Source organism: Dendrobates tinctorius, unplaced genomic scaffold (genome assembly GCF_039654945.1).
Source record: "Dendrobates tinctorius isolate UK_male_01 unplaced genomic scaffold, ASM3965494v1 ptg000388l, whole genome shotgun sequence".
Taxonomy (NCBI): domain Eukaryota; kingdom Metazoa; phylum Chordata; class Amphibia; order Anura; family Dendrobatidae; genus Dendrobates; species Dendrobates tinctorius.
This window is the reverse complement of record NW_027362054.1, coordinates 8,437,129-8,581,307: the sequence shown is the minus strand read 5'-3', so window position 1 is coordinate 8,581,307 and position 144,179 is coordinate 8,437,129. Positions and strand designations below refer to the sequence as shown.

The 144,179-nt window shown below is 44.6% G+C and overlaps 1 protein-coding gene and 1 long non-coding RNA gene across 3 annotated transcripts; one reads left to right on the top strand and one right to left on the bottom strand.

Moving 5' to 3' along the window:
- The first annotated feature begins 20,267 nt into the window (after positions 1-20,267).
- On the top strand, positions 20,268-27,352 carry LOC141076142 (uncharacterized). Its single transcript, XR_012227423.1, has 3 exons — positions 20,268-20,399; positions 26,727-26,838; positions 26,961-27,352. It is a non-coding gene; the product is annotated as an uncharacterized lncRNA (long non-coding RNA).
- Positions 27,353-82,876: 55,524 nt separating this feature from the next.
- CS (citrate synthase) lies at positions 82,877-124,245 on the bottom strand. 2 transcript variants are annotated; one of them, XM_073563420.1, is made up of 11 exons: positions 123,803-124,245; positions 110,827-110,874; positions 110,582-110,689; positions 108,381-108,446; positions 108,174-108,305; positions 107,846-108,034; positions 93,925-94,124; positions 86,663-86,792; positions 86,477-86,578; positions 86,182-86,391; positions 82,877-84,596 (listed from the first exon to the last, which is right to left on the bottom strand). In XM_073563420.1, exons 1-11 carry the CDS (start codon positions 123,851-123,853, stop codon positions 84,426-84,428), a joined length of 1,407 nt encoding a protein of 468 aa, XP_073419521.1. In that variant the 5' UTR covers positions 123,854-124,245; the 3' UTR covers positions 82,877-84,425. The 2 variants fall into 2 exon arrangements, with proteins under 2 accessions (XP_073419521.1, XP_073419522.1); XM_073563421.1 differs by lacking the exon at positions 123,803-124,245 and adding an exon at positions 116,505-116,584.
- Positions 124,246-144,179: the final 19,934 nt, after the last annotated feature.

Sequence of the window (144,179 nt, the reverse complement as noted above, 5' to 3'; positions counted from 1 at the left end):
TCAGGTGTTTTGACACTCTCCACGACATTTTTAGTTTTTTTCTTACTGCCTTCCATGTGGCAATGGTATCTTTACATATTACCGAATATTTAATGTTTGGCGGTATATGTGACAGCGGCGTATGTAGCAGCGCCGTCTGGTCCCACAAACCACAAAATTCCGTTTCCAATTTGTAGTCAGTATATCGCCCCGTTTTTTTAATCCAGTCTATTACATTCCTCATTAAACACAATAAATTGTATCCCCTAATATTTGGCAATCCCACTCCCACTCCCTCCTTTGTGTGCATTAGAGTTCTTATAGCCAATCTCGCTCTTTTACCCCTCCAGATGAATTTAGAAAAGGCCCTGTTTAATCTGAGAACATCTGCGTGACGTATTAACATTGGGATAGTTTGCATTGGGTACAGTAATTTCGCAAAGCTTGTCAACTTGATTAGGTGGCAGCGACCCAGCAGCGAGAGGGGTAGATTTCCCCACCTCTCCAACTCCTTCTCTATTTTGTCTATGATAGGCTTATAATTGAGATCATAAATCTGTTTCGGCGTTCTCCCCAAATAAATTCCCAAGTACTATATAGATGTTGTCGCTTTTGGGATACCCATTATATTACTCTCCTGGCCACGTTTTACCTCACTCCTCATGAACAGAATCTCACATTTAGACTTATTTAAACGAAAGCCCGAGAATTTTCCAAACTTTTCAATTTCAGGCAGCAGCATAGGGAGATCTTCCTCTGGTTGTTCATGAACAGAATTATGTCATCTGCAAATAGGGCATTTTTGACTGTCTCATTGCCCACCTTTATCCCTTTGTAGGAACTGCAAATATCTCGACATAGGTTCTATCGCCAAATTTAACAGGGGGACAGCGGGCACCCCTGCCTCTTTCCCTTTTTCAGCTCGAAGGCATCTGAGAGAAACCCCGGCGTGTATACCCTTGCTTTGGGATTCTGATATAGTACCGCCAAAAATTGTCTAAATGGACCTACCAGATTTATTTTATCCAACACTTGACCCAACCATGGCCACCTCACATTATCGAATGCTTTTTCTGCGTCCAGTGTGACTATAGCTGGATCCTCTCCCTTATCCAAATGCTTCCTTCTAATCTTGTCTAGCAATAACATGGCTTTCCTTATATTAGTAAAGGCTAATCTTCCCTTCACAAAACCTGTTTGTTGCTTTGATATCAATCTAGGCAGTATCCTAGCCAGCCTGTCTGCCATTATTTTTGAGAGAAGTTTAACATCTTGATTTATTAATGATATAGGTCTACATCCCGAAGGGTCTTCCAAATCCTTCCCTCCCTTCGGGAGGTTTTCTCACTCAGCGCCTTATAAAATGAACCATTAAATCCATCGGGCCCTGGAGTCTTATTGCCCCCCAGTCCTTTTATTGCCATACTAATTTCTTCCTCCATGATGCAACCATTTAAATCCTGTAATTCCTCATCCGTCAGTTTAGGGATATCAACTCTACCCAGCCATGTCTCCCCCCGCTACATCTTGATGATCCTCATCCTTGTATAATCCTGTTTATATCTTTGGGATTAGTCAGTCGTTGTCCTTTTTTTTACCTCTACACTGTGTTCCAAATTATTATGCAAAAAATATTTCCTCCTATTTTCTCTAAATTACCTATATGAATTGCAGTCATTGTTATTTTCCAGTCATCTAATATTCTAGTATAATTGCAATGTTTTGAACAAACTGCCTATGAAAACAGTATATTTTTAAAAATAAGAAACACTCAAAATGCATGTTCCAAATTATTATGCACAGCAGAGTTTTCAACCTTTTTATTTTTATTTTGAACAAAAAAATGGTCAGTTGTGAAATTATAAGCATTATGAGCTTATTACAAAATGAAATCAAACAGTTTTCAAGTCAAAACTTTATTCTAGGTGATGTTACATTTGCATATAGGACCCCTTGTTCGAAAGAAGCTTCTGAACTCTCTCGTCCATTGAATTTGTCAGTTTTTGGATGGTTTGTGCTTCAGTTGTTTTGCCTGTGGACAGAATACCCTCCCAGAACTGTTGCTTAGATGTGAACTGCCTCCCGCCATCATAGACACTCCTTTTGATGATGCTCCAGAGGTTCTCAATGGGGTTGAGGTCAGGGGAAGATGGTGGCCACACCATAAGTTTGTCCTCTTTTATGCCCATAGCAGCCAGAGATGCAGATGTGTAATTTGCAGCATGGGACAGTGCATTAACATGCATGAAAATGATCTTGCTGCGGAAAGCACGGTTCTTCCTCTTGAACCATGGCAGGAAGTGCTGTTTTAGAAACATAGATTATGGAGCTCATCTTTACCCCTTCAGGGATCCTAAAGGGGTCGACAATCTTGTTCCCCATGATTCCAGCCCAAAACATTACTCCACCTCCTCCTTGTTGGCGCCTTAGCTGTGTTTTCATGGGGTGTCCATCAACCAGCCATCCTCCACTCCATTCATCTGGATCATCGAGCGTTGCATGGCACTCATCGGTGAACAAAACAGTTTGGAAGTCAGTCTTCATGCATCGTTTGGCCCACTGGAGCCATTTCTGCTTGTGTGCAGTGGATAGAGGTGGTCGACAGGATGGCTTACGCACAGCTGCAAACCTCTGAAGGACCCTGCATCTTGTTGTTCGGGGGACGTTGGAGGCACCAGCAGCTTCAAAAACTTGTCTGCTGCTATGACAAGGCATTTTTGCAGCTGCTCTTTTAACCTGACGCAATTGCCTGTTGGAAAGAGTCCTCAATTTTTCCTTATCAGCACGCACACATGTGTGCTGGGAATCAGCTACATACTTCTTGATTGTGCAATGATCACGATGAAGTGTCTTGTCAATGTTGATTGTAGTCATGCCTTGACCTAAATACTCCACAATTTGTTGCTTCTCAGCAGCCGACACATCCTTTTTCTTTCCCATTTTGGCAAAAATGTAGGCTGCTTAATAATGTGGAACAGCCTTCTTAAGTAGTCTTGCCTTTATTTGGACACACCTGCCAAACTAATTTGCACAAGTATCTGCAATTGCTTTCAGTGATATAAAGAGCCCTGACACACATCACCATCAATGAGTTTAAATGACAAACAAAAAAATTCTAACCTTATCACTCCTAAACTCTTTTTGCATAATAATTTGGAACACAATTTAATTGCCATTATAGATGTACCCACATATCTTCCCCTAGCCAAATTAGCCAGTATTCTCCCTGCTTTGTCACCATACCTATTTAATTCTACCTCCCAGTGATTTCTATATAATTGCTCTTTTTTCCGCCCATTCTTCAAAAAAATTTTTGGATTGCATCCAATTATCTTTATCCTCATCCAGTAGTGAGTTTATATATTTTGTATAGGTGCTCCTAACTTCGCTGCTTGCTGCTAAGTACTGCTCTTTTATTCGTTGTTCTATTCTCTGCGTGTAAGCCATGATGTTTCCCCTTATCGACACCTTCGCTGTTTCCCAATATAGTCTCAGGTTAGGTTTGTGCTCCTCATTATACATTGCAGGGGCGTATCTAGGGGGAGGCAGCCGGGGCAGTTGCCCCGGGCGCAGCCGGCAGGGGGCGCAGTCTGGGCCGCCTAATGCAGCGGTCCGCAGTGTCCTCCCCGGCAGCTGCGTTCTGCCGCCCCCCCCGGCCTGGGAGTCGGCGGCTCTCTGTGTCAGCTGTCAAGCTGACAGCTGGCGCAGAGAAGGTGCTCGTGCCGGCTCCCAGGGAACAATGGTACTGGCGTCTCTATAGACACCAGTACAATTGCAGCTCTGTCCGCCGGGCCAGAGCGACGTCAGCAGCGTGACATGTCATATGATCACGCTGCTGATGTCACTCCCCGGCGCCCAGAGTGAACGCTCAGCTCTGGTGGTAAGTGTGCTCCAATGTGGAGCTGAAGATGGGGGGGTTAATGAGTGGAGATGAGGTTAATGTGGGGATGGGGATTAATGTGTGGGGGGTTAAAGAGTGGGGATGGGGTTAATGAGTGGGGATGGGGTTAATGTGTGGGGGGTTAATAAGTGGCATGGGGGTTAATGTGTGGGGGGTTAATGAGTGGGGATGGGGTTAATGTGTGGGGGGTTAATGAGTGGGGATGGGGGTTAATGTGTGGGGGGTTAATGAGTGGGGATGGGGGTTAATGAGTGGGGGTTAATGAGCAGGGATGGGGTTAATGTGTAGTGGGGTTAATAAGTGGGGGATGGGGGTTACTGTGTGGGGGGTGTAAAGAGTGGGGATGGGGATTAATGTGTGGGGGGTTAAAGAGTGGGGATGGGGTTAATGTGTGGGGGGTTAATGAGTGGGGATGAGGGTTAATGTGTGGGGGGTTAATGAGTGGGGATGGGGGTTAATGTGTGGCGGGTTAATGAGTGGGGATGGGGATTAATGTGTGGGGATGGAATTAATGTGTGGGAGGGTTAATGAGTGGGGATGGGGGTTAATGTGTGGGGGATTTGGAGTGGGGGGTACATAATGTGTTGGGGGATTTGGGAGTATGGACGGGGGTTAATGAGTGGGGATGGAAGTAATGAGTGGGGATGGGGCTATTGTTTGGGGGGGTTAATGAGTAGGGATGGGATTTGGAGTGGGGGGTACATAATGTGTGTGGGGGATTTGGGAGTGGGGATGGGGGGTTATTTAATGTGTGTGAGGGATTTGGAGTGTGGATGGGGGGATTTAATGTGTGTGGGGAGATTTGAGGACACAGAGTATGTATGAGGAAACAGTATGGGGGTTGGGTGCAGACAGTATGGGGAGCGAACGGGTTAATGTATGTGGACACAGTATGGGGTGTCAGGGGTATGTGTGAGCAGACAGTATAGAGAGTGAGGGGGCAAATATATGAGGAGACAGTATGGTGAACAGAGGGGATGTTAGAGGAGACAGTATGAGGAGGGAGGGGAATAGTGTGAGGTGACAGTATATTGCAGATATTTTTATTTAAGAGCATTATAATGACACTTCTGTCTTTAAGGGGATCGTGTGGAGATTTACTGCAGAAGACTGGAGAAGATGGAAGTCTGCAGAGGCCGCTGTGGATGAGAAAACTCATCATGGGGTCTGGACAAGAAGAAGAAAAGGAGAACGACTTCAGAGACGACGTCATCTATAAGGTACCTGGATGTAAATATTATTTGTGATACTGACTAATTCTCTTGTTTTTATTTATGTTAGGAACATTAAAGGGGTTGTCCAGGCTTATGCTGAGTCTGCAGTCATTCTATGTGACTGCAGACTTCTGAATTCTCACAGTGCTCACTGAACGCTGTTAGGATTCTCTCGTGCCGGTAATTTACATACATGCAGTCACATGCTGACTAGACATGTGTGGCCTCACTCAATGAAAATGAACGGAGCGAGGCCGGGCACGTCTAGTCGGAATGTGGCCAGAAGTATATAAATCACATACTTGTGCTGACATGACTGTACATCAGCAAGGGAGAATCCTAAAAGTGTGCAGCGCATTCGTTGTGAGAATTCAGAAGCTGCAATGTCAGGATTCAGCTCTGCAGGTTCCAGTACAGTAGTCCTCACACGGACACTTCACTCATATGCGATTTTCATACTTGACAACGAGCTTCTCTTCCTGCTTTCAGTTTTTTACTGAACATTGAGAGCATTAGGGAGAGCAGCTCGTGGGTACATGGCTAAGTGTGCAAGTCGCATATGTACTTGGTGTGTGTGTGTGTGGGGGGGGCGCCGAACCAAATTCTTGCCCCGGGTGCCAGGAAGCCTAGATACGCCTCTGATACATTGCAAACTCTGTCCACCATTCCCCATCTGTTTCACAAAATCTTGCTCTTTTGTCATGTTTCCTGGAAATCACCATAAATAGTCAGTCCTTTCTGATGTGCGTCAGGTAAGTCTAGAGATATAGGACTATGATCAGATATCACCATGTCCTCAATATTGACATCACACATTTTGTGTAGTATATTATCTGACACAAAGAACATGTCTATTCTCGACCATGTCTTGTGTGCATGAGAGTAATGTGAAAATTCCCGATCCATAGAGTGTGACGTTCTCCACGCATCTTTCAGCTGCCAATTCGATATCATATCTTCCAAATAACCTTTTTTCACCCTATATCTCTTCCCTTCTCCTGGATTTGATCTTATTAAGCTCCCCTTTTCTGTCCTCTTCCTCCTTAAGCACCTCATTACAATCTCCTCCTATGATTATGTTGTTACCACTATCAGCCAGTATTTTGTTCTGTAAGGACATAAAAAATTTCTTTTGATTTTTGTTCGGGGCATATATATTGTACAAGGTAATACTTTCATTATTTATCTCTAATTTCAAACGGATTAACCTACCCTCCTGGTCCATTTCTACGGATGAAACTTTGTGTGTCAATGCTTTATGTATAAGTATTAGGACTCCTGCTTTTCTGTCTACCGAGCTAGAACTATAAACTTCTCCCACCCATAATTTCTTCATTCTAAAAAAGTCTTCTTTTCCCAAGTGTGTCTCTTGAAGCAAGGCTCTATATCTTTTCAGGTGACGAAGTATCATCATCCTTTTATGTGATGAGCGCAACCCTTTTATATTCCATGTTATTAATCTAACCTTTTTTAATTGCTAAATGGTTTCTTCTGCGAGGACGTTTGAAGCTTCTCCCTCTCAGGTATGGACTGCCAGTCAATGTCATCTCAGTCAGTAATAAATTAATTAGTACAATAGCAGTGGGCTCATGAACTTTAACTTCCGCGCCTTCTCATCTCACCCTCTCTCCATATAACAACCTCTTTGTTGACTCCTCTTTTCCACCATTATCCAAACCAAAAGAGAAACAATTTCCCGCCCGCCTATTATCCCATATTTATCATGCTGTACCTATTTTATATCCATTCTCTATCTGAGCCCTGACCCTCATGTAACCTTGAAACTCTGAAATCTTAGATCAACATCTATTTTCCTTAATTTATCATATCAATTTCCTAACATCTTAATCTTCACAACCCTATTATCTTAAAGTCCTTCTCCATCTCTCCTTTTTGATGTCAGAGAGGTATAAAAATACTTTACTCCCACCCCCTTCATCCCCCCAAGCAATATCTCATATGTGAGCCTAGCATTTGTATGATACTTTCCCCCTGGAAGATACCTTAATTTAAGGCCTGTTTCACACATCAGTTTTTCACCATCAGTCAAAATCCGCCAAAATTTGAAAATGGCGGATCCGCCATTTTTTCCCATAGAGATACATTAGTGGCGGATTTTGGCGGATGGTCGTCCGTTACTTCCGCTATTTGGCAGATCGGCCAGATTCCTGGCGGATTCTGTCTGAGGTGAACGGACTTTGCAACGTTTTTTGGCACTGTCAAAATGGTGGGAGACGGTGGATCCGCCGTCGTCTGCCATGTGGTAGAATGGGCGCCTATGGGCGGCGGATCCGCCGGGATCCGCTATTTTGCGGAATCCACTAAATCGCACTAAGCATGCTCAGAAAAAAGATACTTTTCCAGACAGTCCAAACACTACATAAGGTGGGCTAATTAATCATTGGGCCCAGACATCCGGCACCAACCAGACTGAAGACGCAGAGCCAGCCAGCACCTGCCCAGCAGAAAGACCCCCAGCTGAGAAGAGAGACAGAGCCTGCCAGCCAGCCATAACCTGCCCAGCAGCATGACCCCCAGCTGCAAGACCCCTGGAGCAAAAGGCCTGCCAGCATCTGCCCAGCACCAAGCCAGGACGGAGAGGCCTGCTACCAAAGCCACCAAAGCCTGCAATTGTGTGAGTATTAAAACTATTTGTGTGGGGCATGTCTGTGTGTGTGTGGCCTGCATGTTTGTTTGTGTGTGTGGTCTGCCTTCCTGCATGTATGTTCGTGGCCTCCCAGTGTTGCATGTCTGTATGTGTGTGTGTATTTTTATTATGCTTTTTTTCATACTTTGTTTTTCTGTTGCATGTGTACTGAATTTTATTTTCATAGTATTGCAATTTTATTTCCAGATTTGCAATTGTGCTGTGATTGTGTTGTGTATTGTATGTGGTGTAACTGTGGTGTTGTATGTGGTGTTTCTGTTGTATATCACTGTTTTTTTATTTTTCATTTATTGTGGTATTTAAAATAAAAAGCAGAGTAGCTCCTACTTGTGGAATTTTTTTTTTTTTTTAATAAAAACTGTTTATAAAAACTGTCCGTAGTATTATTTTAAAACCAGGTAAAATTAAGTATGGGTATACGTACAAAAAAGGTACATTAAGTGTTGGTTTTTGGTATACAAGTGTGGTTATACTTTCAAGTGAGAGATTGGAATTTAAACATGCAAACACTTGGGTATACTCTCAGAGAGAGTTTCAGGGTATTGAGAAGGTGTTTGGACAGTTGAAATGCATCATCACCAACACACACAAATGGCATTGGTGGGCCTGTTGTTCCAGGGAGTGGTCTTGGAGGTGGGAAATCAAAATGGTCTCCATACAAACGACGGCCCATTGTGGACATCTTGAAGACCTGAGAATCATTTGAACGACCATATGCACCAATGTCCACCGCAATAAATTTGCATTTGGCGTCTGCAATCGCCATCAGTACAATAGAAAAGAATTTCTTGTAGTTGAAAAATTCTGATCCAGATCCAATGGGTTTCACAATCCTTATATGCTTCCCATCCACGGCACCAACGCAATTTGGAAACTGGCATATTTGTTGAAAGTTGTCTGCAATCTCCAGCCACCTTTCCTGTGTTGGCTGTGGGATGAACTCCTCATGTAGACAATCCCACAATGCCCAGCAGGTCTGTTGGACAATTCCAGATATTGTTGATATCCCAAGCCGGAACTGGTAATGGAGGGAGGTGAAGGATTCTCCAGTTGCCAGGAATCCGGTAAAAAAAAAAAGGGGAAAAAGTAAAATTAATACAAACTACAAGCCATAACATAACAATAAAAGTCTGCAGAATCTGAAACCTTTTAAAAAATAGAAACTTACCGAAGGGTCACCATCAAACGCTCCGCCGGTGATATAGAAAAGCGCATGGAGGTATCCCTTCTCTGGATTTGCGCTCCAGCACGCTCCACCAATATCTCGAACAGGTCCTGTCTCATGCGCACATAATTGAAGAACTTGTCCGGGTTATCCCTCAATTCCAGATACAGTGTAGAAAACACACCAAGGTTAAACCTCTGTGCATTTATCGGATGAATCCACTGCCGTCATCTCTTCCTTCTCCAACGCAGGATTCGCAGTCTTCTTTTCTCCCTCTGGAGAGCAATAATTGCCAACCGATTGCAGTGAAGATCAAATTCCACACAGAAGCTGTTAATACTCGCAATAACTCCTTCCATCGCTGCCACTAGCTCTAAAACCTTTGAAAGATATTGAATTACAACACCATAGATATAGTTTCCAGGATCCAATCACATTTGGGATCATTTTCCAAGAGCCAATCATATTTGGGAGCATCCCATTTTGGAGGTGTGGAAAAACGGATCCGTCAGAAAACGGATCTAACGGATGGCAAAAACGGATGCCAGCAGATGGAATGGATCCAGTTTTTGACGGATCCACACAAAAATTCGTATAGCGGATCCGTCAAAAAACGGATCCATACCATCCGCTAGCATCCGTTTTTTCACATTTTTAGCGGATCCGCCATTTTCACTTTTTGGCGGATTTTGACTGATTTGAAAAAACTGATGTGTGAAACAGGCCTAACACAAAATACTCCCATCAACATTCAATTAAGATCTTGCCTTCTACCTAGTATATACATCACATCTGGTCATCATTATCCCAACTTTATATATGTCTTTTTGTTGTGAAAACCTCACAATGTCCATAAACCTGGAAGTCACAAACTCGCCGTCAGCCAGTATGATCAGCTTGCAGACCAATTAAATCAGCACCCCAAATTCTCCAATCAGTCCAACTGAACCTGTGAAAAGAAATAAGATGGGAAAAAAAAAAAAAAGAAATAGGAGAAGGGGGGATCTCTCCACCAGCTGTCCTGTAGTCTTCCTTGAACATACATAGTTCCGTCTGATATTGACCCGGTCGGGTGAATATCCCTGTAAATTTGTAAGTTTTGTACACCACCATGTGGTTCACAGATGATATCCCTTATTACTGTACATCTTCCTATTTTAGGTGATTGGGAGTGTAAGTAGTGTTTCTGTAGCTCAACCTGGACCACAAAAATTTCTCCCTTCCATCTTCATATTATCATGTGAGGTATTCCAGTCATACTTTTCACTTATGCTGACCCCAGGATATATCTTGACACAATCTCATAAGCATTAGATCATTTAGTATTCTGTCTTGTTTGGTTCTTCCTGAACGCCCTTGTCATTGGGGTTCTTTGTTCCTTAGCCATTGTATCTTTCATTATCTCCTTCTGTGAAGGGTTAAAACTAAAATCAGAGCTGAAGTTTCGTTTTATCCATTCTCTGAAGGTTTCGTTTCTTTATTTTTGTTGCTGTAAGATAAATTTTTATAATTGGCATGGGCTGTCATGAAACCAGACTGTTCCCATCTGTACAAGATAAGGGAGGCGGGAGTGTAAAACTCTGAAGAATATGCCATTATACTACTTTCTATTTGGATACGGACATATATGTAGTTTCCAGTTTTCTTGCAATATTATTGGCTTATAAAGGGAAATGATTTTATTGGTAGTTGAGAACTTTGCATAATTAAGCAAAAGATTATAAAAGATGTGACTAAAATAAAGGGGCTTAGTGATCTGCCTCGATCCTCCCGTACAGAGACCCCCGTCTCCGTGTGGTCATTTGAGTTGCTAGCAACACTGGAATAATTTGGACATCACTGGCTCAACCGTGAAGGGTTAATTTAGCCCTCTCTAAATAGCTCCCTCGACACTTCCAAATGCAAAACCGACCTCAGGCTATACGGATAGGGTCTCCCCCTCTCTCCTCTCTCAGTGGGCTGGTGTTATCAAGTGATTGCTGGCCAGATGAAGGTTGCTGCTGGGACATAATTTTCATGGCCTCCTTGGGATCTGTAAATGACCTCATCACACCATCTCTTGTCCTAAAACGCAGCGTTGCTGGGTAGTTTAGCTGGAATCTGATGTTGCGTTTAAACAAGAGTGCATGCTTCGCTGAATGCCCTTCTTCTCCATGTCACCTCTGCTGAATAGTCTCCAAATAAAAGGACTTTATGTCCCTGAATTATCAGTGGTCGCCTTCTTCCTTTATAAGCCCTGAGTATTTCTTCCTTATCTTTAAAGTTCAAGTACTTTGCCACTGCCTGGCGTGGTCTCTGTGCTTCTTTGTTATTCTGTTTATTCCTGCCCCTCTCAGCCTCAGAGGCCTCTCTGGGGGGGCCTATCATGTGTGCATGCTCCACTCTGAAGTTATAGGACAGTCCCAGTGCTTTTGGCAATTCGACCTCATAGATATCATTTAGCTGCTGTGTGTTTATTGTCTCTGGGAGGCCTATCATTTTCAGATTGCTTCTGCGGGACCTATTCTCCAGATCCTCTAGTTTATCCACAGTGTAGGAGGCTTGTTTCTTTAAGTCACTGACTTGTTTTTCTAGCTGAATAACTTTGTCCTCTGCCTCAGAAACTCTCTGCTCAGCTTCCTGCAGTTTCTGCTTCTGATGAGTCATCTTGCTTTGCAGCTCTTTAGTGGTAGATTGGATCATGTCAGCCACTGCCTGCTTAAAGTCTTCAGCAAGGTATGATGCCATTTCTTTTGCTAGCTCTTTAAAGTTTAATGAGCCATGAGCATGTAGCTGCGTTTCCAACGTGCCTCTTACCTCCACTGTCTACACCTGGCTGAAATTTCCTTCTTTCTCTGCGGCTTCCTCCTCCCGTTCTATCTCCTCATGTGCTTGCCCTGTTTGTGCCTGTGTCTCCGTCGCCATTACTGTGCTCCCACTCAGCAGGCCTCCTCCGACCTCCTCCTCCCTCTGCTCCTTCCCTGCTCCTCTCGTGACAAACCGATCTGTTGTGAGTTCATTCTCTGGTTCACCAGTTGTGAGTTCTCCTTCCGGACTCCCTCTGGTGGTAACAGGAGGTAGTGAGGCTGGTTTGATCGGTGGAGGTCTGCCACCTGAGGATGACGATTGGATCTCAGGAGTCTCAGATTGAATTTAAGACAGCCGACGCCCTATTCAGTTGCTGGTGATTCCTTCTGCTTGTCAGGTCTTGGTTCTCAGCTCTGTTCCAGTCAGCTCAAGCTAAGTTCCTCTGCTATTGTTTACACTTGATTTTGTTATTCTATTCAGTTTTTTGTGTGGTCAGCCAGCCCCGGCTTGGGCTGTGCTGAATTTCCATTCTTATTTATCTGTATTTGCCAATTTGCTTTTTGTCCCTTATTAGATTGGCCTCTTTTTGCTCTGTCTCAGAATATTTCAGAGTGCTGACATAGTGGGAGAAGACTAGCGACTTCAGGGTTAATTTTGCTATCAGAAGTGTTGGACATTATTTTTGTAGGGTTTTTGGCAGATTGCAGACAGTGTCTTTCCTTTCCTATCCTATCTAGTTAGTTTGGGCCCCATCGTTTGCTCAGCCTACTTTCCTACCTGTGTTTGTTTTCATCTTGTTTCACCGTCAATACATGTGTGGGGGCTGTCTATTCCTTTGGGGTCTGCTCTGGGGCAGTTAGTTTTCCCTTTTCTTGCTTTAGGCTTATTTAGTCCTCCAGCCGTGACGACGCATCTAGGTTCATCGTAGGCACGCTCCACGGCAACTGCTAGTTGTTGTGGTAGGACCAGGGATCTGCAATCTGCATAGTTAACAACCTCTCTGGTTTTTCTGGGCTTAGCATGTTTAGGTTTTTTCCTCCTCGGTGACCCTTTCATAACACCGATCCATGTTGCGGACGGTCCCAGATGGTCTCACGATTATCCCAGTACCTTTTGTGAGTCAGGGCTCTGTGTAAATGCAGAGTATTTGCGGCCGTCAGCAAGAGCTCCCTCACATGTGTCTGCACATGGCGCCGCTGGAACAGGAAGTCCCTGATGGCTTTTTTAAAATGTGGTGCCCAAAACTGGACACAGTATTCCAGATGAGGTCTGACCAAAGAGGCGTAAAGCTCAATAATGATTTCTCGTGATCTAGACTGTATGTTTCTGTTAATACAAATTGCATTTGCTTTTTTTTTTTTTTTGCTGTTGCATCATGTTCAGTTTATGACCTATTAGTATACCCAAGACTTTTTCACATGTGCTGTTGCTCAGCCCTATTCCTCCCATTCTGTATATGCTTTTTTCATTTTTATTGCCCAGATGTAGTACTTTGCATTTTTCCCTGTTAAAAACCATTCTGTTAGTTGCTGCCCACTGCTCCAGTTTATTTATATCTTTTTGAATCCTATCTATTCTCTAGTATTAGCTATCCCTCCTAGTTTAAAGCATGATGAGAAGACACCAGTTGTTAGTGATAGGTTGAAGAGATGGGTTAGGGTTGGGATGAAGACTGGTTAGGTTTGTATTTAGATTGTGAGCCCCATCGGGGACAGTGATGATAATGTGTGCAAACTGTAAAGCACTGCGAATATGTTCACGCTATATAAAAATAAAGATTATTATTATTGTGATGAGGTGGAATAGGATGAGGTAAAGTGCACAGGTGGTGAGATGTGATCTGGACACTCGAGAGGAAAATGTATCTTCTGTAATGGCACTAATGTTGGTTGAGAGGGCCTGACTTGCAATCTCTGCTTTAGTTCATCCACAGATGTTAGATGGGGTTGAGGTCGGGGCTCTGTACATTCAGTTTTTTTCTTCAGCAAACTCCTTCAACCATGCCTTCATGGACTTTGCTTTGTGCACTGTTGTACAGGCATGCTGGATAATATAAGAGCCTTCCCCAAACCGTTCCCACAAAATTGGGATCTACAATTGTCCAAAATGTGTTGGTATGCTGAAGTATTGAGATTACAGTCATGGCCGAAAGTTTAGAGAATGACACAAATATTATATTTTCACATGATCTGCTGGCCTCTGGTTTTTATGTGTGTTTGTCAGATGTTTTTATCACATACAGAAATATAATTGCAATCATATTATGAGTAGCAAAAGGTTATATTGACAGTTAGAATGAGTTAATGCAGCAAGTCAATATTTGCAGTGTTCTTCTTCAGGACCTCAGCAATTCTCCCTGGCATGCTCTCAATCAACTTCTGGATCAAATCCTGACTGATAGCAGTCCATTCTTGCAAAATCAATGCTTTTATTTTGTCTGAATTTGAAGGTCTTTGTTTGTCCACCCGTCTCTTGATGATTGACCACAAGTTCTCAATGGGATTAAGATCTGGGGAGTTTCCAGGCCATGGTCCCAAAATCTCTATGTTTTGTTCCCTGAGCCATTTAGTTATCACCTTTGCTTTATGGCAAGGTACTCCATCATGTTGAAAAAGGCATTGATGATCGCCAAACTGCTCTTGGACGGTTGGGAGAAGTTGCTCTTGGAGGACATTCTGGTACCATTCTTTATTCATGGCTGTGTTTTTAGGCAAGACAGAGAGAGCCCATTCCCTTGACTGAGAAGCAACCCCACACATGAATGGTTTCAGGATGCTTGACAGTTGGCATGAGACAAGACTGGTGGTAGCGCTCACCTGGTCTTCTCCGAATAAGCCGTTTTCCAGATGTCCCAAACAATCGAAAAGGGGATTCATCAGAGAAAATGACTTTACCCCAGTCCTCAGCAGGCCACTCCCTGTACCTCTTGCAGAATATCAGTCTGTCCATGATGTTTTTTCTGGAGAGAAGTGGCTTCTTTGCTGCCCTCCTTGAGACCAGGCCTTGCTCCAAGAGTCTCCGCCTCACAGTGCGTGTAGATGCACTCACACCTGCCTGCTGCCATTCCTGAGCAAGCTCTGCACTGCTGGTAGCACGATCCCGCAGCTGAAACACTTTTAAGAGACGGTCCTGGCGCTTGCTGGTCTTTCTTGGGCGCCCTGGAGCCTTTTTGGCAACAAGGGAACCTCTCTCCTTGAAGTTCTTGATGATGCAATAGATTGTTGACTGAGGTGCAATCTTTCTAGCTGCGATACTCTTCCCTGTTAGGCCATTTTTGTGCAGTGCAATGATGACTGCATGTGTTTCTTTAGAGATAACCATGGTTAACAGAAGAGAAACAATGATGCCAAGCTCCAGCCTCCTTTTAAAGTGTCCAGTGGTGTCATTCTTACTTAATCATGACAGATTGATCTCCAGCCCTGTCCTCATCAACACCAACACCTGTGTTAATGGAGCAATCACTGAAACGATGTTAGCTGGTCCTTTTAAGGCAGGGCTGCAATAATAAAACCAAAGGAAAAAAAACCAATGTATGCATATACCCTAATAAAAATAAATAAGTAAAAAAGCAAGTGCATTAAATAACATAGGGTACTTAGTAAACACTATTTTGATCAAAAAAGTATAAAGCTGTCCCACCACGACAAGGTGTACCCATTTGAGACAGTAACTACACTAACGGTTAAAACCTACCTAGTGTGAATAGTAGCAGAGTCTCTGGGTCCCAAACGGACACCCAGCTTCAGAGGGACTAAATAAACTACACAGCTCAGTAGAATGGAGGCCACACCCTATTTGTACTGAATACAAAAATGCTGAAGAAAAAACAAAAAAAACTGAACTGAAGTAGAATTGAATGACATGCATGATGTAAAAGCATGTTCACATTGGCCATAAAAGCAAGCAAAACCAAAGGAAAAAAAAACAATGTATGCATATACCCTAATAAAAATAAATAAGTAAAAAAGCAAGTGCATTAAATAACATAGGGTACTTCGTAAACACTATTTTGATCAAAAAAGTATAAAGCTGTCCCACCACGACAAGGTGTACCCATTTGAGACAGTAACTACACTAACGGTTAAAACCTACCTAGTGTGAATAGTAGCAGAGTCTCTGGGTCCCAAACGGACACCCAGCTTCAGAGGGACTAAATAAACTACACAGCTCAGTAGAATGGAGGCCACACCCTATTTGTACTGAATACAAAAATGCTGAAGAAAAAACAAAAAAAACTGAACTGAAGTAGAATTGAATGACATGCATGATGTAAAAGCATGTTCACATTGGCCATAAAAGCAAGCAAAACCAAAGGAAAAAAAAACAATGTATGCATATACCCTAATCAAAATAAATAAGTAAAAAAGCAAGTGCATTAAATAACATAGGGTACTTAGTACCCTAGGGCTGCAATAATGTTGAAATGTGTTTTGGGGGATAAAGTTAATTTTCTAGGCAAATATTGACTTTGCAAGTAATTGCTGTTAAGCTGATCACTCTTTATAACATTCTGGAGTATATGCAAATTGCCATTAGAAAAAATGAAGCAGTAGACTTTGTAAAAATATTTGTGTCATTCTCTAAACTTTTGGCCATGAATGTACATGTGTCAATAGGACCTAAAGGGATTTTCGCATGAACAAATTACATTTTAATTAATAGATCTTGGAATAATAATTTTTACATTTGGATGTGTTTAATTAAAATGTTCCTGTGCTGAGATAATCTTATAAATGTGAAACACAGAAAAACACAATAAAACGTGTAAAAATACTCTTGTAAAAAAGTAACAAACAGCAAGTGCCAATAAAAAGATGATAAAAAAACAGGGTATTTGGTTGATACATTTTTTGCAAAAAATGTATACTAAGCCGCTCTACCAAACGTCATGTTATACTCATATCAGAGCAGTCCCTAACCGATGTATTTAAAAACCTGATCGTGTATAGTACCTATATGAGCAGGATTCAGACAGGTGATGTCCGATGTGGACACACTGCAGATAACGGCTTATATGTGCATGGCCTACAAGGAAGGGGTGGAAACTTCCCTAATCCCTAATGAACAGCTGACATGTGCCCATAACACCCGCGGGTAGAATCACAATCCACCTGTGGCTGTTAACCCACTAAATGCAGCTGTTAATCTCTGACAGCAGCATTTAATGTGATTGTGCCAGAAGCACGTCACTAGTCCCACCCATCGGCAGGTCTAATGGTCTGAAAAAGTGTCTGCCTATCTTTTATTAGATGGGTTTAAAGGGAAAATACAGTTAGGTCCATATATATTTGGACAGAGACAACATTTTTCTAATTTTGGTTCTAGACATTACCACAATGAATTTTAAATAAAACAATTCAGATGCAGTTGAAGTTCAGATTTTCAGCTTTCATTTGAGGGTATCCACATTAAAATTGGATGAAGGGTTTAGGAGTATCAGCTCCTTAACATGTGCCACCCTGTTTTTAAAGGGACCAAAAGTAATTGGACAGATTAAATAACTGTAAATAAAATGTTCATTTCTAGTACTTGGTTGAAAACCCTTTGTTGGCAATGACTGCCTGAAGTCTTGAACTCATGGACATCACCAAACACTGTTTCCCCTCCTTTTTGATGCCCTGCCAGGCCTTCACTGTGGTGGTTTTCAGTTGCTGTTTGTTTGTGGGCCTTTCTGTCTGAAGTTTAGTCTTTAACAAGTGAAATGCATGCTCAGTTGGGTTGAGATCAGGTGACTGACTTGGCCATTCAAGAATATTCCACTTCTTTGCTTTAATAAACTCCTGGGTTGCTTTGGCTTTATGCTTTGGGTCATTGTCCATCTGTAGTACGAAACGACGACCAATCAGTTTGGCTGCATTTGGCTGGATCTGAGCACACAGTATGGCTCTGAATACCTCAGAATTCATTCAGCTGCTTCTGTCCTGTGTCACATCATCAATAAACACTAGTGACCCAGTGCCACTGGCAGCCATGCATGCCCAAGCCATTACACTGCCTCCGCCGTGTTTTACAGATGATGTGGTATGCTTTGGATCATGAGCTGTACCACGCCTTCACCATACTTTTCTCTTTCCATAATTCTTATAGAGGTTGATCTTGGTTTCATCTGTCCAAAGAATGTTCTTCCAAGTCCTGTGCTGGCTTTTTTAGATTTTTTTTAGTAAAGTCCAGTCTAGCCTTTTTATTCTTGATGCTTATGAGTGGCTTGCACCGTGCAGTGAACCCTCTATTTACTTTCATGCAGTCTTCTCTTTATGGTAGATTTGGATATTGATACCAGCAAAGAGCAAACAGATGAACGGCATACTAGGGCACACAAATCACCACATTACCAGACGGAGCTATTTATCAGTGTTGCGGCATATGATTCAGTCAAAAAATGGAGGTGCTTGCATGAAAAAACATGAATATTTCAATGTGAAGCGAGAAAAGAAGAAATATGCAGCACTCACCGATATAGCTGAAAAACTGTGAGTCTTTATTTCACATAAATTCCATCAAATGTGTGGACATGCAGGACGTTAGAGGAATACTAGGTGAGGGAGGTGCCGGACAATGGCCGTTTCGCGATTACTCGCTTCTACGGGTCCAGGTGAGGGGATTAGCTAAAGGTCATTCCCTTTATAGGATCACAGACCTTACTAATTAACATACATAACAAGTTGTGAAACAAATATTTACAAAAAAAAATATATAGTTATACAATATACAGAGTGCAAGATAATAGTAAAGAATAAATCTTTCCATATCGATTTACAAGATAATCTATATTTTTACAATATCATAGGAAGATTATAATCTAAATAACTTTACATACAATTTTTTATATAACGTTTTTTATAAAAATACTGATAAATCGATCATTTAGTCCCAAAGGACCTTGTGCGTTCGCTTTCAGGATCCATTTTGCTTCTTGTTGCAATAAAGCTTTGTCATGGTTACCTCCTTGAGGTGGAAAATTGACCTTTTCAATCCCTGCAAAACTCAAAATTTCTGGGTTAGTTTTATGCACATCTTGAATATGCTTAATTGCAGTGAGCCCTTTCCTGATGTAATAGATCAATAGTGTTCACCAAAACGTATCGTAAGTGGTCTTATAGTTTTTCCAATATAAAAATAACCACATGGACAAAAAATAATATAAACCAAGAATTTAGTTTGACAAGAAATGTAGTTTTGTACCTTAAGTTCAATAGAGCCAAAATGTATAGAATTCCCTGTCAGATGAAGATGACAGTATTTGCAGTGACCACATTTATAATTTCCTTTTATTGATAAATCTCGTAGCCAATTTTTTTTGAGGGGGACGATGTACTAATAAATCATCTATATTATGTGCCCTTTTGTATGCAAATTGAAGAACTAATTTACCATCTGTGTGTAAGGTATTTTCTGCATCAATGAGATGCCAGTGTTTTCTCACTGCTGCATGTATTGCTCTATCCATTGCACTATGTTTGAAACAAAAATTAAATTTTTTTGTAGGTTTGACTACACTATTTAATTTTTTAGTCCTTTCCTTTAATAAATCCATCTGAGAAATTTTTTTTACCCTTTCATATGCTTCATTTAATGAAGTCATAGGGTATCCCCTTTGCAAAAAACGTTGTTTCAGCTCAGAAATTTGTTCATTAAAAATGGTTTCATCATTATTCAGATTTCTTACTCTTAGCATTTGACTATATGGAAGTCCCTTTTTAGTGTGTAATGGGTGAGCGCTCTTATAATGTAAGTAATTATTTCTTTTCTAAACACTTCTGTTTTTAAAGAGCCATTTTTTATTTTAAATTTGACATCAAGAAAATCTATTGTGTTTCCCCCCAAATGAAAATGTGAAGCGCATGTTGTCACTGTTCACATTGTTCAGGTATTTTACAAAATCTGCAAATTCTTCCTGAGAACCCCCCCCAGATAATAAAAATATCATCCACAAAGCAAATATGCTTGTAAATGTTTTAAGTGTGGATTTAGGGCTGTTTTTATATAAAACTCTTCAAATCGTGCTAGAAATAAATTTGCATAAACACAAGAGACTGGCATGCCCATTGCTGTGCCCACCCTTTGTATATACCACTTATCCAGAAATTTGAAGGCATTATGTGTCAAAACATAATCGAGTGACTCGATAATAAAGGAAATAAAATCCTGTGATTTGTTTGTGTTATGTAAAATCTCCTTTATTGCTGCTATGCCTTTATCATGGGGGATGCGGGTATATAAACTCTCAACATCAATAGATGCAAGGGAGAAATGTGGTTGCCAATAAAAATCTTTCAATTTTTTCAATAAATCTCCTGAGTCTTTTACAAAGGATGGCACAGCTTTTAGTAAAGGTTTTAGTAGCCAGTCTAAGTATTGTGAAAGTGGTTCAGTCAAAGAGTTTTTCCCTGAAATAATAGGGCGACCCGGAGGCTCTTTTAAAGACTTGTGCACTTTTGGCACACTATACCACTAGGGAATTTCTGGGTATTCTGGAAATATATGTGTTAATTAGTAAGGTCTGTGGTCCTATAAAGGGAATGACCTTTAGCTAATCCCTCACCTGGACCCGTAGAAGCGAGTAATCGCGAAACGGCCGTTGTCCGGCACCTCCCTCCCCTAGCATTCCTCTAACATCCTGCATGTCCACACATCTATTGATGGAATTTATGTGAAATAAAGACTCACAGTTTTTCAGCTATATCGGTGAGTGCTGCATATTTCTTCTTTTTTCGCTTCACATTGAAATATTCATGTTTTTTCATGCAAGCACCTCCATTTTTTGACTGAATCATATGCCGCAATACTTCAGATAAATAGCTGTGATTTGTGTGCCCTAGTTTGCCGTTCATCTGTTTGCTCTTTGCTTGGCTCATTCAACTTGTGTAATTGAACTGAGCACAGGGTTTATTTCACTCACTTTTTATCCATACAATGGACACAGGCGAAAATATAGAGCTTTCTGATATGAATGCGGTTGAACAGGGACTTTTAGCAGGACGAGAGGATGCAGGAGAGTTTTTTGCAGAGTGCAATCTTAAGGAAGAGCTGCATATTATCAGCACAAGATCACTTGAATTTAAAATACAATCAAAACTGAGAGAGAAATCCGATCATTCTGGACTGTAAAATCATTGAAATCATACACTGAATGCAAGAGAATCCCGAGAGGTTTACGTATCTTCAAGGAAATTTCACAATTTCAAGTTGATCCTATTTTCCAAAAGAAATGGACTGATATCCTTCACCAATGTTCTCTCAATTTATTACAATTGGTAGCAGAGAAAAATGAGCAGGAGTATGATCATCTGACTGAACAGTTGGAGAAAGCGAAATCAGAATTATAGTCATGCTACACAGAAAACCAAAATACAAATTTTTACAAAAAATTGGATAAAAAAAACTCGTATTACAACAAACCGATATTAAACAGAAGAAAAAAGAAAAATTTTTGAGAGATAAAAATGACTATGAAAATAACATGATTTTTTCCTGGAATAAAAATCGTTCCTCTTTTTCTAAAAAATGGAGATACAACATGGCTCATAAAAAGAAAAATAACTATTGAGGATGGACCACGGATTCGGACTCATGTGTTGCAGACGATCGAGAGGACTCAAGCATGCTTACTTTTCCTTTTACCTCTAATAATACACCCCCTTTAGGAAAAAAACAAGACGAGGCCGGAAAATTACAAAATCAAGGAAAGAAACGCAAGCAAGTATCATGGAGGAAATAACACCTCCAATGGACAATCTACGTATAATAAACCTTTCAAAGCGCGCGAAGGAGGAGGCGAAGGAGATTTATTTCCGAAACACGCGTCGGGGCGCGTTTAAATACATTCCACACAGCGTTAATTGGATTACAGGTATTTTATACACTGCCCTCTGTTTATTGCGATCATGTTGCACATCTTTTAGTGGGATCTCATGTTTGCACAGTTGCACTTTAGCACCTTGAGCACATATTGCTTTTACATATTTGGTCATATTTTTTGTGTCACATGATTAATTACCTGGTTCATTAATTAAGCCTTATGTTATGGATTGGTTTTTCCGTATTCCATACATATGTTGCTAATGTGGTTGTACATTTTACTTCTTTTTATGCACTTATATGCTGTGCCAATATTTTAATAAAGGCTTTTTTTAATACTTAAGCATTGTGGTCCTGATCATTCATCATTATTATATATATATATATATATATATATATATTTGTTTATTTTAATATATATATTTTAGAATCTTTTGATTAATTTTCTTACCCTGCGGGATTTTATTTCCATCCATCTTTGAGTCATTTAACTTTTACATATACCAGATGGTCTGCCATCACTTTTAACCCCTTAAGCCCCAAGGGTGGTTTGCACGTTAATGACCAGGACAATTTTTACAATTCTGACCACTGTCCCTTTATGAGGTAATAACTCTGAAACGCTTCCATGGATCCCGGTGATTCTGACATTGTTTTCTCGTGACATATTGTACTTCATGTTAGTGGTAACATTTCATTCAAATAACTTGCGTTTATTTGTGAAAAAAACGGAAATTTGGCGAAAATTTCGCAATTTTCCAACTTTGAATTTTTATGCCCTTAAATCACAGAGATACGGCACACAAAAAGCTTGATAAGTAACATTTCCCACATGTTTACTTTACATCAGCACAATTTTGAAGCCAAAATTTTTTTTTGTTAGGAAGTTATAAGGGTTAAAAATTGACCAGCGATTTCTCATTTTTGCAACACCATTTTATTTTTACGGACCACATCACATTTGAAGCCACTTTGAGGGGTCTATATGATAGAAAATACCCAAAAGTGACACCATTCTAAAAACTGCACCCCTTAGGCTGTGTGCACACGCTGCGGATATTGCTGCGGTTCCGCAGCAGTTTTTGCTGCGGTGTACAGTACCATGATTCCCTATGGGAATCAAAATTCTTGTCAATGTCAATGACATGACAATTCTTTCTGCGGATTCCCCTGCGGTTTGCCATCTCCTCCATTGAGGAGATGAAAAACCGCAGGGCAAAACCGCAGAGCAATCCGCAGGTAAAACCGCAGGTATTTTGACCTGCGGTTTCACCTGCGGATTTTACAAAATCCGCACCTAATCCGCAGCGTGTGCACACAGCCTAAAGGTGCTCAAAACCACATTCAAGAAGTTTATTAACCCTTTAGGTGCGTCACAGTAATTTTTTAAATATTTAGAAAAAGAAATGAACATTTAACTTTTTTTCACTAAAAAAATACTTCAGGTTCAATTTTTTTTATTTTACCAAGGGTATCAGGAGAAATTGGACTGCAAAAGTTATTGCGCAATTTGTCCTGAGTACGCTGATACCTGATATGTGGGGGGGGAACCACTGTTTCTGCGCATGGCAGACCTCAGCAGGGAAGGAGCGCCGTTTGACTTTTTCAATGCAAAATTGGCTGGAATTCAGATCGGACGCCATGTCGCGTTTGGAGATCCCCTGATGTACCTAAACAGTGGAAACCCCCTCCCCCGAGTGACCCCATTTTGGAAACTAGACCCCCCAAGGAACTTATCTAGATATGTGGTGAGAACTTTGAACCCACAAGGGCTCTTCACAGAAGTTTATAACGTACAGCGGTACAATTAAAAAATCATATTTTTTGCACAAAAATGATCTTTTCACCCCCAATTTTTATTTTTCCAAGGGTAACAGGTCCCTAAAAGTTATTGTGCAATTTGTCCTGAGTACGCTGATACCCCATATGTGGGTGTAAATGACTATTTGGGCGCATGGCAGAGCTCGGAAGGGAAGCAGCGCCATTTGACGTTTTTGGCTGGAATTGAGATCGGACACCATGTTGCGATTGGAAAACCCCTGATGTACCAAAACAGTGGAAACCCCCACACAAATGACACCATTTTGGAAACTAGACCCCCCAAGGAACTTATCTAGATGTGTGGTGAGAACTTTGAACCCCCAAGGGCTTCACAGAAGTTTATAACATACAGCCGTACAATTAAAAAAATCATATTTTTTCCACAAAAATGATCTTTTCACCCTCAATTCTTATTTTTCCAAGGGTAACAGGACCCTAAAAGATATTGTGCAATTTGTCCTGAGTGCGCTGATACCCCACTATTTGGGCGCATGGCAGAGCTCAGAAGGGAAGCAGCGCCATTTGACATTTTTGGCTGGAATTGAGATCGGACACCATGTCGCGTTTCGAAAGCCCCTGATGTACCAAAACAGTAGAAACCCCCCACAAATGACACCATTTTAGAAACTAGACCCCCCAAGGAACTTATCTAGATGTGTGGTGAGCACTTTGAACCCCCCAGTGCTTCACAGAAGTTTATAACGCCCGGGCGTGAAAATAAAAAAATCGTATTTTTTCCACAAACCTGATCTTTTGGTCAACAATTTTTTCATTTTCCCAAGGGTACAAGGAGAAATTGGACCCCAAAAGTTGTTGTCCAATTTGTCCTGAGTACGCTGATACCTCATATGTGGGAGAAAACTACTGTATGGGCACACGTCGGGGCTCGGAAGGGAAGTAGTGACGTTTTGGAATTCAGACTTTGATGGAATGGTCTGCGGGTGTCATGTTGCTTTTGGAGAGCCCCTGATGTACCTAAACAGTGGAAACCCCCCCACAAATTACCCCATTTTGGAAACTAGACCCCCTAAGGAACTAATCTAGATGTGTGGTGAGCACTTTGAACCCCCAAGGGCTTCACAGAAGTTTATAATGCCCAGGCATGAAAATAAAAAAATCGTATTTTTTCCACAAACATGATCAATTAGTCTCCAATTTTTTTATTTTCCCAAGGGTAACAGGAGAAATTGGACCCCAAAAGTTGTTGTCCAATTTGTCCTGAGTATGCTGATACCTCATATGTGGGAGAAAACTACTGTATGGGCACACGTCGGGGCTCGGAAGGGAAGTAGTGACGTTTTGGAATGCAGACTTTGATGGATTGGTCTGCGGGTGTCATGTGCGTTTGGAGAGCCCCTGATGTACCTAAACTATTGAAACTCCCCACAAGTGACCCCATTTTGGAAACTAGACCCCCCACAGAACTTATCTAGATGTGTGGTGAGCACTTTGAACCCCCAAGTGCTTCACAGAAGTTTATAACACCTGGGCGTGAAAATAAAAAAATCATTTTTTTCCACAAAAATGATATTTTTGCCCCCAATTTTTTATTTTCCTAAGGGTAACAGGAGAAATTGGACCCCAAAAGTTGTTTTGCAATTTGTCCTCAGTATGCTGATACCCTATATGTGGGTGTAAAACACTGTTTGGGCGCATGGCAGAGCTTGGAAGGGAAGGAGCACCATTTGACTTTTTCAATGCAGAATTGGCTGGAATTGAGATCAGACACCATGTTGCATTTGGAGAGAACCTGATGTGCCCAAACAGTGGAAACCCCCCAATTATAACTCCAACCCTAACCCCAACACACCCCTAACCCTAATCTGAGCGCTAACCCTATCCCTAACCCTAACCCTAACCCTTACCCAATTGGGAAAATGGAAATAAATAAAATTAAAAAAAAGTATTATTTTTCCCTAACTAAGGGGGTGATAACGGGGGGTTTGATTTACTATTTATGGCAGTTTTTATGCTTGGCAGCTGTCGCACGCTAAAAGACGCTTTTTATTGTAAAAAGTTTTTGCATCACCACATATTGAGAGCTATAATTTTTCCGTATTTTGACCCACCGAGTCATGTGAGGTCTTATTCTTTGCGGAACGAGTTGACGTTTTTATTGATACCATTTTCGGGCATGTGACATTTTTTGATCGCTTTTTATTCCAATTTTTGGGACGCAGAATGAACAAAAACCAGCGTTTCATGAATTTCTTTTGGGGGGGTGCGTTTACACCGTTCCGCGTGCGGTAAAATTGATAAAGCGGTTTTATTCTTTGGGTCAGTACGGTTACAGCGATACCTCATTTAGGTCGTTTTTTTATGTTTTGTCGGTTTTTTGCAATGAAAACAATTTTATATAAAAAAATAATTATTTTTGCATCGCTTTATTCTGCGAGCTATAACTTTTTTTATTTTTTGTGGATGATGCTGTATGGCAGCTCGTTTTTTGCGGGACAAGATGACGTTTTCAGCGGTACCATGGATAGTTATATGCGTCTTTTTGATTGTGCGTTATTGCACTTTTTGTTCGGTGGTATGATAATAAATCATTATTTTTTGCTTCGTTTTTTATTTTTTAAGGGGTTCGCTAAAGGGGTTAACTAATGGGACAGTTTTATAGGGCGGGTCGCTACGGACGCGGTGATAACAAATATGTGTACTTTTGTTTTTTTTTCTGTTTTTTTCAAAAAATGAATTTATTGGGGAATATTTTTTTTTTTACTAATTTATTTAGCGATTGTTTTTAAATTATTTTTACTTTTTTTTTTTTTTTTTTTTTTTTTTTTACACTTTATTACATAGTCCCAGGTGGGACATCACTGTCCTGTGACAGATCGCTGATCTGTCACATCACAGATCACTGTGAAAGATCAGCGATCTGTCACAGGCAGTTCTGCAGACTTCCTCATGCCTGCGCTTTGCAGGCAGTGAGGAAGTCAGCTCCCTACAGGCCCCCGAAGGCCCCCATCGCCATCTTGGATCCGTAGGCCTGTAGGGAAGGAGTCCCCCGCAGCAGCGCTGCACATTGCGCTGCCGAGGGGGCTAAGGGAAGCACGGAGGGAGCCCCCTCCCTGCCGATGCTTCCCTTTAACCCCCGGTACACCGCGATCGCGGTGTACAAGGGGTTAACGTGTCGGGGGGTGGTCCGTGATAATCAGCTGACACCCGGCCGCGATCAGCGGCGCTCACCACGTGGGCGCCGCTGATCGCATTAGACGTACTATGCCGTCCTTGGAAATTAAGTCCCAGGGCACATGGACGGGATAGTACGTCTAATGGCAGAAAGGGGTTAAGGGGGATTGGTTCAAACATAGTTTTGAGACAATATATATTATCATGCATATGTTTATAAATTATTCAAATATATTGTGAGTTTGAATTCTCTTTCCTTAGTCTACCTCCTGGAGAGTGTTGTTCACTTGGTTGGCTGTTGTGAATGGGTTTCTCTTCACCATGGAGATTATTCTGCGATCATCCACCACTGTTGTCTTCCGTGGGCGCCCAGGTATTTTTGCATTGATGAGTTCACCATTGCTTTTTCTTTCTTTCTCGGGATGTACCAAACTGTAGATTTTGCCACTCCTAATGTTGTAGCAATTTCTCGGATGGGTTTTTTCTGTTTTGCAGCTTAAGGATGGCTTGTTTCACCTGCATGGAGAGCTCCTTTGACCGCATGTTTCCTTCACAGCAAAACTTTCCAAATGCAAGCACCACACCTCAAATCAACTCCAGGCCTTTTATCTGCTTAATTGAGAATGACATAACGAAGGGATTGCCCACACCTGTCCTTGAAATAGCCTTTGAGTCAATTGTCCAATTACTTTTGGTCCCTTTAAAAACAGGGTGGCACATGTTAAGGAGCTGAAACTCCTAAACCCTTCATCCAATTTTAATGTGGATACCCTCAAATGAAAGCTGAAAGTCTGAACTTCAACTGCATCTGAATTGTTTTGTTTAAAATTCATTGTGGTAATGTCTAGAACCAAAATTAGAAAAATGTTGTCTCCGTCCAAATATATATGGACCTAACTGTACATTGTTTTAGAGAACATTTAGAAAATATATATTTTTTTTTAACTGTACAGTATCTACTTCTGCTATTATGCTTTGTTGAAAGGAGCCTTTTATGACACTCTGCTACTTAACCCAGGGGACAGCACACTTTGGCTAGGATTTACACACTTCCATTAAGTTCTGTCATTGTTAAACCCTTTCCAACCTTAGACGGATAGGTACGTCTAAGATTGTCACCCCGTTTGCTGTGGGCTGCTGCGCTAAAAACTGGCATCCTTTCTGACACGTCAGCTGATTTCATCAGCTGACAGGAAACGCTAACCGTGAGTGGAATCACGATTCACCCGTGGCTGCTAACATGTTAAATGCTACTGTCAATCTCTGACAGCGGCATTTAACATGATCGTCGCCTGGGTCATATGACCGTGTGTTGCCATGACAGCCCGGGGTCTGCAGGAGACCCCTGTGGTTGTCATTGCTGGACTGCAATGAGCGCTGCCTGGTGGTTGGTGTTCATAGCAAGTGAGCATTTCTGCTACTAACAAGCAATCTGATCATTACCTGTATGTAGCAGAGACGATCAGATTATCACAGCTTCTAGCCTCCCATGGAGACTATTTAAGCAAGAGAAAAGAAAAAATGTGTTTAAAAATATAAAAAAAAATATAATTTTTTCCAACAACGTTTACAACACCATTTTTTTTTTTTTAAGGGACATCACATTTGAAGTGACTTTGACGAACCTATATAACAGAAAATACCCCCAAAAAGTGACACCATTCTAAAAACAGCACCCCTCAAACTGCTCAAAACTAAATCCAAGAAGCTTATTAGCCCATCAGATGCTTCACAGGAATTAATGCAATGTAGAATGAAAAAAAAATTAACATTTTACTTTTTTTTTTTAACAAAAATTTTACTTTAGCCTCATTTTTTTTTATTTTCAGAAGGCTAACAAGAAAATGGACCACAAAATTTGTTGTGCAATTTCTCCTGAGTAAAATAGTTCCCCATACAGTTGTGGCCAAAAGTATTGACACCCCTGCAATTCTGTCAGATAATACTCAGTTTCTTCCTGAAAATGATTGCAAACACAAATTCTTTGGTATTATTACCTTCATGCAATTTGTTTTAAATGTAAAAACACAAAAAGAATTGTCCTAAAGCCAAATTGGATATAATTCCACACCAAACATAAAAAAGAGGGTAGACAAAAGTATTGGCACTGTACGAAAAATTATGTGATGCTTCTCTAATTTGTGTAATTAACAGCACCTGTAACTTACCTGTGGCACCTAACAGATGTTGGCAATAACTAAATCACACTTGCAGCCAGTTGACATGGATTAAAGTTGACTCAACCTCTGTCCTGTGTCCTTGTGTGTACCACATTGAGCATGGAGAAAATAAAGAAGACCAAAGAACTGTCTGAGGACTTGAGAAACCAAATTGTGAGGAAGCATTAGCAATCTCAAGGCTACAAGTCCATCTCCAAAGACCTGTATGTTCCTGTGTCTACCGTGCGCAGTGTCATCAAGAAGTTTAAAGCCCATGGCACTGTGGCTAACCTCCCTAGATGTGGACGGAAAAGAAAAATTGACAAGAGATTTCAACGCAAGATTGTGCGGATGTTGGATAAAGAACCTCAACTAACATCCAAACAAGTTCAAGCTGCCCTGCAGTCCGAGGGTACAACAAGTGTCAACCCGTACTATCCGTCGGCATCTGAATGAAAAGGGACTGTATGGTAGGAGACCCAGGAAGACCCCACTTCTTACCCCGAGACATAAAAAAGCCAGGCTGGAGTTTGCCAAAACTTACTTGAAAAAGCCTAAAACGTTTTGAAGAATGTTCTCTGGTCAGATGAGGCAAAAGTAGAGCTTTTTGGGCAAAGGCATCAACATAGAGTTTACAGGAGAAAAAAAGAGGCATTAAAAGAAAACAACATGGTCCCTACAGTCAAACATGACTGAGGCTCCCTGATGTTTTGGGGTTGCTTTGCTGCCTCTGCCACTGGACTGCTTGACCGTGTGCATGGCATATGAATTCAGAAAACTACCAACAAATTTTGCAGCATAATGTAGGACCCAGTGTGAGAAAGCTGGGTCTCCCTCAGAGGTCATGGGTCTTCCAGCAGGACAATAACCCAAAACACACTTCAAAAAGCACTAGAAAATGGTTTGAGAGAAAGTACTGGAGACTTCTAAGGTGGCCAGCAATGAGTCCAGACCTGAATCCCATAGAAAACCTGTGGAGATGGCAGTTTGGAGAAGGCACCCTTCAAATATCAGGGACCTGGAGCAGTTTGCCAAAGAAGAATGGTCTAAAATTCCAGCAGAGCATTGTAAGAAACTCATTAATGGTTACCGGAAGCGGTTGGTGGCAGTTATTTTGGCTTAAGGTTGTGCAACCAAGTATTAGGCTGAGGGTGCCAATACTTTTGTCTGGCCCAGTTTTGGAGTTTTGTGTGAAATGATCAATGTTTTGCTTTTTGCTTCATTTTCTTTTGTGTTTTTTCATTTAAGACAAATTAAATGAAGATAATACCAAATAATTTGGGATTGCAATCATTTTCAGGAAGAAACTGAGTATTATCTGACAGAATTGCAGGGGTGTCAATACTTTTGGCCACAATTGTATGTGTGTGAAAACTACGGTTTGGGCAGATGGCAGGGCTCGGAAGGAGCATTTGACCTTTTGAACGCAGAAATGGCTAGAATTGAGAGCGGATGCCATGTTGCGTTCGGAGAGGCCATGAAGTGCCTACAGAGAGGACCCCCCCCCCCCGGCATGACTGACTATTTTGGAAACTAGACACGGTACAAAGATATACGGTACATCTTTCCTAGACCCCTAAAGGAATTTATCTAGATGTGTTATTAGTACATTGAATCCCCAAGTGCTTCATCGAAGTTTATAACGAAGAGCCATGAAAAAAAAAAATCACATTTTTCCCACAAAAATTTAGCCCCAATTTTTTTTATTTTCACAAGGGTAGCAGGAGAAAATGGGCTCCAAAAATAGTTGTGCAATTTCTCCTCATATGTGGGAGAAAACAACTGTTTGGGCGCATGGCAGAGCTCTGAAGGAAGGAGTGATGTTTTGAAATGCAGATTTTGATGAAATGGTGTGTGGGTGTCATATCACGTTGGAGGGGACCTTGAAGTGCCTAAACAGTGCAACCCCCCCTCCACAAGTGACCCCATTTCTGAAACTAGAGATCCCTCAAGGAATTTACCTAGACATGCAGATAGAGACCTGGGCACAAATAATGAAATTGGGGTGGCATGGGGGTTGGGATTAGAACAGTTAATAACTTCAGAAAGAATAGAGGTACAGAGATATACATAAAGTGCATGTATACTAATACCAGAAGCCTCGCCAACAAAATGGAGGACTTGGAGTTAATGTTGTTGGAACATAATTATGACATGGTGGGGATATCTGAGACATGGCTGGACGAGAGCCACGACTGGGCGGTTAATTTACAGGGCTATAGTCTGTTCAGAAATGACCGTACTAATAAACGAGGGGGAGGCGTGTGTTTATATGTAAAATCATTATCACACAGGATGGGTTTTAAGGATATGTGAATCTAATGAAAATGTAGAGTCCCTGTGGGTAGAGATAAGGGGAGGGGGGAAAAATAATAAATTACTGATAGGGGTTTGTTATAAGTCTCCAAAAATAATGGAAGCAACAGAGAATATCCTCATAAAGCAAATAGATGAAGCTGCGACTCAAGGGGAAGTTATTATTATGGGGGACCTCAACTACCCTGAAATACATTGGGGAACCGAAACCTGCAGTTCCAGCAAAGGTATTAGGTTTTTGACAACTATGAGAGACAATTACCTTTCACAACTGGTTCAGGACCCAACAAGAGGGGGGGCACTGCTAGACCTAATATTAACCAACAGGCCAGACCGCATATCAAATGTAAGGGTTGAAGGGGTCACTTGGGTAACAGTGATCACAAATTAATAAGTTTTCATGTGTCCTTTAATAAGATGTGTAGTAGAGGGGTTACAAGGACACTAAACTTCAGGAAAGCAAAGTTCCAACGGATGAGAGATGATCTTAGTGCAATTAACTGGGACGATATCCTGAGACATAAAAATACACAAAGAAAATGGGAGACGTTTATTAGCATCATGAATAGGACCTGTGCACAATATATACCGTATGGGGATAAACATGCTAGAAATAGGAGGAAACCACTATGGCTAAATAGAGCTGTAAGGGGTGCAATAAGTGACAAAAAGAAAGCATTTAGAAAATTAAAGCAAGTAGGTAGTGATGAGGCATTAAATAAATACAGAAAATTAAATTCTGTAAAATTCAAATCAAGGCAGCAAAGATTGAGACACAGACTCATTGCCAGAGAATGTAAAAATAATCCCAAAATTTTCTTTAACTACATAAATAGTAAGAAACTAAAAAAATGATAGTGTTGGTCCCCTTAAAAATAGTCTGGGTGAAATGGTGGATGAGGATGAGGAAAAAGCCAATATGCTAAATGAGTTTTTTCAACAGTATTTACACAAGAAAATCCCATGATGGATAACATGATCAGGGATAAAAATTCTCCATTAAATGTCACCTGCTTAACCCAGCGGGATGTATGGCGGCATCTAAAAATCACTAAAATTGACAAATCCCCGGGCCCGGATGGGATACACCCCCTGAGTACTGCAGGAATTAAGCACAGTCATAGATAGACCATTATTTTTAATCTTTAAAGATTCCATAATAACATCGTCTGTACCACAGGACTGGCGTATAGCAAATGTGGTGCCAATATTCAAAAAGGGGACAAAAACAGAACTTGGAAATAGGCCAGTGAGCTTAACCTCTACTGTGGGTAAAATCCTGGAGGGTTTTCTAAGAGCTGCTATACTGGAGTATATGAAGAATAACCTCATGACCCAATATCAACATGGGTTTACGAGAGACCGCTCCTGTCAGACTAATCTGATAAGCTTTTATGAAGAGGTAAGTTCCGGACTAGACCAAGGAAGCGCAGTGGAAGTGGTGTACATGGACTTTTCAAAAGCTTTTGATACGGTGCCACACAAAAGGTTTATACATAAAATGAGAACAATGGGGATAGGGAAAATATGTGTAAGTGGGTTAAGAGCTGGCTCAGGGATAGGAAACAAAGGGTGGTTATTAATGGAGCACACTCGGACTGGGTGACTGTTAGCAGTGGGGTACCACAGGGGTCAGTTTTGGGCCCGCTTCTTTTTAACATTTATTAATGATCTTGTAGGGGGCATAGAGAGTAGAATTTCAATATTTGCAGATGACACTAAACTCTCCAGGGTAATCAATACAGAGGAGGACAATTTTATATTACAGGAGGATTTATGTAAACTAGAAGCTTGGGCTGATATATGACAAATGAGCTTAAATGGGGATAAATGTAAGGTCATGCACTTGGGTAGAACAAACAAGATGTATAATTATGTGATTAATTGTAGAACACTGGGCAAAACTGTCACTGAAAAAGACCTGGGTGTATGTATGGGTGGATGACAAACTCACATTTAGTGGCCAGTGTCAGGCAGCTGCTGCAAAGGCAAATAAAATAATGGGATGCAATAAAAGAGGCATAGATGCTCATGAGGAGAACATCATTTTACCTCTATACAAGTCACTAGTGTGACCACACTTAGAATACGGTGTACAGTTCTGATCTCCGGTGTATAAGAAAGACATAGCTGAACTAGAGCGGGTGCAGAGAAGAGCGACCTTGTTATTAGAGAACTGGGGGGTCTAAATTAACAAGACAGGTTATTACACTTGGGGTTATTTAGTTTGGAAAATCGAAGGCTTAGGGGTGATCTTATTACAATGTATAAATATATGCGGGGACAATACAAAGACCTTTCTAATGATCTTTTTACTCTTAGACGTGTGACGGAGACAAGGGGGCATCCTCTACGTCTGGAGGAAAGAAGGTTTAAGCATACTCACAGACGGGGATTCTTTACTGTAAGAGCAGTGAGACTATGGAACTCTCTGCCATATGATGTTGTAATGAGTGATTCCCTACTAAAATTTAAGAAGGGCCTGGATGCTTTTCTTGAAAACTATAACATTTCAGGTTATATATAGATTTGAGCGACTTTGGTCAGATCGGGTTTCATGAAACAAAATTTGAGTCGGGTGAAACTGGTCCGACTAAGGCAAAAAACCCCCGACCCCAATGCAAGTCAATGGGGAATAAAAGTCGGCATTGAGCGGATGACATTCATCCACTCAATGCTGACTTTTATTCCCCATTGACTTGCATTGGGGTCGGGTTTCGGATGAAACTCCGACTTTTTTTGCCCTAGTCGGACCAGTTTCATCCGACAAATTATAAAATAGCTTCAGAATTTGTCCCACAATTTCTGCTGAACGTAGCAATACCACCCCATATGCGGCTGTACAGTACCACATAGCCATATGGCGAGACTCGGGAGGGACGGAGCGTTATTTGCCTCCTGGAGTGTAGATTTTCCTAGAATAGTTTGCGCTCTCAATATACAGTGTTACAGCTATGGCCAAGTGCTACAAGAGCAGAATACCCCTCTCAAGTAACCCCATTTTGGAAATTATACACTTTTGGGAATTTATCTTACAGGTGTGTTTATGATTTGACTCCATGGGTGTCTTCCAGAAACAAGAAGCAGTGGATGAGTTAAAATTGCAAATCTGCTATTGTAGTGCCCAGCTCATGCTCCTGGAGACACACTCGTAAATTAGGAGGGCTGTCATCACTATAGAACTGGGAAACATGTGGATGACAAGTGTGGTTTACGCACACTGTGGGGCTCAGAAGGGAGGGGGTCATTTGGATTTGGAAGCACAGAATTTGATAATTTTTTTTGGGGGGGGCGAGGAGCCATTTCCAGAGTCTTTGTGCTACCAAAAACATGGAAGCCCCCTATAATTCTGGTACCAAATGAGATACCTGACTTGCTTTTTCTGTGGATTGAGTTGCAGTTCTCTTTTATTGGGAACATTTTCCATAACATTTTAATGCTTGTCCTGCACCCTACACTGAGCACTTACATCAGGGTTTACATCTAAATCTCCAAATGACGTAATGCAGATGACACGCCGGACCGGTCCATTCACTATAATGTGGCAGCAGAGTAAAGGTCCCATCACACACAGCGATCTCGCTAGCAAGATCACTGATTTTGTGACGCCACAGAGATCTCGCCAGCGATATCGCTGTGTGTATTGGGGATCAGCGAACGCCTCCCCTGCCGGGTATCGCTGATCGTGCTCGATCAGCCTGTGTTTTCATCACTGGTCTCCCGCTGGCCAGCACGCATCGCTGCGTGTGGCAGTAAGAGACAAGTGATCAGCGAAGCTGGACGCTGGTTTCTAATGTAAACATCGGGTATCCAGGAGCCACGGCTCTTGGATACCCGCTGTTTACCTTGGAAAACGGCGTGCTTAGATACCCGATGTTTACCTTGGAAACCAGCATGTACGCCGGTTTCCAAGGTAAACCGTGGGTATCCAAGAGCCGCGGCTCCTGGATACCCGATGTTTACATTAGAAACCAGCTTGCTCACTGGTCCTGATCGCTGGAGGGGCTGTCTATGTGACAGCTCACCAGCGACCAGCCTAACGATGTCCCAGCGATCCCATCCATGTCGGATCGTTGGTGGGATCGCTGGGACATTGTTATGTGTAACGGGAACTTTAATCTGAACTCCCGGTTTGGCCTCTGTTTAGCAGTGTCCTTTTCTTTAGTGCACAAAACTGTATGCCTAAAAATATGAACACCGCTTGATAATAGGCCACACAGCATTCACAGTGCCTCCATCTGCTTAATTATAGGGAATCTTCCGCCGAGGATTCCGTCTGTATCACATTTTTCAGAGATTTGCACAGAGCCCCAATGTAAACGCTCAGCGCAGAGTGCAGGATAAATGTGCGCAGAGCCTTAGTGCGATCCTTGGGACTCAGAATTACTGTGCTTGATTGGCTAGTAAACTCGCCTAACCTTAACCATAGAGAATCTATAGGGTATTGTCAAGAGGATGATGAGAGACATCAGTAGAGTTGAGCGACTTTTGGTTTTTTAGGGTCGCGTTTCGTTTCGTGAAACCCGACTTTTCCAAAAGTCGGGTCGAGCAAGATCGTCCGATTATAGGGAAAAGTCGGGGTCGTCCCGAAACACGAAGCCCAATGTAAGTCAATGGGGAATAAAAGTCGGCAGTGAGAGGAGGACAGGAAACACACCTACAGTGCCCATTTGAATGCCAAAAGCATCAATTCTTCTTACTTAAGCTTGTCAACCTTAATTAACTTCATAATACAAGTTACGCACTGAAAAATGGGGGTTATTTGGCTAAAGTTGTGGGGGGGGAGGGCTGGCTGCAGGTTTTCATGTGCCCTGGGCGAAAGAGCGCCCCTTTAACACATACCACAACTCATCATGCTCCGATACGGCAGATAAATAGCGGTATAGTACAATGAAAAATACCTCACTTTTTACATCTCATGACGAAGCCCATCTATTTCTCCATACAGAATCATTGGTCCCATATAATGTTTGAAACAGTATATGATGAGCTCCACATAATGCTACAGTATATGTTGGTCCCCATGGATGAAGCTCCACTGTCTTATGGGCCCAAATAATGCTCCAAACATAATGGGCCCCATTTCTAATGCTCTAGTGTATAATGGGCCCTGTAAATGCTGCTCCAGTGTCTGATGTCCACCTTTGGAATGTTCCAGTGTATGGTGGGCCCCATCTATCATTCTCCAGAGTATAGTGCTCCCCAAAAATTGCTGTCCCAACATTGAAAACAATCAAATAAGTCTCCTCGCTAGGGAATCCCTGTACTTGTCTGGACAGGTGCTGTAGCTTGCTTAACAGCTCGCCAGCCGTTCTTACGCCCAGTATGGATTGCACGTGATTGCACAAAGGTTAGAAAGGGTACCGTATCCCTGGATAACATGTATGGATAGCGTACACATTCAAAATATATGTCTCAGGAGGCAGGCTCAGACGGTGTCAGGCCCAGTATGGATTGCACGTGAGTGCACAAAGGTTAGAAAGGGTACCGTATCCCTGGATAACATGTATGGAAAGCGTACACATTCAAAATATATGTCTCAGGAGGCAGGCTCAGACGGTGTCAGGCACAGTATGGATTGCACGTGATTGCACAAAGGTTAGAAAGGGTACCGTATCCCCGGATAACATGTATGGATAGCGTACACATTCAAAATATATGTCTCAGGAGGCAGGCTCAGACGGTGTTAGGCCCAGTATGGATTGCACGTGATTGCACAAAGGTTAGAAAGGGTACAGTATCCCCGGATAACATGTATGGATAGCGTACACATTCAAAATATATGTCTCAGGAGGCAGGCTCAGACGGTGTTAGGCACAGTATGGATTGCACGTGATTGCACAAAGGTTAGAAAGGGTACCGTATCCCCAGATAACATGTATGGATAGCGTACACATTCAAAATATATGTCTCAGGAGGCAGGCTCAGACGGTGTCAGGCCCAGTATGGATTGCACGTGATTGCACAAAGGTTAGAAAGGGTACCGTATCCCTGGATAACATGTATGGATAGCGTACACATTCAAAATATATGTATCAGGAGGCAGGCTCAGACGGTGTTAGGCCCAGTATGGATTGCACGTGATTGCACAAAGGTTAGAAAGGGTACCGTATCCCTGGATAACATGTATGGATAGCGTACACATTCAAAATATATGTCTCAGGAGGCAGGCTCAGACGGTGTCAGGCACAGTATGGATTGCACGTGATTGCACAAAGGTTAGAAAGGGTACCGTATCCCCGGATAACATGTATGGATAGCGTACACATTCAAAATATATGTCTCAGGAGGCAGGCTCAGACGGTGTTAGGCCCAGTATGGATTGCACGTGATTGCACAAAGGTTAGAGAGGGTACCGTATCCCCGGATAACATGTATGGATAGCGTACACATTCAAAATATATGTCTCAGGAGGCAGGCTCAGACGGTGTTAGGCCCAGTATGGATTGCACGTGATTGCACAAAGGTTAGAAAGGGTACCGTATCCCCGGATAACATGTATGGATAGCGTACACATTCAAAATAATGTCTCAGGAGGCAGGCTCAGACGGTGTCAGGCCCAGTATGGATTGCACGTGATTGCACAAAGGTTAGAAAGGGTACCGTATCCCCGGATAACATGTATGGATAGCGTACACATTCAAAATATATGTCTCAGGAGGCAGGCTCAGACGGTGTCAGGCCCAGTATGGATTGCACGTGATTGCACAAAGGTTAGAAAGGGTACCGTATCCCTGGATAACATGTATGGATAGCGTACACATTCAAAATATATGTCTCAGGAGGCAGGCTCAGACGGTGTCAGGCACAGTATGGATTGCACGTGATTGCACAAAGGTTAGAAAGGGTACCGTATCCCCGGATGACATGTATGGCTAGCGTACACATTCAAAATCTATGTCTCAGGAGGCAGGCTCAGACGGTGTCAGGCACAGTATGGATTTGACGGCCCAGATTACACAGCGGAGGAGCAGGGAGAGGTAAAGATTGCAAATGCTGGGGCCCTGCCCAAGCAAGGGGGGCCCACTCGTGGGCGTCGGTACTGGCACTGGGCCCCTCATAGTACAGCGGTGTGTCTGACGGCGGGTGTGCACCACCACCGTCAGAGACACTTGATTGCACTATGAGGGACCCTGTGCCAGTGCCCGCGCCCAAGAGTCGGCCTACCCACCTGTCCAGGGCAACGGCACTCGCACGGTGTCGTGCGGTAGGTGGTGACCCCGGCCATGGGGGGGAGGCAGCACAGTTAGGGAGTTTTAGAAAGTGGCATATGTTGATGTTGGACATTCAGCTGATGCAAAAGGCGAAATAGGTGAAGTACCAGGAAGAGGTGGACCAAAGCAAGCCATTTTTCTGTCACCCTATGTGTCATCAGGGGAAGGTGGGACAAAATCCTTGGAAACCCATGCGTGGTTCATTTTAATGAAGGTTAGATCATCCACATTTTGGGTTGACAGATGGGTCCTTTTTTCTGTCAGGATTGATCCAGCTGCACTGAAGACTCTTTCCGATAGCACACTTGCAGCTGGGCAAGCGAGCTCCTGTAAGGCATATTGGGCCAATTCAGGCCAGGTGTCCAGTTTAGCGGCCCAATAGTCAAAGGGGAATGACCTGTGTGGGAGAACATCGATATGGGAGGAAAAGTAGTTTGTAACCATAGTTGACAACTGCTGTCTCCTGTCACTTTCCATCGATGCAGTATTACCAGTTGTGTGAGCGGTATTTGAAAAATCAGTCCACAACATTGTCATGAAACCCCTGTCTCCAATGCCACTTCTGCTGTGTGCACCACGAACACCTCTGCCAAGCTGCCCCCGGCCCGTACGGCTCGTGTGAGAACCATCACCGCTGCTGTGTGCTGGGAATGCCTCAAGCAACCGATTTACCAGAGTTGCTTGTTTATTAGCCAATATTAGGTCAAGGTTCTCCTGTGGCATGATGTTTTGTAATTTGCCTTTATAGCGTGGATCCAGGATGCTGGCCAACCAGTAGTCGTCATCGTTCATCATTTTGGCAATGCGGGGGTCCCTTTTTTAGGATCCGCAAGGCATAATCTGACATGTGGGCCAATGTTCCCGGTGTCAATGATGCACTGCGAGTGCTGGGTGGAGGAGCACTTTCTGGCAAATCCACATCCCTCCAGTCACGCACAAACCCTGTACCAGACCTTGCCACGCCAACATTTTCACTTGCCCCACGAGATGCATCCTCCTCCCCTAAGTAATCATCCCCATCATCCTCCTCCTCCTCCTCCTCTTCTTCCTCCACCTCGTCCAGGAGAGGTCCCTGAGCAGACAATGGCTGAATGTCATCAAGGATTCCCTCCTCCTCTTCCTCCTCATCAACATTGGCTGCAGACGCCTGCTCCTTAAGGTGCGTCAAAGTTTGCATGAGCAGACGCATAAGTGGGATGCTCATGCTTAGGATGGCATCGTCTGCGCTTACCAGCCGTGTGCATTCCTCAAAACACTGAAGGACTTTACAAAGGTCTTTCAGCTTCGACCACTGCACGCCTGTCAACTCCATGTCTGCTCTCAAAGTGCCTGGCCGTGTATCCTCCCACAAATGCATTATGGCCTGCCTCTGCTCGCACAGCCGCTCCACCATGTGCAGGGTGGAGTTCCACCTTGTTGCAATGTCGATAATGAGGCGGTGGTTGGGAAGGTGGAGCAATCGCTGCAGCTTCTGCATACGAACGGAGTGTACAGGCGACCGGCGGATGTGCGCGCACAGTCTTCGCACCTTCTGGAGCAGGGCTGTTAACTCCGGATAATTTTTGAGGAAGCACTGCACCACCAGGTTCAAGGTGTGAGCCAAGCAAGGTATGTGGCTGAGTTTTGAAAGGGCTATGGCTGCCACAAAATTACGGCCGTTATCACTAACTACCTTGCCTGCCTCAAGATGTACACTGCCCAGCCATGACTCAGTTTGTCGCTTCAAGTACTCGGCCAGCACCTCGGCGGTGTGTGTCGCCCAAACACATCATCTGCAACACAGCCTGCTGACGTTTTCCACTAGCTGCTCAATAGGGGGACACATCGTGTGCAACAGTGGCAGCTGCAGATGGAGTGCTCGTACGACTGCGCTCTGTGGACGAGCTTTCGCTTCTGGAGGAGGAGGAGGAGGGTCGAACGCCTACAGCCAACTGTTTCCTATACCGTGGGCTAGGCAGCACTGTCCCACCACCGCTGTCCCCTGTGGACCCTGCATCCACCACATTAACCCAGTGCGCAGTGATGGACACGTAACGGCCCTGGCCATGCCGACTGGACCATGCATCAGTTGTGAGGTGCACCTTTCCGCTCACTGACTGCTTGAGTGCATGGACAATGCTGTCTTTCACATGATGGTGGAGGGCTGGGATGGCTTTGCGAGAGAAGAAGTGGCGACTGGGTAGGTCATAGCGTGGTACTGCATAGGCCATGAGTTCGCGGAAAGCTGTGCTTTCCACCAACCGAAAGGGCATCATCTCAAACGAGATTAGTTTGGCAATGTGGGCGTTCAAACCCAGTGTACGCGGATGAGAGACTGAGTACTTTCTTGACCTACTCATAGTGTCTGGGAGGGTGAGCTGGACTTGAGAGCTGCATATGGTGGAAGTAGCGGTGGACAGGGCGGACTGAGAGAGGGTTGATGATGGTGATGGAGTTGGTGTTCTTTCTGATGGCCTAGAATCAGTCTTTCGTTGATATAACAGTGGGATTCCCTGACTGCTGTGGTCTTGCAACGACACCTCAACATTTGCTGCTGTGCTAACCGGTGGGCTTACAGTGGGGGAAACAATGTAGCGTTGCTGACTACCTTCGTTGTGATCAGTTGCACATGTGGCACTTGAGGTTTGGTGTTGTGTCCACGCTTGCAAGTGCATGCTGGTTAAATGTCTAAGAATGCAACTGGTATTCAAATTTTTCAGATTTTTCCCTCGGCTAAAGGTCTTTGCGCACTTCTTACAGATAACCTTGGCCTGATCATGAGGATTTTGTTCAAAAAAGTGCCACACTGCACTCTTCCTACTTTGGCAGACATTTTGCGGCCTAGCACGCTGTGATCTTTTGACCCTCTGGACAAGCTGTCCAGCAACTCTTTTGATGTTTGGAACCTGTCTTTGGAGTGCTCCGGGCCTGCCAGATAACAGCTGTTGCGATGTCGATGTCTGCTGTGGATGCTCCTCATCTGAGCTATTGGAAGCAGCACCCTCTTCCCCTAATGGATGCCAATCTGGGTCAACAACTGGGTCATCCATCACCTCCTCTTCTATGTCATGTGCACCTTTCTCTGTGTCACCGTGTATGGTGGTATAGTGTGCGGGAAGGGGCACCTGAGTCTCATCAGGGTCAAAATCTGGCTCTGTACACTGCAAGGACAATGTAGTGCTCTGAGTAAATGTACCAGCAGAATCATCCATCAGTGGCTGTGCATCAGTGCACTCCATGTCAGATTCATCTTGGCCTGGGTAATTCACCATTTCACTTGATAATCCAGGCATGGTATGTGAAAACAGCTCCATGGAGTAATCAGTAGTATGGCCTGCGTCATCCTTCAATCTTGGTTGGGGTGAAGGACACAAGGAAAGGTGTGGTTCATGAACATGAGCCTCCAATGACGACTCAGTGCTTTTACTTTTTACAACTGAAGAAGAGGAGGCGATAGAGCTGGAGGCTGAGTCAGCAATGTAAGACAAAACTTTTTCCTGATGCTCTTTTTTTAAAACGGTTTGCCAACTCCTAGAAAACTAAGCGTTCGAGGCCTTATGTAGCCAGACGATGACGTAGGGTCAGCACCTCCTGCATTCAGTCCTATTTTGCTCTTGCCACTACCATCAGATCCACCACCAACACCATCATTACCAGCTGCCAACCCCCGCCCAATTCCACGGCCTCTTCCACCAGCCTTCCTCATTTTTGGTAGAAATGTAGACAAAATCCAACAAACTATATAGTAATGTAAAACAAGGTACAAGGTGTCTATAGGACAGGGGAGATTTAGAATTTCTGCACACACTTGTGGACAGTGGACACTTTTGGATTGTGTGAGGCCCACTGATATCTGAGCGCTATGTGACAGGCTCGATGGCACAGCTGCCTGTGACCAAAGTGACGAGAGGATAATGGAGATTTTGAATCTCTGCGCACACTTTTGGACACTGGACACTTGTGGATTGTGTGAGGCCCACTGATATCTGAGCGCTATGTGACACGCTCGATGGCACAGCTGCCTGTGACCAAAGTGACGAGAGGATAATGGAGATTTTGAATCTCTGCGCACACTTTTGGACACTGGACACTTGTGGATTGTGTGAGGCCCACTGATATCTGAGCGCTATGTGACAGGCTCGATGGCTCAGCTGTGACAAAAGTGACTAGAGGATAAGGGAGATTGGATTGCTTTTAAAAAAGCAGTTTGCGGAGCAGTGGGTAAACAGCAATGCCAGCGTGTCAGGAAGCCTTAAAAGGCAGCCCAACAACCAACACCACTGATACACCACAATATAGCCTCCCCTTGCACTGCACACACAGTGACTTGTGTGTTGTGCAGGCCAAATCGCTTGCAGCAGAAGCAGTTTTTTTGTCTTCTTCCCTGCCTAACGCTCTCCCTACAGAATCAGCAGCAACCTCTCCCTATACTAAGATCGTCAAAAGTAAGATGGCGGTCGGCGTGCACGCCCTTTTATACCCCCTGTGACGCCCACCAAAGCAAGCCAATCACATGCATGCCCTTCTGAAAGATGGTGGTGACCCGTGCCTAGGTCATCACGTTGCCCACAGTGTCCGTGGATCCTGATTGGCTGAAAAAGAGCGCAAAACAAACTTTTGAAACGCAACTTTGGCGCGTAAGTCGCCGACCTCGTGGCCGACCTCATCCTAGGGTCGGGTTTCGTTTCATGAAACCCGACTTTGCCAAAAGTCGGCGACTTTTGAATTTTTTCGACCCGTTTCGCTCAACTCTAGACATCAGACCCAATAGTGCAGACGAGCTGAAGGCTGCTATCAAAGCAACCTGGGCTTCCATAACACCTCAGCAGTGCCACAGGCTAATCGCCTCCATGCCATGCCTCATTGATGCAGTAACTGATGGAAAAGGAGCCCCGACCAAGTATTGAGTGTATTTACTGAACATACATTTCAGTAGGCCAACATTTCGGATTTTAAAATCATTTTTGAAGCAGGTATTATAAAGTATTTTAATTTACTGAGATAATGACTTTTGGGTTTTCATTGGCTGCAAGCCATAATCATCAACATTAGCAGAAATAAACACTTGAAATACATCACTCTGTAAAGACTATATAATATACGAGTTTCACTTTTTTTTTAATTGAAGAACTGAAATAAAGTAACTTTTTGATAATATTCTAATTTTGTGAGAAGCACGTGTGTGTGTGTGTGTGTGTGTGTATATATATATATATATATATATATATATATATATATATATATATATATATATATATATATATATATATATATATATATATATATATATATATAAAAAGTTGAGCGACTTTTGGTTTTTTAGGGTCGCGTTTCGTTTCGTGAAACCAGACTTTTCCAAAAGTCGGGTCGAGCAAGATCGTCCGATTATAGGGAAAAGTCGGGGTCGTCCCGAAACACGAAGCCCAATGTAAGTCAATGGGGAATAAAAGTCAGCAGTGAGAGGAGGACAGGAAACACACCTACAGTGCCCATTTGAATGCCAAAAGCATCAATTCTTCTTACTTAAGCTTGTCAACCTTAATTAACTTCATAATACAAGTTACGCACTGAAAAATGGGGGTTATTTGGCTAAAGTTGTGGGGGGGGGGGGAGGGCTGGCTGCAGGTTTTCATGTGCCCTGGGCGAAAGAGCGCCCCTTTAACACATACCACAACTCATCATGCTCCGATACGGCAGATAAATAGCGGTATAGTACAATGAAAAATACCTCACTTTTTACATCTCATGACGAGGCCCATCTATTTCTCCATACAGAATCATTGGTCCCATATAATGTTTGAAACAGTATATGATGAGCTCCACATAATGCTACAGTATATGTTGGTCCCCATGGATGAAGCTCCACTGTCTTATGGGCCCAAATAATGCTCCAAACATAATGGGCCCCATTTCTAATGCTCTAGTGTATAATGGGCCCTGTAAATGCTGCTCCAGTGTCTGATGTCCACCTTTGGAATGTTCCAGTGTATGGTGGGCCCCATCTATCATTCTCCAGAGTATAGTGCTCCCCAAAAATTGCTGTCCCAACATTGAAAACAATCAAATAAGTCTCCTCGCTAGGGAATCCCTGTACTTGTCTGGACAGGTGCTGTAGCTTGCTTAACAGCTCGCCAGCCTTTCTCACGCCCAGTATGGATTGCACGTGATTGCACAAAGGTTAGAAAGGGTACCGTATCCCCGGATAACATGTATGGATAGCGTACACATTCAAAATATATGTCTCAGGAGGCAGGCTCAGACGGTGTCAGGCCCAGTATGGATTGCACGTGATTGCACAAAGGTTAGAAAGGGTACCGTATCCCTGGATAACACGTATGGATAGCGTACACATTCAAAATATATGTCTCAGGAGGCAGGCTCAGACGGTGTCAGGCACAGTATGGATTGCACGTGATTGCACAAAGGTTAGAAAGGGTACCGTATCCCCGGATAACATGTATGGATAGCGTACACATTCAAAATATATGTCTCAGGAGGCAGGCTCAGACGGTGTCAGGCACAGTATGGATTTGACGGCCCAGATTACACAGTGGAGGAGCAGGGAGAGGAAAAGATTGCAAATGCTGGGGCCCTGCCCAAGCAAGGGGGGCCCACTCGTGGGCGTCGGTACTGGCACTGGGCCCCTCATAGTACAGCGGTGTGTCTGACGGCGGGTGTGCACCACCACCGTCAGAGACACTTGATTGCACTATGAGGGACCCTGTGCCAGTGCCCGCGCCCAAGAGTCGGCCTACCCACCTGTCCAGGGCAACGGCACTCGCACGGTGTCGTGCGGTAGGTGGTGACCCCGGCCATGGGGGGGGAGGCAGCACAGTTAGGGAGTTTTAGAAAGTGGCATATGTTGATGTTGGAAATTCAGCTGATGCAAAAGGCGAAATAGGTGAAGTACCAGGAAGAGGTGGACCAAAGCAAGCCATTTTTCTGTCACCCTATGTGTCATCAGGGGAAGGTGGGACAAAATCCTTGGAAACCCATGCGTGGTTCATTTTAATGAAGGTTAGATCATCCACATTTTGGGTTGACAGACGGGTCCTTTTTTCTGTCAGGATTGATCCAGCTGCACTGAAGACTCTTTCCGATAGCACACTTGAAGCTGGGCAAGCGAGCTCCTGTAAGGCATATTGGGCCAATTCAGGCCAGGTGTCCAGTTTAGCGGCCCAATAGTCAAAGGGGAATGACCTGTGTGGGAGAACATCGATATGGGAGGAAAAGTAGTTTGTAACCATAGTTGACAACTGCTGTCTCCTGTCACTTTCCATCGATGCAGTATTACCAGTTGTGTGAGCGGTATTTGAAAAATCAGTCCACAACATTGTCATGAAACCCCTGTCTCCAACGCCACTTCTGCTGTGTGCACCACGAACACCTCTGCCAAGCTGCCCCCGGCCCGTACGGCTCGTGTGAGAACCATCACCGCTGCTGTGTGCTGGGAATGCCTCAAGCAACCGATTTACCAGAGTTGCTTGTTTATTAGCCAATATTAGGTCAAGGTTCTCCTGTGGCATGATGTTTTGTAATTTGCCTTTATAGCGTGGATCCAGGATGCTGGCCAACCAGTAGTCGTCATCGTTCATCATTTTGGCAATGCGGGGGTCCCTTTTTAGGATCCGCAAGGCATAATCTGACATGTGGGCCAATGTTCCCGGTGTCAATGATACACTGCGAGCGCTGGGTGGAGGAGCACTTTCTGGCAAATCCACATCCCTCCAGTCACGCACAAACCCTGTACCAGACCTTGCCACGCCAACATTTTCACTTGACCCACGAGATGCATCCTCCTCCCCTAAGTAATCATCCCCATCATCATCCTCCTCCTCCTCCTCCTCTTCTTCCTCCACCTCGTCCAGGAGAGGTCCCTGAGCAGACAATGGCTGAATGTCATCAAGGATTCCCTCCTCCTCTTCCTCCTCATCAACATTGGCTGCAGACGCCTGCTCCTTAAGGTGCGTCAAAGTTTGCATGAGCAGACGCATAAGTGGGATGCTCATGCTTAGGATGGCGTCGTCTGCGCTTACCAGCCGTGTGCATTCCTCAAAACACTGAAGGACTTTACAAAGGTCTTTCAGCTTCGACCACTGCACGCCTGTCAACTCCATGTCTGCTCTCAAAGTGCCTGGCCGTGTATCCTCCCACAAATGCATTATGGCCTGCCTCTGCTCGCACAGCCGCTCCACCATGTGCAGGGTGGAGTTCCACCTTGTTGCAATGTCGATAATGAGGCGGTGGTTGGGAAGGTGGAGCAATCGCTGCAGCTTCTGCATACGAACGGAGTGTACAGGCGACCGGCGGATGTGCGCGCACAGTCTTCGCACCTTCTGGAGCAGGGCTGTTAACTCCGGATAATTTTTGAGGAAGCACTGCACCACCAGGTTCAAGGTGTGAGCCAAGCAAGGTATGTGGCTGAGTTTTGAAAGGGCTATGGCTGCCACAAAATTACGGCCGTTATCACTAACTACCTTGCCTGCCTCAAGATGTACACTGCCCAGCCATGACTCAGTTTGTCGCTTCAAGTACTCGGCCAGCACCTCGGCGGTGTGTCTGTCGCCCAAACACATCATCTGCAACACAGCCTGCTGACGCTTTCCACTAGCTGCTCGATAGGGGGACACATCGTGTGCAACAGTGGCAGCTGCAGATGGAGTGCTCGTACGACTGCGCTCTGTGGACGAGCTTTCGCTTCTGGAGGAGGAGGGTCGAACGCCTACAGCCAACTGTTTCCTATACCGTGGGCTAGGCAGCACTGTCCCACCACCGCTGTCCCCTGTGGACCCTGCATCCACCACATTAACCCAGTGCGCAGTGATGGACACGTAACGGCCCTGGCCATGCCGACTGGACCATGCATCAGTTGTGAGGTGCACCTTTCCGCTCACTGACAATGCGGTCTTTCACATGATGGTGGAGGGCTGGGATGGCTTTGCGAGAGAAGAAGTGGCGACTAGGTAGGTCATAGCGTGGTACTGCATAGGCCATGAGTTCGCGGAAAGCTGTGCTTTCCACCAACCGAAAGGGCATCATCTCAAACGAGATTAGTTTGGCAATGTGGGCGTTCAAACCCAGTGTACGCGGATGAGAGACTGAGTACTTTCTTGACCTACTCATAGTGTCTGGGAGGGTGAGCTGGACTTGAGAGCTGCATATGGTGAAAGTAGCGGTGGACAGGGCGGACAGAGAGGGTTGATGATGGTGATGGAGTTGGTGTTCTTTCTGATGGCCTAGAATCAGTCTTTCGTTGATATAACAGTGGGATTCCCTGACTGCTGTGGTCTTGCAACGACACCTCAACATTTGCTGCTGTGCTAACCGGTGGGCTTACAGTGGGGGAAACAATGTAGCGTTGCTGACTACCTTCGTTGTGATCAGTTGCACATGTGGCACTTGAGGTTTGGTGTTGTGTCCACGCTTGCAAGTGCATGCTGGTTAAATGTCTAAGAATGCAACTGGTATTTAAATTTTTCCGATTTTTCCCTCGGCTAAAGGTCTTTGCGCACTTCTTACAGATAACCTTGGCCTGATCATGAGGATTTTGTTCAAAAAAGTGCCACACTGCACTCTTCCTACTTTGGCAGACATTTTGCGGCCTAGCACGCTGTGATCTTTTGACCCTCTGGACAAGCTGTCCAGCAACTCTTTTGATGTTTGGAACCTGTCTTTGGAGTGCTCCGGGCCTGCCAGATAACAGCTGTTGCGATGTCGATGTCTGCTGTGGATGCTCCTCATCTGAGCTATTGGAAGCAGCACCCTCTTCCCCCAATGGATGCCAATCTGGGTCAACAACTGGGTCATCCATCACCTCCTCTTCTATGTCATGTGCACCTTTCTCTGTGTCACCGTGTATGGTGGTATAGTGTGCGGGAAGGGGCACCTGAGTCTCATCAGGGTCAAAATCTGGCTCTGTACACTGCGAGGACAATGTAGTGCTCTGAGTGAATGTACCAGCAGAATCATCCATCAGCGGCTGTGCATCAGTGCACTCCATGTCAGATTCATCTTGGCCTGGGTAATTCACCATTTCACTTGATAATCCAGGCATGGTTTGTGAAAACAGCTCCATGGAGTAATCAGTAGTATGGCCTGCGTCATCCTTCAATCTTGGTTGGGGTGAAGGACACAAGGAAAGGTGTGGTTCATGAACATGAGCCTCCAATGACGACTCAGTGCTTTTACTTTTTACAACTGAAGAAGAGGAGGCGATAGAGCTGGAGGCTAAGTCAGCAATGTAAGACAAAACTTTTTCCTGATGCTCTGCCTTTAAAAGCGGTTTGCCAACTCCTAGAAAACTAAGCGTTCGAGGCCTTATGTAGCCAGACGATGGCGCAGGGTCAGCACCTCCTGCATTCGGTCCTATTTTGCTCTTGCCACTACCATCAGATCCACCACCAACACCATCATTACCAGCTGCCAACCCCCGCCCAATTCCACGGCCTCTTCTCTTCCACCAGCCTTCCTCATTTTTGGTAGAAATGTAGACAAAATCCAACAAACTATATAGTAATGTAAAACAAGGTGTCTATAGGACAGGGGAGATTTTGAATCTCTGCGCACACTTTTGGACACTGGACACTTGTGGATTGTGTGAGGCCCACTGATATCTGAGCGCTATGTGACAGGCTCGATGGCACAGCTGTGACCAAAGTGACGAGAGGATAATGGAGATTTTGAATCTCTGCGCACACTTTTGGACACTGGACACTTGTGGATTGTGTGAGGCCCACTGATATCTGAGCGCTATGTGACATGCTCGATGGCACAGCTGCCTGTGACCAAAGTGACGAGAGGATAATGGAGATTTTGAATCTCTGCGCACACTTTTGGACACTGGACACTTGTGGATTGTGTGAGGCCCACTGATATCTGAGCGCTATGTGACACGCTCGATGGCACAGCTGCCTGTGACCAAAGTGACGAGAGGATAATGGAGATTTTGAATCTCTGCGCACACTTTTGGACACTGGACACTTGTGGATTGCGTGAGGCCCACTGATATCTGAGCGCTATGTGACATGCTCGATGGCACAGCTGTGACAAAAGTGACTAGAGGATAAGGGAGATTGGATTGCTTTTAAAAAAGCAGTTTGCGGAGCAGTGGGTAAACAGCAATGCCAGCGTGTCAGGAAGCCTTAAAAGGCAGCCCAACAACCAACACCACTGATACACCACAATATAGCCTCCCCTTGCACTGCACACACAGTGACTTGTGTGTTGTGCAGGCCAAATCGCTAGCAGCAGAAGCAGTTTTTTTGTCTTCTTCCCTGCCTAACGCTCTCCCTACAGAATCAGCAGCAACCTCTCCCTATACTAAGATCGGCAGAAGATGGCGGTCGGCGTGCACGCCCTTTTATACCCCCTGTGACGCCCACCAAAGCAAGCGAATCACTTGCATGCCCTTCTGAAAGATGGTGGTGACCCGTGCCTAGGTCATCACGTTGCCCACAGTGTCCGTGGATCCTGATTGGCTGAAATAGAGCGCAAAACAAACTTTTGAAACGCAACTTTGGAGCGTAAGTCGCCGACCTCGTGGCCGACCTCATCCTAGGGTCGGGTTTCGTTTCATGAAACTCGACTTTGCCAAAAGTCGGCGACTTTTGAATTTTTTCGACCCGTTTCGCTCAACTATATATATATATATATATATATATATATATAATATAGTGGTGCAGTGACCCCTGTGACAGCTAAGGGGGGCGCTGTATGGGCTTCCCAGGACATGCATACAGGCGTTTCCATTATTGTAGTGGGGAAATAATGAGCGGCAGGTTTGTAAATCACTGATATGTATCACAGGGGTGGGTGCCCTGTGATGGAAGCTGGAATATGTATTGATCAGCAGAGATATACTGCTGAGGGCTTGTTGCTGTGTATGAGGGAAGCTTCCAGGTGACTTGGTGAGATGGGTGGGACCAGTCATCTAGAAACCCACCCAGGGGCGTGTGTTTGAACGCCCAAAGTAAAGCCTATGTGTGTGTGGCTGTGTGGAATAGGACCTTTAGTGAGGTCATGACCATATGATCCATACCTCACCTGTGGGTGTGGTTATGGACCATATAATGTGACCAGGGTGGGTGACATGGAGAGAGTGTGTGTACCTGAATAGTACAGACTGCAAGGTCCTGGAAGGTCTGTGTTGGGAGATCCTGGAAGGAGGAACGGATCCCTGGAGCACATGGCGAGACTTTGTAACCGGTGAGGCCGGTTTGTGTTGGACAGTCCCCAGGAGGGGACAGACGTCCTGAATAAGCAGCAACTAAGAGGTAACCCCGGACAGAGGGAAATAACTGTGTTTAGGCTATGGAGCCTGTTTGCGGGACAGCCTGTGTGACCATAGGGCTAAGAGAGCGAAGCCCTATGATGAACATTGACCAGTCTGATGTAAGACTGCTGCCGTTTATGGTTTATGCTGCACAATAAACCACATGGACCGTTTATGTGGCAAACCCGTACCTGACCTTGTTAATCTGTTGCCAAGTGAGTGTCCCCCAACACGAACAATAGGCGCTACTATATATATATATATATATATATATATATATATATATATATATATATATATATATATATATATATATATATATATATACATATATATATACACACACTGTAGGGATTTAACTCGCTCAGGAGCCACTGGAGTCAATCAGGAGGCACGTTCCTTTTAAACGTTCACAGGGTTTATTGCTTCTTAACCCATAAAGCAGCACATAACACAAGGAATAACCTTTAGCTCAGGCGAAAGCAAGCATAAATGTCCAATATTTCAGGCTCAGTCCTGGAGCCTCAGCAAAACACAGGAGGCTTATCCCTCCTCGCATACAGCCAATGTACACAGGCCTCACCGGGTCAGCGGCCTCAGCATGTGGTCTTCAGGAAGGTAGCAGACCTTCCTCCACATAGGCCTGCCGGGACCTTCCACATGGCCCAATCAGATCCATTTGCGCTCTCTCATGTGACCTACTCTGGTTACCTTATACGGTCCGTAGCCACGCCCAGCGGGTCACATGGCTATAACCTCATCACAGGTCCTTCAAGCATTCATACACATATACTTTATTATGACACTCAAACACACCCTGGGTGGATTTGTAGATTGCTCTCGCTGACACAGTGTAACAGGTCAGCAGTGCCTCTGCTGATCAGCACATAAGCAAGCCTTCATCTCAAGGCCACCTTCCTTGAGATACATAACGATCCTTCAGCATCCTATACCCATTACCACAATGGATATGACTGTAGGCCCGTCCTGGGACACCCACACAGCGCCCCCTAGCGGACATAGTGGTCACTGCACCACATACCTCCCCCCTCTGTTCAAACTTGTGGGGTTGAACACATGACATTACCCAGGGATCTCGAGACCAGGCACCCATGTCACCTTGCCCTACAAGTCGAGAGGACAATCTACGTCTGTTTCGGTAGTCATACTGCATCATATTTATGTTAGGCCTCCCCCGCCTCCAGGGGTCAGTATCTCGGCCTTGGGCTTTGGCCTTCCCGTCAAAGTCCGTCAGCATGACCAGACACTCTTTAGTCTCCACCTGTCTGCAGTGTGCTCCGTCACCCCACCTTTCTCTCACTGGCCGGCTCTCCCGGTTTGTATGGTCATGAGTCCCACGTCCAGTTGGGCTAACTGGCTGGTCTGAGTCTGACCCTCTGTCGCTACGTTCACCACCGGGTCTCGTGCCTATGCTACTAAGATTAGAACTGCCACTTGTGGACTCTCTACGTTCTTGTCTTCGGCTACCTGTCCTTTCATTATTTGGCGGATCCCTTCGGGCCCTTACACCTTGGGTCGGAGGTGGATGCCACCTGACATTCTGTATCTGCTTATTAATTTGCTGTCGGTCCTGTCTTAGCTGCCCTATCTCCTTCAGGTACGCTACCCGATTTTCCAGGAGCATGCAGAGCTTTCCAATGCTTTCCATCGAGACAACCACAATGACTGGAACCATGTCATCTTCAACAGCAACTTTGATTTCCCCAGCAGGTGGGATCCTCACTCTCTTCACACTGGATCGATTTACCATCTCCTGCATCACCTTTCCAAGTCTGCCAACGACTTTCCCCACCAGATTTCTGGGTACCGGAATTATGTCTTCCACAAAGCCCAGCCGACTTTGAGCTTCCCTCGCAAGCTCCAGACGCCGAGCGGCTTTCCTATTACGCACCACGAGCATCTGTTTTGTGCGGAGACATTGTAGGTGCATCTCCTTCAGGGCAGCCACCCTTCTCTCTGTGTCTTCCGTTTCTGCCTGTATCACCAACTGGTCTGTCTCTGGTGCCCAGTTCACACTATAGGCCTTTACTGCCTTTTTAAAGGTCTCATGCACACCCTCGCTGGCACATGCTTCTCGCACTTCTTCGGGTACCTCCATCACGCACTTGATGGTCGTGGACTTGCTCTCATGCTGGACAGATGGCTCTGGGTTTACCACGGACACTTCCCTCAAGATATCTGCCACGACCGGGTGACTGTCTTGTGCAGCTCTTGGCTCACCATCTTCCAGACATTTACAGCCTTCAGGACCCTTTTCCAAGATGGGCTTTGGCAGTTCTGCCTTGTTATCACTTGGGCCCGGCCGCTGTACATCTTCGTCGCAGGTCTTCTCCCGCAGAAGACGTTTTACTACTCCTCTGAGTTCTTGCAGAACTTTATCCCGCTCCTCTCCCAGGTAGCGACGCTCATCCTCTCTCCGGAGAATCTCCTGTTGATGCTTCTCTTGGGCCTCTCTGAGCACCTCCATATCCTTCACTATAACTTTGTTCATAGTTTGACACGCTGACAGGTGACCTCTGATCTCAGAGACTTCCATCTCCAGCTCATCCACTCTGTGCTCAGCTGCTTGCCTTAGGACTCTTTCCTGTTTGAGATGTCCTTCCACTGTCTCCTTTAACAGCTGTATCTCACGATCCTGTTTTCTTTTGGCCAGCACGTGTCTCACCACTACCTCTTTAATTATATCATCGAAGGGTACCACTGGGTCAGTCCCGTCAGTCTCATCTCCCAGCCCACCATCCGTCATGTCACGAGACGTCAGGTATGTAAGTTGGGCAGATGTACTTCTTCCGGTCAGTTCTACCTCTGATCTGTCCATGTCAGGAGGCGTCACTGTCTCAGTGTCCGCTGGCCCCACAGTCGAAATGTCTTCATCGCCCGACCATACGTCATTAAACACGACAAAGTCTTGACCCCTCTCAAAAGGTATGCACTAAGTTTGGTGGCATACTACCACCTTGACACTTCCCCCTTGGTCATCTCAATCATAACTCTGCCCACCGTATAATTCACAATGACCCCCATGGTCGCAGCGAACCCTGACGTTTTTCTTGGACAGAGATAAAACGAGAGGAGTTCCTGTCAGAGTCACCTGACTCTGAGACCAGAATACCAGGGACTCGTTCCCGGTGTAGCATCACGGTACACACCTGTGGCCCATCGTTATCAGGAAAATACATGCCGCACTCCTCAAAACTCATACACACACCGCGGTTCCGCAGACATACCCACTGAGGCAACCAGAGCTGCCATTTCCTGAACCACCCTAATTTGTGTTGCCGCCCCCTCCTGGGACTCCACCCCTTTTTGGGTTACCATGCCAATTTGGGTCACTGCCCCCTTCTGGGACTCCACCCCCTTTTGGGCTACCACCCCAATTTGGGTCACCGCCCCAATTTGGGTCACCGCCCCAATTTGGGTTACCACTCCAATTTGGGTCACCGCCCCCTTTTGGGCCACCGCACCCTTTTGGGATTTCCCCATGTCCGTTCTGCAGAACTTCTTATGCCACAGTTCGCACAGTTCAGTTTATGTCTTTTTGGGCTGGTACTGGCCCTTTAAACACGACACCACACCAGTTCCTTCTGGCGCTGCCACAGCTCCTGCTGTCACAAATCACCGGCACCTCCGGCTGTCGCTCACAAGCAGCTGCTGGTGTCACTGCAGCTCCTGCTGCGCCGTCTTCGTGGATCCGCCGAGCTACCGCTAGCCGCTTGTCCCCTTCGTGACCCCACTGAGCCACAGCAAGCTGCCTTGCAAAAAACCTTCGTGACCCCTCTGAGCCACAGCAATCACCTTCAGGTTTTGCAGAGGAAAAGAGGAAAAAGAAAAAAAAAGCATGGATTTTTGTGAGTACTCACCGTAAAATCCTTTTCTCCAAGACGCTCACTGGGGGACACAGGTACTGTGGGTGTATGCTATTGCCACTTGGAGGCTGACACTAGGCAATACAACACAAGGTTAGCTCCTCCCCCGCCGCATACACCCTCGCCCCGATTGCGGCCGGAAACCAGTTTAGTGCAAAAGCAGTAGGAGAGCAATAACCATTAGTCTTAATGCAGTAAACAATATGTCTGGCAAAGGACCACCCTGACCTTCACCACAACATACACATTAATCAAATAAACAAGAGCCAACAGGCTAATAGGGTGGGTGCTGTGTCCCCCAATGAGCGTCTCGGAGAAAAGGATTTTACGGTGAGTACTCACAAAAATCCATGTTTCTCCTTCGTCTCATTGGGGGACACAGGTACTGTGGGATGTCCTAAAGCAGTCCCTGGGTGGGAGATTGACTCACCTATCCAAGCTCCATGCATCCCTTGTTTAAAGGTGCGTTACGCTGCTTGGAGAATCCTTCTACCCAGGCTCGCATCCACCGAAGCCTGAGTATGGACAATGTAACATCTAGTAAACGTGTACAGGCTGGACCAGGTTGCTGCTTTGCATACCTGCTCCGCCGCCGAAGCGCCCAGGAGGCGCCCACTGCCTGAGTAAAATGCGCTTTGATCCCTGATGGAACCAGCGCCCCTCTGATGCGATAGGCCTCTTGAATAGTTAAATGGATCCCTCTGGCTATGGTCGATTTTTGAGGCCGCGAGTCCCTTCCTGGGCCCTTCAGGGAGCACGAACGGCGCATCCATCTGGCGCAAGGGTGCTGTCCTTGACACGTACTTCCGGAGAGCTCTTACCAGGCCAAACGTGTGCAGCGCTTCTTCCACGCGATGCGCTGATACCGGACAGGACGAGCGCAAGATAATATCCTCCTTGATATGGAATGAGGGCACCTCTTTGGAAGAAAAAAAGGGGGAGCTGACTTAAGCACCAACTTATCTTGCGGAAAGCGAGGAACGGTGCTCTGCACGACAGCGCCGCCCAACTCCAACAATCGCCTAACTGGGGTGATGGCTACCAAAAATACCCCCTTCCACAAACGAAATGGTAAAGGAAAGACCTGTAGCGGCTCAAAGGGAGCTTCCTGCAGAACACTCAGGACTAGGGTAAGGTCCCCGGTGCCCATTGGCGCCTTATAGGGAGGTACTAGATGAGAGACTCCCTGGATGAAAGCCTTTACCTGCATATTAGTAGCCATTCTACACTCGGATAGGAATGACAATGCCGATATCCGACTTCTAAGAGAGCTCGAGCTAATCCTGCATCTAGGCCCAAATGGAGAGAGGCCAAGATGCCGGGAATAGAGAATGTCCGGGGCGAAAGACCATGCTCTCGACCCTAAGCAAAGAACAACTTTCAGGAGTGACGATAGACTCTCGCCGAGGTATGCTTCCTGGCGCTAACCATTGTAGCGCCCACCTCATGGTGAAAACCCCGCTTGAGCTAGAATCCAAGATTTAATGGCCATGCCATGTAACCCAGGGCCCCCCCGAGTTCGGGTGGCAGATCGGTCCTTGGGACAGCCGATCCGCACACTGCGGCAATCGCCACTGGATGTCGGTGAGTCGCTGTATCGGATCTGCATACCATGCCCGTCAGGGCCCATCTGGTGCCAGCAGCTCTACTGGTACCCTTCTACCTTGATCTTTCTGATAACTCGTGGAAGCGATGGTAACGGAGGAAACAGGTATGGAAAGGCGAAACTGGTCCCCTGGTAGAACCAACGCCTCCACCCCGAACACTCGTGGGACCCGTGCCCGAGCAACGAACACGGGTACCTTGGCGATCATTTTGGACGCCATCAGATCTACATCTGGTGTCCCCCATCGTTGCAAATATACTGAACAACCTCGGGGTGCCGGGCCCCTCCCCAGCCACGACCTCCTGTTGGCTGAGAAAGTAGACTGCCCAATTCTCTACCCCTGGGATGTGGCCCGCCGAAAATTCCGCTGGATGTTCTCGGCTCACTGCCGGACGTGTCCCGTCTCATGCATGGTTGTCCTGCTGCGCGTGCCCCTTTGATGATTTACGTAAGCCACTACCGTGGCATTGACTGACTGACTCCAAACGGGTGGTTCGGCTAGGAAGTGCCGAAAATACTGCAGCGTCCGCCAGACTATACGTATCTCCAACAAGCTGACCTGGAGGCGTGCCTCCTGTAGCGACCATTGGCCCTGAGTCCTGTGGTAATGAAACATTGCTCCCCAGGCCCAGGAGGCTGGCATCTGTTGTCACCACTAGCCAGTGCTCTGGGGGAAAAGGTTTACCCTGAAGCAGCGAAGATCTGACCGTCCACCACTCCAGTGACTATCTGAGCTGAGAGGATAGCTGGCACCGCTGATCGAGGGCAAATGGATTCTTATCCCAATCTAACAAGAGAGCCTGCTGTAGCGGGTGAAGGAAGGAAACTGGGCAAACGGAATCGCAATCCTTGCTGCCACCATCTTCCCCAGCATCCTCATCTCGAAATGAATGGAGCGAGGAACTGGCTGCTGGAGCTTCCGGACTCCCTGCTGGAGTGGTACGGCTCTGTCTTGAGGGAGACTCACCAACCCTCGGGAGGTATCGAAGATCATTCCTAGGAAGAAAATCCTGTGGGTTGAGACAAGGGATGACCTTTCCCTGTTGACCAACCATCCTAAGCGGAATAGCGTATCTTAGCGTAATGCTGACATTCTCCTTGCCTGCTCAAAAAGAGGGACCCTTCACCAAGAGGTCGTCTAAGTATGCAAGACGACTATGCCCCGAGAGTGTAAGACAGCCCTCACGCCTATGCAGGTAGGCATCCTAAAAACCGACTTAGGATATGTATTCTCTCTGCACCATGCCCGATATAACCGAATGAAGCTATTCCATCCTGAAATGTGCGACCCTGATGAACTTGTTCAGGAGCCTCAGGTTCAAAATCGTCCTGACTGTCCCGTCCCTTTCGGAGACTGTGAAGAGATTGGAATAAAACCTCTGAGCCCTCTCGAGCTCTGGTATGGAATAATGACCTGTTGTCCTGGAGTGACCTGATGGCCCCCCGCAACGTCCCTGCCCTGGACAGTACCTTGGGAAGTTGAGCAGACAAAAAACCGTCTTGGGGTTCCTCGAACTGTAAGTCGTACCAGTAGACACCAGTTTCATCCCCTATAAGTCGTGTGCTAACTCAACCCAGAATGACGAAATAAGAGCAGGCGCCCGCCTGCCCTGTTGATGTCGCCCATAATGCTCTCCGAGTCATTTGGCTGGGGGTTCCTGGCACCTCTCGACCTGGCGGGAGCGGAACCCTCCACTGGATTGGGTCTACCTGAGACCTGTCGCTCCCTGTTCTGGCTGGGACAACTTGGACCGGCCGAACTGGCTGCCGCCATCCCCCCGGAGTTGCGAAAGACCCGAAACTATGTCGGAAACTAGGAAAAAAGGTTGCCTGATCTTCTGCTGTGGAAGGAAGCTGCTCTTTCCTCCTGCCGCGTCAGAAATGCGCTGATCCAAATCTTTCCCCGAACAGGCCCTTAATAGGGTACGGAAGTCAGAGACCTCTTGGAAATAGAATCCTCTCGCCAAGCCCCTAACAAAAGGGGGTCTCCTAATGGCTACCGCGTTGGCGGCTGCCGATGCTGCACAATTGGCTGCATCCAAGGAGGCATTGATCAAGTAGTCTCTGGCCATAGGAATCTGAATTGTGACCTCTAACACCTCCGCAGGCAGATCTCTATCTCGCCAAGCCTTATTCACTGACTCAGACCATGCCATCATGGCCTTGGTTCACACTGTTGTAACGCATGACCCCAGACCTGCTAGCGCGGGCTGGTCTCCTATTCGCGTTCCGGCCAAGGCTCAAGTTGCTTAGCGGCCGCCACCTGATGAATGCAGTCACGCTCGGCCTATAATGGCGGGTGGCACCGCAAACTAGGGGGCGAGCGCTGTAGCTGACGCTTCAAAGACACTAATCGAGCCAAGCTCTCAATGAGCCTATCAGAGGGATTCTTAATGGACCTCGAGGCCAGACGAGATACTGGTGGATCCACCACTGGTGATTCCGTCAATCTCTTTTTTTTTTTTTTTTTTTTACACAGAGTTCAGGGGCAAATGGATATCTTGCCTCCATAGTCCCTGACTCCTTCAAACTCTGGGTGAGTGCCAAAGACTCCGTGCGGACGCCTGGCCTGTCTAAAGGCTACTTTATGGCTCAAGGCCAGGGTAACTTCATTCTCTACCCCCAAGGTTTGCTTGACAGCTCCAATGAGGCTGTCTATTCCGGATATCCAGGTCCGGCGGAGCATCTGAGTCCCAATCCACACTCTGCCTGGTCCCAAACATAGGTGACAGAGTGATGCTGAACTCCCAGATGCCAAGGCACCGGGCAACCCGGAAAGACCTCGTGTAGGTGCGTTCCTTTGGCATCTGTTTGGCATGAGAGCGGCCCCTGCAGGCCGAGGGTTCTCGTGACATGGAGGACCCTTCTCCGGGCATGACGAGTCGATCGCCTTTGTAAGCGACGCCATAGTGATAAGCCTTCCGGAGGATTTGGCTCTCTGGACTCAGCTACCGGAGGGGGGCTCCTGGGCACGTTTGGGCTTAGGTCTCCCATTTGGGTCCTGGCCCTGGCTCAGGCTGCTTAGCAGCCCAAGCTTCTCTACAGGAGATGTATGCAGCGTAAAAAGCAAAAAAATTAAACAGTGTGTGCTACCCTCCGTGGCCATATTGCATGAGCCAGGCATTTTTACTCCTTCTCTCTTTTCCTTTTTTTTTTTTTCCAGAAAGGGAATGGAGGGGGGGGAGGGGGGCAGGAGGGCACCCCCCTGCGTGTCCAGCGTGCACCTGCAGCTCAGCTGCGCCTTACCCGCTCCTGCGTCCTCCACGCCACCGCTCCTGCGCACCTACCCTCGGGAGGTATCGCTCTGGGGCAGGCCGACCACCTACCTCCCGCGGCCTATCCCACCCCGAAGCCGGGGCCTCAATTAATTCGGCGCCTGCTCGGCTTCAAGGGGCGGGCTGCCGGAAGTGACATCCCGACAGAGGCGGGACCTCCGCCGCGGCCTAGCTCCGGCCAAAGCCGCGGGCTCAATTTTACCCATCCGCCCGCGGGATGCGGCCGAACCAGCGCCCCTCGACCCCCCCGAGGACGCCGCAGCGGCGCAGCCACAAACGCTGCAGCAGCGCGACTGCCGGAGCGCCAGGCTCCGCAACAGGAGTGGTTGGAGGTGGTGGCGACGGCGCCAGCTTACCTGCAGGAGGAAGCACCGGGAAGGATTTGCTGCACGCTCCCAGCACCCCGCTGCTGTGTGCACATCTCTCTGCTCAGGAGCCCCACACACACGGCCGGTGATTCGCGATCTCTGACGACTCCACCAGGTATACCGGGGAGGAGAGGGATGGTGGGGGATCCAGGACGGTGCAGGCACCCTAACTCCGTCCAGCTTCAGCCGAGGAGAGGGACCGTCCGCCGCCTTGCAGCACCTCCGTCTTGCGTTGGTGGAGCAGTGGGGGCCGCACAGACTAGTCTTGTGCCTCTGTGCAAGCCCATGGTTTCACTACCTAGGGGTGGACAGGGCTAAGTCTGGCATAATGTCCCACGTCGCGGGAGAGGATCCGTGGAGGGACACTCACATGGTCGCCCGTTGATGGTTTGGGGAAATCGGATCCTTTTAATAGGATGCGTTGCCCCTGTCTTATCTTCATAAAATAAAAAACAAAGAAAAAATAGATGTCTGGGGAAAAGTCCCAGAGATGTCCCTCGGTGCGGGAAAGGATACGCGGAGGCGATACTCAACGCGTGCTCGCCCGTTGTTGGTTTGGGGAGATCGGACCCTTTCTATAGGATCCGTCGCCCCTGTCTCATCTTCATAGTAAACTAGAAAAAAATAGTCTGGAGAGATCCAGACTGCGTGTGCCTCCATAAGACACTAAGCAAAAAACTGGTTTCCGGCCGCAATCGGGGCGAGGGTGTATGCAGCGGGGGAGGAGCTAACCTTGTGTTGTATTGCCTAGTGTCAGCCTCCAGGTGGCAGTAGCATACACCCACAGTACCTGTGTCCCCCAATGAGACGAAGGAGAAAAAACACCACACAAACTCACGTGTCCTGTCTGTGTGCTATTCAGGACGTTCCGTCTCGGCCTGAGACCGTCCAACACATAGGGCGCACTGGGTGCTATTCAGGGAGCCGACCCTCCTCCCAGGGTTTCCCAACACACCGGCCTCACCAGGTCCAGGGGCTCAGCGGGTGCTCTTCAGGACATCCGCCTGAGACTGCCCAACACTCACGCCTCACCAGGTCCAAGGTCATACCATGTGCTCCAGGGAGACTATTCTTCTCCTAGAATCTCCCAACACTGACCCTCCAGGACCTTGCTCACTGAACCCTCCAAGTACACAGTCTCTTACTGACCCTGGTCAGTGCAACACGGATTCCTGTCCGTTACCTGCTGGTGTCAGCCACACAAGTTCCTGGACGCCTCTTCTCCTCAGAGGTATCCCACAAATATCAACATAGTCACTTTCTCTGACCTCGGTCAGTATTACTCACGATTTTCCAGACTGTCTGCTCTCCTGGCTCAGAGCCGCCAGTACGGCAACATGTGCTTCTTGGAACCACTGCCTGCAGTCTGTCACCAATTGTATGGATTTAACTCGCTCAGGAGCCACGGGAGTCAATCAGGAGGCACGTTCCTTTTAAAAGTTCACAGGGTTTATTGCTTCATAACCCATAAAGCAGCACATAACACAAGGAATAGCCTTTAACTCAGGCGAAAGCAAGCATAAATGTCCAATATTTCAGGCTCAGTCCTGGAGCCTCAGCAAAACACAGGAGGCTTATCCCTCCTCGCATACAGCCAATATACACAGGCCTCACCGGGTCAGCGGCCTCAGCACGTGGTCTTCAGGAAGGTAGCACACCTTCCTCCACATAGGCCTGCCGGGACCTTCCACATGGCCCAATCAGATCCATGTGCTCTCTCATGTGACCTACTCTGGATACCTTATATGGTCCGTAGCCACGCCCAGCGGGTCACATGGCTATGACCTCATCACAGGTCCGTCAAGCATTCATACACATATACTTTATTATGACACTCAAACACACCTGGGTGGATTTGTAGATAGCTCTCGCTGACACAGTGCAACAGCTCAGGGCCTCTGCTGATCAGCACATAAGCAAGCCTTCATCTCAAGGCCACCTTCCTTGAGATACATAACGATCCTTCAGCATCCTATACCCATTACCACAATGGATATGACTGTAGGCCCATCTTGGGACACCCACACAGCGCCCCCTAGCGGACATAGTGGTCACTGCACAACAACACACACATATATATATACAGTTGTGGCCAAAAGTATTGACACCCCTGCAATTCTGTCAGATAATACTCAGTTTCTTCCTGAAAATGATTGAAAACACAAATTCTTTGGTATTATTATCTTCATTTAATTTGTCTTAAGTAAAAAAACACAAAAACAATTGTCCTAAAGCCAAATTGGATATAATTCCACACCAAATATAAAAAAGAGGGTGGACAAAAGTATTGGCACTGTTCGAAAAATCGTGTGATGCTTCTCTAATTTGTGTAATTAACAGCACCTGTAACTTACCTGTGGCACCTAACAGGTGTTGGCAATAACTAAATCACACTTGCAGCCAGTTGACATGGATTAAAGTTGACTCAACCTCTGTCCTGTGTCCTTGTGTGTACCACATTGAGCATGGAGAAAAGAAAGAAGACCAAAGAACTGTCGCGGACTTGAGAAACCAAATTGTGAGGAAGCATGAGCAATCTCAAGGCTACAAGTCCATCTCCAAAGACCTGAATGTTCCTGTGTTTACCATGTGCAGTGTCATCAAGAAGTTTAAAGCCCATGGCACTGTAGCTAACCTCCCTAGATGTGGACGGAAAAGAAAAATTGACAAGAGATTTCAACGAAAGATTGTGCGGATGTTGGATAAAGAATCTTGACTAACATCCAAACAAGTTCAAGCTGCCCTGCAGTCCGACGGTACAACAGTGTCAACCCGTACTATCCATCGGCATCTGAATGAAAAGGGACTGTATGGTAGGAGACCCAGGAAGACCCCACTTCTTACCCCGAGACATAAAAAAGCCAGGCTGGAGTTCGCCAAAACTTACCTGAAAAAGCCTAAAACGTTTTGGAAGAATGTTCTCTGGTCAGATGAGACAAAAGTAGAGCTTTTTGGGCAAAGGCATTAACAGAGTTTACAGGAGAAAAAAAAAGAGGCATTCAAAGAAAAGAACACAGTCCCTACAGTCAAATATGGCAGAGGTTCCCTGATGTTTTGGGGTTGCTTTGCTGCCTCTGGCACTGGACTGCTTGACCGTGTGCATGGCATTATGAAGTCAGAAGACTACCAACAAATTTTGCAGCATAATGTAGGGCCCAGTGTGAGAAGCTGGGTCTCCCTCAGAGGTCATGGGTCTTCCAGCAGGACAATGACCCAAAACACACTTCAAAAAGCACTAGAAAATGGTTTGAGAGAAAGCACTGGAGACTTCTAAGGTGGCCAGCAATGAGTCCAGACCTGATTCCCATAGAACACCTGTGGAGAGATCTAAAAATGGCAGTTTGAAGAAGGCACCCTTCAAATATCAGGGACCTGGAGCAGTTTGCCAAAGAAGAATGGTCTAAAATTCCAGCAGAGCATTGTAAGAAACTCATTGATGGTTACCGGAAGCGGTTGGTCGCAGTTATTTTGGCTAAAGGTTGTGCAACCAAGTATTAGGCTGAGGGTGCCAATACTTTTGTCTGGCCCATTTTTGGAGTTTTGTGTGAAATGATCAATGTTTTGCTTTTTGCTTCATTCTCTTTTGTGTTTTTTCATTTAAGACAAATGAAATGAAGATAATACCAAAGAATTTGTGTTTGCAATCATTTTCAGGAAGAAACTGAGTATTATCTGACAGAATTGCAGGGGTGTCAATACTTTTGGCCACAACTGTACATACATATATATGCGCACATATACATATATATATATATATATGCGCACATATACATACATATATATATATATATATATATATATATATATATATATATATATATATATATACACACACACACACACACACACACACACACACACACACACACACACACACAACCCGTGTTTTTCGGATTGTAAGACTCACTTTCGTTTCCCCCAAATTGTATAGTGAAAAAAATAGGGGGAAAAAAAAACTTACTAAGGCGGTTGCAGCGGCAGTGGTAACGATGGCGGCTGCGGAGCAGCCTGGTACAAAGCAGGGTCTCCGGTGGGGCAATGCAGCAGGCCTGGAGCTGGGGGTATCGCTGCGGTTAACCGGCGGTACGCGGGCGGCATAGTGCAGGGCAGCGCCATGACACTTCCGGGAACAGGCTGTGAGTTTCTGGTTTTCCGATGGAATACTTCTATGACCGCCTGTGTCTGCAGGACTACAAGAAAATGGCCGCCGAACCAGCACATGCAGAGATGGAGCTCGGTCACTGAACTCGATCTGCGCATGCGCTACAGTAGTTGTGGCAAAATGCTGGCAGCAGGAACAGGAGGCTCCGCTGCACACTGAGACCTAAAGCAGAGGAGGGAGAGAAGCTTGTTTCTCCTCCTCCTCCTCTGCAGGAAAAGATATTGATTGGTGGAGGGAACTGTTGCTGAGCTGCCTCCAATAATCAGATATCCATCCCTGCAAAAAGTACAGTGTAGCACTTTCATTTACCACACATTAGTCCGAGATCCTTGGCAGAGGTGAGCAGTGCACACATTGAAGGGAAGCACAACCCCCATCATCCTTCAGAATACCATATACTGTATCAATGGGTGTATTCTGATGGATGATGGGGGTTGTAGTCATATTTGGTGTAAATAGGAATAGTGCCCAAAGTGTTTATTGCAACTGTGACTACCACCTCCCTCATCTTTCAGAATTCACCCATGTATACAGTACATGGGTGTATTCCTAATGATGAGGGGGGTGGTAGTCACAATATATGGTACTCCACACACTGTACTGTGATTCACAGATCCCCATAAGTGCGTCATCTGCAGATCCCCCATAAGTTTGTAACCTTCAGATACCCAATAACAGTGCGTCACCACAGATCTCCCATAGGAGTGCATCACCACAGATCCCCCATAACAGTGCATCACCACACATCCCCCATAGGAGTGCATCACCACAGATCCCCCATAACAGTGCATCACCACACATCCCCCATAGGAGTGCATCACCACAGATCTCCCATAACAGTGTGTCACAACACATTTCCCATAACAGTGCGTCACCAAAAATCCCCCATAGGAGTGCATCACCACTGATCCTCATAACAGTGCATCACCACACATCTCCCATAACAATGTTTTTCATTCATCATAGGTGTAGAAAAAGACATGGGCCACACATCTAAAATCATAAATTGATCTAATGCAACTAGGCAAAATGAAACTGAACATGAGGTTTAGTTTAACATTCTGATTAGACTGTATGAAGCCGCTAGCACATGACGGCGAACCTTAGTGAGCAAAAATAGGCGGAATCCCTCTTACAGTCTCCAGCCTTACAGCATGGGGTACTGTGGGGCACCAGGTACCCACCTGCTCGTTCATTGTCATTGTGGTGGTGGTCGGCACATTACTCCACACCTTTACAGTTGTGGCCAAAAGTATTGACACCCCTGCAATTCTGTCAGATAATACTCAGTTTCTTCCTGAAAATGATTGCAAACACAAATTCTTTGGTATTATCTTCATTTAATTTGTCTTAAATTAAAAAACACAAAAAGAATTGTCCTAACGCCAAATTGGATATAATTCCACACCAAACATAAAAAAGAGGGTGGACAAAAGTATTGGCACTGTTCGAAAAATCATGTGATGCTTCTCTAATTTGTGTAATTAACAGCACCTGTAACTTACCTGTGGCACCTAACAGGTGTTGGCAATAACTAAATCACACTTGCAGCCAGTTGACATGGATTAAAGTTGACTCAACCTCTGTCCTTGTGTGTACCACATTGAGCATGGAGAAAATAAAGAAGACCAAAGAACTGTCTGAGGACTTGAGAAACCAAATTGTGATGAAGGATGAGCAATCTCAAGGCTACAAGTCCATCTCCAAAGACCTGAATGTTCCTGTGTCTACCGTGCGCAGTGTCATCAAGAAGTTTAAAGCCCATGGCACTGTGGCTAACCTCCCTAGATGTGGACGGAAAAGAAAAATTGACAAGAGATTTCAACGAAAGATTGTGCGGATGTTGGATAAAGAACCTCAACTAACATCCAAACAAGTTCAAGCTGCCCTGCAGTCCGAGGGTACAACAGTGTCAACCCGTACTATCCGTCGGCGTCTGAATGAAAAGGGACTGTATGGTAGGAGACCCAGGAAGACCCCACTTCTTACCCCGAGACATAAAAAAGCCAGGCTGGAGTTTTCCAAAACTTACCTGAAAAAGCCTAAAACGTTTTGGAAGAATGTTCTCTGGTCAGATGAGGCAAAAGTAGAGCTTTTTGGGCAAAGGCATCAACATAGAGTTTACAGGAGAAAAAAAGAGGCATTCAAAGAAAAGAACACGGTCCCTACAGTCAAACATGGTGGAGGTTCCCTGATGTTTTGGGGTTGCTTTGCTGCCTCTTGCACTGGACTGCTTGACCATGTGCATGGCATTATGAAGTCAGAAGACTACCAACAAATTTTGCAGCATAATGTAGGGCCCAGTGTGAGAAAGCTGGGTCTCCCTCAGAGGTCATGGGTCTTCCAGCAGGACAATGACCCAAAACACACTTCAAAAAGCACTAGAAAATGGTTTAAGAGAAAGCACTGGAGACTTCTAAGGTGGCCAGCAATGAGTCCAGACCTGAATCCCATAGAACACCTGTGGAGAGATCTAAAAATGGCAGTTTGGAGAAGGCACCCTTCTAATATCAGGGACCTGGAGCAGTTTGCCAAAGAAGAGTGGTCTAAAATTCCAGCAGTGCATTGTAAGAAACTCATTGATGGTTACCGGAAGCGGTTGGTCGCAGTTATTTTGGCTAAAGGTTGTGCAACCAAGTATTAGGCTGAGGGCGCCAATACTTTTGTCTGGCCCATTTTTGGAGTTTTGTGTGAAATGATCAATGTTTTGCTTCATTCTCTTTTGTGTTTTTTCATTTAAGACAAATTAAATGAAGATACAAAAGAATTTGTGTTTGCAATCATTTTCAGGAAGAAACTGAGTAATATCTGACAGAATTGCAGGGGTGTCAATACTTTTGGCCACTACGTAAAAAACCATCCCTCGACCAAAACTGTGCCGCTAACTATAGACCTGTCTCTAATCTTCCCTTCATCTCTAAACTCCTGGAACGCCTGGTCCACTCCAGTCTTATCCGCTATCTCTTTGATAACTCTTCTCAATCCGGATTCCGCTCTTTACACTCTACTGAAACTGCCCTCACTAAAGTCTCTAATGATCTAACAGCTAAATCAAATGGTCACTACTCCATGCAGCATTCGACACTGTGGATCATCAGCTCCTCCTCACTATGCTCCATTCCATTGGCCTCAAGGACACCGTTCTCTCCTGGTTCTCCTCCTATCTCTCTGACCGCTCCTTTACGGTATCTTTTGCTGGCTCCTCCTCCTCTCATCTTCCCCTTACTGTTGGGGTTCCTTAAGGATCAGTCCTAGGCCCCCTCCTCTTCTCTTTGTACACTGCCCCTATTGGTCAAACAATCAGTAGATTTGGTTTCCAGTACCATCTCTATGCTGATGACACCCAATTATATGCTTCTTCTCCGGACATCACTCCTGCCTTTCTAGAAAACACCAGCGATTGTCTAAACGCTGTGTCTAACATCATGTTCTCACTATATCTGAAACTGAACCTGTCAAAGACCTGAACTCTTGTGTTTCCTCCCGCTACTAATGTACCTACACCCGACATTGCCATTTCTGTGTGTGGTTCCACTATTGCTCCCCAGCAACATGCCAGTTGTCTTGGGGTCATACTTGACTCCGAGCTTTTCTTTGTCCCCCCACATACGATCACTTGCTCGCTCTTGTTATCTGCACCTCAAAAACATTTCTAGAAATCGACCTTTTCTTACTTTTGACTCCGCAAAAACTCTTACTGTTTCTCTTATTCATTCTCATCTCAACTATTGTAACTGTCTTCTAATTGGTCTCCCTCTTACCAAACTCTCCCCCCTCCAATCTGTCTTGAATGCTGCTGCCAGGATCATATTCCTCGCTAATCGTTACAACGATGCCTCTACCTTGTGCCAGTCATTACACTGGCTACCCATCCACTCCCGAATCCAGTACAAACTCATTACCCTCACCCACAAAGCTCTCCATGGCTCAGCACCACCCTACATATCCTCCCTTGTTTCAGTATACCATCCTACCCGCGCCCTCCGTTCTGCTGATGACCTGAGGTTAGCATCCACAATAATCAGAACCTCCCACTCCCGTCTCCAAGACTATACACGTGCTGCGCCAATTCTTTGGAATGCACTTCCCAGGTCAATACGATTAGTCCCCAATCCCCACAATTTTAAGCGTGCCCTGAAAACTCATTTATTCAGACTGGCCTACCGCCTCAACACATTAACCTAATCTATCCCTGTGTGGCACAGCCAAAAGTTTTTACCATAACCAGGTTCCTCGCATTATGTTCCCACATGCTTTATGCATCCATTAGCCCTCTGTGTCTGTACTGTTACACATTTAACATTATGGCTGGTCCACACAATCAGGGCAACTGTTACCACCCACCTTTCGGGTCTCCCTTTTTTCCTCATAGATTGTAAGCTTGCGAGCAGGGCCCTCATTCCTCTTGGTATCTGTTATGATCTATGTGATTATTGTTATGCTGTAATGTCTATTGTCTGTACAAGTCCCCTCTGAAATGTAAAGTGATGCAGAATATGTCGGCGCTATAGAAATAAAATTTATTATTAGATCAACCTCTACCAAAATGATGGAAAGAGAAAAGTATGGCGAAGGCGTGGTACAGCTCATGATCCAAAGCATACCACATCATTTGTAAAACACGGCGGAGGCAGTGTGATGGCTTGGGCATGCATGGCTGCCAGTGGCACTGGGTCACTAGTGTTTATTGATGTGACACAGGACAGAAGAAGCCGAATTAATTCTGAGGTATTCAGAGCCTTAATGTGTGCTCAGATCCAGCCAAACTGATTGGTCGTCGTTTCATACTACAGATGGACAATGATCCAAAACAAAGTCAAAGCAACCCAGGAGTTTATTAAAGCAAAGAAGTGGAATATTCTTGAATGGCCAAGTCAGTCACCAGATCTCAACCCTATTGAGCATGCATTTCCACTTGTTAAAGACTAAACTTCAGACAGAAAGGCCCACAAACAAACAGCAAGTGAAAACCACCACAGTGAAGGCCTGGCAGAGCATCAAAAAGGAGGAAACACAGCGTCTGGTGATGTCCATGAGTTCAAGACTTCAGGCAGTCATTGCCAACAAAGGGTTTTCAACCAAGTACTAGAAATGAACATTTTATTTACAGTTATTTAATTTGTCTAATTACTTTTGGTCCCTTTAAAAACAGGGTGGCACATGTTAAGGAGCTGAAACTCCTAAACCCTTCATCCAATTTTAATGTGGATACCCTCAAATGAAAGCTGAAAGTCTGAACTTGAACTGCATCTGAATTGTTTTGTTTAAAATTCATTGTGGTAATGACTAGAACCAAAATTAGAAAAATGTTGTCTCTGTCCAAATATATATGAACCCAAGTCTGATCATAATTTTAAACTAAAAACTTCTTGTTCAGTTGAATACAGTACATTTTTGCCTAACACCACTAGATCAACCTGTAATTTTTGGATGTATGGCCCATGTCTTTTCTACAGCAATAGTATTCATTCATGTTCTCAGTTGCCCCCATAACTATGAATGACAGAGCTGACAGTTGTTGCAATACTCAATATAGAAGGAAAAAAAAAAAAAAAAAAAAAAAAGGTATTCAGCAATTTCTGTGGCTGTGTGGACTCCAGGATGGTGCTTGGAAGAAGCGGCTGTGGTAATCAAAAAAAAAAGTTCCAGCAACAAACATCCAAATCAGATTGTTGAATAGACGTTTAAACTTAATTTTTATTGCAATGCCTTTAAAAACACACTGTTAAAATTGTAAATCCAGGGGATTACGCGTTTTGAACAGAAACGCATTTTGAGCAAAAGTGCAGCGTCATGCGATCATAGGAGCTGACCGGTGGAGGCGTGGCAAGGGGCGGAGCATAGTGGCGGCCCTGCGCTTCCGAACGCTAGTCTGAAAGTAGCCTAACAAATTATTTTCTCCTATTGACCCTTGTGAAAATGAAAAATTTGGGGCTAAAATAATATTTTAGTGAAAAAAAAAGCCTTTTATTTTGGAATCTCGGTGTTCTGAAAATACTAGATGAGGTCTACAATCTATTCTGCACAAATTTGCTCTCCAAATATCAAATAGAGCTCCTTCACTTTCAAACCTTACCATGTGGCCAAACGGCAGTTTTTAATCACGAAAAGAATTGCTGCATATGGGAGAAATTGTGTAACATTGTGGGGTCTGTTTTCTCCTACCACCCCTTGTGAAAATTAAAATATTGGAGCTAAAGCATTATTTTAGAGGAGAAAAAAATGTAATTTTTACTTTACATTAACTAATTGCTCCAGGACACCTGCATGACTGAAAGCTGGCGGCTACAGGGAGAAATTAAATAAACGTTCTCTCTGGTGCTGCGCTTTCATAATATTAACTTGTAGATTAAGCCTATATCTGCAGGTTAATAGTGTTATCCAACCTGACAGGTTCCCTTTATCTTGTGTGGTATGACTCTTTGAATTAAATAGGTTACATAGTAACATAGTTAGTAAGGCCGAAAAAAGACATTAGTCCATCCAGTTCAGCCTATAAAATTCTGTCAGAATAAATCCCCAGATCTACTTCCTTCTAAAGAACCTAACAATAACTAAGATGCAATAATGTTACGCTCCAGGAAGACATCCAGGCCTCTCTTGAACCCTTCGACTGAGTTCGCCATCACCACCTCCTCAGGCAGGGAATTCCAGATTCTCACTGCCCTAACAGTAAAGAATCATCTTCTATGTTGGTGGAAAAACCTTCTCTCCTCCAGACGCAGAGAATGCCCCCTTGTGACCATCACCTTCCTTGGTATAAACAGATCCTCGGAGAGATATTTGTATTGTCCCCTTATATACTTATACATGGTTATTAGATCGCCCCTCAGTCGTCTTTTCTCTAGACTAAATAATCCTAATTTTGCTAATCTCTCTGGGTATTGTAGTTCCCCCATTCCCCTTTATTAATTTTGTTGCCCTCCTTTGTACCCGCTCTAGTTCCATTATATTCTTCCTGAGCACCGGTGTCCAAAACTGTACACAGTACTCCATGTGCGGTCTAACCAGAGATTTGTACAGAGGCAGTATAATGCTCTCATCATGTGTATCCAGACCTCTTTTAATGCACCCCATGATCCTGTTTGCCTTGGCAACCGCTGCCTGGCACTGGCTGCTCCAGGTAAGTTTATCATTAACTAGGATCCCCAAGTCCTTCTCCATGTCAGATTTACCCAGTGGTTTACCGTTCAGTGTGTAATGGTGATATTGATTCCTTCTTCCCATGTGTATAACCTTACATTTATCATTGTTAAACTGCATCTGCCACCTTTCGGCCCAAGTTCCCAACTTATCCAGATCCATCTGTAGCAGAATACTATCTTCTCTTGTATTGACTGCTTTACATAGTTTTGTATCATCTGCAAATATCGATATTTTACTGTGCAAACCTTCTACCAGATCGTTAATAAATATGTTGGAGTAGGTCCCAACACCGACCCCTGCGGTACCCCACTGGTCACAGCGACCCAGTTAGAGAATATACCATTTATAACCACCCTCTGCTTTCTATCACTAAGTATAACAGCAACGGTACAGAGCTGCATCCTGAATGTATTATGTATCTCTCCATATAGGTGTCGCTCTATTTGGACAAACTAGGATCAATCGCTAGTATATAAAGCGAGGATGTGGAAACCACAATAAAAAAATGCGACCATAGATCCATATTAATAAGATTACAAATTCTCTTTATTAAATTATGGACAAGACAAGACAAAAATGGGGAACATATGCAAAGGACAATCAAAAAGTGCAATAGTGTAAATGCTGACACGAGCAGGACCTGCCCCAGTCCACCTGAGCTATCATATTAAATAGTTAATATATATATTTAACTACTCCATATAAAGAGCAACATATATTAGATCTAAATAGATCAGACACAGAATATGTCGTACATGGAAAGGGGACCAATGCCCATCATCTATCATATGTAATATATACATGTACTATCCCAAAGAGGTAACCTAAAAGGTTAACAAAAAGTTAACACTGCTGCCCTCGGGCCATGTGGAGCACGGCTCACATGTATGGGGAAGGGAAAATGGTACAGTGAACAGTGCCTATACTGCACCAGCGGGCAAATAACCCGCCCTTAATAGGTTAAAAACCCAAAGCACGTTACCTCAATGAAGCCTCAGGATGACCAGGCGGTACGCTCGTCTCGCCGACGCGCGTTTCGGAGCAATGAGCTCCTTCCTCAGGGGGCAGCAGTGTTAACTTTTTGTTAACCTTTTAGGTTACCTCTTTGGGATAGTACATGTATATATTACATATGATAGATGATGGGCATTGGTCCCCTTTCCATGTACGACATATTCTGTGTCTGATCTATTTAGATCTAATATATGTTGCTCTTAATATGGAGTAGTTAAATATATATATTAACCATTTAATATGATAGCTCAGGTGGACTGGGGCATGTCCTGCTCGTGTCAGCATTTACACTATTGCACTTTTTGATTGTCCTTTGCATATGTTCCCCATTTTTGTCTTGTCCATAATTTAATAAAGAGAATTTGTAATCTTATTAATATGGATCTATGGTCGCATTTTTTTATTGTGGTTTCCACATCCTCGCTTTCTATCACTAAGCCAGTTACTTACCCATTTACGCACATTTTCCCCCAGACCCAGCATTCTCATTTTGTGTACCAACCTCATGTGGCATGGTATCAAACACTTTGGAAAAATCAAGATATACCACATCCAATGACTCACCTTGGTCCAGTCTATAGCTTACCTCTTCATAAAAACTGATTAGATTGGTTTGACAGGAGCAATTCCTCATAATCCCATGCTGATATGGAGTTACACAGTTGTTCTCATTGAGATAATCCAGAATAACATCCCTCAGAAACCCTTCAAATATTTTACCAACAATAGAGGTTAGACTAACTGGCCTATAATTTCCAGGTTCACTTTTAGAGCCCTTTTTGAATATTGGTACCACATTTGCTATGCGCCAGTCCTGTGGAACAGACCCCGTCGCTATAGAGTCTCTAAATATAAGAAATAATGGTTTATCTATTACATTACTTAGTTCTCTTAGTACTCTTGGGTGTATGCCATCTGGACCCAGAGATTTATCTATTTTAATCTTATTTAGCCAGATTTGCACCTCTTCTTGGGTTAGATTGGTGACCCTTAATATAGGGTTTTCTTGGTCTCTCGGCATTTCACCTAGCATTTCATTTTCCACCGTGAATACCGTGGAGAAAGTGTTTAATATATTAGCTTTTTCCTCATCATCTACAACCATACTTTCCTCACAATTTTTTAATGGGCCTACACTTTCACTTTTGATTCTTTTACTATTGATATAGTTGAAGAACAGCTTGGGATTAGTTTTACTCTCCTTAGAAATGTGCTTCTCTGTTTCCTTTTTGGCAGCTTTAATTTTTTTAGATGAAGAATTTTTCTCCTTATAGTTTTTAGAGCTTCAATGGTATCATCCTGCTTTAGTAGTTTAAATGCTTTCTTTTTACTGTTAATTACCCTTCTTACTTCTTTGTTTAGCCACATTGGGTTTTTCCCATTTCTTGTCCTTTTATTCCCACAAGGTATAAACCGCTTACTGTGCCTATTAAGGATGTTCTTAAACATTTCCCATTTATTTTCTGTATTCTTATTTCTGAGGACATTGTCCCAGTCAACCAGATTAAGGGCCTCTCTAAGCTGGTCAAACTTTGCCTTCCTAAAGTTCAGTGTTTTTTGACTCCCTGACATGTCCCCCTAGCGAAAGACAACCCATTGTCAATTGCTATATCCCCCCCCCCATATTAAATAAAAAAAAAAAACAAAAAAAACAAACAAAAAAAACAGCCTTTACTCCCCTCTGTCCAGTGACGTCGGCACTTCACTCTTCCTTCCTTCTGACAAACCCCCCTGGAAAAAGTGGAGCTGCTGCTCTCAGATTTCCTGAAAATGTTAGTTACATCCAAAGGAAGAGTGACACGTCCACTGATTGACTGCAGCACTCATCTGGCATAACAACGCCATGTGAGCCCTGGAAGACCAGGTGCCAACACTGCTGGACAGGCGCCAGAGGGGAGTATAGGCCGTTTTTATTTTACATGGAGAAATCTAGCAATTGAGAAAGAGGTCTTGAGTAGTGGACAACCCCTTCAAGGATGTAAAAATTCTAAATTTGAAGATTACTAGTTTCTCCAAGTGTCAGGTTTCAGATATTTTCATATCAAATGCAAAATTTATCAACCTAAATCTACCACTGAGGCCATGTGCACAGGACATCTTTTAGACACTGGCATACCCGACAAGTTTTTCAAGCAGAAGACATGTCCGGAAAAGTTTTTTTTTTTTTTTTTTGAAGCCTCATTTTTAGCAATTTTGCAGTCATTGTTTGTGGTGGTAAAGCACTTTACACTTTTTTACTCATTATGTAAAAAGCAAGCAAAAGACATGTGAAGAATTTTTCCGGTCACTTCTTTTAACAGCGTTGTTTATGGAAACCTGAAGTGGTTAAGAGAAGCTCCAAGGACCAAACATAGGAACAAAGTTGTTTTTCTATTGCAATGTATATGTTCAATGTTTTAAGTGATTATTTTTTTATTTTTTTTTTTATTTTTTTTTTTTTTTTTTAAGAGATGAGCGAATATGTTCGGATTCTCTCTTATTCGACATGCTATAGCGCTTACCGAATAAGCTGCAGAAGGAACCCGGATACACGGAGCGCACCAGCTGATCAGCGCTGCAGCTGCATGTGTCGCGGCTGGTCACAATCACAGCACATGCATGGAGAGCCCAACACACAGGCTCTCCATGCATGTGCTGGTACGGTGATCATCTGTTAAACATGTTAAATGCCACAGCCAATCTCTGACAGCGGCATTTAACAGTATCGCGCCAGATTCGCGTCACTAATCCCGCCTATCGGTGCCCGTGTTACATGACCAGCATGAAAACCCAGGGTCTGCAGCAGACCCGTTTTTGTCATTGCCGGATTGCTATGAGTGCCGCCCAGCGGTCAGCTCTTATACCAAGTGAGCATTTCTGCTACAGCAACTCAGGCGATCAGATGATCGCAGGCTCTAATCTCCCATGGAGACTATTGAAGCATGTAAAAAGTAAAAAAAAAAAAAAAAAAAAAGTTAAAATAAAAAAATAAATAAAAAAAAAAAAAGTTCAAATGATCCCACATTTGCCCAATTCAAAATAAAACAAACAAAAAACATTTGGTATCGCCACATTCAGAATCTCCCAATCTATAAAAAGAATTAATCCAAATTGGTAAACGGCTTTTAAAAAAAATAAATAAAAACGCTAGAATTAAATTTTTTGGGTCGCAGTAACATTGCAATAAAATGCAATAACAGGTGATCAACAGATCGTATCTACACCAAAATGATATCAATAAAAACGTTAGATCGGCGAGCAAAAAAATAAGCCCTCACCCAGCCCCTAAAAAATGGAGACGCTATGGGTCTTGGAAAATGGTGATTTTTTTCTTCTAAGAATCTTTGGATTTTCTTTTTTCACCACTTAAATAAAAAAGAACCTAGACATGTTTAATATCTAAAGTATGAAATCGTAATGACCTGGAGAAACAATGGCAGGTAAGTTTTAGCATTTAGTGAACATGGTAAAAAAAGCCAAACAAAAAACTGTGGAATTGCACTTTGTTTTGTAATTTCACAGCACTTTGAATTTTGCTTCCCTTTTCCAGTACACTATATGGCAAAACCAAGGGTGTCGTTCAAAAATACAAATAGTCACGAAAAAGAAAACAAGCCCGCACATGGCCATATTGAAGGAAAAAAAAAAAATTGAGAGGAATGGGAGCAAAAAAGCGGAAACTCAAAAATGGAAAAACTCAAGGTGGTTAACGGGTAAATGTCACTCATAATGTGTAAAAATCCATTGAGAAACAAACCAAATTATTGGGGGGAGGGGGGTTGGAGGGAATGAAAATTAAGAAACAAAAGAGAAGATCCACCTCTTTGCAATAAAAAATTCCAATTTTTATTCCGACATGGATATAAAAACAAAATTTAGCTCCTTAGGACTGCATCAGCTCACATAGGGGAGACAAAAGCAAGGCGTTTTGATCGCTGTGTGCGATCTTTATCAAAGCTGATATACCAAAATCACAAGCAATTTAAAAAAGAACAAGCACCAATCACCTGTCCAAGAACAAGACACATGACCGAAAGGTCCTATTCAGGTGTTATAATTAAATACAAACGAAAACCGCATGTAATATACAGATTTTTTTCAAATATAAAAACTTAATTTACAAAAAAACATATAAACTGCTTGTGATTTTGGTATTTGATAAAGATCGCACACAGCGATCGAAACTTGTTGCTTTTGTCTCCCCTGTGTGAGCTGATGCAGTCCTGAGGAGCTGAATTGTTTTTATAGCCATGTCGGAATAAAAATTGGAATTTTTTATTGCAAGGAGGTGGATCTTCTCTTTTTTCTTAATTGGACCAAGCCATATCAGGATGGTGTTCCGTGCTCAGTTTGAAAGTCGGTGAGCTGGCTTATTTCTATGGGAATGAAAATAAAATAATGTGGTTGTGTAAAACCCTCGGGGATGTGGACAGGGGCGGACACTGACAGCTTGGGGCCCCTGCGCAAGAACTGTGTCTGGGCCCCCCTCCTTTCATGGCGTCAGAGCTGTGTGTATATATATATATATATCTCTATCCACACACATACATGTATATATATATTACATAGTCTCCTCTATTATGTATATTGCCGTCCCCTATTACAGTGCTCTCATGTACAGTACCGTCCCTTACATATTGGATTATTTAGAGCCCTTTTTTTTAATACATACCGTCCTGTCTTGTTAGCTGTATAATGCAGTGATGGCTGATGGAACATGGGAAAATGTTCTTTCTAATGGAGGAGCTGATGGTCTGGTAGTTTGGTCACCAGCTCCTCAATCAGCAGTCATTTTATATCTAAAAAGAGAGGGGACTATAATAAAAGAGGGCGCTGTGAACAAAATTAACAAGAATACACTATGTAAGAGACAGCACTATACATAGCAGAGGAAGCTATATAATAAGGGACGGCACCATATATAACTAGAGAGAATGGTACGTAATAAGGGATAGTGTTATAATAAAAGAGGAAACAAACTAAGGATGGTGTTACACAGAATTAGTGAGTACACTATATACTAAGGGACTTTGTTATACATAATAAATACGTACACTATATACTAAGGGACAGTGTTAGACATAATAAGCGATAATGTCTTCCTCCACCTCCCCCTATTCCTAAGGCCATTATAAGTCCCCCTTCCTCCCATCCCAATCCCCCACAACCCTCATTGTCGTCCTGCCCTCGCATCCCATTATCCTCTCCCCCATCCCATCATTGCCCTCTTTACCACCTCCATCATTTTCTTCTCCCCCACCACCCCATCATTGCCCATTCCACCACCTCCATCATTTCCTCTTCCTCCTCCACCCCTATTACTGCCCCTTTCACCACCACCATCATTGCATTCTCCCCCACCCACATCATCATTTTTCCCCCACCACCCCATCATGGCCCTCTCCCCATCATGGCCCTCTCCCCATCACTGCATTCTCCATATCACTCCCATCATTGCCTTCTCCATCACCCAATCACGGCCTTCTCACCATCACTCCCATTAATGCCTTCTCTCCATCACCCCATCATGGCCTTCTCCCATCACCCCAGGCATCATGGCCTTCTCTCCCCATCACTGCCTTCTCCTCATGCCCCCATCATTGATGGTTGACCTTATCCTCCAGGGCCAGGCAGCTCCACCTACACACACACACACTGACTCACGCACTCACTAACACACTCACACAGACACCACGCCACCTCTCTCCGCTCTCACCTTTCTGCAGCATCGCCCACGCTTCCTCGCTCTGCTACAGCAGCAGCCGCTGAATGACGACGTCATTCAGTGGCACACTCCTCTGTGTCAGAGACGGCGGGCAGGATGGATGGATACTTGCAGCTCCGCTCCTGCACTTTTCTCTTGCAGGCAGCGGAGCTGCTTGGATCGCTCCTCCTGCCCCTCGCTGCAAGACTGCTGCACATGAGGGCAATCTTGTCAGGGGCCCCTGGAGCCTCGGGCCTGGAGAAAATGGCCAGATTGCCCTCCTCATTAGCCATCCTGCAAGGGCCCCCTGGAGCCTCAGGGCCCCGGTGCAACGCACAGGTTGAACCGGAAGTATGTCCGCCCATGGATGTGGATGTATCCAGAATTAGCCAATCACATTTAAATTCATGAATAATCTGTGCACAGCTGCCCATCATTTACAGTGATTTTGATCAACTCCATTTAGCTGTCCTAGTTGGATTTTCTTAACATTTTCTTAGTTGCATTTTTACAGTAAAAGATACGGTCAGTAAACAGCCAACAATAAAGCAAAGGGATTTTATTGTCTAAACGCCCTTAAAAAAAAAAAAAAAAAGCAGAACGAACATGAATGAAATTGACCCAGGATGCTGCAAAGAGGCCTACAGCAACATTAAAGGAGCTGCAGGAATTTCTAGCAATTATTGGTTGTATACTGTAAATCAAGTCTGCCAAAAGCACGGTAGAGAATGTGTTCTGGTCTGCTGAGGCAAATGTTGAACTTTTTGGCTATAATTACAAAAGCAACAGTTCCAGTCATCAGACAATTCTGCAACAAAATCTTCAGAACTCTGCTAAAAAGCTGAAGATGAATTTCACCTTTCAGCAAGACAAGGTCCATAAGCATACCTCAAAATCAATGAAAGAATGTTTCAACATAAGACAACCAAAGTTTTGGCGTGGCCCAGACCCGAACCCAACTGAAAATCTGTGGGCTGACCTGAAGAGGGCGCTGTACACAGGAGATGCCCTCACAAACTGCTGCAAGGAAAAGGGGACAAAAAGATTGCCAATTCTAGATGTGCCATGCTGATAGGAGTCAGAATTTTTGGGTAGAAGTTTGTCATAAATTCAAAGAGTAATAGTATTTTTAAAGGGTGTGCATATTTAGGTAACATAATTATTTTATTTATTTATTTATTGCCACCTTAAAGAGATTTTATTTTTTTAAAGGATTTGTACAGATTATAGGCAACATAAAAAGTTATGAAAAGATTCTTGGCATGATTTTTTTTTCACAAAATGGCATTTTAACAGGGATGTGTAGACTTTATTTATATCCACCGTACAGGTATTATAGCTGTAGTTCCTGCAAAGGGAGCGGATGGACTAAACTTAGATCTCAAATAACTTTTTTGCTGAAGGACATACTGTACAGAAACATGATATGGGTCAACTCCAGGAGAGAACCATGCAGCAGCCAAGACCACCCTGAACTTTACATCTGTGCTGCGCAATCTTCTCCCTCCGTCATTCATGCATAAGTGTGTTAAAAAGATTCAAATGGTTATAAAAATTGTCCTCCCATCTGTTACATGTCCTGTGTATACTAACAATGCACTACATTCCCTGTTCTGTAGAGCTTCGTCTTCGGACATCTTTTAATCATTACATTTTGAAAGTTATAACTTTTTATTTTCACGTCACAAGGTGTTTATGGCTTCCATTTTGGAGTACATGTTATTTAATAAATATTTTTGTTCCATAGATTTGTTGGAGATGTTTTTACAGCATTACCCAAACAGGATAAATGCATTAATTTTTATAGTACAGGTAGTTTACAGATGTGGCAGCAATTTAAAAAAAAAAAAAAAAATGCAGATTTTAAATAGTAAGTCCCTTGTTTTTGGCTGCGCTTCCAGTACTTCATCCATTGGCCAAGGTGTTGTGATTGGAAGACCCCCATAAGGGTAGACACATGCAGCAGCTGTAAACCGTGTCAATAAGTCATTTCTCCTGAAGTTTTAACGTTTTTTTAAAATCAGTCTCGTGCAGTTTTGGGCAGACAGCAGCTGCTTCGTGCGTCTCTACGCTAAGGGTTTCAACCTATTCACTCAGTCTATTGAAAGGCCACTTTTTTTCCCCCATTTTTGAATTTCTTGACGAGTTTTCTGGTGTTTGAATAAGGTTTGTCAAGTCTGGGTCCATTTTGGAAAAGTCGGTACAAATGAACCAACTCCTAAAATATATCATAAATTGGGTACAGTAGTATAATGCAGGATGTGCTGTAAATGTTTCCATAAGAATTTGGGAAAGTTACAAAATGTCCTATAAATGTCTGTTCTGTTCCTGATCTGAGGATCTCGACTTTGTCTGCCCTTATTCACACACTGAGGTCAACTCTGACACACTAAGGTTTTTAATATTAGAGAGTGTAGGACCATCCCGATCAGGGTCACCTCGCCGATCTTGGGATGGCTTTTATAACATTTTTGATCAAAAAAGAGTGTTACCAAGAACCATATGTTATTTAAATGCTCTTTTGCTTTTTACTTATTCAGTAACAGGAGGGTTTATATTCATTTTGCTTCTTGTAAGTTTTGTATGCTTTACGGCCAATGTGAACATAAATTGATGTGCTACATGTATACCAACTTAAACCAAGCTCACTTTGTGTTTTTTTTCTATGCTCAGTAGTGAGGAAGTAACTGAGTCAGGGAAATTGAGGGGTCTCGAGTCTATATGGCTTACCGACTCCACAGCCCTGGCTTGAAGGAGTTTGTGCAGGACTATCATATTGATCCACTTATGGACAGGATGGTTCATTAAAATGAGATTGCTCAGGATCAGACACCCAGCCCTCCCATGATCATCATCCCATGACAGTCTGGGGACATCAACGCCCCATCGAATAGTCAAAGTCCTCATTTACACATCATAAACAGACTTTAGAAGTACTTTTTTTTTTTTTTTTTTTTTTAAAGATCGGTTTGTGTGTGTAATATAAGAAAGGAACTGTTAGATAGGGAATTTAGCTACAGCTGCTGGTGGTTCTGGGGGCACCTGACAGGTTCCCTTTAATGACCCAGATATTTTTCCTTTTTTGACTCCCCTCCTCATCACCCTCCCAAGACCAATCACTTTGTTTGCATTTTTGTGCAGGATGAATTGTAATTTTGAATGGCTTTGTTCATTTTAACATAAAATCGACTAATGAAGGGAAATTCCAAGTTGGAAAAAGAAAAACCTACTACTCCACCTCTGTAGTTTGGCTTTTGTTTTTATGGCATTCATTCGGTCTTAAAAATAAGATTTGCATGAGGAGGTGGGAGTCTGATTTAAATTTGGCAATTGGGGTTGAACATTGGGACAGCGCCATTAGATCCACCTACCAGTCTACTATTTCAATGACTCTTCATGAATGATTTTTCAAGATTCTGACTAGGTGGCATTTCACCCCTATTAGACTATCGCACATAAATCAAGAACATTCGCCTCTTTGTTGGAGGAATTGTGGCCAACAAGGAAATCTCTCACCTGTTTTGGGGTTGCCCAAAGATTAAAGATCTTTGGAACAGTGTGTCGCTGCATATTACTTCCTTTTACCAAAATTTCAAAATTACACCTCAAAGAGCTCTGTTATCTCTTGATCTGGAGCTAGTTGATCCACCTGTTTAATTTGTTATCATACATATTTTTCTAGCTGTTAAAAACACAATTGCCTTTTGGTGGAAGAAACCCGACCCACCATTATTTTCTGAAATTCTGGATAAGATCCATCAGCACAGCTCCATAGAAAAGAGATTCGCAATTGTAAATGATGGAATAAGCAAATACTCCAACAAATGGAAGGTTTGGAATACTAAATTTTGCAACGCTTAATCATATTTGGTCTGGTTTGCATTCGCTAGCTTGACTTCAAATAAATACAATGTGTACGTGGTTACGATAACTTAATTATTAGATTCATGTACTAGTAAGATATGGTCAAATAGACTTGAGTTCTCTAGTTTTTATCCCCTTAACCCTTTTCCTTTTATTATTCCCTTTCTTTCCTTTTCCTTCCCTCCCCTTTTCCCACACACAAAAAAAAAAAAAAATATAGAAGATTTGCAAAATGATTCTGCATGTTAGCACAACACGTCCCGCAAAAACAAACCCTCGCAATACTATATGGCCAGAAAAATAAAAAATGTTATGGCTCTTGGAAACCCCCTCCCAAAAATTAAAAATTGCCAGGTAGTGAAGGAGTTAATAGGTTTAAATGCCTGTGCTGTCTTGTGAGCATTTTTTAATTTGTTCATGCAAGATAGTGCATGTATTCAAACAACTATTTGTGTTACATTTTAGATCCATATACATTTTGGTCATTTGTATTTTGTGGTGTTGGAACAGATGACAGTTGGTCAGTGACTGGTTGGTCAAATCTGAAAAATCCAACAGGTTTGTGGGATGAGCATTAGCACACAAGATTGGGAAAAAAAATCCATTATTACGTAGTCATGGATATTGTATGGTATTTCATTAACGTACTAATTTGTGGGATCCACCTAAGGGTATATGCACACTTTTAGGTGGCCCAAATTGTCAGTTTAAAGTTTTTAAAGGTAACCTGTCAGCAGAATTTTGCAAAGTAAACGACCAGTATTGTCATGTTGCTGCTGTTATACTGATTACAATGATACCTGGGGTGGAGAAATCAGTCTTGTAGTTCTTGTGTAATCAGTGTTAGGAGTTTTCAGTTAATGATAGGCCCGTGCTCCGGGGCAGGGTCTTATCTTCCTGCTCCAAGCCAGAGGAACTAAAGACCTGCCCACAGGTCAGTTATATTCAAGGCTCAAGATCACAGACATGAAACACAAATGATCAGATTTAGAAAATAAATAAAAAAAAGGGCTAGTTTGGACAAGGGTATTTCATGTCTGTGTGCAAAACAAATCATCCAGACCAGTGGTAGTCAATGGAGTATTGAGCTTAAATAAAATTAAAGCACATCAAGTCCAATCTGACTTTCAGATCACTTTCAAATTTGCCCATTAATCTGAAAGGGTGTGTTAAAGAAACCGATCCCAAAAGAGCAGTGTCCATAAGGCATCCAGTTTTTACAGACTCATTACAATTTTAAATTGCTGATCTATAAAAGGGATGGCATATATATGCAAAACAAGAGGAAAAAAAAAAATCAAACATAGCATATGAACACTTGGGATAACACTAAGATAATGTTTTCTTTCCCCTGGGTGAAAAATGGATGATTTTACAGGTGTCAGAAGCACAAAGGCCAAATTCAGGCAAACACAATGCAGGTTATTAAACAGGAAACTGCTTCAAAATGGCAAGCGAACACAGATATGATGTAGTTCATAAAAACATTTATTTTGCATTTATACAGAACAACCTTAAGTCTATTGTGACTCTGAACATCCGTCTGTAATTTGCACAGCATTTGCTGGCATGTCTGCCTGCACGGACCAGAGGGGCAGGAATATCACACAGAGGGAGGTGGAGGAGTGTATTATATAGATAAGTCTCACTGATTCCCTTTCTCTAGATGCTTATGGGATATGTCCAGTGCTGCCGAGGAAGGTGTCTTTACCAGACCATTTTTACCAGGTTTGAAGATATTGCAGTTTAATTGCAAAACATGATAGCAGCGTAAAGTAATGCTAGGTAATGCCAAATAACCTTCTGCTGCACTGTATGCTTTTTTTTTTCTTCACGGTTGCTACTTTTTTGTCGTTGACATAGTAAAGCCACATTGAGACGACCATAAAACATGGTCTGCGTGTGGACCGTGATGCATGGACTTGCCGTGGATTTCCTGACCTGAATTTATAGGCAAATATGTAGCTGCTGATTTCAGGTTGGGTGACCGATCAGGTCTGTGCATTGTGGTCTGTATTTGGACCATGTTTCATGGATGTCTCAATGAGTAACAAACAAAAAAAAAAAACTGATGAGGATGCAGCGTAGAAGAAAAAAAAAACACAAAAAAAAAACACAAAAAAAAAACAAAACAGCAGCTTATGCAATCTCAAACTATACTGCTGGTAATCTAATAAGGAAGCAGTGACTAAATCCAGCCTTTGACAGAACTGTAAAAGACCTGAATCATCTCCATCGCGGTGGTTTTACCTCTTAGCGCACACACAAGAAAGAAAAAAGACAAAACATTCCCACATTCTTGATCGCTATCCTTGTAAGGCAGGAATCTAAACAAAAAAAAACCCAGCAAATTAAAAGCTTAACTTAAGACCAGAACCAGGAATAAAAAGCTGCACATCACCGCAGAAAATATGGCTGCGGGACAGTTCTCTTTTCTGGTGAAATAGGAGGGGGAACATTCTCAGATTTAAAAAAGATCCACCACAGACCAGGCAGCCAAGCTGGGAGTCAATTGTCCAGCACTGATATGTCTCCCCTGCATATGCGTGTAACAGCACTGTCAGGCTTGTGTGTGCGCTTACCCTAGCCCAACTTATATAGTGATATTTGTGAAGATGAAACCCTCCGTTAGAGCAATTCCTAAGGCTACTGCTTTTTCACAGTATGAGTGGAGCAGAGAAAGGTGCATTGTGTGCATAGGTCCCGAAGGCTATACGTCTGCACAGCTGGTTATATAAATAAGGAAAATGGAGGGTACAGGTAACCACTGATCACATGTCTGATCCCTACCGGCAGCACCTAACCCTTTCCTGGCGGAGAACTGAATCTCTCCAGCAGTGAAGGAAGATGAACAGAATATGAAAAGAACGGTTTTCAGCATAAATAATCAGAAGTGTTTCCTTGCCAGCGCTCAGAAGACAATGGGGTGCAAAGCAGTCTGTTGAAACGAAAGGTCTACTGTCTTTAACTTGGCTTTTCACCCAGAAAGGGTGCAGCTTTCCGTATTCCATTATTTTTAACCAGATTTCTTTCCGACTAGCTGCATGAGGCCATCAGTGCTCATGGATTTAGGTCTCTCCAGAGGGAACCCAAGTGCACGGCTCCAGATAAGCTGAGACAGGACGCCCAATGCTCTTGACACACCAAAGAGGACTGTATAGTAATTCATCTCATTCATTCCATAATACTGGAGAGAGAAAAGAAAGTCATGCATCACATTTATTCTAAATTGGAAATGTTATATATTGTGATGACAAAAGAATATCTTACAATTAATAGTATCAGGGTAAAGAGTTACAGCAGCGGATAAAAAGATGAAAATTGGTTACTTTTGTTAATGGCCGCTCTGTCAAACTCACACAGAGGGCCAAAATGTAAACCTTGGGAAAAGTGGAAGGCTAACCAATATACAGTATTTTGCCCCCCCCCCCCACTTTGTCCTCCACCCACTATTATGGGGCCCCCCCCACACACTATTATGGGGCCCCCCCCCACACACTATTATGGGGCCCCCCCCCACACACTATTATGGGGCCCCCCCCACACACTATTATGGGGCCCCCCCCACACACTATTATGGGGCCCCCCCCACACACTATTATGGGGCCCCCCCACACACTATTATGGGGCCCCCCCACACACTATTATGGGGCCCCCCCACACACTATTATGGGGCCCCCCCACACACTATTATGGGGCCCCCCCACACACTATTATGGGGCCCCCCCACACACTATTATGGGGCCCCCCCACACACTATTATGGGGCCCCCCACACACTATTATGGGGCCCCCCACACACTATTATGGGGCCCCCCACTTGGTCCTCCACACACTATTATGGGGCCCCCCCACACACTATTATGGGGCCCCCCCACACACTATTATGGGGCCCCCCACACACTATTATGGGGCCCCCCACTTGGTCCTCCACACACTATTATGGGGCCCCCCCACACACTATTATGGGGCCCCCCCACTTGGTCCTCCACACACTATTATGGGGCCCCCCCACTTGGTCCTCCAAACACTTATGGGGCCCCCCCACTTGGTCCTCCAAACACTTATGGGGCCCCCCCACTTGGTCCTCCAAACACTTATGGGGCCCCCCCACTTGGTCCTCCACACACTATTATGGGCACCACTTGGTCCTACACACACTATTATGGGCACCACTTGGTCCTACACACACTATTACGGGCACCACTTGGTCCTACACACACTATTACGGGCACCACTTGGTCCTCCATACAGAATAATGGCTCCATATAGTCCTCCATACAGAATAATGGACCCTACATACGGGTGATGGTTCTGGTGTCATGGGCCAAATAAAAGCACCCTGTGGGCCAGAGTTTGACCGTATGAGCTACAAGTCATCACATTATACACATTCCCCTATAATCTGACAGTAATTGAGAACCTCAACCATGGGCTGGGTGCACACAGACACTATGCTCAGGTATTACTATCACTTGATAAATGACAAACCAATTTTTAACATTATACACAGCGCTACAACTATAATCATCCTGTGTGTCTTATAAATTATTGCAATACTCCATTAGCAGGAAAAATACTATTCAGTTATCTGCTGCAACTGACCTGTCACCTTAGCTAAAGAAAATGCAGAACTAAAGCCTGACCAGGTCATTACAGGTCAGCCATAACAATTTCTTCCAATTTATGTACTTGCTGTAAACAGAACAAAGTTGGAGACTGCAACAAACGTGGCACAGAAGAATACTAGTTTTAGGTTTGTCCTGTTCTTACCTGTAGGAGGACACCGCTGTGAGCGTCTACATTGGGCCAGGGGTTCTGGGCTTTTCCCTGCTCCAGTAACACATTAGGTACAATCTTGTAAAGCTGAGCCACCAACCTAAACATCGGATCATTGGGAAGGTGTTTTAGAGCAAATTCTCTCTGACATGTGTAGCGAGGATCAGTTTTTCTGAGGACTGCGTGACCATAGCCAGGGACCACCTGTCATAAAAGACATTAATTAGAAGAGCAACCAGATACAAACTGGACATTTAAGAATTTATACATCAAGACCGCGTATACATACCCTGCCAGAATTCAGGGTGTTCCAGATGTAGTCTCTCAGCTGTTCATCTGACACTTCACCACCCAAATCCTTTTGGAGACTTGTTAACCAAACTAGTACCTCCTGTTAGTAAGAAACTATTTTTAAAAACTTTACAAAAAAAAAAGTTTCCCAAGTGTAGATCCAGATGTACGATAACATCCATACCTGATTGGCCAATCCATGGAGAGGACCAGCAAGTCCATTCATGGCAGCAGAAAAAGAAAGGTAAGGATCAGACAGAGCACTGCCAACCAAGTGACTGGTGTGTGCACTTACATTTCCTCCTTCATGGTCACTGGAATTAAAAGAAAACATCAGTTAGTTTAAAATCAGAGAAAACCCCACAAATGTCAAGTCCCCATTATTCACCAGACATAAAGGGGAATAAAGTAAAGTAAAACCAGGGCTGTGGAGTCGGTATACAATGGACCGAATCCTAAAATATATAATACATTGGGTACAGTAGTACAATGCAGAATGTGCTGTAAATGTTTCCATAAGAATTTGGGAAAGTTATGAAATGTCTGCACAGTTCCTGATCTGAGGATCTGGGCTTTTAGGGGAGATGAATCTGTGTTGCACTTTATGTACTGTACATGCTCAGTAGTGACCAGTGCTGTGGAGTCGTAGACGAGATGAATCTGTGCTCCACTTTATGTACATGCTCAGTAGTGACCAGTGCTGTGGGGTCATAGATGAGATGAATCTGTGCTACCCTTTATGTACATGCTCAGTAGTGAGGCAGTGCTGTGGGGTTGTAGGCGAGATGAATCTGTGTTGCCTTTTACGTACATGCTCAGTAGTGACCAGTGCTGTGGAGTTGTAGGTGAGATGAATCTGTGCTGCACTTTATGTACATGCTCAGTAGTGAGGCAGGGCTGTGGAGTTGTAGATGAGATGAATCTGTGCTGCACTTTATGTACATGCTCAGTAGTGACCAGTGCTGTGGAGTCGTAGTAGAGATGAATCTGTGCTGCACTTTATGTACATGCTCAGTAGTGAGGCAGTGCTGTGGGGTTGTAGGCGAGATGAATCTGTGTTGCCTTTTACGTACATGCTCAGTAGTGACCAGTGCTGTGGAGTTGTAGGTGAGATGAATCTGTGCTGCACTTTATGTACATGCTCAGTAGTGAGGCAGGGCTGTGGGGTCGTAGATGAGATGAATCTGTGCTGCACTTTATGCACATGCTCAGTAGTGACCAGTGCTGTGGGGTCATAGATGAGATGAATCTGTGCTGCACTTTATGCACAAGCTCAGTAGTGACCAGTGCTGTGGGGTCATAGATGAGACGAATCTGTGCTGCACTTTATGTACATGCTCAGTAGTGAGGCAGTGCTGTGGAGTTGTACAGTCATGGCCAAAAGTTTAGAGAATGACACAAATATTATATTTTCACATTATCTGCTGCCCTCTGGTTTTTATGTGTTTGTCAGATTTTTTTTTATCACATACAGAAATATAATTGCAATCATATTATGAGTAGCAAAAGGTTATATTGACAGTTAGAATGAGTTAATGCAGCAAGTCAATATTTGCAGTGTTGACCCTTCTTCTTCAAGACCTCAGCAATTCTCCCTGGCATGCTCTCAATCAACTTCTGGATCAAATCCTGACTGATAGCAGTCCATTCTTGCAAAATCGATGCTTTTATTTTGTCTGAATTTGAAGGTTTTTGTTTGTCCACCCTTCTCTTGATGATTGACCACAAGTTCTCAATGGGATTAAGATCTGGGGAGTTTCCAGGCCATGGTCCCAAAATCTCTATGTTTTGTTCCCTGAGCCATTTGGTTATCACCTTTGCTTTATGACAAGGTGCTCCATCATGTTGAAAAAGGCATTGTTGATCGCCAAACTGCTCTTGGACGGTTGGGAGAAGTTGCTCTTGGAGGACATTCTGGTACCATTCTTTATTCATGGCTGTGTTTTTAGGCAAGACAGAGAGAGCCCATTCCCTTGGCTGAGAAGCAACCCCACACATGAATGGTTTCAGGATGCTTGACAGTTGGCATGAGACAAGACGGGTGGTAGCGCTCACCTGGTCTTCTCCGAATAAGCCGTTTCCCAGATGTCCCAAACAATCGAAAAGGGGATTCATCAGAGAAAATGACTTTACCCCAGTCCTCAGCAGTCCACTCCCTGTACCTCTTGCAGAATATCAGTCTGTCCATGATGTTTTTTCTGGAGAGAAGTGGCTTCTTTGCTGCCCTCCTTGAGACCAGGCCTTGCTCCAAGAGTCTCCGCCTCACAGTGCATGCAGATGCACTCACACCTGCCTGCTGCCATTCCTGAGCAAGCTCTGCACTGCTGGTAGCACGATCCCACAGCTGAAACACTTTTAAGAGACGGTCCTGGCGCTTGCTGGTCTTTCTTGGGCGCCCTGGAGCCTTTTTGGCAACAAGGGAACCTATCTCCTTGAAGTTCTTGATGATGTGATAGATGGTTGACTGAGGTGCAATCTTTCTAGCTGCGATACTCTTCCCTGTTAGGCCATTTTTGTGCAGTGCAATGATGACTGCACGTGTTTCTTTAGAGATAACCATGGTTAACAGAAGAGAAACAATGATGCCAAGCACCAGCCTCCTTTTAAAGTGTCCAGTGGTGTCATTCTTACTTAATCATGACAGATTGATCTCCAGCCCTGTCCTCATCAACACCCACACCTGTGTTAATGGAGCAATCACTGAAACGATGTTAGCTGGTCCTTTTAAGGCAGGGCTGCAATGATGTTGAAATGTGTTTTGGGGGGATAAAGTTAATTTTCTAGGCAAATATTGATTTTGCAAGTAATTGCTGTTAAGCTGATCACTCTTTATAACATTCTGGAGTATATGCAAATTGCCATTAGAAAAAAATAAGCAGGAGACTTTGTAAAAATTAATATTTGTGTCATTCTCTAAACTTTTGGCCATGACTGTAGATGAGCTGAATCTGTGCTGCTCTTTATGTACATGCTCTGTAGTGACCAGTGCTGTGGAGTTGTAGATGAGATGAATCTGTTGCTGCACTTTATGTACAAGCTCAGTAGTGACCAGTGCTGTGGGGTCGGAGACAGGGAAATTGAGGAGTCTAAAGTTTTGGCTTACCGACTTCACAGCCCTGAGTAAAACTGCCTCACAGCATACAGCAGCACTCTGTAAGCACTAAGGTGTATGCAAACACTGAACATATGAAATCTAAACTGCAATACAGAACATAGCTAGAAGCTAAAATCTGAAGGGAAGGAAGGATCCAGCACTTAATAAAAAAACCTTAGGCTATGTGCACACGTTGAGTATTTGCTTACAGAAACTTCTGCATCTCTTGGCATCAAAACTGCTGTGGGAAAATCTGCTGCGTTTTTGTATGGGTTTTTTCCCCCTGTGCATTCAATAGGTCAAAAATGCACAAACAATTGATATGCTGCAGATTTAAACGTACAGCAAATCCTGAAAGGAAAATACTGATCATGTGCACAGCACTTCAGGATTCTTATTGACTTTGTTGGCATAAGGATTCCCAACCATTTTTGGGCTAATTCTACAAGGAAAAAACTAAACGCATTAAAAACGCACCGTGTGCACATCGCCTTAGGGTGATGGGAGGGGAGAATGGTTGCATACATTTTAGTGCATACAGAGAGCTGCTGTATTCTTTTGTTTTGTGTTATGCAGTAATGGCAGCTTGCAGCTGTTCACATTTGTTTTTTTTTTCCTGTTAGGCAGTGCTGGTCGGTTTTATTTTTGTACACCAAGACTGTTTTAAGTAGTGATGGATCCTACGTGCCTTTAAATTTGGAGGCTTTTATCCAAAAAGCATATTTGTTAAAGAGAATCTGTCGAATATAAGCTGCCGGCACCGACATCAGGGGCTTATCTACAGCATTCTGTAATGCTGTAGATAAGCCCCCGATGTAACATGAAAGAAAAAAAAAAAAAGTTAGATTATACTCACCGGTGGGGGGGGGAAAGGGGGCTGTTCAGTCCGATGGGTGACGCGGTCCATTACGGCGCCTCACATCTTCTAACTGTGACGTCCTCTTCTTTGATGCCTGTCGTGGCTCTGATGCAGGTGCGCTGCAGGACTCTGCTCTGCCCTCAACAGGGCAGAGCAGTGCGCCTGTGCCGGAGCCATGACAGGAAGGATAGAAGAGGACAGCATCGTATGAAGATAGGAGGCGCCGACGCTGGGGTGAGAATAATCTAACTTTTTTCTTATCTTTCCGGTTACATCGTGGGCTTATCTACAGCATTACAGAATGCTGTAGATAAGCCCCTGATTTCGGCAGCTCATATTCGAAAAAAGGGGTGACAGATTCCCTTTAAACAGTATGTCTAGGATCCTACCAGAAATAGATTGTCTTGTCGTGGTTGGTGGGCACTAGGCCAATTTGTGTACCAAGTAACTTCATTTTATAAGGACAGTCTATATAGCAGTAATTCAGACAATTTCATATATCCACTGTTTGCATATATCTTCCCACTTATAGAATGCTGCTGTATTTTTTTGCTTGTATATAATCCAATCATAGAAGCTTGCACCTGTTCACACTTGCATTATTCTGCTTTAAGGTGCTGGACCGTGTTTTTTTGCTGTATGCAACTAAAAAGCCAAGTGTGCATAATTAGGATGTGGCCCACATTCTAATTATCAGCAGATGCCATCCTGCCTGGTGACAGTGAGAGTAGTGTAAGGCGAGTACATAATTAACAGATTCTAAGTTCTCAAACTTTCTGATCAGTAGGAAAAATTGAGTTTAAGGAGTATTTAGACAGGCTGAAATTCTGTAAATGAATGTTCACAAGACCGTCCAATGCTAACTATCGACCAGTGTAAAAATGCAGATTACATGACAAACTGGCTAAACACTTGTTCACTGAGGGATCCAATCTATAATGCTGGCATAAATAGCATCAACCTCATTTAGAGAGCAGTGTGCAGCAGACACATGATGTTGTGTGGAGACAGAACGAGCGGAATAATCGTTCTGTTCCAATGTGTTTAATCAGGCCAGTAAACGACCACTGTGACTTGTACATGGTCATCTTGTTATTGGGCCAAAACCACCACATCTAGAGGCACCATTAAATGGCCTTTTGCATCTTCATAGATGGATAGTGTTTATAACACACTTTTGCTTACAAGTCCTTGGAGACCGACCACCGCTGCTGTCTAGCTTGTAAGCACTGCAGGAAGCTGGAAGGGAATAGGTGGTAACTGCGAGCTTCCCAACTACAAAGTGGTACTTACAAGCTCAATAGAAAAGAGCTTGTAAGCACTGTGCATGTGCTGTCTAGCGGCAGTGGTTGCTCTCCAAGGCTGCAAGTTGTAAACAAAAGAAAAAAAAAAAAAGGAACATATTAGCACCGCAAAACGGCTGAAAATTTTTAATAAAGCAGTGAACTGCAAAATTGCTTGTATTTACAAGCACTTTTCCACAATACTCATTTATGAATATGGAAATAACACTTTCACCCCTTCCCCTCCAGGTGATTTTCCACCCACCCCCCCTTCTTGCCATAGCTATTTTTCCGTCAATATAGTACGAGGGCTTGTTTCTAGTGGGACGACTTGTACTTTTGAATGATACCACTCATTTGATCATGTGATGGACTGGAGAGAAGGAAAAAAAAAAATCCAAGTGCAGTGAAATTAAAAAAAGTTCAATTCCACAATTTGTTTATTTTTAATTTACCATGTTTACTATATGGTAAAACTGATCTGGCAATATGATTCTCCAGATCAGCATGTGTATGCAAATACCAAACACGAAGTGTTTTTGCCTTTTTTTTTAACATTTTTTTTAAAGTGGTAATTTTTTTTTTTTTGGGGGGGGGGGATTTTGAAAGAAAAACAAAAATTTTTTGCTTTTGTCGACAATTTCCAAGATTCGTAACATTTTCATTTTTTGGGATATGGCCCTATGTGAAGGCATGCTTTTTGTACCCTGAGTTGACTTTTATAGATACCATTTTGAGGTAGATATGATGTTTTCATCTCCTCTTATTGCAATGTTGCTGTTGCCCAAAAAATATGTAATTCTGATTTTTCTTTTCGTTATGCCGTTTACAAACAGATTACTGTATTTTGCAGATTTTAAGACACGCCGGACAATAAGACTCTCCCCAAGTTGTGGGGTGGAAAATAGGTATAAAAAAAACAAGTGGAACCGGGTCACAGGAGGCAGGGTCGCTCCTTCAGGAGGCTGGCGTCAGAAGTGGGACAATGCTGTGGTGCTTGTGGGCTCAGAAGATGTCGGCACCGATGAGCAGAGTCTCCTTTTCTCATTGGTTTCACTGCGGTGGGCTTCGAGGGAAAATAGCCACTGGAGTTAATGACTGCAGTCCACTAGCTACGATTGTTTTTCTACGGCGATTCATACATCTCAAATGCACGACCACTAAAGCCAATTAAGATTTGCTCGGCCTCCCCAACATGATTCGCCATAACTGGCTTTATCAGTCTATCCCCAGTCCCGTGGTGAAGCCAGTTAGCATGCTCGGATAACAATATCTGAGCATGTTCGCTCATCATCACTAGTGATAACGCCTAACATTTAATAGGATCGAAGTACAGATAAGGATTGCAGAGAATTTTTTTTTTCTTTGTGCTAATTTCTATCGTCTTTTCCTGTGGCATCTAGGGTAATAACGCACAACAGCCTAAAACCACCCCTTGGAGAACCCAGCGAGCCAATGCAACTTTGCGAAGGACCATAAAAACTAGTATTGAATAATGAGAAGCCCACATCTCTGAAACCCTATAACAAAACAAAAACAAACAAACCGAATACTCTGGGGGAAAGTGGAAATACAATTTAAGCAAAAACTGGACGCTTGACAGGTCATCTTTAACCCCTTAACGGCCTAGTCCGTTTTATTAACTTATTTATCCACTGACAGCCCTCTGTTAGAGAGCTTGTTATTTTGCATGACAAGCAGTATTTTTGATTAACTCCATTCATTTTACCACAATTTATAGAAAAACAGGGAAAAAAAAATAAGTGTCGAAACTGTGAAATAAAATCCCTAATTCTGCAGTAGTTTTCTGGGTTTTGTTTTTTTTTTTTTGTGTTCATAGTGTGGTAAAAATGCCCTGAAAACATGATTGTCCAGGTAAGTATGATTATGGCAAAACCACTTCCAGTACTAGGATATTCATTGGTACCCAGTGGTCGTGTCACAGGGGGCCAATGATAGCTGGGGCACGTGAACAGCGGGACTACCATTAATAAAATGCCATTGTCAGTTATTGAGAGCAGCATTTCAAAGGTTAAAGTATAGCAGTTGCCAGCTATGTAGCAGCCACCGCACCTCCCCAGGCTGCTGCACACATTACATGTAAGACTGATGAAAATACGCGCTATAGGTCGCTAGGTAGTTAAGCCACATGTAAACTCCTGCACTGGTGCACTGGCCAGCTCTGCTATATCTGTAGAAATCCCAAGTACCTGTGGATGGTGAGATACAGCCGCATGAGCTCTGTGAACTCGTGGTCTGTGTATCCCAGCATATTGGCGAAGTTGTAGGACCAGTCCAGGTTGGAATCTATGGCTCCAATGCTACTTCCCTCACGGTAAAGATTACGGTAGATCTTGGCTGCGATGCATGGGAGTTTTGCAATCAGATCCATTGAGTCTTCATAGATCAACTTTAAAAAGAAAAAAAAATAAAAAATGTTTGAATTACAATACAAAAATTTACATATGGCGGGTGAAATAAGTGTTGAACGCGTCACCAATTTTCTATGTAAATATATTTCTAAAGGTGTTATTCACAAGAAATTCTCAACAGAAGTCAGTAACAACCCATCTAAGCCACACAGGCAAAGCAATCAAACCATAGATGTCCATAAATTAAGTTATGAGTAATGAGAAATGACAGTATTGTACACACTAAAAAACGGAAAGGGTAAGGAAATTCAGCTCACCGAAATGCCCTGCACCTTGTTCATAAGTATCATCTGCGAGAAGCAGTCTCAGACGACGAAGGAAAACAAAGTTCTCCAGCAATGAAAAAATGGTCCCAATGGAGGGATAAAAACAACTGTTTATTTTAACCATTTAAAATTGTATGCAACCAATATAGGTAACTGTACATATGCACATGAGAAACCTACACGTTTCAGCGATAAGCCTTAGGCCAGGTTCACTTTGCGTTAACCCAGCCCGTTCAACGTATAGCGTTGACAGGCTGCGTTAACTGTATAGCATAACGCAATAGCGTTATGCTATACCCACTAGCACAGATGATTCATCTGCGCTTGCGGTGACGGAGCCTCAGACGCTGCAGCCCGCGTCCGTGGCTCCGTCACTGAATGACGGCACATCGCGAACGCATGCCGCTTTACGGTATGCGTCGCGATGCGCCCGACAATGGGGGTCAATGGCAGCGTTAACGGACTGCATCACACCGCGTTATGCCGCAGTGTAATGCAGTCAGTCTAACGGACTGCCATAACGCAATGTGACCCCAGCCTTAGTCATGGCTTTTTCCCTCTGTCATTTCTCATTATTCCACATAATTTATGGACACCTATGGTGTGATTTCTTTCCCTGTGTGGATTAGGTGGGTTGTAACTAACATCGGGTGAAAATTTCATGTCAATAGTTTCTAAAAAAAATTGGTGACGCAGTCATATAAGTCAATACTTATTTCACCCACTGTATATTATATAAAAGTATGACAGTGCTCGGATACAGCATAAGGCTGGCCATACAAATATGAGAAGTCAGCCAAACACAGGGAATTAATCTGGAGCAATATAAAGTCTACAGGCGCTAACTCACTCTTGATGGCAAATGCCATGGGAAAATGGGATTAGGAATGTTGCAGTTTGCATGCCTGATTCTCTGTTCATTAGTTTACGTGTCTTGTATGATCTAATACTGTTCATATTACCAAGAACATGACAAACGATGCAAGCGTAAATCGCTTATGGTCGTGAAGATCACTCCTAAGAGATGTACTACTGTGGCATGGAATATCTACATTATATGAAGGCCTGCTACAAATCAGTGCATTCTAGATGAAGGTCAAATAGGCAGTGGATATAGCAACACATAAATCCATTGTTCAAATACTCAAACGTATTTTCAATTCTTCTAGCTTTGCACCATCTTTATTGCTTTTACCCCATCTTAGGCACCACGCCATATAACCAACATATTCCAAGTTCAAATATGGAAAACAGACACCAACTAAAGGCCTCATTCAGACGTCCGTGGGTCACGTATGTGTTGTGGTATTTTTCATAGCTAGAACATTAACCCATTACAGTGTTCACATGACCCTGCTCTTCTGCAGACTGAGAAGAGATGTTTGTATCAAGAGTCAGATAAAACGTACCTATGAAAGTCACATGGCACTCCACATGCGGTCTGTAACATTGGATATGACTCGCAATTTATTTTTTCACATGTGAAAATCAGTTGATTGTAAAAACTGACACTGACCAAATAAAGACGAAAATCCGATCAACCGCACTGATGAACAGCAAGTGATATTTTAATGTACAAGAAAACTGGATGACGTCATCTCGACTATAAAAAAAAAATATATATATAAACTTCAGTTTTGTTATGTGAGAAAAGCATTGGCGCTGCAGCTTGCATTTAATCCCTTAATGACCAGATCTTTTTCCAATTTTGCGTTTTCATTTTTCGCTCCACTTCTTCCCAGAGCCATAACGTTTTTATTTTTCCGTCAATATGGCCATGTGAGGGCTTACTTTTTGCGGGAAGAGTTGTACTTTTGAACAACATAATTGGTTTTACCATGTCATGTACTCAAAAATGGGAAAAAAATTCCAAGTGCGGTGAAATTGCAAAAAAGTGCAATCCCACACTTGGTTTTTGTTTGGCTTTTTTTTTCCAGGTTCACTAAATGCTAAAACTGAATGGCCATTACGATTCTCCAGGTCATTATGACTTCATAGACACCAAAAATGTCTAGGTTCTTTTTTATATAAGTGGTGAAAAAAAAAAATAGAAAAAAAACCCCCAAAATTTGCTTAAAAAAAAAAAAACGCATTATTTTCTGAGACACGTAGCGTCTCCATTTTTCGTGATCTCAGGTTGCGTGTCGAGCTGTTGTTTTTAATTATACCACTTTTGTGCAGATACGTTCTTTTTATCGCCTGTTATTGCATTTTAATGCAATGTCGCGGTGACCAAAAAAAAACTATGGCATTTTGATTTTTTCTCACTACGCCGTTTAGTGATCAGGTTTTTTTTTTTATTGATAGATCGGGTGATTCTGAACGCGGTGATACCTAATGTGTATGTGTGATTTTTTTTATTGTTTTATTTTGAATGGGGCAAAAAGGGGGCGATTTAAACTTTTTTTATTTTTAAAAACGTATTTTTTTTTTTTTTTTTTTTACTTTTGCCATGCTTCAATAGCCTCCATGGGAGGCTAGAAGGTGCCATAGCTTGATCAGCTCTGCTATATAGAGGCGATGCTCAGATCGCCTTTATGTAGCAGGATGACAGCATTGCTATGAGCGCTGACCACAGGGTGGCGCTCATAGCAATCCGGCATCAACAACCATAGAGGTTTCAAGGAGACCTCTGGTTGTTGTTATGCCGACGCACCGATGTTCCCAGATCACGTGATGGGGGTCAGCGGTGCACGCATTTCCGTCCGATGACCAGAAGCGCACGTTAAATGCCGCTGTCAACGTTTGACAGCGGCATTTAACTAGTTAAAAGGCGCGGGTGGATCGCGATTCCACCTTCGCCTATTGCGGGCACATGTCAGGTGTTCAAAACAGCTGACATGTCCCGGCTTTGATGCGGGCTCACCACCGGAGCCCTCATCAAAGCGGGGTACTGCCATTGGACGTACTATAATGTCCAATGGCAGTAAGGGGTCAATAAACAATCCTACTACTGCATGGGAATTTCTCTTCTGTATTTTTTGTGAAAACAGGGATTTTTTGTGATAAACTCACCGTAAAATTCTTTTCTCCGAGACGCTCATTGGGGGACACAGATACTGTGGGTGTATGCGTCTGCCGCTTGGAGGCTGACACTAAGTAAAAAAAAGGGGTCAGCTCCTCCTCCGCCGTATACACCCTCGCCCCTATTGCGAGCGGAAACCAGTTTGGTGCCAAAGCAGTAGGAGGACAACAAAATCAGCCTTAATACAGGTACAAGTCCAGAAAAAAAGACCACCCTTAAATCACAAATAAATGCATATAAAGAAGCCAACTTGGCTAATAGGGTGGGTGCTGTGTCCCCCAATGAGCGTCTCGGAGAAAAGGATTTTACGGTGAGTTTATCACAAAAATCCCTGTTTCTCCTTCGCCTCATTGGGGGACACAGATACTGTGGGACGTCCTAAAGCAGTCCCTGGGTGGGAGATTGACTCACCGATCCAAGCTACATGCACCTCGTTTAAAGGTGCGCCACCGCTGCTTGGAGAATCCTTCTACCCAGGCTCGCATCCGCCGAGGCCTGAGTATGGATATTATGTTTGGCAAACGTGTGCAGGCTGGACCAGGTTGCTGCCTTGCAAACCTGTTCCGTCATAACCTGGTGCCGAAGCGCCCAATGCCCGAGTAGAGTGCGCTCTGATCCCTGCTGGAATCTGTGTGCCTCTAATGCGGTAGGACTCCTGAGTAGTCAAACGAATCCATCTGGCTATGGTCGATTTCGAGGCAGCGAGTCCCTTCCTGCGCCCTTCGGGGAGCACGAACAGCATGTCCGTCTGACGAAAGGGTGCCGTCCTTGACACGTGCTTCCGGAGGGCTCTTACCAGGTCTAATGTGTGAAGAGCCTTTTCCACACTGTGCACCGGTACTGGACAAAATGAAGGTAAGACAACATCCTCATCAATGTGAAATGAGGACACGACTTTCGGCAGAAAAGGAGGGGCTGGTCTGAGCACCACCTTATCCTTATGGAAAGTGAGGAACGGAGCTCGGCAGGATAGGGCCGCCAGCTCTGAAACCCGCCTGATAGAAGTGATGGCCACTAGGAACACTACTTTCCAGGAAAAGGACCTCAAATAGACATCCTGAAGTGGTTCAAATGGAGCTTCCTGCAGAATATTTTGGACCAGGTTAAGGTCCCAGGCGTCGATAGGCGCCTTATAGGGAGGTACCAAGTGGGAGACTCCCTGGATGAAAGTCTTAACCTGCAAATTGGTAGCAATTCTGCACTGGAACAGGACGGATAAGGCCGATATTTGTCTCCTGAGGGAACTTGGGGCCAAGCCCAAGTCTAGGCCCGACTGGAGAAAGACCAAGATGTTGGGAATCGAGAATCTCAGTGGAGAAACACGCTGGCCTTGACACCAAGCAAAGAACACCTTCCAGGTGTGGTGGTAAATTCGTGCTGAAGCAGGCTTCCGGGCGCTAACCATTGTAGCGTCCACCTTGTTCCCAAACCCTGCCTGGGTTAGAATCCAAGATTCAACGGCCATGCCGTCAAACACAGGGCCCCTGAGTTCGGGTGGCAAGTCGGCCCTTGAGAAAGTAGATCTGGGCGCTCTGGCAGTCGCCAAAGAACATCAGCGAGCAGCTGCATTAGATCTGCGTACCACGCTCGACGGGGCCAGTCCGGAGCCAGCAGAATCGCAGGAACCCCTTCCGTCTTGATCTTTTTAATGACTCTCGGGAGTAGTGGCAGTGGGGGAAATAGATATGGGAGGCGGAACTGGTTCCATGGCAGAACCAACGCATCCACAGCGATTGCTTGCTGGTCCCTGGCCCGAGCGACATATGTGGGCACCTTGGCGTTCACTCTGGACGCCATCAGGTCCACATCCGGAGTTCCCCACAGTTGACAAAACTGCTGGAAGACCTCGGGATGTAGTGACCACTCTCCGGACGCAAGACCCTGCCGGCTGAGAAAGTCTGCCGCCCAGTTTCCCACGCCCGGGATGTGGACTGCCGAAATCACAGAGTGGTTTGCTTCGGCCCACTGAAGAACGTGCCCCACCTCGCGCATAGTTGCTCTGCTGCGGGTGCCCCCTTGGTGATTTATGTAAGCCACCGCTGTGGCGTTATCCGATTGGTTCCGGACGGGACGGCCTGCTAAGAAGTGATGAAACTGCTGCAGAGCCAGCCGAATTGCTTGTATCTCAAATAAGTTGACCGTGAGGCGTGCCTCCTGTGGCGGCGAAATACCGCTCCCCAGCCGAGGAGACTGGCGTCAGTTGTCATCACCAACCAATGTTCTGGGGGGAAGGGTTTCCCCTGGGTCAGAGAGGAACTGATTATCCACCATCCGAGCAACTACCTGACTTGAGAGGACAGTCGGCACCGCCGATCGAGCGTGAAAGGATTCTTGTCCCAGGCTGACAAGAGTAACAAGTGCTGCAGGGGGCGAAAATGGAACGGGGCGAACGGTATTGCTTCCATTGCTGCCACCATTCTTCCTAGAATCCTCATCCCGAAACGAATGGTATGAGGGACTGGTTGGCGAAGAGTCCGAACTCCCTGCCAGAGAGCTAGGGCTTTTTCCTGAGGGAGAATTACCAACCCTCGGCAAGTGTCGAAGTGTGAGCTGGCAAAAGGGATGACTTCTTCGCATTGACCAACCACCCTAAGCGGGCAAGAGTATCTAGCGTGATGTTGACATTTTCCTCGCATGCCTATCTTGAAGGGCCCTTGACCAATAGGTCGTCCAAGTAAGGCAAGACGACTGTGCCTCGAGAATGCAATATGGCCATGACAACTGCCATAACCTTTGTGAACACTCTGGGAGCCGTGGCTAACCCGAAAGGTAGTGCCATGAACTGAAAATGTCAACTGTTGATGGCGAAACGCAGGAACCTTTGATGAGGAGGAAAGATGGGAATATGCAGATATGCGTCAACCGAGGCCAAGTATTCTCCCTGCTCCATGGCCGAAATGAGTGAAAGGAGAGACTCCATCTGGAAATGTCTGATCCTGATGAATTTGTTCAGAAGCTTGAGGTCCAAAACAGGTCTGACAGACCCGTCCTTTTTGGGAACCACAAACAGGTTGGAATAGAAGCCCTGAGCCCTTTCGTGCTCTGGCACGGGAACAATGACCCCGTTGCGCTGGAGCGATTCGATGGTTCACAACAGAGCTCTTACCTGGGTATCCACCCTGGGAAGAAGAGAAAGAAAAAAAACATTTTGGAGGGTTTCTGACAAACTTTTGTAACCTGAGGCCATCAACTCCTTTACCCATGTGTCGCCTGCGACACTGATCCAGACGTGGCGAAACCAGAGTAGTCGGCTGCCCACCTTGCTGGTGTCTGGTAAACGCCTTGAGTCATTTGGCTGACTATCTTTGGGATCTGGATCCCCTCGATCTGGGCTGCTGAGTACGCATTCTCCCGAATGGGTTGGTTCTATATGAGACCTGCCGCTCCCTATCCTGGTTGGGGCGGCCTGACGCGGTGGAATTGGCCACTGTGGTCCACCCGGGGTTGCGAAAGGCCCGAAAACATGCCTGAAAAGGGTGGCGAATAGGAGGTTTGACCTTTTGATGAGGGAGAAAACCGCTCTTTCCTGCTGTGGAGTCGGAGATAAGTTGATCTAACTTCTCCCCAAATAGACGGCCGCACTGATGGGGCAGGGAAGTCAAGGACTTCTTGGAAGTGGAATCGGCCCGCCATGTCCTTAACCATAGAGCTCTTCTGATGGATATTGCGCTAGCGGCAGCAAGTGCCGAGCAATTGCCCGCATCTAAAGATGCACTGATTACGTAGTCTCCGACCATCGCGATCGCCGATATCTCTGCAGGTAGCTCTTGCTCCTGCGCGACCTTGTTTAAGGATTCTGACCATGAGATCATGGCCTTAGCTACCCAAGTTGCTGCGAATGAGGGAGAGAGTGCTGATCCTGACGCCTCATATACTGAGCGAGCTAAGCTCTCTTTGAGGCGATCCGTGGGATCCTTAATAGAGGAACCACTAGGTACGGATAAAAGTTTTAGTGGCTAGGCGTGACACTGGTGGATCCACCATCGGAGATTCCGTCCATTTTTTGCGGAGGTCCGGGGCAAATGGATACCTTGCTTAGAGTGCCTTTTGACCCGAGAAACGCCTGTCTGGTCGTTCCCTGTGTTGCTGCACTATGCCCTCAAACTCAGGGTGAGAGGAAAAAATTCTGTGCGGACGCTTCACTTGCTTAAACGCCACCTTATGCCCTGTAGCCGCTACGGGATCATCCTCAATCCCCAAGGTCTGATTGACGGCTTCTATGAGGCTGTCCACTGTCTCACGTGACCCTGGAGCATCCGGGTCAAGGGGCTCGTCCGAGTCGAAATCTGAGGTCTGCTCGCTATCACCCACTGGTGACAGGGAGTGAGAAGCAGAACTTACGGACGCCAAAGCACCGGATGGACTGGGTGACACCGCGTGGTTTCTCTTCCCCAGGGTCTGCCTGGAATGAGAGCGGCCCCTGCAGGCCGAAGGCTCTAGTGAGGTGGAGGTTCCCTCTAAGGCCGGCGAGCCACTGTCCCTGCCCTATCTGGGGCCTAAAGGGACTTGATTGCCCTCATAAGCGACGCCATGGACTGTGACAGTGATAGGGCCCACTCCGGGGGGTTCGGGACCTCAGTCGCAGTTGCGGGCTCCTGGGCGCGTTCAGACTCGCAGACTTCGCATAATCGCTAGCTCTGTGCCCGCGGAAACGCAGCCCGACAAGAGATGCATGCAGCGTAGAAAAAGTGTGCGTCTTTGCTTTTTCGGACATGCTGTATCTGTCCGCTGCTGGGGATGGGCGGAGGAGGTAGCACCTCGTTTTCCCTGTAGCGTGGCCTCTCGGGCAGCACTTACCCCGGTCCTGTGCCCCCACCATACCAAAATCGCGCGCCACCAGCTGTGGGGCGGGGCCGCCAGCATACAAACCGCTCCAGGGCCGGTACTAAGCGGTACTAAGCCAGGGGACTAAATTTATCCACCGCCGCCCAGGCCTGGGGGGGCCGCCGGGAGTGACGCGCGGCCCGAAGGCGGAACTTCCGACCGCGGCCTCAACTTATCCCCTGTCCGCGACGGGGGTGTGTGTGTGTGCGGACCTTCCATGGCGCCGCAAAAACTGGCGCTACTTACTGGCGCGGGCTGCTCCGCCCCGCGCTCTCCATCTGCAGCCATGCTCAGCCAAAAATGGCCGGTGGCATCCGACGGCTAAGGGCTCCAGCCCAGGATCTTCGCCGCAGGAGCCCTCCCAGGCCCTCTCCTCCCTGACGATCCTCTTCGGCTTCCAAGCTCAGGTATGTGAGGGGGCCTTGAAAAATAGGACAGTGCAGGCACCCTAGCTCCATCTAACCCCATCAGGGGGTGAGGAGAGGGACCGTCCGCCGCCTTGCAGCACCGCAGTCTAAGCATTGGTGGAGCAGTGGGGCCGCATGGACTAGTCTTGTGCCTCTGTACAGCCCATGGTTTCAATACCTAGGGGTGGTCAGGGCTAAGTCCGGCATTGTGTCCCACGTCGCGGGAGAGGATACGTAGAGGGACACTCGCACGTGCTCGCCTGTTGTTGGTTTGGGGAAATCGGACCCTTTCAATAGGATCCGTTGCCCCTGTCTAATCTTCATGGAAAAAGTCTGGAGCAAAAAAACAGACTTGTGCCTCCATGGACACTAAGCAAAAAACTGATTTCCGCCCGCAATAGGGGTGAGGGTGTATACGGCGGAGGAGGAACTAACCTTTTGTTCCACTTAGTGTCAGCCTCCAAGCGGCAGAAGCATACACCCACAGTATCTGTGTCCACCAATGAGGCGAAGGAGAAAGTCAACGACTGCTATTGATGTGTGATCCCATGTTGGTGTTTTTTGTGCAAAAATTAATTTTGGATGTCTCCCTTTGCAATGAATGGTGACATGTTCATTTGGCTACAGAGACAGCAGTAGTTCTGCAGAAAATCTGCAACGTGTTCATTTACCCTTAATTTTTGGGCTTGCACTGAGGTCATTGCATTAAAAAATAACCAGTTGTGGCCTATGAAATAGAAACCATTTACACAGGGAGATCAAGGCAGCGCTGGCTGCAGAAGAAGCTGTCTTTTCTTCCTGAACATAGGCAGCATATTTATACCAGATGTCCAGAGAAATTTCCATGTGTCCTTTATAGAGCAGCGTCAAGGAGTTCAGCACCAAGTACGTCAGCCCTCGTGCCCAGAGCATATGTTAAATACTCTGCATGCCCGTATGGAGTGTTCACATACAAGCTGGTGGGAGGGCTTCTACCCTAGACGCCAAGGGCTGGATGACTTTGAGAAGTCACATGAGCTCCAGAGCTGGTTCACCTTAACAAAGGGTTTTCTCTGCCAACTCAGCTCTGCATTTATAGAACAGTAAGCCAAAGCAAGCAGAGCACAGGGACCTCCACCTATTCCAGCAGCATGCTACTGTCCCCACAACCCCGCAGCTCTGTGTAAATGTATGACAGATCTGTCACAAAGCCAAGGACATTGATGGGTGGAGAGGAGACACTCACGGAAACTTAAGAGCACCTCCTCCATAAACATATCTTCAGCGTTGTAGAAGGTGATGCAAGGACACGCGTGTGACCTTGTGGAGGAAAAACGCAAAAGGTTAGAGGAAAAGAAACCATAGTCGTAATTAGCATTAAGAGGTGATGCTAAAAATGTATTCTACTGAAGATCAGCTCTAGAAAGGTTTCCTTCTGCAGCAGATTCAGATGAATGGAAAAGCTACATGCATTCTACAAAAAAAAAAAAAAAAAAAAAAAAAAATATTGCAAGAAATCTGCTTAGTACACATGGCAAATTGGCTGCAAATTTACGTGGCACATAACTGTGTAAATCCATACCCAGAAACACACAGGGTTTGCCGCATTTACTGACCTGGTGCTGTATTAAGGCCCCGTCACACAATTTTTGTGACGCAACAGCGATCTCACCAGCGAGATCGCTGTGTGTGACAGCGATCAGCCCCCCTGCCGGTATCGCTGATCGCTGCAGGAAAGGCCAGGACTTTTTTTTTGGTCGCTGGTCTCCCGCTGGCCACTACGCATCGCTGCGTGTGACAGGCGGGAGACCAGCGATCTGCTGGTAACTAATGTACACATTGGGTATCCAAGGGACGTGCGTCCCTTAGATACCCGATGTGTTCGTTAGTTACCAGCGCGCTGATGCAGGGAGCTGGTAACTAACGTACACATCGGGTATCTAGGGACGCACGTCCCTTGGATACCCGATGTGTATGATAGTTACCAGCTTCCTGCATCAGCGCGCTGGTTACTAACGTGCACAGCGACGACGGGCGCTGGGCGTCGCTGTGCTGATCGCTGGTGAAGCGGTCTGTTTGACAGCTCACCAGCGATCACATAGCGATTCACCAGCGATCCTGACACATTGAGATCGTTGTCAGGATCGCTGGTGAGTTGCTATGTGTGACTCCAGCTTTATGCTTCAGGCTTTCCAACTGTGGATCTACAATGTGTGCATTTCCTCTGACATTATCTGAGCAAGTTCGCTCATCACTACTCATTACCCAAATATACATATGTGCCACCGATTCTGAGCCCAGTGCTCAGGCTGGAACTATGGGCATAAGACGGATGAAAGAATCCAGCCACAATATCGTCACTAAACCAAATGGCCTGCTAGGTTTTAGTCTGAACATTACCAGATATGGTGGGTTGTGAATGCGTCCTGGTTATTGCCACAGACATTGTAAAGAGACAATGTTGGAGAATGTGCTAGATGTCGGTCATGTACAAAACTGGTACAGGGAAGCCCTGTAATGGCAGGATTTTGGCACATTAGTGTGATCAAGGACTGTCTTGGTAATAATGATTTTCAGACAACATTTCTCAAATTATATAGCAGTCAGCCAAACAATTATTCAGTAAACTGTTTGGCCAGCAACCATCTGGCCCAACTCCGCCATACACAGGGGCAGTCTGCTGGCCAAGCACTCCTGAGTTCTCCACGAGAGTTACTGCCAGTCTTCATTGGGGGAAGCTCATTTCTTAAAGGGGTTTTACACATAGCGATATTGCTAGAAATTTCGCTAAAACGTCACTGGTTTTCTGACGTTATAGTGATATTGCTAGCGATATCGCTATGTGTGATACTTACCTCCGACCGGCTCTCCCGCTGTCCATCGGCGATCGCGCGAGATCGGGCAGCTCCATTTCTCGTCGGGCGCTTCCTGCTGTGTGAGACAAGCGACGCGTGGAGGCGGGCGGAAGGACGTCAGGATCGCTGTGTGTGAAAAGCGAGTATCGTGCGCTGCGTCGCTGCTGCATCGCTGTGAGATCTGTGTGAAAGCTCACTAGCGATCATTTAGCGATGCACCAGCGATCCTGACTGGGTCGGATCGCCGGTGCATCGCTAAATGTAAAAGGGCCATTAAGAGAACTAAAGGATAAGCAGTGCCTGATCCTTATCTTTAACAACAATCAACTGTTGGTGGACCCTATACACAGACTGTTAGCCGAACCTGGATATATTGTCAGGTTCAGCAGCTGTTAGTCTAATGTGTATGTGGAGGGGGGGGGGTCGGGGTCTCAGGTCTGCCTGTCTAACTCATATGGCACACAAAAACCACTCCTAGTGTCCCGAAACTTTACTTCTGATGGCATCTTCAGGTTAATGATAAAATTATTCCATTCTCAGTTTCATCAAGTGATATTTTCCAAATTTAAGTGTTCAATCCAATTACAGGACACATGACCTGCAAACTACAGTCGTGGCTAAAAATTTTGAAAACCAAAATTTCTCTTCTGCAAAGTTTGTTGCTTCAGGGTTTGTAGATCTTTAGTCAGACGTTTAAGTGGGTACTCATGTACAATTATAAGCATTTCATAAGGTTTTTATACTTTGGCAAATTCTTACGGTTTATGAAAAGACTCAATATTTACAGTGTAGACCCTTATTTTTAAGGACATCTGCAAACTTCCAGATGTCCCAGTCAGATGGGAGCTTCACGAGAAAAAGTAACTTTGCAGGTAGTACCGGGACTGATCAAGCCCCCTCAGCTTATTAGGAAATCTGGAAGATATCAGGAGAAACAATTGTGTGCTCTACCGTAAGGGTACCGTTACACCTAGCGATGCACCAGCGATCCCGACCAGCGATATGACGCGGTCAGGATCGCTGGTGCATCGCTAAGTGGTCGCTAGTGAGCTGCCAAACAGGCAGATCTCACCAGCGACATCGCAGGGGACAGGGATCGCTACTTACCTGTCAGACGAGGCGATCCTGCGTCCTCCCGCCCGGCTCCACGCGTCGTCACAGCAGGAAGCGCCGCAGGAAGTGACCGACGAGGAATGATCCAGCAGCTTCTCACGCCATCAGCGATAACCAGCGGGGGAGCCGGTCGGAGATAAGTATCACACACTGCGATATCGCTAGCAATATCTCTGCATCGTCACAAAATCGGTGACTTTACAGCGATATTGCTAGCGATATCGCAGTGTGTAACGGGGGCTTAAGTCCAGTGTCACACCAACAGTAAAGCATCCTGGTAAAGTAACCATTTATGCGTGGGGGCTTTTCATCCAAGACAGTGTGATCACTCACAATTTTGCCTAAGGACAGTACCATGAATAAAGAATTGGATCGACACATCCTCCAAGAGCAACCAGTCCTTAGGATCCAGGAACAATTTGGAGATGAACATTACTTTTTCCAGCACGATGAAACCATATCACAAGGCAAAAGTGATCACTAACTTTCTAGATGACTAATCCCATAGTGAACCTGTGATTAATCCTCAAAAACCAGATGGCCAACAATACACAAAAAAAACCAAACTAAACACTAATTAGTCAAGAACGGGTTGCCATCCATCAGGATTTGCTCCAGCAACTGATATCCAGCTGTCAGGGTGAACAGCAGAATTCTTGAAAAAGAAATTTCAGCACTGTAAATATTCAGTCTTTACATAAACTTTATCTATTTCTCAATAGAAGTTTAAAAAACGTATGAAACCCTTACAACTGCACTGACACATACGCTGGTTTTCACAATCTCAAAACTTTTGGCCACAAGTATACACCGCTAATCTAAACTTAGCATTTTCATAAGAAAAAAAACCCCCCAAAAAACGATAAGGGCTGTAGTAAAAATCTCCCCCTTGGCTAATGGTTTATATGCGGGAAAGTGTAGCAGAAATAGCGTGAAGAATATAAGCTCCATTTGGAGCAGACTGCCCCCTAAAGGATGTTTGAGATACAACATCCTTTCAACACAATTTTAATTACATTGGCTCCAAACTCAGAATTTTGACTACTCCAAAAAGGCTACAAAATGGAATGGTTTTAAACATAATTATACTCTATGACTGGCTGACCATTTCCTTGGAAATTAAAGCAGAAATCTGTATTAAAATGCAGTATGTGCACAGCATAAAAGTGAGTGGCGGGAACACTATGGTCTGTGTGCACAGCATTCAGCCATGTCTGGCCTGATTCTTACCTCCCAGTACTTGGCCTTGTTAACACCTTCAGCATAAGCCCGAGCAAAGTTGCTCTCACTGTTTAGGGCGGTGATTGCAGCGCTGAACTGGGACATGGGATGCAGATTGGTGGGAAAGTTGTCCAGCATGGTTACGACATGTGAGGGGAGAGCAGCTCTCTTTGCCCATTCTTTAGAGACCCAATTAACCTGTTAATCAGAAAATGCCCAACAGTGACAAATAGCAGTAAAGCATGTGTAGGCTGGAGCACTGGTATGGTGACATAAGTGAAGCGATCATTAATGGCACAATCAGCAGATTACGGCAAGCTTTCTATAGGAAGTTTACCTGTTCTTGTGAGGGCATCTCCCCAGTGACCAGGAGCCAGAAAAGTCCCTCCGGTAGGGGCTCCTCACCTCCTGGTGCCTTGGGCAGGAGCTTCTGGCATTCAGGGATACTGTAACCACGGAAGCGGATGCCCTAGAAACAAATATGGCGTTCTGAATTAGAGGAATGAAGCACAATGGTGGACCTCGCTCTGTCTGTAGATCTTACCTCATCAGCATCAAGCACAGATGTTTCATACACTAATCCTTTCATGCCTCTCATGCCTCCATATACCTAGAGAAAACATACAGAAAGACAAACAGGTGTAAAGGTGTCTTCATTGGATAGGCTTATTTGAAGAATCTTTTTACAATTTAATTAACCCCTTAACGCGCCATGGAATTAGAAGCCAGTATAGGAAAAAAAAGTCAGCCGCACACAGGCCGGATGCTGGCTATAGTAAGTAGCTAGCATCTGCCTTAACCAGCACCGATGGACTGGCACAATGATTGCTGCTGTCAACCTATTAAAGGGCTCTGTCAATCACCAACAGTGGCCCATCAGCTCCCCCTGAACCATGATCACCGATAGGTTGCTGTGACAGATGGGGCTGGCTGAATGCCACTTGTGTCTGTCGTGATTTTTTTTCTTTGACATCCAACCTGTTTGGGCATCATAGGAGACTGTAATTTTCACTATATACAGTTGTATTTAGTAGGGATGTGGGGTCAGTAAGCCAAATCTCAGACTCCTCAATTTCCCTGACGCTGACCCCACAGATCAAGAACAGAACAGACATTTATAGGGCATTTTATAACTTTCCCAAATTCTTATGGAAACATTTCCAGCACATCCTGCACTGAACCCAATTTGTTATATATTTTAGGAGTCCGCAACAATCAAGTCCTCATATGTCTAGATCAGTGTAAAAAAAAGAAAAAAAAAAAAAAGAAAGATACTGTTTTTAATTTGTATTTCCGTCATGATATCCTTTGCAGTTTCTGGGATTTTCGGTCCAGTGTGTGGGCCCATCAGTAACTGACAGCGATCTCTGTATGAACACTTGTACAAAGATAGCTGTGTATGAACACTTATACAAAGTGAGATGTCAGTCACTGATGAGACCCATCCACGGGACTGAGAATCACAGAAAGAGCAAGGGATAAATGATTAAAACACGTTATACCAAATCTTTACTCACAAAACTATATATCAATTTGCTCAGCTCCCCTGCTTTACAACATGCTGCCTGCAGATTGGAAAGCATTTTCATGGTAAATTTAAGTAGAGTCTATCACCCAAAAAACTGACAGTATAAACCAAGCACAGTCTAATAGGGCATAACATACCATATTTTTCGGATTATAAGACCCACTCCCACCCCCCCGCACACCTAAATTTGGGAGGAAAATGGAGGGGAGTGTCTATATAATCCGATTGTATCTTTCCAGGAGGGCAGCGGTGAAGCAGAAGCAGGGTAGCTGCAGTAGAAAGCCAGCGGCGGCAGGAGTGGGGTGATGCCGCGGGCCCTGGGCTAGAAGAGGGTGTCCAGTTGGTGAGAGGCAGGAGACAAGTACCCGTTGCACACGTCAGTTGCTGCGCATGCACAGATTTAGATCTCGGCTCAATAATTAGTAGAGATCTCAATCTGTGCATGCGCCGCCTTCGCCATTTTATTGAAGACTGCCGGGAGATCAACGTTTGCAGCTCCTGCTGCGTATTGCTGGGAGATCCCACCCTTCCTCCTGCTGTCAAATTACATAAATGTGATCCTACTTTTGCTTCCTGTGACCCCACTCCACTGCCACCGACCCAGGGGATTAAACACAATCTCATAATTTCATTTGGACAATAGGCACATTGAGAAATGACTAATGTAGAACGAAAAGTTTGTGAACCTTTACTGTTGGATTGCATATTAAAAATTTCATCTACTTTGTGTGCCAAATTTTCTTATGTGTCACTGTGAATATGTCACAGTTTTCTGTCTCAAGTATATGTCAAGAAATACTTCCAACAGATGCCTCCAATGTGGGCTGTAAATGTGATGTGAACAGGGCCCACTCTGTACTATAAAAGATCCATAAAGTATATGGCAAATGCATGTCCCATGTTAAAGGGAACTTGTCAGAAGGTATCCCCTTTTATAAACTGCTGAAACCACCTTGCCTGCATCTTAATATTTGCACCCTTGAGAAGGTATGCAGAGAGGACAAACGGATGTGCGTTAAGATGCAAATAATGTGCTGGTAATAGATTATAGATTAAAAAAGGAAAACCTGATGACAGGCACACTAATAACATAACATGGTTATCACACACACACAAAAAAAAATGAATTACAAATCTGTCCCCAAAGGAACTGCATATGAACGACAGGGTAGCTATTAGCCCAAATTAAAATCCGTGCAGATATTTTTCTGGCTTACCATGTCAACGGTGATTTGGCCAATGACGGTCTTCCCATGTTGTTGCCTAAAGTTCTTAATCCTTGATTGCTCTTTTGGGATGAGGTCTGACAGGACATCTTTAAGATTCTTTATGGAAACAAGAAACAAAAAAGTTAAAAGGAAGCAAGCAGGAAATCCTGGCCATTTATGAAAAGGGAGTTACCAGTCACATTAAATAATGTGCCCAAGATCAACCCAACAAGGAAACAAAAGACCTAGCTTACCGTGGAGGAGCTGGCATGGCGAGCAGCAACCAAAACACAAGGGGAGTTCTGTTTGGAGAAGAAAGAAGAGATTGTGCCCATTATTCAGCTGTTTGGAAAGAGGAGAATGAAAATAACATGCTGTTGCCTGCCAATGTGATTATAAAAAGCAGTCTAGGAAACCCAAGGGATGGAATAGCCTCCGTACACAAATGCGTAACCATTCTCTGAGGCGTTAGCAATACCTGCAGCTCAACCGCAGCATTTCCAAGTCTCTAATTTCATTCACACAATATGGACTTAAAAAGCCACCTCCCATCTGCTTTGGGGTTCATAGAAGGAAATCTGAGCTGAAGACAACACAGGTAACCATGGGAAGACACCTGTAGGTTTCACCCAGCACCACATAAGAAACCAGAAGACAACTTGTTAAACTTGCTACAGACCTATGCTGGAACTGGAGGCTAGGGGAGGGTGCAGAACATCCAGGTATGCACCTAAAACGGACTTTTTGAGTAAGGACGCCAATCATCTGACAGTGAATGAGTCCCACGACCCAGAGTATGTAGAGTACAACAACACCCTAACTGAACGCCATGAGAATATGTATACAAACTATGGTCTATGGGGCTGCTCACACATCCATGTTTCTTTATGGACTGCATATACAATAGTCAAGGATCAAACTACTGAGATCAAGGAACTCATGGAAAAAAAAAAATGGATTATGGCCTCATTCACATGACAGTGATTTTACACATATGCCAAAAAATGGTCCAAGTGTCAGTTTTTACCATCAGTTTCATTAGTGATTTCCATGTGCATACGCGAGTCCTAAATGTCTGAAGGAGGCCCAATGGACAGAAGATTGGTTTTTTGTTTTGCATACTAGAAAAAAGGATCTCACAATGATGGCAAAAACAGACAGGCCAAAAATGCATACATAAAATGAGCATCCGAAAAGGTATTACGTGGCAGAGTAATACTCCATCATTTCTAAGAGTGGTAAAGCCCTTTGGTGAAAATCTTCTCTAGGACAGCACTGATACCAGCGTGCGGTCTCTTTTTAGAAAATGTTCTCATAGCCAGTTTTACCTGGCCACAAGTATTTCTTGCCCTCCCCGGTTGCGTAGATCTCTGAAGTCAATTATTTCTGTCACATTGCCTCTGTAGACCGCACACCCCACTGAGCTCACTGACTGCAGTACTGTCGAAGTGACATCAACAGTAAAGACAAACATTAGACTGGCAGCGGTTGAGAGCGGTGTTGGTAGAAGGAAAAAGTACTATTTTTTAATCTCCCTCGGTCCAGCGCTGAGATTCCATCACTGATTATTATTATTTATATAGCACCATTAATTCCATGGTGCTGTACATGAGAAGGGGTTACATACAAAGATATAGACATCATTAAACAAATTTACAATACAGACTGGTACAGAGGGGAGAGGACCCTGTCCTTGCGGACTTGCATTCTACAGATGTCACGTTGATAGCATTGCAGTCAATGAGAACAGTGGCCCATGCTGTTTACACAGGCAAGGCTGCTAAGTTCTCTGACCGCAGCACTGTCGTTGAAACGTGGGCAGCGGTGGAGAATCAGCGAAGGAGCCGGGAAGAGTATGAAATACTTTATGTACTTTATATGGATTTAGTCCATACATACTTTACGCATTTACAGAACCCTTTAGAGTGAGTACACCTTTACAATAGGCCTAAATGAGACTGATGAAGCCTAGCACGCGGCACAGAACGCCTAGCAAGGACTGGATACCGAGTACCTGAAATACCACATACTTTTCCTAGAGAAAAAAAAACTGGCTTAGTAAAAGCCAATCTGGTTTTATCCGCAATAGCCAGCATGGGAGCAGGAGAACGGCAGCTTTTATCTGATCACACACCCAAAGCTGCACATATCCAGACACTTGTTATGTAACATGACAGCATTCTATAACACTGGGACTTTTTTTTCCCCCCACAATTACTGCATATAAAACACTAGTAGATTATTATACATTATATATATGCCATAGCCACTGCTGGGGGTTGGTGGATGTAGCGGTCCTTGCATCAGTGACATCTGTGACAGTGGCATCTTTCTGCGATTCCAGGATTAGTATGAGATGTATAATGTCTCTGCAGACATAACACGTGGTGTCAGAAATCAGCGCAGTGCAGCCTGTAACCAGGAGATGACCTCAGCATGGAGTGCATTATACAGCCTCTTACACTTTGGGCCTTAGGCACAGCAGCATTATGGCTGTGTAGAGAGCAAAATTGCATTCATAGATGAGAAATTTCATAAAGAAAATAATTTGCTGGGTTTCTAGCATCAATTTGTTTGCGCTATTGCAAATCTGCGTTACTAGGCCTGGGCTCTGGCCAGAATTAGTCTCCTTCCCCTTCCGGCAGCAGAGAATGATCTCTACAGTGAATACTAGTATATTTAATAGTAGGACAACCCTTTTTATCTGGAGATTTTTCATTTTCTTCTTAAAACTTTTTTTTTTAGCTGTAAACGTTCTATTATAAATCCGACGAGCAAATTTAGGATTTGGAACGAGAAGTTGTCTACAAATTTACGGTATGTGTTAGGCCGGCTTCACATTTAAGTATGGAGGAGCTGCGGACTTCCTCCGTGAAGCTCCACCCACGGCCGCACCTCCGCCTACGTCCGCATACGGCCTGCGTACCCTATCTTTAATACTGGGTACACAGGACATGCAGATGTAAGCGGATGCCTCCGCATGCATCGTTTTGACGATGTGGCGACCCGCGCCGAACGCATCATGTTGGAATTTTAGGAGAGCGCCGCATCGTCAAAATGACGCATGCGGAGGCATCCGCACGACCTGTGTACCCAATGTTAAAGATAGGGTACGCAGGCCGCATGCAAAAGTATGCGGATGTAGGCGGAGCTGACCGGAGGAGGTGCGGCCATGGGCAGAGCTTCATGGAGGAACTACGCAGCCCTCCGTAGCTCCTCCATACGCAAATGTGAACCTAGCCTGGTGTTGATGAACTAATGTGTAAAATGAAGAAATGTGCCCGTCACACTGAGGGCTGTGCCGTTCAGGGTTGAGGTGGGAGCCTCTTACACAGTCGAGATATTTGTCGGCTTTATGCCGTAATGGCTACTACAGCACATGTAAATACAAGGTGGGAAAGGCCGCACTTCCCATTCTCAAGCATTCGATTCCCAGGAACAGAACATTGTACAGTTTCCCTAGTTAACACTTAAGGTACACGGCACAGGAAGAATACACTGTAGATTTTCCAAATGGATTTGCAAGTGGATTTACTCATTTGCAATTTACCAAATCTCACCTACATATTGGGAAAAAAAAAAACACATAGCAGAAAGCGAATTCCAGTTCAAATTCTCATTCTGCAGAATGTCAATTTATGAAGTGAATAGTCCCTGCAGATTTCACATTTTTTGCAATGCAGCAGGTGAAATATGTGGCAAATTCCATATATATCCAGAATAAATCCACCTGCAAAACAGATTTAACTGCAAACTGGTACCAATTCATGGTGGAAAATCCTTATGCTTGAACATACCCATAAAGGGGTTTTCCGCCCTTTTCTTCTATTGTACATATGGGCCGAGTATGCTAGAACAATAACATTCCTCCTCCATCCAACCTGATCAGGTCCCTCACCCATAACTGACTGCAGCAGCGTGCAGGTTGGAAACCGCACCTGTCATTTTACAGTTTCATCTTCCAAAGTACATTTTGTCAGCACAACCTTTAGATATTTCACAACAACGCCAAAGTAAGGTTAGTTCTTAGGCTAGTTTCACATTAGCGTTTTTTTGAGCAGCGCATCGGGCGCATAAAAAACGCAAAGAAAAACGCAAAACAAACGCGCGTTTTTTTAACGTCATGCGCACGCTGATGTGTAAAAAAAACGCAGCGTTGTTTGCGTTTTACATGCGTTTTTTGCATGCGTTGGCGTTTTTTATGCGCATGCGTTTTTAAGTGTGACGTTTTTTCCATTGTCTAGAGAACATTCTAGACTTGTTTAACTCAAAAACGCATGCGCAAAAAAACGCAAGCGTGCGCAAGACCATGCGCACGCATGCGTTCCCATAGGCTCCAATGTGGTGTTTTTGCGCATTCCGTGCGCAAGCGTTTTTTTGACGAGACAGGGCGGAACCAAAAATGCAACATGTTGCGTCTGGCGCGCCTGGCGCAAAAGACAAAAAACGCATGCGCACGAAAACGCAAGTATGCGCAAGACCATGCGCACGTCATGTTAAGTATAGGTGCGCATGCGCACGGGTGCGCACGATGCGCTGCGCACAAAAGCGCTAATGTGAAACCAGCCTTAGATAGCCATTATTTACTCATCAGTCCATAAACTATGAATAGGAAATATGCTCACATGTACACATACATGCTGTATTCACACCGACAGCTGATGTGCACTTATGTAATAATTGGACCATAGTTATTCCCATCTCAGCCCTTTACCTCCATCTCCCTACATCAGCCACAGAAGGGCGGTCCAGGGACAAGTCAGGACTATGTGCTATGCCATTTCTACAACTCCTATAGAACGGTATAGAAAAGAGTAGCTCATTCACTTTAATGGGAGTTTCAGGCGCACCCAGAATCTCCTGCCACCATGTCACAAGTTACTCCCATCGTGCCCATCAATAAGGTGGCTCTACAAGAATGTCGGCCACACCTACGTTGTATGGGAGGGTGCAGACTCTATCCTAACAGTTGAGGAAAAGAGGGGTTGGGCATGTTGGATTTCACTATGCCCGATCTCTGGTTCTATAAGGAAAATAACTTGGTACCTTTGGATGATGGGAGGAGGGGTGTAACCGCTGCCAGCTATCCAATGAGCATGGCCACCTGTAGAATTTCTCTTTACAATGCCGGTTCCAGATTATAAAATGAGCAAAAACTGTACCAGAAAGAAGCAGATAATCATTTTACTACACACGTTAACCAATGAATTGATATCTGTATGTACACGAGGAGCTTTAGGGCACTGTTCTCAACCCAGGGGCTCGCAAGCTGTTACATAACTACACCTCCAATTAAGCACTGGCATACAAAGGGCTGCAGAAGGGGAACATTGATGATCTTCGACGACTAGAATAAGATCGTATGAGAGATAGTATAAGGTACCAATCCTCCCCTGTTATACCCATGTACACAGGAAATCTCTTATTAAATGTAATAGATAAATATTAAATTGTGAAACAAGACGTGACTCGCTCAGCCGAACAGGCGCTTTATACTGGTTGGTAACGTTTCCCAAATCAAAGTGGTGACAAATGCAACAGGTTATTCACTCACACACCCACTGACCTAGAAACTAAAGGCTGGTTACAAAGGCAGCACAAGACAACACCCATCCATTACACGGACTAGTTCAGAGAGAACCATCCAACATTTCCAATCACCCGCACCTCTGAACACTCAGAATATCCACCCTTACATAGTTAATCTGCTCAGAGCGACATCGCTCAGCCTCCTGGTCATCCGAGCACAAAGAGGTGACTTGGGTTTAGCAGAAATTACCATACAATCCCAATAATCCAGCATCCACACAACCCAACCTGCCTTAGGGTGGGGTGACTAGAATTTTTCAGATTTGAGGCAAAAGCCACAATGGAATTTGTAGTGGAAAAGTCTTCTCTCTATCCTATATTATTCAACAGAGCGGGGTCTTACCACATTCACACATGCTTCTTAGCATCATATGACCAGGAGCTCTCCCGGGAAACATCAGTATATATTCGGACCATATGTAATGTATGCAGCCAAGGTCTTCAACCAGCCACACAACTGCTGCTTTACTGAATCCTGGATATGTGCACAGCGGCTAAGTGTTAGATATCACTTCTGAGATGCAGACATTGCCCTCGTGTTACATAACTAATGAGCCACATGACTCCCTTATCTAACATCACAATGATTGAACTGCAGCCCGACCTTAGGGCCAAGGGCACATCAGTCAACATTTTCAATGTCACTGCATTTGTTACATCTGATAAAGCTATTAACTGCAGGCATAGGGTTAATCTGCAGGTTACTATCACTAGGCAGGTGCCCAGCCCCTAAACTGAATATATGGCAACCAGAAAATGAACTTCATTCCTCCCAGGAGGTGCCAGCTTTCAGTCACAGGTGTACTGGTGGCTAAGGTAGGTACCGCTTCCAGCACTGTCAGAACTGACTGACAGCTCTACAGTGCACCAATGCACAGTGCCAGGCATGATTTCAATGCTGGGCTGTGGCCGTGCCAACATGCCTCTAAGGCCGGGATCACATGCGAGAAACACGGCCGAGTCTCGCATGTTAGTACCCAGCACCTCCATGGAACGTGCGGCCGCATAGCAATACATGCAGCCGCAGGCTCCACTCCTGAGTGCCGGCGTGTTTCTCACATGTGTGATCCTGGCAGCAATAAAGTTAACTCCCTTCTGGGAGGCGCACTTTCAATCCAGCAGCCAGAGATAAGCTGCCACCAGACAGATAACATGGCAGAGCTCAACTGAACAAGTGCTAGTGTGAAAGGGAGCGACCGCTGCCAACAGAATGATTCATTTCACTGTCATATTTATCTGAAACAACTCCATGGAAACGAATGTAACCAATTTTCAAAAAGAGAATTTTCTGAAATGTGTGAATACATCCAAAGACGGTTCTCCAAAACAGCCATTTATCTATCCATAGGAAAGAGAATAAATGTCTGTATGCTGTGCTTAGCAGTCACCTGGACCAGAATCCTTAGCCCCCTATCCCTCCGGGAAAAACACTGCTGCAGTGTGGAGGATTTTGCGAGGCAATCTGTTCCGTGTCTATAGTTCCACAGACTTCGATTGAAGCTGATTCACAGTTAAAGGGAATGTCCAGGTCTAAAAACTGGACCCGATAGGTCATCGACATGAGATTGTGGGGTCTAATGCCTAGCTCCTCAATCATCTGAAATCGGGACTGGCAGTGGACCAATAGGGATAAACTGCAGTCCTCAGCAGCACCTAAGGGTATGTTCCCACGTAGTTTTTAGTCTCTGCGGATTTTGTAGAGAAAACCGCAGGAAATCCGCAGGACAAAGTGCTGCGGTTTTTCTGCGGATTATCTGCGTTTTTTCACCTCATAATGGATGAGGTGTAAAACCGCAGCGTTTCTGCACCAAACAATTGACATGCTGCGGATTGTAAACCGCAGCAAAACCGCGCGGAAAAAAACGCAGCATGTGCAAAGCTTTTTTTTTATTTCCATAGGAAATAAAGGTACTGTACAACGCAGCAAAATCTGCTGCGTTTCTGCAGAGCCAAAAACGCTGCGGAAACGTAGCAGAATCCGCAGCGTGTGCACATTTAATGTATGTAGCTGCAGGGTTCTGCTCCATACATTGCTTACATCGGGCTACCACCAAAGCAGCGAATAGGTCAGCAATTGTTTAGTCTCCAACCTCTTTATAAGGGAATCTGTCAGCAAGATCAGCCCTCTTAAACTGACTACACGGGCATGCAGGTCATAGGAAGCTTAATAAAACGATGCCTTGATATCTGCAAGGTGATGTCTTATTCCAGAGAAATTCACGTTTTTCTTAACATGAAAATGAGCTGCTAAAATCTATGGGCGGGACATAGATCTCCCCAATAATTTGCCTCCAGAGGTTATTTTAAATTAAAGGAGTTGCAAGTGTGAGAATGACAGCCTCTCTGCTGTGTGATGTCAGGCAAGCAGGAGAAGGCGGCACTGGGCAGGGAATAAAGCTGGAGCGACAGGTGTCAGATCTGCGGACTTGTTTACACATCAAATGCTGATTTCTCAGGAAGAAAGGACCGGCCGTGTAAAGGTATTGGTGGAGTTACATGTGCAGATAAATAGTTTGTGGGATAAAATCCTGTTGACAAATTCCCTTTAAATCCATACTTAAGCAGTCACAATCCGTTTGCACCATCAATCTATCAGATTTGACATTTTTGGAGCTATTGCATCACAGTCACATTTTGCAACATTTACCATCATCACTTGCAATGTCGCAATACATCCTAGTAAACTCATGCGATTCATCACATAGCCTCATTGTTTCTCTATTCTTTAGCGTTCAAAGCGTCCTTTTTCACTTATAAAACTTTAAAAAATTAGAAGGAGTCAAAATAAATTATAATATTTGGTAGAAAAAGGTTTAGCATGTCAGACCGCTAACAAATAAGCTTCAAGCAAATCCTATGAAAAGATTTGTCAATGCAGTCAGCAAGAAAAGTCCAAAAATAAGGATGAAACCTTTAGGCCATGAACATCTGTGTCTGTCGAGAGATGGAGTGTGAAAGTTTCTCTGGAGATTAAAAATTAAATGGATCTATTCAGTCTATTGTTTGCTAGAGCCCATGTCAGAATGAGGCTAGTCTGACCACAGGAATCTACAAAGGTGCTATTGACTTGTAGGGAACATCCATCCTCATCATCACCAGTAAGGTCATAACTTCTACACTCTACCATCTGTAATTTGCCTTTTTACAATATTGGATATGTCCAGTTACTGAGGCCTCTGATTAGAGAGGTAGTAGTCACAAATTATCGTCACCGGATATCCCTGACCCCTCTACTACTGCACCATTGTGTCATATCTCCAGTGACGGCTCCAGGGGCCATGACGTTGTGCACAGCACTGTAGTGCCTTCTTCACAGAAGCTAGCAACAGCCAAGCTCAACCCTACACCCATTTTTTTATTTTACATTATAGCAAGAGCCACGTGCATCAAAAACTACTCTAAAAAATAAGTCACAATTACCTACATGAATTATATTTTGGCATTCCCTTTTCAAGAGTAAGTTACGTATGAAAGCCATGTGAATGGTTGCATGTGGAACAGAACAGGATTTCCCCCATAAACAAATTCCCATCTGGAGCTCTGCATCAATTTCTAGTGGCTTTATTGTTCTCTATAGTTCAAATAAGTAACCAGCACACTATCTATTTGGCCATTTGTGCCATCTAGCAGAGTTGATTTCTTTTGTGCAAAAGCTCCCTTGCCCATCCCCCCCACTACACCACACCTAAAAGTTGACACTTCCTGTTAGGAGTCATGTGCAGAAAATGACCTCTGTTGGCACTGCAGCAAGGGTGAGGGCACGTAGCAGAAGGGTCATATGGGGTAAGATCCTTAAAGTGTAATCGTCGTTTTACTTTTTATTTCTTAAATCAATAATACAAGTGAAAAGAAGCAACTTTGTAATATATCTTATCAGAGAGATGTGCTTCTCTCTGCCAGAATTAATCAGTCATTATCAAAATTCTCAATTCATACTTTGCACTGACGAGGGGCATTACCCCCAAACACTGTGGCTGCATAATGGAGATTCTGATTTGGCTTTTATCCAAAGTCATACTGCAAGACTCGTTAAAGGGTCGATAGTGACTTTTAGGATAGCTGCTTCCAACAGGGGGCGCTATAGAGTTCTAGTCCTCTTCCTCCCTGAAAAGGCAATTTGCATATTACGATTCTGAGGTCAGACTCTCCCATTAGGTTACATTCACATGTCCAGTAATCGCTTTCTCTACTCCCCTCTTACCTCTTCTTCCCACAACCACATACAAGACTTCTCCCATTTTCCTGCAGTTTAATAACGCTTACACTGGCCCCCATAAACCGCACACCCAGCACGGCCACTAGCTCGGCATTGAGGACGGCTGTCAGTCAGGGCAGGGGTTCATTCACCGCCCTGAGAATACAGAACGCGTCCCTGACCGACAGCCGGCCTCACAGTGCAATGCGTTTTTTTCTCTGCAACTATTACTCTATAATCATTTACGGTGTTCTTCTACAGAATGGTAATGTATCTGTAAATATCGGACGACATACGGATGGTCTGTTTTTTTATCCTTGCACCCATTGGCGAGTCTCGCCCAATATACGCGGCCACTAGCAGTGTGCCAAGATTTTTTTTTTCTCACTCCAATCTGAGAAAAAAAATTGCAGATTAGCACTGATTCAGCGAGTAACATTAGTCAGCGTACAAGCCGATTTATTGGATTGCACTAGTCCGATTTAAACGCAGAATTCAAATCCACACCATACTTTCAATTTCCTAAGAATTCTTTTCCTCAGAGTGTAAATGGGATTTTTAAAACCCCATTTACCTGCATTGCACTGTAAATTGCTGCAGATTTCCATTGGAGACCCGTCTAATTCTTCTTTTAAGGTTAGAATAATTAATGGTATATGCAATACACAAGATACCAGCAAGAGTGTCACAAGATGCCAATACTTCCCTTAGGATTGCTGTACAGAGAGTGGGACTGATCAGACCCAGTGGCATCAGACCTGACAGATGGAAGGAGTGGCTGCTACTGCCCAGGAACACTCAGGACACCGCTCCCAGAACATGTCAGTATTTATAACCTATGAGGTGCCCAGCTGTGGACATGCATCATGTGCTGACCATAGGATAACCTGTAGGATACCGTGTCCCCTTGGAAAGGTCACCCTGCACACTTCCTCACCTTTACTGACCTATGGAGGCCAAATACACTATGCAGATAAGCAAATATTTTCTTGAGGATTTATTGTTCTCGCCTAAACCAAAGCAGATGAAGAAATCCACAGCCGTCTGGAAAGTTTACAATTTGCCGTTATGACTTCAGTTAACCATTAAAAAGGTAAGGGTTGCTCAGGACTGTTCATTTTTATCTTTACACCAAGCAGAGACTCCTCTGTCAAAGTGCAATGAGTACACTATGACTAATCAAGTGACATCTGACCTACGGAGCGGAGGAATCACATGGAACCGTTCCACTGGAGTTTTTACAAAACCTCATGTGTCCAGCAGCAGAAGCCGTGGAAAGATGGTGGTACAGATTATATAGCCTTCATCTAGGTCACACGATGCCCAATCCCACCAACTCCCAAACACATACTTGCCTTGGGAGAGTGCAGACAGGCACTGCCAGACATGTCGGGGGGCTCATCTCCTCTGAGGACATAGTGGGTCGGTATAGTATTCTCCAACAGTCCAATACTCCTCCGCCCCCCACAACATCTGATGTCAGGAGAAAGTCTGAACACCTCCTACACAGCAGAGCTTCAGGCGACATGTGTGTGATCCCTACGGTCAGGTTTAGGCTCAGGTCTTTCCGTTTTAATGAGCAGAGATTTCAGCTCTGTACCAATACTGAATACAAGATGCTGGGCTTACAGAAAACGGATCGGTTCCCAGTGAAATGAAAAATGTCACATACATGTACAATAAAGAGTGAAATGTCACACTCAAAATGCAATTTGAGCCAAGCAAATGGTCATAAAGGAGACCAATAAAATCTAGTCACTATAAGAACCACACCTTAGTCTAGGCCTCCATGACCATTATCCAAAAGCTGATCTGCAGCATGCAGGGTGTTGCTGCACAGGTCCACTCCTCGGCGCCTCTCTCCATGCTGCCTGATCGCACCAGGCTGCCCAGAGCGTGCCCTGCCTGTAGTGCATACACCAACACGGGCAGTGCAGGAGCCGAGCAGGGGCACAATCAGCCCTGTCTGCTCACCAGACAGATCCACAAGGTGGGGAGCGAGGCAAAGTAACAGGGGCAGAACGGTGTACTGAGAACGCTTATTAGTATATGGAATAAAGATCATTTTCAGAATAAAAGAAAGCTGAACTTCATACATGTCTTGACAGGGGACAAGTCCTCCGCGGGACCAGAGTCCTCCATTTGCTTAGCTTAAAAGGAATCTGTCACCGGAAGTTGCAGGCCTATGTAAATGCTGTGTCCGGTCCGATGGGCGGTGTTTCTCCTTTTTTTTCTCCACCCCATCCGTGGCCCCCGTCTGCGCTCTTCTCCGGTATTCTTCTCCAGTATTCTTCTCCATCGTTCGCGCACACGCAGTATGCTTTGCCCAACTGCGGGCAAAGTCGAAAATCATTACTGCGCATGCACTGGTACACTATGTCCCAGAACACAGCGAAATACTTCCGGGACATTGTGTACTGACGCATGCGCAGTAATGATTTTCGACTTTGCCCGCAGGTGGGTAAAGCATACTGCGCGTGCGCGAAGCAAGATTGCTTTGTGCACGCGCGAACGATGGAGAAGAATACGGGAGAAGAGCGCAGATAGGGGCCACGGATGGGGTGGAGAAAGAAGAAGAAACACCGCCCATCGGACCGGACCCAAGCCATTTACATAGGCCTGCAACTTCCGGTGACAGATTCCCTTTAAAAAGAGTTTTGGGGTGACAGACTCCATTTAGAGAGAAAATAAACTTACATTTTATTTTGTATAAGGTATTTGTAAAGTTATGGCACATTTGCTTTATTAGAAGATTTGTTTTAATTCATGTAAGAATAGATTCGTATTTTCCACCATCAGCTTTACCCATATCAGTACATAAGCTTTTGGAGTACAGCTGATGGCAGTGATGGGTCAGCACCGGTCTCCTGCGTGTTGTGCTTGTCAGAACAATCTCCTGCTGCAGCTCATCCCCAAGTACATAGACACAGAGGCTGAGCTGTCCCCCTCACTGCCATCATCTGTACTCCAGAGGACGGCATTCTCCTAGCAATACAGGAACACAGACTGGGGAATACAGGGGGGATTGGAGTTTACATGAACGAAGACAAATCCCCCAATAAAGCAAATTCCAAAGTTTCATAACTTTCTGTGCTGAGCAAAATTATTATACTTGTTACTGCCTTTCCAATGACTCTCCCGGTAACGCTGAGAGCGCTGCATTCGGCGTCACACGGTGCACTCGGGGGGCTGCAGGACCCTCTGTTACAGGGCGACCCCCCCTACCTCTGAGCTGCAGAGCCGCCCTGTGTGACCTCCATGACCGGGGCTGCAGGAGCCGGCACACGCGTGCTCCCTGCCGCAGCCACCAGTGCAGTGCCCGGTAACGGCGGTGCCCCGCGGCGACAGCCGGGCACTCACCCGCTGTAACTCTGCAGGTCCTCCCGGCGGTTACCGGGTACTGTGTGACTATGGCGGCTGTAGCCCAGTACTACAACAATACTCACCTTAGCCCCGAGAATACGGGCGCACAGGCGTCCGGCGGTGATGAGAGACATTGTGAGGGCGGCTGGAGTTTGGAGCTTTTCCCGGGGAAGGCGGAGGCCGTGTCTGGGCCCGGAGCACTGGCAGCGTCTGACAGAGAACGGCTAAGCTGAAGGCGCCTGGAAGGCCGGAGCCGGGACAAGGTTGAAAAGGAGGATTTGAACCCCGCCCCCTGTCTAATGACGTCACCAGGATCGGCACGCAGACGTAGGCCGCCATCTTACGAGAGGCATGGGAATGACGTTTCCTTATTCATTACTTCTTGGTCTCACTGTGGTTCCTCTAGTAATATGACACTAGGACGCAGAACTGTACAGTAGGCGCGGCCCCTAATGTCAGATAGTCCGAGCGGCCCGTCACTGCTGACTAGGACAGTGCAGTATGGCGTAATGCAGGTTATTGGACTCCTGCTGTTAACGAGTTACAGTTCTGACCACGGTACAGTCACATGTCAGGCGACGGGTAATGAGTATATGAGCCGCCTCCTCAGAGCCCGCTGTGTCGGCTCAGACGCGCGTGACTCAGTGCTGATTTGTGATTGGCTATACAGCTTGCCAGCGTCAGGAAAGGCGGGAGGAGGGCGGGAAACTGAGCGAGCCGGGCTATCCCGCACTGCGCAGGCGCGCCGGCTCCAGCAGTTGTGCTCTGCAACCTCTGTCACAGCCAGACTGCTGCTCACTCAGGAGGTTACGGATCAGTGAGGCAGACAGCGCTCTCATGGGCATAGGGGTTAGTGACTTGCTCAGGGTTCATGGCTGCCAACCACTCACAAATTCCAGGACAGTAGACAAGACTACGGCACATTTTGTTGTGTATGTAAACAAATGTAAGGCGTCCGTATTATTTTTTTTTTAAACTGAAGAAATTTATGCGAATTATTTTTTGTGTAATTATCATCTTTTCCAATCACGGCCACCCTGACTAGTCCTTCGTGAGAAATGTACGTAGGAAGTGTGTGCGGGTAATGCCGGGTGAGTCACTCACTACAGGGAAAAACTGCTTCTGAGAGAGACCGCCCGAATCTTTGGCCTGTACATCGTCTGGTTCATGAGACGTGAGAGTACAGTGACCCTCAGTGACGAGAGCCTCCTGCTGAGTGGCCCCACCGTGAGAGCTGCAGGATTCTCCTGTGCACCAGGCCGAGCCTGAGTGTGGGTCTCCAGCAGTACTAGCTGGGCACCATCTGTGGCTGCTAAGTTGGCATTTTTACAATTCTCTAGAGAAAAGCATGGCTTGGATGTTACAAAGTGAAAACACCTCTGGGGCCAAAATAGTCTCTGCAGCCATATATAAATTCATTCAGAGGGTCACTTTGGGAGGTTTTCTGCTGTTCTGGTACCTAAGGGGCTCTGAAATGTTACCTACAAACTATTCCAGCAAAACCTACACTCAGAAATCCAAATAGCACTCCTGTCTGCTAATGTTATAAAATTCTGTGATATAGTTTGTGGTTTAACCGGTGGGGGTCCGGTGCGGTCCAGTCCGATGGGTGTCGCAGGTCCAGGTCCGGCGCCTTCCATCTTCTTGCGATGCCGTCTTTCTGTTGCTTCATCGCTCCCCGGCATCACGCTCCTGCGCAGTTATGTGCCCAGTTGAGGGCAGAGCATAGTACTGCAGTGCGCAGGCACCTCGCTGACCTTTCCAAGCACTTTTCCTCCTTCTGTCCATGAACTCTCAAAGGTGAGCTGCTCTACCTAGAAGGTCTCTCCACTCAGGGAATCCTGTGCTAGGGACCCCATCTATTACCTTTACATACCCTGGGGGCATCTAAGCACACAACCTCATTCCCTGCTAGAACCTCCAAATTACACCAAGGTCAGCACATAACGTGGAAAGGTCAAGGTCAAGCTCAACATCCTCAGGCGCATCAGTAATGGCACTGATCATAGCAACACATTCTTTTATGTAATTTTTTAATGACATGTTTATAACCTCATAACAGCCATCATGGGTACTAAAGGGTACTTTACTTATGCAGGGCCCATGTATTAACGCTTTCACCACTGACAATTCACTTCACTGTAGAGGCAATTAAACTGCACTTGTTACCAAGCAGGCGCTTTATCATTATAGTGTCCCTTAGACAGCCTAGAAAATAAGAGGTTAGAGATTACTTGTAAAGGTTTTTTTGGTTTGATGTGTAGCTCTTAAGCCCAAATACCATGTCTGTAACTATGGTACTAGCATTTCATGAAAAATTTGCTTTTATAGCCACTGTTGGGTGCATACTCAGAAGGTGAGGTGTATACGTGCTTGCACTAGAACAGACCTAAAAGTAGATAAAGTGAATTAAATTAAACAAATGAGTTAAAATATTAAACTTTGTCATTTTTTAATGCAGAAAATGATCCAATGTCACATGTCTTTGAGTGGAAAAGTATGTGAACCTCTGCTTTTAGTATTTGGTGTCATCCCCTTGTGCAGCATTAACTGCATCTCAACTTGGGGGAATTTTAGCACATTTTTCCCTACAACACAGCTTCAACTCTGATATCTATTGGATCAAATTCGAGACTTGGCCATTTTCAAAACTTTAAAGTGATTCTTTCACCAGTTTGTTTCCGCATAATCTGACAGCAGCATGGTGTAGAGAAAGAGACTGTGATTCCAGTGATGTGTTACTTAGGGTGGTTTCACATTAGCGTTTAAGGCCGCAGCGTCGGCCTGCGCATGGCCGCCGCTCCTCCGCTGGTAGCTCCGCCTACGGCCGCATGACGCTGCATGCGTCCTGCGTCCCCTATCTTTAGCACTGGGGAAGCAGGCCGTGCGCAGGTATGCGTTTGGCGGCGCATGCGTCCTTTTGACGATGCGCCAAGCACACTAAATTGCAACAGGTTGTGTTTGGCGCTAGTCGGCGCACCCGTCAAAAGGATGCATGCGCCGCCAAACGCATACCTGCGCACGGCCTGCGTCCCCAGTGCTAAAGATAGGGGACGCAGGAAGCATGCAGCGTCATGCGCCCGTAGGCGAGCCAGAGCAGTTTCTAGGGAATTTTGCCAACAGGGCGAACATCGAAAAAGCCCCCCCCCCCGAACATTAACATGCTGAATACTTTAGATAAACGTGTCTTACCTTTGCATCAATCCAATCCTCAAAGGCATCAAAGTTCAAAGGCTCACTTTCCTTGACTGCTGCTGCTGCAAAAAGGTCTATTGCAGCAGAATAGTCTACTTCCTCTGCCAACTCGCTCTCGATCGATAAAATAGCCAGGGCCTGCGCCTGCCTGGGCTTGTAGGGAGACAGACACAGACAGCTAGGCAGTAGGCAGGCGACCCCTGGCTTGGGTGGCGCCTCGGGCGATCGCACGCTCCGTCCCCCCTAAAAACGGCCCTGGGCAGAGCTACCGGCGGAGGCGCGGCAGGGGGCGGGGCTTAGCGGCGGCCGTGCGCAGGCCGACGCTGCGGCCTTGAACGCTAATGTGAAACCACCCTAACTAGGCTGTTTGCTGCAGTTTTGATAAAATCACTTTTATCAGCAGGAAATTATCACTAGAGGACTATTAAACTTGCTTCGTGTAGTCCTCCATATTTATAAGCCCTGTATAACTCCTCCACTGATTGGCAGTTTTCGGTGTACACTGTGCAAAGGCAGAAAGCTGCCAATCAGTGGTTTGGATGGAGTTATACAAAGTTCAGAATTTAGTAAACTGGTAGATCTGCAGCAGAGAAAAATGATTTTGTTTCAAAGTTTTTAGTAAGACATTCATTATAAATTCTTATAACTGTATAATTCAATAAGAAATTGCAATTTAGATGTAAAATTAAATATCATGTATATAGACCATTGGTTAGCATGAACTAATATACTGTGACAAAGTCACTGTTAAAGTGCTGGAGGGGAGATATGTGTCACTACGATGGGTGGGAAGATGTCCACCTTATTTCCACCCCAGGATATGGTCTGGCACTTTAATAGCTGGGCTCCAGAGGCAGTCTTGGTTGAGGTCTGGAGAGAGGATATCTAGTGGTTTGTGTCTAGAGGAGGAAAGACTGAACCTGTGATGCTGCAGAGCGGCATCTCCCAGCAAATGTATTGACTTTGTGCAGTATTTTTGTTTTCTTTGTTGTCTTCCTGTTTTTGCCTGAAGGGTTGTGTTTTACTTTCCCCTTCTTGTTGATTTATTCCACCATATAATAAACCAACTGAAGATTTAAAAGACAGTGTTCCTGACTCTACTTCCATATATCGCTGAGCGAGTTGAACTGCCACAAGTGGTGGACAATGCGGGCAACGTTCTGGGAACACCAGTAGCAGCCGTGGTTAAACCGCATGTCTTGGGTAAAGGCAACTCCAAGCTAGTGCATGACGTCAGGCACAATGGACGACCCGCTCAAGCATCTTGTGAACGTGCATCAGCAGCAACAGCTGGCACATCAGGAGTCGAGTAAGCTACTTATCCAGCAAATGCGACAGAATAAGCTAAAGCTCCAAAAACAGCAGCAATACCAACATGTCCAGTTCAGACAACAGCAGCAGATTGAGTTGCTTGCTAAGGCAGTTCATAGGAGACCGGAAGCCCATTACACAAGTCCAGGTGACGGCACATCCGTCCTGAAGGCGGTGGAAAATGACGCCGGGTGATGTAGAGGCATTTTTGACTGTTTTGAGTTGGTAGAGAGAGAGACTGCAGCCAGACCAGTGGGCGGAGATACTGGCCCCCTATCTAACTGGCGAGCCCCAGAAGGCTTATTATGACCTAGTCTTACAAATGGCTGGGAATATACTAAACAAAAAACTAAGATACTGGTACGCTCAGGGGTGACTATGTCTGTTCGAGTGCAACGGGTTCATCACTGGGCGTATTGTGATAAACCGCCTCGCTCCCAAATGTTCGATTTGCTGCATCTGGTGCAGAAATGGTTGCAGCCGGAGCCAAGATGGTGGAGCATGTTGTAATGGACAGATTTATCCACTCCCTTCCAAGGTCTTTGCAGACGTGGTTTGCCCAGGGGGATCCCCAAAATGTGGATGACCTGGTTGGCCTAGTAGAAAGCTATCAGGTGGTCGAGAGGTCCCTAAGGAAGCCGAGTGGGGCTGCATCCGCATACTGGGGCTGCCAAAGGGAGCCCGAAGCACAAAAGAGAGTTAGTAGAGCCACCACTGGGGGGAGGTCCCAAGGGGTCGGTGAAGGGTTGCCAAAGGCTGCTGGTAAAGACCTGCTATACTGGAGATGCCATGGTCCTGGACACATAGCCACCCATTGTCCTTTGCCTGCTGAACAGATGAACTGCAGCCTATAGAGGCGCAGTTTGTACTATCAGCCCGGTGAGGGGCCACAGGCTTGTCCCATAACAATAAATGGGGTACTGGTATCGGGGCTCTTGAACTTGGAGAGTTTGGTGACCCTGATAAGGGCAACATTCTTTCACCAGCTGGTCCCCGGAAAAACATTGGGCGTTTGTTGTATTCACGGGGATGCCAAGGACTATCCCGTTGCCAGAGTGTCTATAAAACTAATTGTGGGACTGCATTTGCTTTCGCTTGTTTGAAGGATTATTTATGATATTGGAAGTGGCATTATCTATGCCTAGAAATTGTCTTAACTGTGGGACTGAATTGCATGCGGTCGGGGTGGTTAAGGACTTGCTACACCCGGTGATAATACGGCGAGACTTTAGCCTGTTCTGGGACTTACGGGGGAAGGCGGGGATAACAAGTGTCTCAGACATGAGCTAGCACAAGCCTGATTAAACCACATCACATTAAATCACAATTGTCCAAATGTCACTTCCAAAACACATGAATCAATCTGGTAGGGCAGCTATCAAGGCCGTCACCACACAAGAAGAGAACCATATACTATTAAAAATTAATTTCTTTTATTATGAAACATATTAAATACATAAAACATGCTCCATACATGTAATTACTGTCAACATACCCCGAAGGGGACAAAAAAAAAACCACACGGAAGAGTGAATACACCTCTTTACACTTGTTAATTTGTTTGCTATATAGGGTATTTTTAAATGGAAAAAGAGATCTCAAAAAAAGGGGGAAGCAAAAGGCAGTATATAGGAAATAATCTATAATTCAAATATATTGTTGCCCATGGTATTTCTCATATAAAGCATGTAAGCCTATTGAAATAGCACCTCAGTACAATTTCCCATCTGAAAGTCTCAGTATAATTCACAAATAATATCCTCAAGCAAAAGAATTAGAGGTGAAAAATGCCCAATCTCACTACAAACAATAGATAATATATCCACAGGTTTTCACTTACTAATTTCAAGAGGAGTGGAAAGTGCGACCGTGATGGTTGTGAGCCCCTGCGCCCCCGACGCGCGTTTCACCCGCTTGCTTCTTCCGGGGGCGAAACTGGGATTGCCTACTGTCATACCTGTTGTTCTCTATCAGGGAAGTTCCCCAGGCCTCTACGGGGTTCTCACCGTTCGAGCTGTTAGACGGACGACACCCTTGGGGACTTCTAAATGTTGCAAAGGAGACCTGGGAAGAACGAGTTGCACCCCACCGGAGCATCATTGAGCATGTGGCCCAAATGCAGGACCAGATCGCAAGGGTGATGCCTATCATGAAGGAGCATCTTCTCCAGGCACTGGCGAGGTTGTATAACCGCTCAACAATGCTGAGGCAATTCCATCCCGGGAACCACATGCTAGTGCTTATCCCCATGGTGGAAAGCAAGTTCCTAGCCAAGTGGCAAGGCCCATATGAGGTGGTGGAAAAACTGGTCTAGGTGAATTACAAGGTACACCAGCCAGGTCGAAGGAAGTCACACCAAATACTGTATACCATGTGAACTTGCTCAAGCCATGGCGAGAGCAGGAATTGCTGGAAACACCTTGCCTGAGAGTCAGTCCCAAAGCCACAGTGGACGATGTCACCATTGCAGAGACTCTAACGCCATGTCGGGAGCTGTTGCACCAGAACCATCACCTGTTTTTGAAGTTGCCAGGACATACGCAGGTGGTGGAGCATGATGTGCTGACAGAGCCACATGTAAGGGTGAACCTCAGGCCCTATAGATTTCCCGAAGCACGTTGGGATTTAATATTAAATGAGGCGAAGAGAATATTAGACCTCGAAGTGATTGAGGAGTTGAAAAGTGGATGGTCAAATCCCATTGTCCTCGTGCTGAAGCCCGACTGTGAGTGGCGGTTTTACAATTACTACTGCAGGCTGAATGAGGTCTCCAAATGTAATGCGTGTCCGATGCTCTGCGTGGACAAACTCATTGAGAGACTTTGAACCTTGAGGTACATTACAACCCACTACCTGACGAAGGGCTACTGGCAGATACCTATGTCTCAGACTGCCAAGGAGAAGACGGCCTTCTCGACGCCTGATGAGTGTTTCCAATACACCAGAATGACCTTCTGTCTGCAGGGGGCTCCAGCAACCTTCCAGAGGCCTATGGATCGGACCCTGGCTCCTCATAAGTATGCCGCGGCCTACCCTGAGCACATTGTGGTCTTCAGCCCTGGCTGGGGTAGTCATCTACCAAAGATACAGGCGATCCTGGATGCATAGGAATGCGGGGTTCACCATAATTCCCCAAAAATGTGCCACAGGCAATGAAGAGGCCAAGTAGTTAGGCTATGTCGTAGGGAGGGGCGAAATCAAGCCACAAATAAACAAGATTGAGGCAATTTAGAAGTGGCCACAACCACTTTCCAAGAAGCAAGAGAGGGCGTTTCTTGGAATTGTGGGTTATTAATTGCAGTTTATCCCAAGTTTCGCAATAATTCCCACACCGTTGAAGGACCTCCTTCAAGGCACAAGATCGTCAATAATTAAACGGTCTGCTGAGACTGAGATGGCTTTCCAGGATTTGAAGCAGGTTCTGTGTAAACATCCGGTTCAGGTCGCACCAGACTTCAGCAAACAGTTCATGGTTCAGATAGCTGCGTCAAAAGTAAGCTTGGGAGCCATGCTGTCTCAGTAAGTAAATGGGGAAGAGCATCTCATCCTGTATCTGAACCAGAAGATCTCTTGATGCGAGAGAAACTATGCCATTGTCAAGAAGGAGTGCTTAGCCAACAAGTGGCCCGTAGATACCCTGAGATATTACCTTCCCTTCTAGGCCGTAGGTTTAAGCTAGTATCTGACCATGCCCCTCTGAGATGGTTGAGGGAAAAGGATAAGAATGCTCGGGTAACTAGGTGGTTCTTAGGCCTCCGAGACTTCAATTTTCACGTCGAGCATAGGCCAAGGAAGTTGCATGTGAACTTAGATGTTTTGTCCCAACTCCCCTGCTAAGCAAGTGAAGGTGTCAACCCCCGGCTTTGGGCAGGGAGGGATATGTGACAAAGTCATTGGTAAAGTGCTGAAGGGAAGATATGTGTCATTATGCTTAACGGCGTTAGTCATATAAAACCCAGAGTTTTATCCTCCAGCACACTAAGTGCCGTGAGGGTTTAGGCTAATTTATATAATGGGCAGGCGTTTATGTGGATATCCATAGAGTGGGTGGAAGGATGTCCACCTTCTCTCCACCCCAGAGTGTTGTCTGGGGATTAAATAGCTGGGCTATGGTATATGCGTCTTACCATGTTTCATTCATCGGTAGAGTTGAGCGAAACAGGTCGGCCAGATTCATAAGTCGCCGACTTATGGCAAAGTCGGGTTTCGCGGACCGAAACCCGACCACAGCATGAAGTCGGCCATGCGGTCGGCAAAACGAGCGCCAAAGTTGGATTTCCCAGAATGCTTGCACGTGACTTTTTTCAGCCACTGATCAAGGACTTACACTGTGGGCAACGAGATGACGTGCAGCGTCCGGGGGGAGAGAGAGTTTTCGCGCACTTTAAAAAAGCGGTCCGGCATGTAGGTGTGTGTACTGTCTTCCAATCCCTGCCGACTTTGCTTCCCCATTGACTTGCATTGGGTTTCGTGTTTCAGTCGGATCTTGGACTTTTCACGATAGTCGGCCCATTTCGTTCGACTCAACTTTTGAGAAAGTCGGGTTTCATGAAACCCGACTCGACCCTAAAAAAGGCAAAGTCGCTCATCTCTATTCATCGGTGTTAACACGACGTTTGCATGTGCTGTTAATTCTCTGAAGGATTTCTGCGCATTCGCATAATTGTCTATGACGTCTTCCACTCTGGCAAGCCGCACATTGATGCACATTCCTTCTGCGCGTGTCATTTGGAGCCATTTCGTTCCTATAGGAACATTTTGCAACGCTGCTTTTCAAGCATGCTCTACTTATATATTGTAATGTCTCGATGGTAACGTTGTGTCTGACGTATGTACTTCTGCCCTGGTCACCAATGAGACTCCTGGTAATCTACGCAGTTGCTTTAATTTTTTGTAATTATTTTTATATATATATATATATATATATACACACACACATTGGTACTTGAGAGCTGTATTACTGACCCCTGAAGAAGTCACTTTTAGTGGCGACATGCGTCAGGCACCCTCATCTCGTGACTTTCTTATTTAGGCAAGACCAAGATTGTGTGCATTCCTTGTGAGGTATCGATTTCTGACGCACTTTGCTCTTTAACCCGGCATTCACTATTATATGCTCGCACTACTCTATTGGGTGTGTGCAAGCACTGTTTTACACAGTGATGTTTGTATATGTACATGTAGTTTGGCAAATTTCAGCTTTTTTATGATTTTTTTTTTCAACAATGGTGTCCTCCTTGTTCATCTGCCATGAACTTCACTTTGGCTCATACAACGAAGGATGGTGCGATCTGACAATGATGTTCCTTAAAGCTTGAAGTTCACCTTTAATCTGTTTACAAGTTTTTCTGGGCTCTTTTGTTACCATTCATATTATCAGTCTCTTTGATTTGTCATCAATTTTCCTCCTGCGGCCTCGTCCAGGGAGGTTGGCTAGTCCTATGGAGCTTAAAATTCGGAATAATATGTTCAAGTGTAGTCTCAGGAACATCAAGCTGCTTGGAGATGGTCTTATAACTTTTACTTTTAACATGGTTTGTCTATAATTTTCTTTCTAATCTCCTGAGACAACTTCTTCCTCTGGTACATGTTGAGTGTGATACACACCATGACACCAAACAGCACAGTGAGTATCTGTAGCCCTCTATACAGGCCACTCACTGATTCCAAGATTGTAGACACCTGTGATGCTAATTAGTGGTCACACCTTGATTTAACATGTCCCTTTTGTCACATTATTTTCAGGGGTACCATCATTTCTGTCCAGACCTATTTCACGAGTTTTATTTATTTTTTTAAATTCTGTGGAGGCATGGTTGAAAAGCAATGTCTGACTTTAATTTGTTCATTTTCATAGATATTTGATTTATTATTACTTTTGTCAAATTCAAGTTATTTCTGTCACCATTGTGGGTTTTTCTGTCATTAAACGAGGGGTACCAACAATTTTCACCACATGTGTGTATATACACAGAACTACAGGTGATCTCACAAAATTAGAATATCATCAAAAAGCAAATTCATTTCAGTTATTCAATACAAAAAGTGAAACTCATATTAGATAGAGTCATTATAAACAGAGTGATCTATTTCAAGTGTATATTTCTGTTAATGTTGATGATTATGGCTTATAGTCATTGAAAACCCAAAAGTCATTATCTCAGTAAATTAGAATACTTTATAACACCAGCTTGAAAAATGATTTTACAATCCGAAATGTTGGCTTACTGAAATGTATGATCAGTAAATGCACTCAATACTTGGTCGGGTCGCCTTTTGCATCAATTACTGCATCAATGAGGCGTGTCATGGAGGCGATCAGCCTGTGGCACTGCTGCGGTGTTATGGAAGCCCAGGTTGCTTTGATAGCAGCCTTCGGCTCATCCGCATTGTTGGGTCTGGTGTCTCTCATCTTCCTCTTGACAATACCCCATAGATGCTCTATGGGGTTAAGGTCAGGCGAGTTTGCTGGCCAATCAAGCACAGTGATACTGTTGTTTTTAAGCCAGGTATTGGTACTTTTGGCAGTGTAGACAGGTGCCAAGTCCTGCTGGAGAATTAAATATCCATCTCCAAAAAGTTTGTTGTCAGAGGGATGCATGAAGTGCTCTAAAATTTCCTGGTAGATGGCTGCGCTGACTTTGGTCTTGATAAAACACAGTGTATCTATGCCAGATGACATGGCTCCCCAAACCATCACCGATTGTGGAAACTTCACACTAGCGCTTGGATTGTGTGCCTCTCCACTTTTCCTCCAGACTCTGGGACCTTGATTTCTAAGGTCTAGTGTGAAGTATCCACAATCAATGATGGTTTCAGGAGCTATGTCATCTGCTGGTGTAGGTTAACTGTGTTTTATCAAGACCAAAGTCAGTGCAGCCGTCTACCAGGAAATTTTAGAGCACTTCATGCTTCCATCTGCCATCAAGATTTTTGGAGATGGAAATTTCACTCTCCAGGAGAACTTGGCACCTGTCCACACTGCCAAAAGTACCAATTCCTGGTTTAAAAACTATACTATCACTGTGCTTGATTGACCAGCAAATTCGTCTGACCTTAATCCCATAAAGAATCTATGGGGTATTGTCAAGAGGAAGATGAGAGACACCAGATCCAACAATGCAGACGAACTGAAGGCTGCTATCAAAGCAACCTAGACTTCCATAACACCTCAGCAGTGCCACAGGCTGATCGCCTCCATGCCACGCTGCATTGATGCAGTAATTCATGCAAAAGGAGCCCTAACCAAGTATTGAGTGGATTTACTGAACATATATTTTAGTAGGCCAACATTTTGGATTTTAAAATCATTTTCTCAAGCTGGTGTTATGAAGTATTCTAGTTGACTGAGATAATGACTTTTGGGTTTTCATTGGCTGTAAGCCATAATCATCAACAATAACAGAAATGAACATTTGAAATAGATCACTCTGAAGAACTGAAATAAATTAACTTTTTGATGATCATTTAATTTTGAGACATGCACCTGTATATCACCATGATGGAATCTAAAATTATTCTTTTGCCTTCCATCAGGTGATTGGAGCCCTGTAGTTAAGATTAACTGGTTTAGATGCAAAATGTAAGACTTCAATACAGTGAAGGCCGGGTTAAGATGAGCATATGCGAAATCATTCATTTTTCATCCAGAAAAAAGATTGATTTTTTTTGTCATTTGTATGCCATCTGTATCCATTATTTTTTACTTTCAGATAGCATGTATTATTTTACATGAACAATTAATAAATAAGAAAGGTAAAATTACGTTTCCTGTCTTAATAATTGTAATAGATCTGTGAAAAATACATGACATGGAAACCAGTATGTGATCCGGTTTTTATGCACCCATTGACTTATAATGGGCGAGTCTGATCACAGTATTGATCAAAGCAGGGAATTTTTACTTGTAGACCATCGTTCCGTGTGTAAAAGTGTTCATGTGAACTTGCACTTTGACTTGCATTGACCTGTTTTGCCTACCTACAGCACACATATTGTCTGAACGAGCCTTTAGGTAGCATTTGTCTGATTGTAGCCAGTGAGAAAAAACACTGATATACAATGGCTTGTGAAAGTAATCCATTGTTTTGTTGGAAGGTGAACCTCCTTCCCAGTCTCAAATCATTGACAGACAGTTTTTGCTTAAGAATATCTCTTTATTTTTCACCATCCATTTTCCCTGTTCCTGCTGCCAAAAAACATTCCCACAGCATGCTGCTGCCACTACCATGTTTCACTGTGGGGATGGTGTTCTTGGGGCGATGAGCTGTGTTGGTTTGGCGTCAGACATAGCGGTTACCTTGGTGGCCAAAAAGTTAAATTTTGGTCTCATCTGACCACAGCACCTTCCTCCATACATTTGAGGGGTATCTCGCATGTCTTTTGGCAAACTCAAAACGAGCCTTACAATTATTTTGTGTGTAATTAAAAGTCTTTTTTGTTCTGCCCACTCTTCCATAAAGGCCAACTCTATGGAATATATGGTTTATTGTGGTTGTATAGACAGATACTCCAGTTTCTTCTTGGGAACTCTGCTGCTCCATCAGGGTTACCTTTGGTCTCCATGCTGCCTCTCTGATTAATGCCCTTCTTGTCTGGGCTGAGAGTTTTGGTGGTTGGCCCTCTCGGCAGGTTTGTTTTGGTACTTTTTTCCATTTGATAATAGATTTGATGGTGCTCCTGGAGATCACAGATTAGGTTTTTTTTTATTACCCAACCCTGACTTCTACTTCTCAACAACTTTGTCCCTGACTTGTTTGAAGATCTTTTTGGTCTTCTGGTGTTTAGTGGTGCCTTTTGCTTAATGGTGTTGTGGCCGGTCAGAAAAGTTAAAGTGTCTATACTATCAAACCAAGTGACACTTAGATTGCACACAAGTGGACTTCCTTTCACTAAGCATGTTAAATTATGAAGGTAATTCCTTGCACTAGAATTTTTTAGGGGCTCCATCGCAAAGAGGGCGAATACTTATGCACATGACTATTTTTAGTTATTTATCCCATAAATGTAATTTATGCCTATGTTTTTCTCACTTCACTAACTTAGACTATCTAGTGCTGATGCATAACACAAATTAGATTACAAAAATATTTAAACACAGGTTGTAGTGTAATATAATAGATAAAAAGCTAAGGGAGTTAATACTTTCTCTAGCCACTGTTCCCAGGACACATTTACTTTTTCCCTATTCACAGACACTTTATTCAGTGCACCAAGAGCAGACATTTTTTGCCATTAGAAAAGGATATTACCACCAAACAAGCAGATGATTAGCAATCATTCTTAGCCTGTCACGTCTATATATCCTGCGGCTCAGACACTGGACAAACTGGATCAGATGTGCATAGTTACCATTAGTCACTGAGCTGTCAAGATTCTGACAGGGACCTGTCAGTGCAGCCAGAAGATTATCACAGACAAGGCAAACAGCTTCCTGTCCAGTCCTCTGAGAGATCAGATGATAGGGGCAATCAGTGATTGGCTATAGCAGTCATGTACAGGCTGATTGAAAATAGAATCTGCTGTAGATGTGTTTTTCTTTTAAAGGGTGGATACCCCCTTTCATTATAAAAGAGGTTTTATCCTTTTAGGATAGTGAATCACAAATGCTCATATATTTATAATTACAAAAGGGAAAATAGGCCAATGCAAAGGTTTGGGCAATCTGCATAGTTTGTACCCAGTAGCACCCCTTTTGCAAGTATCACAGCTTGTAAACGCTTTTTGTAGTCAGCCAAGAGTCTTTCAATTCTTGTTTGAGGGATTTTTATCCATTCTTCCTTGGGAAAATTCTTCCAGTCCTGTGAGATTCCTGGGTTATCTTGCACTGCTATTTTGAAGTCTAGCCACAGATTTTCAATGATCAGGGGATGGTGAGGGCCATTGTTAAGCCTTCAGCTTGCCCCTTTTGAGATCGTCTATTGTGGATTTTGAAGTGTATTTAGGATTATTATGTAGAAGCCATCTTTTCAACTTCAGCTTTTTTTTTTACAGAGCATGTTATGTTTGCATCAAGAATTTTAAATTTCATTGAATCCATTCTTCCCACTACCCGCAAAATGCTCAACATGCCACTAGCTTGTTTACATGTTCTTTTGCATACTTCTGAAGCTGAATTTTATTGTGAGGATGCAGAAGAGGTTTTCTTCTGATGACTCTTCCATGAAGGCCATATTTGTGCGGTTTGCCTCTCTAGAAATCCTACGAGCAGCCCTCACTGAAATTCTGCTTGGTCTTCCAGCTCTTATCTTGACCTCCACTGTTCCTGTTAACTACATTTCGAACTTAGGAAAAAGGGCAACTTGAAAACGCTTTGTGCTTTAAGCTAAAAATCATTTTTGCCATTAGGTTTAATTAAAAATTTTGCACAGTTATTGTAATACAGAAGCTACAGAAGACTATCTATTGCTGCCTTCAGAATGAGGTAACAGGGTTGGCCATGTTTTCTTTTGACAGATGTGTTGGGGACATGATTTTATGGCACTTACTATTATATAACTATGACAGATTCTTATTCTTCGAAATTTAACTTTCCTCTAAGACTGCACAGCTCTCAGTTGCATAAAATGGCTACCGGTGGAGGAGCATTTGACCAGATCAGTCCGTCAGTCTCCTCCAATAAAAAGCAAGTTTCAATTGTACAAGGCTGATGTGACATGTCTGGTTGCATCCACCACTAGCAGCCATTTTATGGATTGGATTGCTGTGATGACTCTGAGGAAACTACAGTAACAAGAGCAGGAGGACAACCTGTCATACCTATATAATAGTTTTATCCAGGTCAATATCATTCATGTCTCCGCAACTTTGCACGGACCATTCGGTCCGCAAAAAATCATTGACGTGAACTACCGAATAGACTATCATAGGTACAAGTGCTATTTGAGAAACAAACGGAGAGCACTTATGCAGGAAAAACTGACGTGTGAATGAGTAATTGTCCATGTAAAAAAAACAAAAAAAAAAAAAACGGATGCAATTGGATGTCATCCATATGTGGTCTGCTTTTCATTGACCGTGGAGAAACTTTTTTTTTCTCATCAGTGAAAAATATTGATGAGACTGATAAAAATTACTTATGATACTCAGTTTGTTTTTCTCGTACCTGAAAAAACTGACAATTTAATGACGCCTTAGTGAGTGAAACATCAGACAGCAGATGAATGCAACACAGATGACAGTTGTGCACTGTTTTTTTTTGTAGATCCATTCACTAAAATTGGCAAGTTCAGACTGCAAAACGAACCAATCCCAAAAAAAGGAATGTGAAAAGGGTTATCGACTAATGTTCAATATTAGGCTGCAAAAATAGATAATAGCACTTTATAAAGCAACTCCTCAAGTTCCCAAATTTCCCTTCTTTAGTAGTGACTCCCACGTTATGTTTGGGACACAACACCTCCAACTGCTTGTAATATCCACAATGGGATCTGCCACTGGTGGCACTTTACTGGACCCACTGTGGCTCGTGTGTAGCTAACAGGAGCAAGTGTTTTATCTGCAAAAAATTGGAAGCGTGATTAGGGTCTTACATGTATCAAAATTACGTTTGGTGCAGCAACTCCGTCACCACACCTTGGTATGCAAAAGGACATCTAGAAGCAACCCAGGCATGGTTAGACAAGTGGTGGCCAAAAGAGACTAGTTCTGCAGGATATGTGTTTAGCTTTGAGCAGTTGACATTCCCCTTACATGATTATGCTTAAAAGGTCCCTTTGAGATTGTTGTGAGGCACATAGTATACAACACCCATCAAGATCCCAGTCAGGACGTGAGCGCTTCTATCTACTTTAGCCCCAATTGAGTATGTTAGATGAACTTGTTTCAACTTACTATGCTTCATACAATTCACAATAAAAAATTGCTATGAAATGTAATTGCCAGTATAATTGACACATACTGTAGGTATTGCCATGACAAAATCGCCATATCTGGCATTTCTTCTTCCCAGCCAAGCTTGAATGTGCTGGCTACCTTCATCATTGCCATAGACTTAAAATAAGATAAGTGCCCATTTCTAGTGATCAGTGTGAGTTCCAGTGGTTGGACCCCCACCGATCTAACAGTTATCACTTTATCCAGCGGAAAGGTGACCATTTGTGTAAAGTAGAATACATCTTTCGGCAAAAGGTATAAAAAGCATTCAATATTTGTGACTAGTAGTGTGCAATGATAGAATGTGACTAAACAGTTTGCAGTTTAATTAATACCATTCTAAAGGGATTGTCGACCCCTGATTAAATCTTCAGGAGGGCCTACAGCTGGCCAAATCCTAATGATGTGTAGCTTGGCACATTTAGGTCCTGATTCACCAAAGCTTTTAACCCCTTTACCCCCAAGGGTGGTTTGCATGTTCATGACCAGGCCAATTTTTACAATTATGACCACTGTCCCTTTATGAGGTAATAACTCTGAAATGCTTCCATGGATCCCGGTGTTTCTGACATTGTTTTCTTGTGACATATTGTTCTTCATGTTAGTGGTAAAATTTCATTGCTATAACTTGCGTTTATTTGTGAAAAAAATGGAAATTTGGCGAAAATTTCGCAATTTGCCAAACTTTGAATTTTTATGCCCTTAAATCACAGAGATATGGCACACAAAAAACTTAATAAATAACATTTCTCATATGTTTACGTTACATCAGCACAATTTTGGAACCAAAATTTTTTTTTATTAGGAAGTTATAAGGGTTAAAAGCGGACCAGCGAGTTCTCATTTTTGGAACACCATTTTACTTTTACGGACCACATCACATTTGAAGTCACTTTGAGGGGTCTATATGATAGTATCACTTTTGGGTATTTTCTATTATAAAAACTGCACCCCTCAAGGTGCTCAAAACCACATTCAAGAAGTTTATTAACCCTTCAGGTGCGTCACAGGAATTTTTTGAATGTTAAAAAAAAAAAAAAAAAAAAAAAAAAAGAACCTTAACTTTTTTTCACAAAAAAAATACTTCAGGTCCAATTTTTTTTATTTTACCAAGGGTAACAGGAGAAATTGGATGCAAAAGTTATTGTGCAATTTGTCCTGAGTACCCTGATACGTGGGGGGGAACCACTGTTTTGGTGCATGGCAGAGCTCAGAAGGGAAGGAGCGCCGTTTGACTTTGTCAATGCAAAATTGGCTGGAATTCAGATCGGACGCCATGTCACGTTTGGAGAGCCCCTGATGTGTGTAAACAGTGCAAACACCCCACAAGTGACCCCATTTTGGAAACTAGACCCCCCAAGGAACTTATTTAGATGTGTGGTGAGAACTTTGAACCCCCAAGGGCTTCACAGAAGTTTATAGCGTACAGCCGTGCAATTAAAAAATCATTTTTTCCACAAAAATGATCTTTTCACCCTCAATTTTTTATTTTTCCAAGGGTAACATGACCCCAAAAGTTATTGTGCAATTTGTCCTGAGTACGCTGATACCCCATATGTGGGGGTAAACCACTATTTGGGCGAATAGCAGAGCTCAGAAGGGAAGTAGCACCATTTGACTATTTTGGCTGGAATTGGGATCGGACACCATGCCGCGTTTGGAAAACCCCTGATGTGCCTAAACAGTGGAAACCCCCGACAAATGACACCATTTTGGAAACTAGATCCCCCATGGAACTTATCTAGATGTGTGGTGAGCACTTTGAACCCCCAAGGGCTTCACAGAAGTTTATAACGCCCGGGCGTGAGAATAAAAAAAAAATCATATTTTTTCCACAAACATGATCTTTTAGTGCCCAAGTCCCCAATTGTTTTATTTTGCCAAGGGTAACAGGAGAAACTGGACCCCAATAGTTGTTGTCCAATTTGTCCTGAGTACACTGATACCCCATATGAGGGAGAAAACTACTGTATGGGCACACGTCGGGGCTCGGAAGGGAAGTAGTGATGTTTTGGAATGCAGACTTTGATGGAATGGTCTGCGGGTGTCATGTTGCCTTTGGAGAGCCCCTGATGTACCTAAACTGTGGAAACCCCCCACAAGTGACCCCATTTTGGAAACTAGACCCCCAAGGAACTAGATGTGTGGTGAGCACTTTGAACCCCCAAGTGCGTCACCGAAGTTTAGAACGCCCGGGCGTGAAAATAAAAAAAATCATTTTTTTCCACAAAAATGATATTTTTTGCCCCCAATTTTTTATTTTCCTAAGGGTACAGGAGAAATTGGACCCCAAAAGTTGTTTTGCAATTTGTTGTGAGTAGGCTGATACCCCATATGTGGGGGTAAACCACTGTTTGGGCACATGACAGAGTTTGGAAGGGAAGGAGCGCCGTTTGACTTTTTCAACACAGAATTGGCTGGAATTGAGATCAGACGCCATGTTGCGTTTGGAGAGCACCTTATGTGCCTAAACTGTGGAAACCCCCCAATTCTAACTCCAACCCTAACCCCAACACACCCCTAACCCTAATCTCAGCCCTAGCCCTAACCCTAATGGGAGAATGGAAATAAATACATTTTTTTTAATTTTATTATTTTTCCCTAACTAAGGGGGTGATAAAGGGGGGTTTGATTTATTATTTATGGTGGGTTTTTACGTTTGGCAGCTGTCATACGCTAAAAGATGCTTTTTATTGTAAAAAGTTTTTGCATCACCACATTTTGAGAGCTATAATTTTTCCGTATTTTGACCCACTGAGTCATGTGAGGTCTTATTTTTTGCGGGACAAGTTGACGTTTTTATTGGTACCAACACACCGTTGGTACCACCGCGTGTGGTAAAATTGATAAAGCGGTTTTACTCTTCGGGTCAGTATGATTACAGCAATACCTCATTTGTGTCTTTTTTTTATGTTTTGGCGGTTTTATGCAATGAAAACAATTTTATATAAAAAATTATTATTTTTGCATCGCTTTATTCTGCGAGCTATAACTTTTTTATTTTTTCGCTGATGACGCTGTGTGGTGGCTCGTTTTTTGCGGGACAAGATGACGTTTTCAGCGGTACCAGGGTTATTTATATTCGTCTTTTTGACCGCACGTTATTGCACGTTTTGTTCGGCAGTATGATAATAAAAAAATAGTTTTTTGCTTTGTTTTTTTAATTTTTAAGGGGTTTGCTAAAGGAGTTAACTAATGGGACAGTTTTATAGGGCGGGTCGGTACGGACACGGCGATACTAAATATGCGTCCTTTTTTTATATTTACAAAAAATGAATATTAGGGATTATTTTTATTTTTTTTTGTTATTTATTTAGCGATTTCTTTATAAATTATTTTTACACTTTTTTTTTTAACTTTATTACATTGTCCCGGGGGGGACATCACTGTCATGTGTCAGATCGCTGATCTGACACATCACACAGCGCTGTGACAGATCAGCAATCTGACAGGCGCTGCACAAGGCTTCCTCATGCCGCCTCCCAGCAGGCCCCCACGGCCATATTGGTTCAGGGGACCTGCAGGGAAGGAGGCTCCCAGAGCAGCGCAGCACATCGCGCTGCGCTGGGGGTCTCAGGAAAGCACGGAGGGACCGCCCTCCCTGCCGATGCTTCCCTAATCCCCCGGTACACTGCGATCATGTTTGATCGCAGTGTGTCAGGGGTTAACGTGCTGGGCACGGTCTGTGACCGTCCCTGACAGATAGTGCCGGGTGTCAACTGTGATAATCAGCTGACGCCCGACCGCGATCAGCGGCGCTCCCCCCCGTGAGCACCGCTGATCGCTATGATCTACTATCCCGTCCATGGGCATAGGGGCCCAGGTCCCATGGACAGGATAGTACGTCAGATGTCAGGAAGGGGTTAAGCAAAAATACTGGCCCTACAACACATTTGGCTTTTTTTATGCCAGCTAGCTTGAAGCTGCTTCACCAAAATGATCAGAGGTGGAAGGATCCGAAACAGGACATGACTTTCCTCCCTCCCTCAAATTTAGCAACAGTGCTAGTGTTTCTTATGGCAGAAAAGCTTCTTTAGTCCTTAACTGCACCAAATTCATTACGTTGAGTTCTTCATTAAG

What these genes read in the sequence shown, in the direction of transcription:
- CS (XM_073563420.1), bottom strand. Translation starts at nt 123,853, where the DNA reads ATGTCTCTCATCACCGCCGGACGCCTGTGCGCCCGTATTCTCGGGGCT. An exon ending in GCCATGCCAGCTCCTCCACG is followed by an intron (nt 110,690 to 110,826) that starts GTAAGCTAGGTC and finishes GTTTCCATAAAG; the next exon opens with AATCTTAAAGATGTCCTGTC. An exon ending in CTGTATCTCACCATCCACAG is followed by an intron (nt 86,793 to 93,924) that starts GTACTTGGGATT and finishes TTTTAATTCCAG; the next exon opens with TGACCATGAAGGAGGAAATG.